Consider the following 112,157-nt stretch of genomic DNA (forward strand, 5'->3'; position numbering starts at 1 on the left):
ATTGGAGAACTTTGCTGCGCTAAGGCAATGGGGGAAAAGGTTCATTGGTTTGGGCAACTGAACTTCACCAGGAAAAAGAGAAATTGGTCATAAGTCAAGGACTAAGTGCATATCATTATTCTTGGAAAGTCTGGTGCTCCTTTGAGTCTCTTCCCATTAGTTTTTTATGTGACAGACATGCTCTTGTGAGCTAAAGAGCCTCTTCCTTCCTTCCCTTTTTTCTTTCTCTATTCTTTTTCTCTTTCCCTCTCTATTTTTTTCTCTCTTCTCTCTCCATTTTTTTCTTTCTCTCTCTCCCACTATCCTTCCTTCCCCCTCTCCTCCCTCCTTCCCTCCCTTTCTCTTTTTTCTTTCCCTTTCCTTTCCTTTCCTTTCCTCCTTTCCAATAAAGAATATTCTATTTTATATCCTATCTCATCTTTTCTTTTATGTACACTGAGAGCATATGCACCAAGACAAATTCCTTGTGTGTCCAATCACACTTGGCCAATAAAAAAATCTGTTCTGTTCTGTTCTGTTCTGTTCTGTTCTGTTCTGTTCTATTCTATTCTATTCTATTCTATTCTATTCTATTCTATTCTATTCTATTCTATTCTATTCTATTCTATTCTATTCGCCACCTAATGAGAAGGAAGGACTCACTGGAGAAGAGCCTAATGCTGGGAAAGATTGAGGGCAAAAGAAGAATGGGATGGATGGAGTCACTGAAGCAGTCAGCATGAGTTTAAATGGACTCCAGAGGATGGTAGAGGACAGGAAGGCCTGGAGGAACGTTGTCCATGGGGTCGCGATGGGTTGGACGCAGGGTGGATAAAAATCAATGATTTTTTTAAAAAAATAAAAAAAATCAGATTTTTTTTTATTTAAATTGGATTTTTTTTATTTAAATCGGATTTTTTTTTTTTATCGAATTTAACTTGGGGTAAAAATCTATCGTAAGATAGTTTTCTATTTAAGATACATAAATAATTTAGTTTATTCAGTATGAAATGGAGCTTAGTTATGTCGCATGAGGCTGTATATTCTGCAACACTGGGACTATCGGTGAGTCAACAGTGGGTCAAAGGAGGAGCAGAGATGACAGTTGCTCTTTAAAAATTATGATTTAAATCGAGTTGATTTAAATCAAGCCTTTTTACTAGTGATTTAAATCATGATTTAAATTGTGATTTAAATCAACTCGATTTTAAATCAAATCCACCCTGGTCAGACACGACTTCGCAACTAACAACAACCACCATCTCAGTGTCGCAATGAGAATCCAGAGATGGACGTAGTATAAGTAAATTCCACCAAGATGTTGACAATGTAGGAGTCCCTCTTTCACAGGAGAAGGCCTCCTTATCTTTGTGTGGCAGATCTTGGGAGACGGTTGGGGAGCGAGAGAGAAGACCAGCACATAACAAACCAAAAACATGATCTCATTCTTCAAAGGCAGGGAGGAGAACCCAGGGAACTGATTCTCTCCAATCTCTTGAGCCTTCAGGGACACCGTTTGAAAACAAAAACAGACTCGGCAGGAAAACTAAGAACTCAAAAAGTCAAAATAACGGTGCCTCCTCGCCAAGGAGGTCCACTGACTTGGCAGCAGCAACTTGAGGCGTTCTCGTGCTTTCTCGTCTAGAGTAGATTCCTTGACCTTAGCAGCTTTTAGGATGCATGGATTTCAATCTCCAGAATTTGTCTGTGGAGATTCTCAGTCATGCAGGTCATGGCTGTCCCAAAGGTGCTTTTTCAAAAGGCAACTGGACTTTCTTTCGCTTCCCACTGAAGAAGCTTCTAACAATCAACCCGAATAGAGCTGGAAGGGGCCTTGGAGGTCTTCTAGCCCAACCTCCTTGCTCAAGTAGGAGACCCTATAGCCGTGATGGCGAACCTATGGCACGAGTGCCAAAGGTGGCACGTGGAGCCATATCAGTGGGCACGCGAGCTCAGCTCCAGCACACATGCGTGCGCCAGCCAGCAGATTTTCGGGTGTTCTGGACCCACCAGAAGTCAGGAAACATGTTATTTCTGGCCTCCAAGGTGGGGAAGGCCATTTTCGCCCTCCCCAGGCTCCTAGAAAGGCTCTGGAGCCTGGGGAGAGCGAAAAATGGGCCTACCGGGCCCACCATGCCAAAAGCGGGGAGAACACGGGCGGGCGGGGCACATAGAATTATGGATGTGGGCACGCGTGCATATGACCCCCTCCACGCTCCCCCCGCTTTTGGCACGCGATGTCAAAAAGGTTAGCCATCACTGCCCTATAGAATTGGAGACAATTGGGTGTCCAGTGTGTTCTAGAAATTTTTTTTAAAAAAGTCCAGTTTGGATAAAAAGCACCCTTGGGACAACCATGACATGGACAACTGAAAATCTTCAACTCAACAAAAGAAGTTCAACTCCTGATCCATTTCTCCCGCTTTCATTTTGAAAAAAGCTCCAACTTTCACTCTTCCACCTACTGAACTCGCCCAAGGCCAGCTTTCCCTGGGCTTGGCTGAGTGTGCAAGGCCAGCACTGACAGATTGCAGGAGCCAACAGGTGTGCAAAAGTCCAGCAGGTGAACTGGACCAAGCCAGACCCCCGGAAGCCCTCTTTTGAAGTTGTGGGTGCTGCTCCATCACTGGAAGTTTTTAAGAAGAGATTTGACAACCAAGGGAGGGGGGAGGGGGTTGGACTAGAAGACCTCCAAGGTCCCTTCCAACTCTTGTGATTCTAATTCTAATTCTTCTTTTGACCCTCGGGGAAAATCCATCCTTCCATCCATCTTTGCATGCATGCATCCATCTATACATTCATCCATGCATCCATTTACGCATGCATACATCAATCTATGCATCCATCCATCAACGCATGCATGCATGCATGCATTTATCCATCCATCCATTTATGCATGCATCCATCTATGCATCCATCCCCATCCATCCATTTACGCATGCATGCATGTATCCATCTATACATCCATCCATCCATTTACGCATGCATGCATCTGTGCATTCATCCATCCATTTATGCATGCATGCATCTGTGCATCCACCCATCAATTTATGCATGCATGCATGCATCCATCTATATTCATCCATCCATCCATTTACGCATGCATGCATCCATCTATTCATCCATCCATCCATCCACGCATCCATGCATCCATCTGTGCATCCATGCATCCATTTACGCATGCATGCATCCATCTATGCATCCATCCGTGCATCCAGCCATCCATTTACGCATGCATGCATGCATGCATCCATCTATACATCCATCCATCCATCCATTTACACATGCCTCCATCCATCTATGCCTCCATCCATCTATACATTCATCCATGCATCCATCTATGCGCATGCAAGCTCGCACCGCGAACCCGCGTTCACAAAACCTGGCGTGCCCTCTCCGCGCATTCATGGCAATGGTGTGTATGTGTTTGTGTGCGTGTGTGTTGTACAAACCTGGGTCAATCCCCCACCTATGCACCCATCCCCACCTGGCCAAGCAGGGGCCCGAGTCCTGCAATCCGGCGACGGGGGCCAGTTTCCACGGACATCCCCACCTCCCCGTGCCAGGAAGCGAGTCCGGGCGGGGGGGACGGGCAGGAGCTGAAGGCGCGGAGGAGGGTCCCTGGCTCGGGGCGTCGTGCGAACTGGGGGGCCTTTGTCGAGGCGGAGCCAAGCGCGGATCCGCCGGCAGGGGGCGTTGGGGCCAGGAGCCTCGCCTGCTCTGCGGCTCCGCCATTAATCCAGCGCCCGGCCGGCGGGATCGAAGAGGAGAGAAAAGGCGCGGCGCCGTCGGATCCCTCCCCGCTCCCCAAAACCCCGCAATCCGGGGACGGGCTCCTCTCTCCCGGCTCCGCTACGACGGCGGGACGGGCGGGTGGAAGCGGCCCGAGCAGCCGTCGGCTTGCGCCGGGATTGCAGGTACGCGCCGGGTCCCTTGGGCGGACGGGAGGGCTGGACGCCGCCTGGCCCCGGCCTGCTGTGCTGGCCCCGGGAACCGGAGGAGGGCCCCTGCCGCCTCCGACGCGCCCTTAGCCGGCGCTCCGATCCCCCTGGAGCCCGGCGGGAGGAGAAGATCCCGGGACGCTGCAGCCGTCTGGCGATCTCTTTGCGCCCCGGAGGATCCGCTTTGCGCTGCGCCCGCTTTGCGAAGGTTCCATCGCGGGACAAAAGGGCGGCGAGGCGGAGGGTGGGGTGGGGGTCTTTGTTGTCCGCCATTCCGTCTTTGCTTTCCGCTGGGCCCGGGGGTGGCCGGGCTGAGGAACCGGCAACAGCAGGAGGAGGAGGAGTCGTGGTTAACGCTGGGAAAGGAGACCACGAGGAGATGCCCCACGCTGCGGGCTAAGGCTTGGGCAATCGGAAGCAAGCGTCCCAGAAGGCGTCAGTGGCGAATCTCTCCCTATTAAAAAAAAAAAAAAACTTAGATGTCTCGGGTGTGTATGGGAGGCCTGAGGTGAAATCAGGAATCTCCCACTCCTTTAAGTGAGAAGGGACCTTGGAGGTCTTCTAGTCTGACCCTCTGCTGGAGCCGAAAATCCCATACCAGAACAGAATAAGAGAGTTGGAAGGGACCTTGGAGGTCTTATTTTTTTATTATTATTATTATTATTAAATTTATATACCGCCCTACTCCCGAAGGACTCAGGGCGGTGAACAGGCACTTTATTTATTTATATATATATAAATATATATACATATATATATATATATATATATATATATATATATATATATATATATATATATATATATATATGCCGCCCTTCTCGGGAGATTCAGGGCGACTTACAATGCATTAAGCAATAGCCTTCATACTTTTGTATATACCTGCTTTAGTACGGCTTTTGGCCACCCCCCCAAGCGGTGTTCTTTTTTTATACAAAGTCAGTTTATTGCCTCCACAATCCGGGTCCTCATTTTATCTACCTCGGAAGGATGGAAGGCTGAGTCAACCTTGAGCCTGGTGAGATTTGAACTCGCAGTCATTGCAGGCAGCTGGCAGCTAAGTGCTACTTTAACAGCACTTTAGTCCGCTGCGCCACCAAGGCTCCTAGTCTGACCCCCCCCTGCTCGAGCTGGAAATCCCATACCAGAACAGAATAAGAGAGTTGGAAGGGACCTTGGAGGTCTTCTAGTCCAACCAACACCCCACTCCCTCCCCCAAGCAGGAGACCTTATACCATTTCAGACAAATGGTTGTCCAATCTCTTCTGTAAAAGCCTCCAGTTGACGGAGCACCCACAACTTCTGGAGTTCAATTCCTTTCACAGATTAAGAGTTCGGGAAATGTCTTATTTCTACGTTAGTCCTCTCCTTGATTTAGTTTCCATCGTTGCTTCTTGTCTTGCCTGCAGCTGCTTTGGAGACTAGATTGACCTCTTCTTCTTCTTCTTTTTTTTTTTTAAATTTGATTTATATGCCGCCCTTCTCCGGAGACTCAGGGCGGCTTACAATGCGTTAAGCAATAGCCTTCATACTTTTGTATATTTATACAAAGTCATCTTATTGCCCCCACAAACTGGGTCCTCATTTTACCTACCTTAGAAAGGATGGAAGGCTGAGTCAACCTTGAGCCTGGCGAGATTCGAACTTACAGTAATTGCAGACAGCTGGTGTTAATCACAATGCTATCAGTCTGCTGAGCCACCAGGCCTTGTGATAGCCTCTTAAATATTGAAACATTGTTATCATGTCTCCCCTAATTATTTTCTTCATTAGACTAGACATCTTTATCTTTATCTTTTATTAGATTTGTATATCCTCCTTTCGGACTCAGGGCGGTGAACAGCCAAAATAAAAACATTTGTACACAAAAGTTAAAATAATTTTAAAAATAATTAAATGAAATTTGGCCCATAATTTAAAACATTTCAATTAAAAATCAGTATCAAACTTTAAAACCAACATGGAATCAGGCCAGCCTGGCTAACTGAAAAAAGTAAGTTTTTAGGGCTCGACGAAAAGTCCGGAGGTCTGGGATCACTTGTATCTCTGGGGGTAGATCGTTCCAGACGGTAGGTGCCACCACAGAGAAGGCCCTCCCCCTGGGGGTCGCCAGCCGACATTGTCTGGCTGATGGCACCCTGAGGAGGCCCTCTCTGTGGGAGCGAACTGGCCGGTGGGAGGCAATTGGTGGCAGAAGGCGGTCCCGTAAGTACCCCGGCCCTAAGCCATGGAGCGCTTTGAAGGTGGTCACCAACACCTTGAAGCGCACCCGGAAGTCCACCGGAAGCCAATGCAGCTCGCGCAGGAGAGGTGTCACGTGGGAGCGCCCCGTCGCTCCCATAATCCCCTGCGTGGCCGCATTTTGCACCAGTTGGAGCCTCCGGGTGCACCCCAAAGGGAGCCCCACGTAGAGAGCGTTACAATAGTCCAGACGAGAAGTGACGAGTGCTTGAGTGACCGTGCGTAAGGAGTCCCAATTGCTGCCCAAAAAGAAAACATTCTTCATATGTTTTAGCCTCCAGTCCCCTAATCATCTTCGTTGCTCTTCTCTGCACTCTTTCCAGAATCTCAACATCTTTTTTATATCGTGGAGACCAAAACTGGATGCGGTATTTCAAGCGAAGTCTTACCAAGGCTTTATAAAGTGGTATATTTACACTTCACGAGATCGTGATTCTGTCCCTCTGTTAATGCAGCCTAGGACTGTGTTGGCTTTTTTGGCAGCTGCTGCACACAGCTGGCTCATATTTAAGTAATTGTTCACTAGGACTCCCAAGATCCTTCTCACAGTTACTACTTACCACCTTATTCTATACCTAATGGAATTAGAGAAACTTATTTAAAACAATCATTTATTCATTTAAAAGCTTTGTATAGCCACTCATCCAAAAGCACAGTTCTGGGCTCAATCCAGGGTGGATAAAAATCAATGATAAAAAATCAGATTTTTTTTATTTAAATCGGATTTTTTTGATTTTTATCGAATTTATTTTAATAAAAAACTTTTGGGGTAAAAATCTATTGTAAGATAGTTTTCTATTCAAGATACACAAATAATTTAGTTTATTCAGCATGAAATGGAGCTTAGTTATGTAGCATGAGGCTGTATATTCTGCAACACTGGGACTATCGGTGAGTCAACAGTGGGTCAAAGGAGCAGAGATGACAGTTGCTCTTTAAAAATTATGATTTAAATCGAGTTGATTTAAATCAAGCCTTTTTACTAGTGATTTAAATCATGATTTAAATTGTGATTTAAATCAACTCGATTTAAATCAAATCCACCCTGGCTCAATCCCTTTTCTCCTATCTCTCTTATCTCTTGGAAATATAGTTTGAACCTAGTCTTAATTAACTAGGACAAGTGATGGCGAACCTTTTTGGCACCGAGTGCCAAAAAGGGAGCGCGCACATCCTCACACTCATCTGGGCTGCAGTCTGGAAGAGGAGCTGCCCAGGATGCATGTGCATGCCTGAAACGGCCAGCTAGTGTTCCGGTTTCTGGCGCGCATGCGTGCCCAACGATCCGCTAGTTTCCAGCAGAGTTTCCAGTTTCCGGCACAGCCGCTTGCACGAAGGCCAGCTGATTGTCGCGTGCAGATGCGTGCCAAAAACCTGGAAGAGGAATGGGCGACGCCATGCGTGCCAGGCGATATGTCTCCGTGTGCCACTTCGGGCACGCGTGCCATAGGTTCACCGTCACGGAACTAGGGTGTATTTAATAACGAATTAAATAATGAGAACGATCTTCCGCTGTAGTAATCTGAACTATGATTTGAAAGCCATAAAGCAGTAGTTCTCAACCTTCCTAATGCCATGACCCTTTAATACAGTTCCTCATGTTGTGGTGACCCCCAACCATAAAATTATTCCTAAGACCATTGAAAATATGTGTTTTCCGATGGTCTTAGGCGACCCCTGTGAAAGGGTCGTTCGACCCCCAAAGGGGTCCCGACCCACAGGTTGAGAACCACTGCCATAAAGGATAAGTTTATGTAGGTTTAGGTTTAGGTTTATATTTAATTTATATGCCGCCCTTCTCCGGAGACTCAGGGCGGCTTACAATGCGCTAAGCAATAGCCTTCATACTTTTGTATATTTATACAAAGTCAGCTTATTGCCCCCACAAACTGGGTCCTCAATTTACCTACCTTAGAAAGGATGGAAGGCTGAGTCAACCTTGAGCCTGGCGAGATTCGAACTTACTTTAATTGCAGACAGCTGGTGTTAAATTACAGTGTCTTGTCTGCAGAGCTATCCAGGCTCATGGATGTAGCATGTTAAGGCAAAGTCCTGTGATTAAGATTGTCTTAACCTTTTTTTCCCCTTCTTAAAAGCTTCCCCTAAGTTTTGTAACTGCATGGTTGAATTGCCATCATATACAACTTTTGTTAGATAGCGTTTGTTAAATTGTTAAAATTTGGCCTCCGGCAACTGCTTCTTTGATTGTTCTTTATCTGGGTGTTTTGGAAGTAAGAAGAAATCCGTGGAGATAATCTTTGTCACGTTTGAAATAGTTAAATTCACCCGCAAAGATTGATGCCTATAAAAACAGGGGAGATGTATCTTGAAATGTGCGTAACTGAGAACTAAATTTATTACAACTTGGTTGAATTTTTAAATAAAAGGAAAGCAGCAATTGGTTCCCCATTGACAGGAGGGGAGAGGCAGAAAAATTACTCTGGTCCTTTAATATTTCTGGGGCATCAAATGCCCTATTTCAGGGGTGTCAAACTCAAGGCCACGGGGTGGCCAGCGGGGTGCTTAGATCTGGCCTGCGGGGCCGGCCTGGAAACAGCAAAGGACCAGCCCGTGGTGCCTCTGCCAGCGAAAACGGAGCACACGGCCCCCTCAAGCTCCGTTTTTGCTGGCAGAGGGCTGCAGGAGTCCGTCCAGGCCAAAAACAGGGCGCGGGAGGGCCGCATGCGCCTCCCACCAGCTCCGTTTTCTCTGGCAGAGGGCTATCAAAACAAACTAAAAACTGAACAAAAGGAGAAATGTTTCTCTTTTTGCATTTGAGCATGCAAGAATGGACAGGAAAGGAGAAAAGGAAAGAGGAAAGACAAAGAAAAAGATGGAAAAATTGAAAGATAGCAAGGAAGGAAAAATAAGGAAAGAGAGGAAGGAAGAAGAAAGGAGAAGGAAGGGGGAAGGAAGAAGAAGGAAGGAAGGAAGAAGAAAGGAGAAGGAAGAGGGAAGGAAGAAGGAAGGAAGGAAGGAAGGAAGGAAGGAAGGAAGGAAGGAAGGAAGGAAGGAAGGTGATTATAATGAGAGTGAGGGAGGGACTCAGGGAAGTCCTGCCTTAGCACTTGGCCACTACAGATAATCCCGACATGAATCCTGTGTCACAGCTGCCATGGCCATACTCACCCTTGGCTACACTATGCCCGTGGCCCTCCGAGGTCAAACACAACACTGATGCGACCCTCAATGAAATCGAGTTTGACACCCCTGACACCCCTATTCCATTTATTTATTATTTTATTTATTATTACATTTATATGCTGCCCACTTTGCTACGGAGCCAGGAGTCTTTGGCCTTCTGAAGCTGTAAGTACACCTGGAGGATAATTGTACAGGTAGTCCTTGACTTACAACTGGGTCACTAAGCAACCGTTCAGAGCCTTGATAGTACAAGGGTTTAGTGCACCCTGTTATTAACACAGCTGCCTGCAATTTCTGCTGGTTCGAATCTCTCCAAGGCTCAAGGTTGACTCAGCCTTCCATCCTTTCTAAGGTAGGTGAAATGAGGACCCAGTTTGTGGGGGCAATAAGCTGACTTTGTATAAAATATACAAAAGAATGAAGGCTATTGCTTAAAGCATTGTAAGCCGCCCTGAGTCTCCGGAGAAGGGCGGCATATAAATCAAATTAAAAAAAAAAAAAAAAAACATTCAACGCGCTCCCCAAAAGTTAGTGACAACCCAGTTGTAAAGTTCCGATGGATGCTCGTCCCCACCCTCGTGGTCATGTGACTACATTCCAGGCGCTAAGCAACTGGCCCACATTTACAGCCATTTGCTACTGGTATGTCCTGCAAGTTTTTTCCGCGTTGCAGTTGTTCGTTGATAAAAAATAAATAAATAATAGTCTGGAGTTATATGGCACTTGCAATCTGTTTGGCGCACAATGTGCATCTGCACAATTCCTCTGGCTTCCCCTCCCTTCAGAAGACTAGAGCAGAGCAGAGTAGAATGGAACGGGATAGGACAGGACAGGACAAAATATTGGAAGATGATTTGCAATTGCAATTGGCTTTCAGAAATAATAGGTGAAACCTTTGAATTAGACCCTAAAACACTTCTCCTGGGAATCCTTAAGACGGAAATGGCAAAAAAGAAGAAATACTTGGCAGTACATATAATAACAGCAGCAAGAATCGCTTTCGCTCAACAATGGAAAGAGAAAAATATACCAACTAAGGGACAAGTAATCGGCAAAATAATGGAATGTGCCGAGATGAATAAATTAACATTAGAAATTAATGACAGAGAAGATTCGGATTATTACAGCGTATGGGATAAGTGGTACGGGTGGTTAGAGAAGAGGAAATTGAAATAAAAAGGAAAGAGACCAGAGCAAGTACAAGAAATAGAAAAATGAAATAGTAAGAGAAGAAGTACTGTGGATGGTAGGAAATATAATAAGGCAAGGAAAGGTTACATGGGTAAGCAAAAGACATAACTTATGTATTTACTAATTTATCGTTAAAGATTATCATATATACATGCACTAAAAACGATATGTGAACACAATTTTTTTTTTTTGTTTTTTACCATGTAACTGGTTTGCAAAGATTACCTACTTATGTATAATATGTACAATTTGTATTTATTTCTTTTTCCATACCATGTAACCGGATGGATAAAATTGTATTATTATAATTTCTTACAATAAAACTTTAAAAAAAAAAAAAGGACAGGACAGAACAGAACAGAATAAAATTCTAAAAGCAGCTTACCTTTTAATAAAATTTCTTAGTCAGAAAAGGTACCAGACTCCTTCCGGGATTCCCCTGACATTCAACATTAACATAACTACATTCTAAGAAAACTTTATCCTTTTTCAATCTTTTTATTATTATTTTTTTAATTTTTAAAGTGCCCCAGCCCTCTGGGTTGTGTGTGGGTCTGTGTGCATTTTTGCTAAAAAGAATTATTATAACAGAATAACAGAGTTGGAAGGGACTTCGGAGGTCTTCTAGACCAACCCCGTGCTCAAGCAAAAACCCTATACCAGTGATGGCTAACCTTTTTGCCGTTGCATGCCAAAAGTGGGGGGAGCACGGGGGGTGGGTTGCGTGCACGCATGCCCACACCCATAATTCAATGCCCCCCTGCGCCTCGTCCCCCATGCATGCGAGCATGACTCCCCCGCATATGCGCATACGACCCCCCGCACCCCGTTTTGGGCCTAGCAGGCCTCCCTGAAGCCTCCGGAGGCTGGAAACAGCTCGTTTCCAGACTTCTGGTAGGTCCATTTTTCGCCCTCCCCAGGCTCCAGCGGCTTTCTTGGAGCCTGGGGAGGGTGAAAATGGCGTGTCCCCCCCCCCCGGAGGCCCTCCAGAGATCGAAAATGCCCTCCTAGAGCCTCCGCGCGAGCCCTGTACTTACCTGACATCCAAAACGGGCTGTGTGGAGACTCCTGAGAGGGGAGGGGCTGCTGGCCGGCCGACGCGCACATGCACACTGGAGCTGAGCTAGGGCAACGGCTCTCGTGCCCGCAGATAAGGCTCCACGTGCCACCTGTGGCACACATGCCATAGGTTCGCCATCATGGCCCTATACCCGTGATGGCGAACCTATGGCACGCGTAGCCATATCTGTGGGCACGCGAGTGTTGCCCTATCTTAGCTCCAGTGCGCAAGAGCACACCAGCCACCTGATTTTCGGGCCTTTCAGTCCCACTGGAAGTCAGGAAACATGCCGTTTCCGGCCTTCAGAGGGCCTCGGAGGGGGGGGAAGGCCGTTTTCGTCCTCCCCAGGCTCCAAGAAAGCCTCTGGAGCCTGGGGAGGGCGAAAAACTGGGGCCACCGTGCCAGTGCAGGGGGGGTCACGTGTGCATGCGTGGAGGGCGGGGTACATTGAATTAAGGATGTGGGCACGCATGTGCGTGACCTCCCGTGCTCCCCCTGCTTTTGGCACGCAACGGCAAAAAGGTTAGCCATCACTGCCCTATACCATTCCAGACAAATGGTTATCCAGTCCCTTAAAAACTTCCAGTGTTGGAGCACCCACAACCTCTGGAGGCAACTTGTTCCACGGATTAATTGTTAGGAAATGTCTCGGTTGGTTCTCTCCATGGAGATGGTCCCCAAAGTCGTCTTTCTTTGTCTCCTTTTTTGGCGTATCTCACCCTTTTTCTTCTGTTTGGTTTGTTTAGGAGCTCCCTCTACAAACCAGGAGAGATCAACTTTTTCACAAGGCCTTCACAGCATCTTCTGTTACCTGGAAGCTAACACGGCTTGAGATTCCCCTCTGCCAATCCAGAGGAGAAAATGGGACTTGGGTTTCAAACCAGAATTTAAAAGAAGCGGGGAAAAACTTCCCCTCCAGTGAGCTTCATCGGGGCCGGGGTTTTTTTATGAAGTGTTCCAGTTCCAAATTGGTGGTTTGATAATTCTGGGAGTCATGGAGCCCAAATCTGGAAGTCCAGAAGGGGAACGTGTAAGGAAACCCTGCAGTGACGATTTCTCCAAATGCACGGAGATGGAGCAATTAGGATGGAAGCTTTCGCAAGAAATCAAACGGGAATCTTTCCGAGGGTTGCAGCAACCCTGGAAAACCCAATGGCAGGACTTCCTGAAGACCTTGCCGTCTCCCCACATGGGAAGGGAGGAGGACTCTGAGATGCTGGCCAGCGCCCCTTGGGATGACCCCAAGGCCTTCCTGATCTCCTTTGAGCAGGTGGCCCAAGCCTGCCAGTGGCCCACGGGTGAGTGGGTGCCTCGACTCCTGCCAGCCCTGAGCGGGGAAGCAAAGCGGGCCTTCAGCGGCTTAGAAGCAAGGGACAAGGAGGATTATGGGAAAGTGAAGGCGGCCATCTTGAGAGGGGAAGCCATCAGGATCGAGGTGCAACGGCAGCACTTCCGGCAGTTCCGCTTCCAGGAGATCGAAGACCCGCGTAGGGTTTACGGACAACTGCAGAGGCTTTGCCGCCAGTGGCTGAAGCCGGAGAGACGCACCAAAGAGCAGATCCTGGAGCTGCTGATCCTGGAGCAGTTCCTGGCCAGCCTCCCTCCGGAGCTCCAGAGCTGGATCCGAGCAGGAGGGTCAGACACATGTTCCCAGGCGGTGGCCCTGATAGAGAATTTCCTGCTGAACCGGCAGGAGGTTAAGGTAGGAAAGTGGCAGGTCTGTAATATTTGAACCTCTCTGCAGGACAGGCGACTTACGCTTTATTACAGGTTGTCTGTCAGCGTTCCGAGTAACACATCTGCCAAAATCAGAACTCTGAGGCAGGTAGGTTCCTCAAACATGTTTATTGGATCAGCACAGCCGGTGAAAACCGACTCTGAAAGTTTCCCTGCGTTTGTAGCATAGTTAAAGAAGCAATTCTTTCCCTCCCCAAGTGTCACAAGTCACATTGTCCAATTAAGGCTTTTGGTGGGCTCCTTGGTCATTCCTCTCCTCCTCCAACTGTCACCTGTTGGGACGACCTTGGTTCCCATTGGAAAGCTTATTGTTACGACTGCTAGTCAGTCTATCGACTTCCTTTCCCCCTCTCCCCTCAGAGTTCGTGGCAGCAAAAGATGGCTTCAGCCAGGTTCACTTCAAAGTTGACATTGTGCTTGCTTAATGACGGTAATTGGGACCCGAATGTCCATCACTAAGCGATGCGGTCGCTTAGTGACAGCAATCCCACCATTGCCATTGTTGAGTGAAAATAACAGATTGCTAAGCGAGCACCTCACCTGACCAACTGGCAACTTCCTGCTGGCTTCCCATAAAAATCATTGGGGAAGCCAGTGGGAAATTGTAAGTCCCAGGCGGCTTGTAGGTGGACCAGATGGTGGGTAGATATTACAGATTGAGGTGGGGGGGTATGTTCTGTAACGAATGAGTGCAGGCTACGGAGGGGGTGTTGCGGCACAAATGTGTGCTACAGAGAGTTCTGCAACAGGGTTCCTCAGGAGAAAAGGCAGCGGGTGCAACTTGAAAGCTTTTCTGGTGGCTTCCGCATTGATTTTGCTCGTGGGAAGGTGACAGGGAAATGATGCAAATGATGATCATATGACCGCAGGTCAAACATTTTAAGTGTGAGCCGGTTGCCAATAGCAATAGCATTTAGACTTATATACCACTTTACAGTGCTTTACAGTCAGTGGTGAAATTCGGCTAGATCTAGCTGGTTCGTGCGAACCGGTAGCACTGGTGGCAGGAGGCTCCGCCCACCCGCCAGGACGTCAGTACGTCCCGTTTTTGATGCTCTGGGGCATGCGCAGAAGAGGCGCGCGTGCGCTCCCATGCGCTCCTGTTCACGAACCGGTAGCGAAGGTAAGTGGATTTCACCGCTGTTTAGAGCCCTCTCTAAGCGGTTTACAGAGTCAGCCTATTGCACCCAACAATCTGGGTGCGCATTTTACCGATCTCGGAAGGATGGAAGGCTGAGTCAACCTTAAGCTGGTGAGATTCGAACTACCAAATGACAGGCAGCCAGCAGGCAGCAGAAATAGCCTGCGGTGCTGCACTCTAACCACTGCGCCACCGCGGCTCTGGATTGTGATCATGTGACAATGGGTCATGTGCGGCAGCTGGAATTTTGAAAGACAGGTTATGGAACTTGTTTCATTCATTGCATCTTCGAGCAGTCGCTGAACGAGTGGTCGTTAACCGAGGACCACTTGTAGAGAAGTTGTCGATGCTCAGTCAGTTGGCAGAATTTTTCATGCTTCAGCTTCATTGCCCTGGTCCGATCCAAAATTGGATTCTCCTCTCTTATTCAGGAGCCGTCGCAGGAGGCCATCGCCAAGAGTTCCCTGGGTGAAGAGAGGGTCACCTTGGATGTTGATGAGGAAGAGATCTATAAAGACATTAAACAGAACAATAGTGGAGTAATCCATTTGTTGGGTAAGGAAATGCCAAGGATGACAGCAGGTTCTTCTGTAACGGGGGTGGGCGGGGTCAAAAAAAGCCAAGATGGCTGCTCAAGAACAGTGGCCATCTTCAGATCATACTGAAGGGGAGAAAAATGAGCGTCTCCCTTGAAATTATTAATGCTGGAGAAATACAAACATACCTTCCGAAGGCTTAGTAATTAAAAAAAAAAATTTGTGCAGAAATGGACAAGTTGACAATTGAACTGAAAGGACAAATAGATTCGGAATACTATGCAATATGGGAGAAGTCGTACGACTGGATTGAGAACAGAAAAATGGAAAAGAAATAGACAAAATAGGCGTAGAATTAAAATGTATAGTAAAAATGTATAGAATGTATTTGAATTCGAATGCTATGGTATGTAAATGGTCGCAGTTATGCATAAGGTATGAGTAAGATTTAATTGTAAAAATGCAACAAAAAGAAAATAAAGAGAATAGAATAGAATAGAATAGGAAATAGAAGAAAGATAAGGAAGACTCACAGTATTTTAAGATATGGGACAGTTGGTATGAGTGGATAAATCAATGGAAAAGAAGGTAAAGTCAAAATTTAGTAAGAAATTAAAAGTAATAATTATCGTCATTAAGAAAAAAAAGGGAAAATAAGTTTTTGTATATATGTGTACTTATATACATTATATATACATTATTTATTGTTTGTTGATATTGTTGATTGTATTCTAAGGTTGTGAATGTTTTATACAAGTTTATTTTTTTAAATCTAATAGTTTGTTTTTAAAACCAAAAAAAAAAAAGAATAGAATAGGAAATTAAAAGAGAAAAGAGATGAGAATAGAATAGAATAGAGAATAGAATGGAATGGAATAGAGAATAGAAGAGAAGAGAAAAGAGAATAGAATAGAATAGAGAATAGAATAGGAAATAGAATAGAATAGAAAATAAATGGAATAGAAAATAGAATAGAATTGGAAATAGAATAGAATAGAAAATAGAATAGAATAGAATAGAATAGAATAGAATAGAATAGAATAGAATAGAATAGAATAGAATAGAATAGAATAACAGAGTTGGAAGGGACCTTGGAGGTCTTCTAGTCTAACCCCCTGTTTCGACAGGAAACCCTACACCACTTCAGACAAATGGTTATCCCACATCATCTTAAAAACCTCCAGTGATAGAGCGCCCACGATTTCTGAAACTGTTCCACTGGTTAATTGTCCTCACTGTTAGGAAGTTTGGACCAATTGGAAGATCCTTCCTGAAAACGAAAAGAAAAATGGAGAGATTTGGACAAAGTAATCCAAATTTGTTTCTGTTTTGCTGACTTGTAAAACCTCGGGGAGTTTTTGATGTCAGGGAGCATCCAGCTTTTCCCCAATACAGGTAGTCTTTCGACTTTACGACCACAATTGAGCCCAAAACTTCTGTTTTTCACTAAGTGAAACATTTGTTAAGTGAATTTTATGACTTTTCTTGCCACACAGTTGTTCAGGGAATCACTGCAGTTGTTAAGTGAGTAACATAGTTGTTAAGTGAAGCTGGCTTCCACACAAGCTTGGCTTGTCAGAAGGTCGCAAAAGGGGATCACGAGACCCGGGGACACTGCAAACCGTCGTAACTATGAGTCAGTTGCCAAGCGTCTGAATTTTGATCTGGGGGATGCTGCTATGGTTCTAAGAGTGAAAAGGGGTTTTCAGTGCCGTTGCAACTTCAAACGGTCACTAAAATGGACTGTTGTAAGTTGAGGATACCTGGAATGCATTTTTTTTTCCTTTTATGTTCTAAATATATTTATATATATATATATATATATTCTGTCTTTTAAAGGTAATGGAAGCAAAGACTGTGGCGATTCCAGCTCCTTGCTTCCTCCCGAGGGAGAGGAAACGGATCAAGCTTCTCCTAGTAAGGTATGGGAAATTTCTGATGAGCAAATGCAAAAGAGAGGGAAAAGAAAAGAAAAGAAAAGAAAAGAAAAGAAAAGAAAAGAAGAAAAGAAAAGAAAAGAAAAGAAGAAAAGAAAAGAAAAGAAAAGAAAAGAAAAGAAAAGAAAAGAAAAGAAAAGAAAAGAAAAGAAAAGAAAAGGGCCCTTTGGAAAGAATTGGGCTGAAGGATGGGGCTGTCTAAAGCAGGGGTCTCCAAGCTTGGCAACTTTAAGCCTGGAGGACTTCAACTCCCAGAATTCCCCAGCTAGCAAAGCTGGCTGGGGAATTCTGGGAGTTGAAATCCACCGGGCCTAAAGTTGCCAAGCTTGGAGGCAGTGTGGTGTGGTTGAGGCTTTTGGCTGGGGTGCTTGGGTGGCTGATTGTGACGGAGGGCATGAGGCGGTACTCAGAGGTGTAGACCAGCTGCCTGCAAGGAGTATAAATCCTTCCATTCCCCACCATCCAGTCGAGAGCTGAAGAAGCTTCTTGGATGAGAAGCGAAACGTCTTAAAAGAAAGAAAAAAAACCCCAGAAAGTCCGGTTGCCTCCTGAAAAAAGCGCCTTTGGGAGAACCCACGGTATACTAGAGTTGCGATGCACAACACCGCAAAACAGATAACCATCTTAGTCTAGGATTTGGGAATCTTGCCGGAAGTATTTCCGGTTGTCAGTTTGATTGGATCTGAGGTGATCTGAATAGGGTATAACCTTGTCCTGTGCTTTTTAATGCTGAGTATGTGTTTGTATGTGCAAAGAGAACAGGCAAATGTGGCTCTATCCTTTCTTTCTTTCTTTCCTCCCTTCCTTCCACCTTCCCTCCCTTCCTCCCTCCGTCCCGTCCCTCCCTTCCTTTCTCCTTCCCTCCCTTCCTCCCTCCGTCCCGTCCCTCCCTTCATTCTGTCCATCCTTCCTCCCTCCCTTCCTTCCTCCCTCCTTCCCTTCCTCCCTTCCTCCTTTGTTCCTCCCTCCCTTCCTCCTTCCCCCTTCCCTTCCTCCCTTCCTTCCTTCCCTCCGTCCCTCCCTTCCTTCCTCCTTCCTTTACTTCCTCCATCCCTTTCCTCCATCCCGTCCCTCCCTCCATTCTGTCCTTCCTTCCTCCCTCCCTCCCTCCCTCCCTTTCTCCTTCCTTCCTCCTTCCTTCCCTTCCTCCATTCTTTCCACCTTCTCTCCCTTCCTCCTTCCTTCCTCCTTCCTTCCCTCCCTCCCTTCCTTCCTCCTTCCTTTCTCCTTCCCTCCCTTCCTTCCTCCTTCCTCCTTCCCTCCGTCCCTCCCTTCCTCTCTCCCTCCATTCTGTCCTTCCTTCCTTCCTCCCTCCCTCCCTTCCTTTCTCCTTCCTTCCTCCTTCCCTCCCTTCCTCCATTCCTTCCACCTTCCCTCCTTCCTCCCTCCTTCCCTCCCTCCCTCCTTCCTCCCTCCCTTCCTCCCTCCATCCCTCCCTTCCCTCCGTCCATCCCTCCCTCCATTCCGTCCTTCCCTCCCTCCCTCCTTCCTTCCTCCTTTCCTCCCTTCCTCCCTCCGTCCCTCCCTTCCTCTGTCCCTCCCTTCCCTCTGTCCATCCCTCCCTCATTCCGTCCTTCCTCCTTCCCTTTCCTTCCTTCCTTCCTTCCTTCCTTCCTTCCTTCCTTCCTTCCTTCCTTCCTTTCCTCCATCTGTCCATCCGTCCCTCCATTCCTTCCTCCCTCCCTCCCATCCATCCATCCATCTCCCCTTTCTGCATCCGGGGCCCTCTGTTACACTTATCCTTGTCGCGTGTTATTCTGCAGAAATTATTAACCACGGAACGATCTGCATTCTTGGGGCCCTCTGCCAGTGACTTTTTCCCTTTTTCTAGGATCTCATGAACTTGAAAGACGCTGGTGTTTCGCTGAATGTGGTTGAGCCCACCCCGATCCAGTCGGGCCAGCAGACCATGTTCTGGCAAGTCATGCAGGAAGAGGACGGGGATGCAGAGTCTTTGGGTAAGGGTCCTGGAATTGGAAGGGTCTCTAGAGGACCTAAACTCCAACTCCCTCCTCGGTGCAGGAGCCACCGGAGCATCTCCGACAGATGGCCCTCCAACTTTGGTTCAAGGACCTCTACCTCACGGATGTCAAACTCGATTTCATTGAGGGCCGCATCCGGGTTATGTTCGACCTCGGGGCTGGGATGGGCGTGGCCAGCTTGACGTCATTTGTGTTGGGGGCACCCGTGGCCCAAGCGCTCTGCCAGTGAAATCGGGCTCCCGAGCTCCGTTTTTGGCTGCGACAGCCTCCTGCAACCCTCTGCCAGCAAAAACGGAGCTCCATTTTCACTGGCAGAGGTGCTACCTGGACGGCCTCTACCAGCCAAAATGCCCCCCCCCCCCCATGCCCCATTTTGGCTGCTAGAGGCACTGCGGGCAGGTTCTTTACTACAGTATTTCCAGGCCAGATTTAAGCCTCGAGTTTGACACCCCTGTTCTACTCAAACAGAAGTAATCTTATCTATTATGGTTGATCGCAAAGTCAGACAGATGTTTTAGACTGGTCTGGCATTTTTGTTCATTTACCGAGTCCTTCCCATGAGGACTTCCTGTATTGGTGTGTGGAAATTTAGAGGGCACAATCAGCAATCTGGCAACAAGCAAGCATCCAAAGGTTGAAAAGACTTACAAATAAGGTCCCGGTAATGCTCAGCTTACAGCCATTCACTTAGTGACCGTTTGAAGTTATGAAGACTTCCCCCAAATGATGCTTATCCCTTGGTTCCAATGGTTGCCTCTTCCGGCGATCACAGAATGCATTTTGGGCATTCGACAACCGGCCCACGTTTGTGGCCATTTGCACCGACGCATGTCCATATTTTACGCTATTTTTTTGCCAGGAACTGGCGTTTACTTCCAATTTCTGACAAAAAGCAGAAATAAAAAGCTTATTAACACAGCTGCCTGCAATTTACTGCTGGTTCGAATCTCCCCAGGCTCAAGGTTGACTCAGCCTTCCATCCTTTCTAAGGTAGGTGAAATGAGGACCCAGTTTGTGGGGGCAATAAGCTGACTTTGTATAAAATATACAAAAGTATGAAGGCTATTGCTGAGCACATTGTAAGCCGCCCTGAGTCTCCGGAGAAGGGCGGCATATAAATCAAATTAAAAAATAAACAAAACAAAAACAAAACCGGCCCATAGAACAAAGGATTCGCCCCATGACTGCAGCGTTCGCTTTACAACCGCTTTACAATTCGCTTAATGACCACTGTGAGGAAAGGTCTAAAATTGGGTCGGTTGCGTGAGGACCAGCGTTCTGACTGTTAGGATTGTGATTGCCAGGTACATTTAAGGTCGTAAGTCAAAGACTATCTACAGCCAAGTCATAAGTCAAGGACTATACAGCAGGGGTGTCAAACTCAAGGCCGGGTTCCGGCTTGCGGGGTGCTTAGATCTGGCCCGTGGGGCCGCCCTGGAACAGCGAAGGACCGGCCTGTGGTGCCCGTGGTCTGGCCAGTTCGACGTCACTCATGTCGGGAGCACCTATGGTGGCCTGAGGCTCCATTTTTGCTGGCACAGCACTCGGGCCACCACAGGTGCTCCCGACATGAGTGACGTCAAGCTGGCCCCGCCCACCCCGCTGCCCCAAGATCAAACACCACCCTGATGCGGCCCTCAATGAAATCGAGTTTGACACCCCTGATCTACAGTTAACCGGCTAGTTTAGCCGCTCATTGAAGCGATATGAGACCCAACTGAAATGAATGACGGGCCTGGGAAGCTTAAGAATTTACCTGAATTTGTACCCCCAATGTTGTGGCCCGTCAGTGGCCTGTGCAGTTAGTAGCTGATTCTGACAGCAAGGAGGCTGTCGGTGCTGCGCTAGCAGCCTTTGCAGGTGGTGCTCAAGTCAGACAATGAGGAGGCTGGAGAAGATGTAATGCCAGAGGCGGGGATTCAGCCAGGGCCTTCAGAACCTCCAGAAGCTTCTAGATGCACGAGCGCGCAGAGCTGTTAAAAGGCAGGAGTGGCTCCTCAGGAGGAGGTCTCCTCGAGAGTAAGGCTTGGGGCTAATTGGCCACTCTCCTAGCCTATTTAAGGAAGGACAACGACTGATGCAATTTGCAGGAAACAACTCCGTTCATATTCCTTTGCGTCTTGATTCCAGAAACGTTTGATTCGGCTCTTGTTTCTCTCTTGTCAGTTTTCCTGCAAATTGCTTCTGGGCATTCTGCCAACCACAGTAAGATTACGGTTATCTGAAATACTGCGCCTCAGAATTGAGTTGTTATTCTTTGGATTCTTGTCGGCTTATTAATGAAGTTAAATTAACAGCCCTTGTTCAGAAAAGACTGATTTAAACTGTACTTGTGTTCGAACAACTACCAAGAAAGCTCATTAGTAGTCCTTAATTAGTAAACTAATTAAGGTTTGTACGGACTTTGTGTGTGCTGCGTTCTTTGGGGTTCGTAGCTGGGGCAAAACACCCAAATAATTCTCTGTCTCCTTTTCTCTTGAATCCTAAGAGGGACTCTTGGTGCCCAAACCAGACCTGGCTTCCAATCCAGAAGAAGGAGAAGAAGAGCCGAGTTATATCCAGTTTCCTGTTGACAGCGAGAGAATTCCAAATCACGAAACAGGTAAGCGAAAGAGTGTGTGTCACCCTGGCAAGAATAATTTTCCGACTTCCCTTGAGCGAGATGGGATGAGTTTGGAGAGCTTGCTAATTCCCCTCAACCAGCTTTATTTTTACTGTAGGTTTATTTCAAGTATTTTAAGGCATTGTTTCGCAAAAGAAAGGGTCCCAGAGCAATGGACCTACAGCCAGTAAAACTCCACAGGTAGTCCTTGAATTACGGCCACGATTGAGGCCAAAATTTACGTTGCTAAGTGAGACATTTGTTAAGGGAGGTTTTCCCTGTCTTGCAGCCTTTCTTGCCACGATTGTTAAGTTCATCACTGCAGTTGTTAACTTAGTAACACGGTTGTTAAGTGAATCTGGCTTGCCCAATGACTTTGCTTGTCAAAGGGTCGCAAAAGGGGATCACATGACCCCGGGACACTGCAACTGTCATAAATATGAGCCAGTTGCCAAGTGGCTGAATTTTAATCACCTGACCATGGGCATGTCGCACCGGTCATAAGTGTAAAACATGATCAGAAGTCCCATTTTTCAGGGCCATTTTAACTTCCAAATGGTCACTCAATGAACTGTTTTCTATCAGTTTATTGAAAGTATTTACCGTATTTTTTGGAGTATAAGACGCACCTACCTTTTTTGGTGAGGAAAAAGAAGAAAAAGAAATCTTCCTCTGCGTAATTTTGTGACGTTGCAGCCAACAGCCTGCTTTACTTTCATTTTCGTTTTCAGCATAGCTTGATTAGCACAAAAATCGGGTCCAGCAATTTACCTCTTTGCAGCAAGCAGCAGAGCCATGCCCAAAACATCTGAGAGCAAATCAGCTGAGAGTCAGGAGGCCGATCCAATCAACTTGTGCTAATTAAGCTGTGCTGAAGCTGAAAGGAACTGTTTTTTCTTGCTGTTTGCTTGCAAGGAGGTAACTGCTGTGAGGCAGAGGCCAAAGGGTGGGGGCGGGGCTACATTCGGTGTATAAGACGCACCTAAATTTTCACCCCCTTTTAGGGAGGAAAAAGGTGCGTCTTATACTCCGAAAAATACGGTATATAAAGTAGTGAATGGTCACTAACTGAACAGTTGTAAGTTGAGAACTACCTGTATTATTATTTTTTTAAGGTTATGGTGCAAAAGTCACATCGCGGGAAGAAAACAAGAAATTTGCGATTAATTTGTCTTTTGAATTTCACACAGCTTTGGAAAACTTTGTAGCATGTGTTGTTGAGGTGGCATTGTTTGCAAACCAAAGCACACACAACATCTAGCCCTCTTGTCAATAGGAAAAGAAGGATTTATTTATTTATTTATTTATTTATTTATTTATTTATTTATTTATTTTATTGGTTCGATTTATATGCCGCCCTTCTCCGGAGACTCAGGGCGGCTTACAATGCGTTAAGCAATGGCCTTCATACTTTTGTATATACCTGCTTAGTAGGGCTTTCGGGCCCCCCTAAGCGGTGTTCTTTTTTATATAAAGTCATCTTATTGCCCCCACAATCCGGGTCCTCATATAGATACAGATCTGTTATGGTGAAATTGTACATAGCATAACTCTGCCTGTATGAGTTGAATGTCCATTTTGGCAAGATCTTGGGACGTTGGCTCTTGATAAGAGCAACTGTTAGGCCAAAAAAAATACCTTTAGATCTGCTTTGAGAGAGAGAGAGAGAATAATAATAATAATAATAATAATAATAATAATAATAATAATAAATAATTTTATTTCTATACCGCCCTTCTCCCGAAGGACTCAGGGCGGTGTACAGCCTATTTAAAAACACAGACAAAACAACAATGTAAAATTTAAAATAATTAAATAAATTGGCTCAGATTTAAAACCCCAAAAAATTTAAATACCCCAATTTAAAACTATTGTGTTGATAGTCCGGCGGAACAACAGGGTCTTCAGTGCGCAGCGAAACACCCGGAGGTCGGAGATCTTACAAATTTCCGGGGGCAAGAAAGCAAACATGAGATCCACAACATAACAACATAGCCCGTGCTTTATTGTGACGATCCTATCCCCCATTACAATAAAAACAATAATTAACGTGTCATTGTTGAATCCCATTTCTCGATTGTGTGTTCTGGTTTAAGGCGCATTTCCCTTAACAGTTGTTGTTCTGAGCACCTGTTGCTTCATTAGTCAAATGTATACGGCTGCCTGTCTAACCACGGGAACCCCGAGGGGGCAAACGAACGTAAAAAAAATGAACGTCCCAGGTTGGCGTTGAACCAATCGAAAAGAAAAATAAATACTGCACCCTCTTGCTCAGTTGGCGTCCGTTTCTCCGCACCTATCTCCTGTGATCATTTGGCCTTTCAATTTGCCCACCTGCCTTAGCTGTGCCATGTCCCTCCTGACTTTTCACCCCTTCCGTCCAGCGTTTAATAATAACCCCCACCCAGTGGTGGGTTGCTACCGGTTTGCACCGGTTTGGGTGGACCGATAGCGGCGGTGGTGGGAGGCTCCGCCCACCCGCCCAGACGTCATCAAAAACTCTCTGCGCGTGTACAGAAGCAAGCGCGCACACCCGTGTGCTCCCAATAGCGATTAGGTAGCGCCGCTGGGATTTGAACCCTACTACTGCCCCCACCCCCAAAAAAAGACTTCTACCTGCCATGCCAGAGTGAAACATGGCCTCGTTTTCTGTTCGTGTTCACCATTTTTCTCGACTTAGGACCCAAGGACTCTTCGCTTTCGGAAGCTGCGCCCAGACCGTCAGGAGGTGCCCGGTTCTCCCGGAACATCTCTTGCCCCCTCCGGGATTTCACGGGCTCCCACTGGAAGCATCCCCGCTGGACAGACGACGAAATCCAAGCTTTTATTGAGATCTGGGGGGACACATCTGTACAGCGAGCCCTCTTCTCAAACTACCGGACGGTCTCTCAGTTTGAGTGGATCTCATGCCAGATGAAGGCCCGGGGTTACGACCGGAATTGGCTCCAGTGCCGGGAAAAAGCCAAACATCTCCGGAAAAGCTACAAGGATTGCCTCGGAGGGCACAGCCACTGGGGATCTGGGAGGAGAGCCTGGCCTTTTTTCAACCAGCTGAATCAATTCCTGCGGGTTGAGCAGGAGCTGGTGGTTCCGCGGGAGATCGGGCGCAAGGAGGTCCAGCATCATCTCGTGGACCGCCGGCGCAAAAGAGTGAAGAATGCGGCCGGTCCGGTGGCCAAAACTGCCCAGGTTCAAGTGGAGGTAGAAGCCCGTGAGCTGCAGTCAAAGAAGCAGGCAAAGCATCCCCCTCGCTTGTCCAATGGGACGTCCCGCTCAGGTTTGTGTTCCTTCAGTGCTTTATCCATCCTTTTCCATTCACTGATTGACTCTCTTGTATATGCAAGGCAATCTTTTTATTTAGAATAGGACGGGAGGGGAGGGGAGAGTAGAGTAGAGTAGAGTAGAGTAGAGTAGAGTAGAGTAGAATAGAATAGAATAGAATAGAATAGAATAGAGAATAGAATAGAGAATAGAATAGAGAATAGAATAGAATAGAATAGAATAGAATAGAATAGAAAATAGAAAAATAGAATAGAATAGAAAATAGAATAGAATAATAGAATAGAATAGAATAGAATAATAGAATAGAAAATAGAATAGAATAGAGAATAGAATAATAGAATAGAATAGAATAGAGAATAGAAAATAGAATAGAATAATAGAATAGAATAGAATAGAAAATAGAATAGAATAGAAAATAGAATAGAATAAAGAATAGAATAGAATAGAAAATAGAAGAATAGAATAGAAAATAGAATAGAAAATAGAATAAAATAGTAGAATAGAATAGAAAATAGAATAGAAAATAGAATAGAATAGAATAGAGAATAGAATAGAAAATAGAATAGAATAGAGAATAGAATAGAACAGAACAGAACAGAACAGAACAGAACAGAACAGAACAGAATGCTTTATTGGCCAAGTGTGATTAGACACAGTAGGAATTTGTCTCTGGTGCATAAGCTCTCAGTGTGCATACAACAATAGTGATAGATCATTATCATGGTCATAGTCATTTACACAAAATCCATGCAGAAATAACTTTAGTTTATGCACACACACACCCCATGCATTCACCTGAACGTGGCTACCCTTTCCTTTAGGGTACAGCTATTTGTGCCATTATAGATATCCTTCAGTTTACGACCATCAAGCCCGACATTTCTGTTGCTCAGCGAGACAGTCGCTAAGTGAGTTTTGTCCCGCTTTACGACCTTTCTTGCCACAGCTGTTAAGGGAATCGGTGCAGTGGTTAACTTAGTGACACAGTTGTTCAGCGAATCTGGCTTCCCCGTTGATTTAGCTCTTCAGAAGATCACAGTGACCCCGGGACACTGCACCTGTCACAAATATGAATCAGTTGTCAAGCATCCAAATGTCCATCATGTGATTGTGGATACTGCGATGGTCATAAATATGAAAAACAGCCATAAGTCACATTTTTCAGAACGGTCACTAATTGAGCTGTTGTACGTTGATGATTACCTGCCGTTGTAAACAGCAACTTGCCATAACTGAAGATTTTGGCATGTGACCCTTTCAAAAAACCACTTCTGTTATTCGTATTTGATTTGTTAGATTTTTATCCCACCTTTCGTCTACAAGTGTACAGATAGTCCCCAATTTACGACCGGTCACTCAAAGTTACGGCAGACCTCCCCGGGATTATTTATGGCCCGGTTCCAGAGATCCAGTGGTCACTTCCTGTCACAGGATCCCATTTTGGGCATTCGGCAAGCAGGCCGTGTTTATCCCATTTGCACCATTCTGCCAGTCACATGACAATACTTTAGGACATTTTTTGCCAAAAACTGGCATTTTTTTTTCTTTTTACTGTTACAAAAATGTCCCATAATGAACAATTGATTCCCTTAAGGACTACGGCATTTGCTTAACGACTGCGCCATTCGCTTGGCAGCCATCTCAGAAAAGGTGGTAAAATCAGGTCAGTCACATTGGTGACCTGTTTTATGGCCGTCATGACTTATGACCGTAATGGGTAGGCTTCCATTACAGCCGTAAGTCAAGGAATACCTGTAATGTGTGTGTGATCAGAGGTTCTCCAGGGAGCCTGATTCAAAGCGGGGGGGAGGAGGAGCAAAGGTTGGGCCTTCCATTCCTAAATCCATGCCTTTTCCTACTCCTCCACACTGTTTTGGGCCTGAGAGCGGGGGGGATTGGCTCAGAGCCCTCCAGGGTACTTCTTTTTTTAAAATTACTTTATAATTTTAACCGCCCCGAGTCCTTCGGGAGAGGGGGCGGTATAAAAATTTAATTAATTAATTAATTAATTAATTAATTAATTAATTAATAAATAAATAAATAAATAAATAAATAAATAAATAAATAATAATACAAAAGTAAAGGTAAATGTTCCCTTCGCGCATATCTGCTAGTCGTTCCCGACTCTAGGGGGCGGTGCTCATCTCCGTTTCAAAGCCAAAGAGCCAGCACTATCTGAAGACGTCTCCGTGGTCATGTGACCGGCATGGCTAAATGCCAAAGGCGCACGGAACGCTGTTTCCTTCCCACCAAAGGTGGTCCCTATTTTTCTACTTGCATTTTTTACGTGCTTTCGAACTGCTATTGTGTTTCCCTGAAAATAAGACCTGTCCTGATAATAAGCCCAATCGGGCTTTTCAGCGCATGTGATAATATAAGCCCCCCCACCAACTACTTACACGCATGCGCAGCCGGTCCCGACATTTCCTTTGGTTGCTTGCCGCGCAACCAAAGTGATTTGATGCGGGGGGGGGGCATTTATTTATTTATTTATTTATTTATTTTATTGAATTTATATACCGCCCTACTCCCAAAGGACTCAGGGCGGTGAACAGCCACAGAATAAAACACATAAATTTAAAATAGAATAAAAACGAATTAAATAATTTGGCTGAGACAAATTTAAAATACCCAATAATTTAAAAACAAATTTAAAATTTCCATTTAAAAAGGGGAGAAGATTTAGGTCAGGCCAGCTTGATGAAATAAGGAAGTCTTGAGCGCGCTACGGAAGGTACGCAGATCCGGGATCCTTCGTATCTCCGGGGGGAGCTCGTTCCAGATCGTCGGTGCCCCCACAGAGAAGGCTCTCCCCCTAGGGGCCGCACACCGACATTGTTTGGCCGACGGCACCCGGAGGAGCCCCTCTCTATGGGAGCGTACTGGTCGGTGGGAGGCTATTGGTGGTAGCAGGCAGTCCCGTAGATAACCAGGTCCTAAGCCATGGAGCGCTCTAAAGGTGATAACCAAAACCTTGAATCGGACTCGGAAGATCACCGGGAGCCAGTGCAGCTCGCGCAGGAGAGGTGTTACATGGGAGCGCCACGTCGCTCCCATAACCACCCGCGCGGTTGCACTCTGCGCCAGTTGGAGCCTCTGAGTGCTCCTCAAGGGGAGCCCCATGTAGAGAGCGTTACAATAGTCCAGACGGGAGGTGACGAGGACATGAGTGACCGTGCATAAGGAGTCCCGATCTAGAAAGGGACGCAACTGGCGGATCAGGCGAACCTGATGAAAAATCATGCCCTTCCCTCCCTGTTCTTTGTGCCGGCCGAGCGGCCCAACATGTCCCACCTCACCCCAATGGCAACAGCAGCCTGGCTGCTTCCCTTCCCCGCCATCTCTTTATTGAGGGGGGTGGCAGGTGGGGCGGGGGAGAAGCGGGATGCGTGTCTTATCTTTCAAGCTCCGTCGCTTTCCTTGCTGTTGTGTCCAGGGAAACACGCTGTAAAAGAAAACTCCTTGCGAGTTCAATCAAACTTCTCGAACTGTGTAGGTTTATCATCCTATTTAGAGTATGCCCTTCCTGTAAATGAATTGCATAGAAGAGAATATTTGTAGCTCAGGGTTGAATTGTGGGGTCCTTGGTGCTCTCTGAATATGGTGGTTTTCTTATAGACGTTTCATACCAAACTAGATAACGTAGTCTGTTGTAAATGACCACACACAGAGAGGTTGAGGAAATATGTGGTAATTTATTGCTTTACAGAGTGACATTATATAGTTTGTTACTACAAGTTACAGCGTATTTGGCAGCATATCAATAGCTCACAGAATCTTCCAGGTAACTTAAATCTTTGGTTAACCATTACTGCTTGCTTAAGCACTTATAATTTAGCTATAGTTAAAAGTATAACATATTTATTTTTATTTATTTTATTTTATTTTATTAAATTTCTATACCGCCCTTCTCCCGAAGGACTCAGGGCGGTGAACAGCAACAAGATAAAACACATAAATACAAAAATTTAAAATAAAATAAAAACGAATTAAATAATTTGGCTGAACAAATTTAAAATACCCCATAATTTAAAAACAAATTAAAATTTACATTTAAAAAGATTTAGACCAGGCCAGCTTGATGAAATAAAAAAGTCTTAAGCGCGCGACGGAAGGTGCGCAGATCCGGGATCCTCCGTATCTCCGGGGGGAGCTTGTTCCAGATCGTAGCTGCCCCCACAGAGAAGGCTCTCCTTCCCATTTCCCATTTCCTCCTCTCTTGCTCTTATCCCATTTCCTCCTCTCTTGCTCTTCTTATTTACAGATTTAGGGTCTTATTTTCTAATGCCATTTCCTGGCGCCTACGTGCATGTAACCTTCCTTATCTGAGGTTTGCCATCCGAGATTAGGAAAATTCCTGCACGTATGCAAACTCCTACAGTAGTCAGTGCACTGATGATGTTACCTTGTTTGGTAATGAAATGTCTAAAGAAAACCACCAAGCTCAGAAATTGTGTCTGTTTCCAGGCTGGTTATTTTAGGTGCTTTCACCTCTCCACAATATTGTTGCCACACTTTTTAAAAACCCAGACAAAGGAAGCAACTGCATTCATGCCATTACACCTAGTTGTGTATTTTTCCCTTGAAAGACCAGGAAAAGGGCTGATGTTTGCACACACAGATATGAGTCTCTGCTGAGCTCCACACGCACTCCTTTAAGACGCCGGTGTTTCTCTCTTCCTTCCTCACAGGAAGCCAAAAGCCACCGCTGACCAACGCCGAACGGATGAGAAACATTCGCAAGTCCTGGCAGGAAAGGAGAGCGGACGTCGGTCAAGCCAGAGGTGGAACTGGGGACTCTGCGACCGGAAGCACTTTCATGGACCCAGCCCTACCAGGGTCCCACAAGGCTGACCCGGCACCCTCGAGTGAAATCGAGAAGGCATGGGAAGAGTGCGAAAGGAAAGCAGTGGAGAAGCTGGAAGGCTACTTACGCGAGAAAGGCTGGAAACTACAAACCGGGCACTCGAGCCGGACCGGAATTCTCCAGGATGTCTTGTCCATCGTTTGCAAGGGCCGTACGGCTCCGTCTCTGCCCGTTCTTACTTCCCCTGCCCAAGAGCCCCCCTTTTCTTCCCCGACGCCCCGTTCTGAAACATCGACAGAGTCCCAAGTCTCAGCAGAGCCGAGCAAAAATTCAGAGGCCTCTTCGGCTTCTCCTCCTCCTCCTCCTCCTCCTCTTCCTCCCTCTTCTCAGGGCAGCTTGTCGGACAGAAGCATTCGCCTGAAAAGGAAGCGTTCTCTGCCGGCACGGTTTCAGTGCTGACCTCGTTTTATTCCCTTTTCGGGTTTGTGCGTTAGCTGGTTAGTTGGATCACACCCTCCCCTCCTCAGGATTTGGGCTTGGGTGTTTTGCCCTTTCTTCCCTCTTTCTTTACAATCGTAGAATCGAAGGAGTTGTGTTAGATGCTGGCTCCTCCACGACAAAATAAATCCGAAATAGAACTTCATTGCCTGTTTGGTGAGCCGCGGTAGTGCAGTGGATAGAATGCAGTACTGCAGGCTCATTCTGCCGACTGCCAGCAGTTCAATTCAAGGTTGACTCAGCCTTCCATCCTTCCAAGGTCGGTGAAATGAGGACGCAGATTGTTGGGGGCAATAGGCTGATTCTGTAAACCCCATAGAAAGGGCTGTAAAACACTGAAGTGGTATACAAGTCTAAGTGCTATGGCTATCTTGCTCATTTGTGTAAGGTTGATGAGATTTGGAGTACTATGAGCCTTGGTGGCGCAGCGGTTAGAATGCAGTATTGCAGGCTAACTCTGCCGACTGCCAGGGGTTCGATCCTCACTGGCTCATGGTTGAGTCAGCCTTCCATTCTTCCGAGGTCGGTAAAATAAGGACCCAGATTGTTGGAGGGGGATATGCTGACTCTCTAAACCGCTTAGAGATTGCTGTAAAACACTGAAGCGGTATATAAGTCTACGTGCTATTGCAATTGAGGACAGTGAGGAGTTTGGGGTGTCAGTAATTTCCTGACAGGACATAGCAGCTTTCCTGGAATTCATGCAGGGTATCGGGATCAGCTCTGCAGTTCTGTTAATTTTTTTTTTCTTCTTAAAGTTTACAGAATTTTTATGCCATCAAACTCCCAGTGAGTCAGGGTGGTTTAATTTGGCTGTTTTTTTTTAAAAAAGTAACAGTCAGTATAAGGAGCACAACTGGTTTAACTTGTCTGCTATAATTGCAGTTACAACAGGCAAATAAATTTGCTTTCTTGATAACGGGGTAAATCAAATTAATATCTTGAAAACTGGTAACTCCGAGTAGTCTTCAACTTACAGCCATTCGTTTACCAACTGTTTGGAGTTAAAATGGCCCTGAAATGGGGACTTAACAACTGGTAAATGTATGATCTTTGCAGCGTCTCCACAGTCACATGATCAGACTTGGCCACTGTCATGGGATCACGTGATTGCCATTTATGACTTTCCCAGCCGTCTTAGGACAAGCCTAAGTCAATGCGGGAAGCCAGATTCGTTTAACCACTGCGTGGTTCACTTAACAACCTCAGTGATTCAATGAACAGCCGTGGTAAAAACAGAAAAAAAAAAATCAGACACAACTCGTTTCAATGCCTTGCTTAAGCAGTGGAAATTCTGGCCTCAATTTGTGGTCATAAGTTGAGGACTACCCAGAGAAGAGCATTCTCTGTTTTGAATGTTTTTCCTCAAAAAATTTTTTTGAAATGAATTACCATTTTTTGGGGACTATAAGATGCACTTTTTTGTCTCCCAAAAGGGGGTGAAAATGTCTGTGCGTCTTATAGACCAAATATTGCTGGCTGTTTTTTTGCCTCTGCACACCCCGTTTGAGGGGGCTTTTTACAGCCCGTTTTTGAGGCTTTTTGAGGCCTGTTTTTTCCTCGAAAACTGGCTGAAAAAAGCCTCGAAAAGGGGCCGAAAAAAGCTTCAAAAATGGGCTGGAAAAAGCTCCGCAAATATGCCGAAAAAGCCTCAAAAACAGGTTGAAAAAAGCCTCAGAAACAGGCCGGAAGAAGCCTCAAAAACGGGCTGCCAAAAGCCTCAAAAATGGACCAAAAAAGGTTGAGAAAGGGCCGAAAAAAGACCTGAAAGAAGGAGGCCAAAAACTTTTTTTTTTGTTTGTTTTCCTCTTCTAAATTTGGGCACGTCTTATAGTCCGAAAAATATAGTACTAGCTTCTAAATGTGTCAGGAGTCAGCCATTTTTTTTTCTGTAAAAGGCCAGATGCTGCCCCTCCTCTGTTTCCACAGGCACATCTGGCAGATGCACCAGCCGAGGGGCACAGCAGCCGTCGGATGGTGCCATCTCACCAGCGAAGATAGGGTGCCCCACCTGTCATACTTAATGACCGTTGCCGTATCTCCATGGTCACACGATTTACATTCAGATGCTTGGCAACTGACTCATATTTATGACAGTTGCAGTGTCCTGGGGTCATGCGATCCACTTTTGCGACCTGACTAGCAAAGTCAATGGGGAAGTTGGATTCACTTCACAACCCTGTGACTAGTTTAACAACTGCAGTGATTCACTTAGCAAACGTGGCAAGAAAAGTCATCAAATGGAGCAAAGCTCACTTAACATATTTTTCACTTACCAACATGAATTCTGGGCTCGATTGTGGTCGTAAGTCGAGGACTCCCTGTATTTAGGACAGCTGAGGTAACCTGACCTACCCAGCCAACTTCCAACAAGCCAAATAAATGGGGAAACCAAAAAGGTTGTAAAATTGGGGATGACTCACTTAACGACCGCATCGCTTAGCAACGGAATTCTTATCCTGATTGTGGTCAAAAGTAGAGGGCTTCCTGTGAAAAGGATCTTTTCCGCAGGGCCTTTCAGGATGAAAATCATGGAGTTTGGTAGGTTGGTGACAGCCCTTTTTTTTTTTTTTTTTCCTTGTAGGCAAGTGACTCATATTTATGACTTGTGATGTGCCGGGGACACGTGATCCCTTTTTATGACCTTTTGAGGAGCAAAATCAACGGGGAAGCTGGATTCGCTTAACAACCATATTACTGATTTGTCAACTGTGGTGATTCACTTAACAACTGTGACAAGGATGGTTGTAAAACGGGGCAAGCTTAACCAATGTCTTGCTTAGCAACAGAAATTTTGGGCTCTCTTGTGGTCGTAAATCGAGGACTTGCTGTACCTTGAACGCTTGGCAGCTTGAAGATGTGTGGACTTCAACTCCCAGAATTCCCCAGCCAGCATGAATAAAACGTGTGGGGATACCTCCGGTACCGTGTTTGTTAATGCTAGTAAAACAGTTGTTAAGTGAATCTGGCTTCCTTCCCCAATTAATTTTGCTGGTCAAAAGGTCGCAAAAGGGGATCACATGACCTTGGGACAGTAACAGCCATAAGTGTGAACCAGTTGCCAAGCATCTGAATTTTGATCACATGATCGTGGGGAATGCTACAAAGGTCATAACTCTGAAAAATGGTCATAAGTCACTTTTTTCAGTGTTGTAACTCTGAACCGTCACTAAGTGAACACTTGTAAGTAAGTCGAGGACTGCCTGTATCTTCTAGCAGTGTCTTTCGCCGTCAGCCATTCAGTCGTGTCCGATCCCCGGCCACTCTAGGCTGAACCATAGAGTGGCTGAGGGTCGGACATGACCGAATGGTTGACTTACGACGAAAGACACTGCTAGAAGATATTAACTAACATGGTGTTGGAAGTATCCCCACACGTTATAGGCCACTGTGAGAGACCAGAAACTCAGCCCATGTGGCTAGTCATCTGAGAAAAAGCGTTTTGAGTGACTTGAAACTCCACTTTTAACAAACTAGCAATCCTAGGTTTCATTAACCAAGGGATGGAATCGAGATGATTTTAGGGTTGGTTTTAAAATTTTGATACTGATTTTAAATTGACAAGTTTTAAATTATGGGCCAAATTTATTAATTATTTTAAATCTATTTTTAGTTGCAATGTTATGTATAAATGTTTTTATTTTGGCTGTTCACCGCCCTGAGTCCGAAAGGAGAAGGGCGGTATAGAAGTTTGAATAATAAATAAATAAATAATAAAGATCGCGTGAAGTACTAGTACCGCTTGTCTATGGAGATTCTCCATCATCCAAGTCATGGTTGTCCCAAAAGTGCTTTTTCAAGAGGCAACTGGACTTTCTGGTTTTTTTTTTTTTTTCATTGAAGACGTTTTGCTTCTCATCCAGTCAGAACTGAAGAAGCTTCTTGGATGAGAAGCGAAACGTCTTCAAAGAAAAAAACAGAAAGTCCAGTTGCCTTTTGAAAAAGCACTTTTGGGGACTATAGTACCGCTTTGTAAAGCCTTAGTAAGGCCACACCTGGAATACTGGATCCAGTTTTGGTCACCACATTATAAAAAAGATGTTGAGACTCTGGAAAGAGTGAAGAAAGGGGCAACAGAGATGATTAGGGGGATGGAGGCTAAAAAATATATAAAGAACGGTTGCTGGAACTGAGTATGTCTAGTTTGATGAAAAGAAGGATTAGGGGAAGACATGATAGCAGCGTTCCAATATCTCAGGGGCTGCCCCAAAGAAGAGGGAGTCAAGCTATTCTCCAAAACACCTGAGGGATGGACAAGAAGCAACGGGTGGAAACGAATCAAGGAGAGAAGCAACTTAGAACTAAGGAGAAATTTCCTGACAGTACAATTAAATCAGTGGAACGACTTTCCTTCAGAAATTGTGGATGCTCCCATCACTGGAGGTTTTGGGGAAGAGATTGGCCAGCCACTTGTCTGGAATGGTGTAGGGTCTCCTGCTTGATCAGGGGTTGGACTAGAAGACCTCGATGGTCCCTTCCAACTCTCTTAATTCTGTTATTTTCTAAGGTTCTGTATTGACTCTGAGATGGAACATTAAAAGAGATCATGTTGAAATCTGTGTATGCCTTACTTTCTTGAGCTTGCTCAGCGGAGCTGAATTTTCTATAGAGACAAAATTATGTTTGCGCTAATATATCATCCTTGGTCTTAAGAGATGTCCTGAATTTTAATTTTTGAACCTGTCCTGCTCTTGTTACGAAGTGTATTCAGTGTCTTCAATCTTAGAGCGCATGGGCGTTCTGCCTCCCAATGAGAAAGATTAAAATAGACAAAACAAGGCAGTGTAAAAATAAAAGTGCATTGCAATTTTTTTTTTATTGTTGTAAAGTTGTACACGTTGGTTATACGTGGGTTGCAGGCTGTTTGTTCTTCTCTTGAGGAGATCCACCTACAGATTTTGCCAAAAGATATAAATCGGCACTGTATTGAAAGTACAGGTAGTCCTCGATTTACATCAGTTCATTTAGTGACCATTCAAAGTTAATAACGGTTCTGAAAAAAGTAGCTTACCACCGTTTTTCACACTTATGACCGTTACAGCATGGCCACATGAACAAAATTCAGATGCTTGGCAATTGACTGACTGATGGCTGCAGTGTCCCCTTTTGCGACCTGACAGTGGGGAAGCTGGATTCACTTAACAACCGTTTTACTAATTTAACAACTGCAGTGATTTGCTGAACAACTGTGGTTAGAAAGGTTGTAAAAGGTTGTATAATGGGTCAAAATGTCTCCCTTACCAACAGAAACGTTGAACTCAATTGTGGTCCTAAGTCGAGGACTACCTGTTCAAAGGGAGCCCATGACTTGGATGTACAGGTAGTCCTCGATTTAACAAAATGTTTCATTTAGCAACGGAAATTTCGGGTTCAACTTTGGTCGTAGGTGGAGGACTACCTGCATTCTGTAAATTTTGCGCTATGGACTACTGCAATGCACTCTACCTGGGGGTGCCCTTGAAGAGTGTATGGAAAGTTCAACTGATACATAACACAGCAGTGCAGGCTGTGTTACGTGTGTCTTAGAGGGGCACATTTTGTACCGTGGGTGGTGCAGTGGTTAGAATGCAGTATTGCAGGCTACTTCTGCCGACTGCCAGAGGTTCGATTCTCACCAGCTCAAGATTGACTCAACCTTCCATCCTTCTGAGGTCAGTAAAATGAGGACCCAGATTGTTAGGGGGCAATATGCTGACTCTGTAAACTACTCAGAGTGGTAAAGCATGATTTGAACGGTATTGTTATGGCCCGTAAGCGGCCATAACATGGATTGTAGCTGATTCTGACAGCGAGGAGGCTGGTGTGGTGCTGCGCCAGCAGCCTGCGCAGCTGGCACTCAAGTCAGACAATGAGGAGGCTGGAGAAGATGTGATGCCAGAGGCAGGGATTCAGCCAGAACCTCCAGAAGCTCCTTTAAGTGAAGAGGACGAAGAGGAGGAGCCTCTTCTTGATGCACGGGCGCGCAGAGCTGCCAAAAGGCAGGAGTGGCTCCTCAGGAGGATGTCTCCTTGAAAGTAAGGCTTGGGGCTAATTGGCCACTCCCTTAGCCTATTTAAGGAGGAACGCCGACTGAAGCAATTTGTAGGGAACAACTTTAGTTCATTCTCCTTCGCGTCTGGATTCTCTGCAAATTGCTTCTGGGCTTTCTGCCAACCTTAGTAAGATATTGATTACTTTATCTTTGGTTCTTTTTAGGCTGTTAAGGAAGTTTATTAACAGTCTTTGTTTGGAAAAGACTAAGTAAATTTAAGTTTTGTATAGACTGTGTGTGTGTTCTTTGGGGTCTGTAGCTGGGGCAGAACAGGTATATAAGTCTAAGTGCTATTGCAAGAATGCTGCAACCAGCCATAAAAATGAGTCAGTTGCCAAGCACCTGAAATGCGGTTGTGATTGTGAGGATATGTGCAGCTGTCGGAAGGAACCAGGTCTTAAGTAACTTTGGGGGAGGCAGGGCGGAATCCATCGTAACAGTTAGCAATAGCAATACAGGGAGTCCTCAACTTACGACCACAATGGAGCCTAAAATTTATGTTGCTAAGTGAGAAATTGGTAAGAAAAAAAAATTGGTAATTGAGTTTTGCCCCATTTTACGACTTTGCTTGCCACATTTGAGGACCCAGATTGTTGGGGGCAATATGCTGACTCTGTAAACTGCTTAGAGAGGGCTGTAAAAGCACTGTGAAGCAGTATATAAGTCTAATAGCTATTGCTATATCTTCAGTGAATCAGTGCAGTGGTAGGAGTTAGTAACAAGGTTGTTAAGTGAATCTGTTTTCCTCATTGACTTTGCTTGTCAGAAAATCACAAAGGGGGAATCCCAAGACACACACACCCCCGGGTCACTGCACCCGTCATAAATACGAGCCAGTTGTCAAGCATCTGAATGTAAATCACATGACTGGGGGGAGGGGGGCGCTGCAACGGTCATAAGTGTGAAAAATAGTCATAAGTCACTATTTTCAGTGCTGTTTTAACTTCGGTCATTAAACGAACTGTTGTAAGTCAAGGACTACCTGTAGTATTTAGATTTATATACCACTCTACAGCACTCTTGAGTAGTTTACAGTGTTAGCCTATTGCTCCCTACAATCTGGGTCTTCATTTTACAGACCTCAGAAAGACGGAAGGCTGAGTCAACCTTGAGTCGGTCAGGATCGAACTCCTGGCAGCGAGCTGAATCAGCCCTGCAATACTGCATTCTAACCACTGCGCCACCAGAGTTCCTTAACAATGGTTGCTAAGCGACTGTTCATTAAGTGAGGCTTATCTGTACTTTGTATTTTTCCACAATGCGAGATGTAACCAAACATTTCCTTAGCTCATGTCCTACGTATCTCCGGCACCACTGAGGAGAACCGATTCCCTCGGTAATAACTTTTAATTCCTGCGTTCTGAATCCCCGAATGTATCACGTAACCAGATGGCGGGGTCAGGAAGACGGATGTTTAGTAACCACATTCTAACTCAGTTGGAAAAAGGAAGCGGGAAGTTAGGACAGCCATTTAAAAAAAAAAAAAGATTGTAGGAAAGAAATGATCAGATTCAGACCAAAGTTCCTCTCTTGTTTCCCTTCAGGTGACGAAAAGAGGCCTTGGATGCAACTGAAGAGCTCCCAAATGGAAGGGGAGACGCTTACCGAATTCTCACAGTGGAACATTCCTGCAACGACAACCGTTCACGAACAAAGTTGCGAGACCCACGTGGAGCAGGGGAAGTTAGACGCAGAGCCCGGAGAAGCTTTAGAAAACTTTATCGCCCTCTGTAGTGAAACCTCTGAACTGCAGTCTATGGCGGACGAACCTTTGGTTTCAGACTATTGTAGGAAATACCACTACAAACCAGGGTTTGCGATGACCTACCCCGGTGAGGAGGACCCCACCGAATGTCCAACGTGGGTGGAAAACTGCCAACAAAAACCGTGTCCGAGAATTCAACCAGGGGAAAAATCTTTCGGATGTCCCGAATGTGGGAAATGTTTCCGGCAGAAAGAACATTTAATGCACCATCAGAAACTGCACGGGGTCGAGATCCCTCACGGGTACCCCGATATTGGGAAAATATTCCAACAAAGAGAACATTTGTTGAGAGGTCTCCGGGCGGGGAAGAGGCTTTATGAATGTCCCGAGTGCGGGAAAAACTTTCCTACCCGGGAAACTTTGATAAGACATGTGAGAATCCACACGGGAGAGAGACCCTTCGAATGCCCTCAGTGCGGCCAGTTCTTCAGACAGCGGGCTCATTTGATACGCCATCAGCGGATCCACACGGGAGAAAGGCCCTACGCGTGTCCCGAGTGCGGGAGAAGCTTCTCTCGGCGCGACAGCTTGATCGACCATCAAAGGAAGCACGTCCATGAGAAACCTTATCAGTGTCCGGAGTGCGGAAAAAGCTTTTGCCACAAAGGGGCTCTGCTGAAGCACCAGCGTGTCCACGTGACGACAATTGTCATCTGAAAACCTCCACCCCCTGTAAACAAAAACTCAATTGCAACGGTTGTGTTTGTGCTTTGTTCTGATTAAACAAATGTTACGTAGACAACACGAGTCTCCGAGGCATTGTCTTAAGAAAATGAAGTATTTTTTTTTTATCATTGTACTGAACTGTATTTTTCAGACTATAAGACACACCAAGATTTCAAAGAGGAAAACAAGAAGAAAAAAAAAGTTTTTGGCTTCCATGTGTCTGGTTTTTGCCCAGTAGCACTCTTCAGGCCTCCCAAACTGTCTGCAGGTCCCATTTTTGCATATAACCTGCCCATTTTTGGCTTCCCAACCCCCCACCCACCCCTGTGCATCCCGTTTTTGCCCTCCCCAGCCCCCAGGAGCACTCTGCAGGCCTCCCAAACCTTCTGCGTGTCCCATTTTTGCGAAAAAGTTAAGTTTTTGGCAAAAATGGGACACATGGGGCGGGGTTTCGGGAAGCCAAAAATGGCTGTATTCGGTCTCTAAGACGCACCAACATTTCTACCCTCTTTTAGGTGGGGGAGTGTGTCTTATACTCTGAAAAGTACGGTAAGTTTTGATTGCTTAGGGAAATTGGGCAGTGTGTAACTAATGCAGGCTAGAAGTTTTTTCCATTGAATTTGATGGTGATCCAGCAAGGGTTGTCCCATGGTTTAGGACCTTTTTGCCGTCGCGTGCCAAAAGCGGGGGGTCGCGGGGGGGTCGTGGATACGTGTGCCCACATCCATAATTCAATGCGACCCGCCCTTCCACACATGCGCACGTGACCCCCCCCACACTTCCCCCTGCTTTTGGCACGCGATGGCACGGTAGGCCCGTTTTTCCCCCTCCCCAGGCTCCAGAGGCTTTCTAGGAGCCTGGGGAGGGCAAAAACAGCCTTCCCCAACTCCCCGGAGGCCTTCAGGAGGCCAGAAACAGCCAGTTTCCCAACTTCCAGTGGTACCGGAAGGCCTGGAAATCAGTTGGCCGGTGCGCACATGCATGCTGGACCTGAGCTACGGCAACACTCGCGTGCCCACCAATATGGCTCCACATGCCACCTGTGGCACCCGTGTCATAGGTTCGCCATCACAGGTTTAGGACAACCATGATCTGGATGACTGAGAATCGCCATAGGCCAAGGGTGTCAAACTGAAGGCCCGCAGGCCACATCCGGCCCATGGGGTGCTTAGATCTGGCCCATGGGGCCACCCTGGAAACAGTGAAGGACTGGCCCACAGTGCCTCTCCCAGCAAAAATAGAGCTCGGGAGGGCCGTACACAGCCCTCACCTAGCTCTGTTTTCACTGGCAGAAGGTTGCAGCCGAAAACGGAGCTTGGGAGTCCGTTTTCTCTGGCAGAACGCTTGGGCCACCACAGGCACCCCGACATGAGTGACGTTGAGCTGGCCACGCCCACCCCAGCCCCCCAAGGGGAAACACAACTCTGATGCGGCCCTCGATGAAATCCAAGTTTGATCGCCCCCGCCATAGACCTTCAGCAAGGATTATCATCTCTCAGTGGACTTAAGTAGGAGCTAAGCAGCCATCTGCTGCGGAGGCTTTAATCCGATTCTTACTCTGGATAGCAGGTTGGACTCTTGGCCTAAAAGAGTCCAATCCTTTTCAATCCTCGGATTGTATTTTTTTAAAAAATAATCTTCACAATCCCTGGGTGCATTACAAGATTCACTTCCTAGGTTGGGACCAAACGTCCCTAACAGGACTCCGTCAAATGATCCTGAACATTTGAATGTAGTCAGGTGGGCTTCAAAATTTTTAGCAAGGGGTTCTCTGCCTGGTTGCTGGGTGGGCGTGGCCATGGTGGGCGTGGCCTAGTCAGCCTTCTGCACCGTAGGGGGGGTGGGGGGGTGTTTTTGCCCTCCCTGGGCTCTGGAGGCTTTTGTTGAGCCTCCGGGAGGGCGAAAACAGCCTCCCCAGGCTCCGGAGGCCCTCTGTTGGCCGGAAACGGGCCTATTTCCGGCCTTCCTGAACTTCCGGTAGGCCCATTTTTCGCACTCCCCGAGTCTCTGTGTGTGCCCTGTGCTTACCTGCATCCAAAACGGGACTCCTGGGAGGGGTGAGGCCTGCCAGAAGTGGGATTTGGGGGTTCTCCGAACTGCACAGAATTTTAGCTAGAGGTTCTCCCAAACCCGCAGCAGCCCACCCCTGAAAGTTTATTTTATTTATTTATTTATTGGTTCGATTTATATGCCGCCCTTCTCTGGAGACTCAGGGCGGCTTACAATGCGTTAAGCAATAGCCTTCATACTTTTTGTATACCTGCTTAGTAGGGCTTTTGGCCCCTCCCAAGCGGTGTTCTTTTTTACACAAAGTCAGCTTATTGCCCCCACAATCCGGGTCCTCATTTTACCTACCTCGGAAGGATGGAAAGTAGTCAATTCCTCCACTTAACATAGATTTCAGATTAAAGTCTGAATCCCCCACTGTAAAAATTGCCCAGGGTGGAGATGGGGAAAACTACCAAGTATTTGCTTCTGAGAAAAAAGAAAGTTTAGTGATGTGTTGAAATGAAATCACTTCGGGCCGTGATGGCGAACTTATGGCACGCGTGCCACAGGTGGCACGCGGAGCCATATCAGTGGGCACGCGAGCGTTGTCCTAGTTCAGCTCCAGTGCGTGCATTTTCAGGCCTTCCGGAAGTCAGGAAACAGGCTGTTTCCAGCGTCCAGAGGGCCTCTGGGGGGTGGGGAAGGGCCTAGAGGCTTTCTAGAAGCCTGGGGAGGGCGAAAACAGCCTTCCCCAAAACCCAGAGGCCCTCTGGAGGCCAGAAACAGCCTGTTTGCTGACTTACGGTGGGATCGGAAGGCCTGTTTTTCGCTCTCCTCAGGCTCCAGAGCCTTTCTAGGAGCCTGGGGAAGGCAGAAACGGCTTCCCCCCCCCCAGAGGCCCTCCAAAGGCGAGAAACGGACCGGAAGTCGACAAACGACAAATGGGCCATTTCGAGTCTCTGGAGGGCCTCCAGGAGGGTGAGGAAGGCCTTTTTCGCCCTCCCCAGGCTCCTAGAAAGGCTCTGGAGCCTGGGGAGGGCGAAAAACATGCCTACCGGGCCATCACCTGTCAAAAGCAGAGGGAGCGCAGGGGGGTTGCATGCCTGCACAGGGGCGTATTGAATTATGGGTGTGAGCCCCCCCCCTGCGCTCCCAGTTTTGGCACGCGATGGCAAAATGTTTCGCCATCACTGACTTAGGGGGCCACTGACTTACATGAATTAGGTTCCCCCCTGCCTTAGGCTAGGAAATTATTTTATTATTTATTAAATTTGTTTGCCGTCTATTTCACCAGGAAATACTGAGTGTCAAGTAAGAATGTTTGCAGAGGTTTCCCTTCCCCCAACTCTCGGGATTATTAAATTTAACTGCCACCCATTTGAGCTGACTCAAGGTGGGTTTAAAATGTTTGCAACCCATTTGAAGCTTTTCTAAATCAGCCTAGTGTGTTGCTCATAAAGGAAAGGAAGATTCTTGAGCTTTCAAAGTTGTAAAAAAAAATTTATTGAGTGCACCAAGCTTTCCCAAAATCTGTCACAATTTATACAAGCAAACGGGATTGTGACTCCTACTACTTTGTAATTTGTTTCCCCCCGTTGTCATTCAAATCTTAATACCTTTCCAACCTTTTTTTTTAAAGGAATGCATAAGCTAGTAATCTCACCCAGGAGTAGCTCCCATTAAACCAGGGTCTTCCAACCTTGGCAACTTTTAAGATGAGAGAACTTCAACTCCCAGCATTCCCCAGCCGGCTATGTTATGCTGGCTGTGGGATTCTGGGAGTTGGAAGTCAGGTTTTAAAAGTTGTCAAGGTTGGGAGACTGTATTAAAGCGACTGAGAATTACCTGGATTAGGAAGGGTTTGACCATCTTCCCACGATCACAAAAAACAAAGTTTATTCGAACTATTCGGTCACGTATCTTCCTGCTGTCCCTGAATATGTCTTAACTTTGGCCATCAGGCGAAAAGTAGAACCTCCATATAAAGAGGCAGGATACCCGTGCACATTAGCAGCTTCAGGGAGAGTAGAAACCGATTGATAGGTTCATGGCTTGTTGGATGGGTTTCCTGGAATCAGTCAGTTGTGAGAAATAGACTGCTGCACTACACAAGGCGCTGGTCCACATTCCCCCAGATTTTTTTCCCCCTCTTAAATCGTCCCACATTACAGACTTTTTCACCCTTTCCCCAGCCTAAATTACAACCCTTGAGATTTCCTGACAGTCTCTCTTCCATGTACTAACTAACCAGATCCAACTTGGCTTAGCGTTTCACAATCTGCTTGTTACATTAAACACATTAGAAACCAAACAAAGTTTTTTTTAAAAAATGAGGAAGGCTCTTGATTCTTGTATTACAGTGAGGATAATTTAAGAAAATTGAAAAGGGGGGGGAGAGAAAGATGTCGGGGAGCTAAAACAGGAAAATATGGCGAGTTGCAAATCTGAGTTAAACATCCAGTGGAGTAGTCAGGGCTTTTAGCGGCCGTCCTTCTAAATCCCCGTCCTACTCCATCTTGTGCCTTTTGCAATTTCTCTGCTCCTGCCTGGTTGCAGCTGAAACCTTCCCAGCAAGAAAGCTGCACTTTTTAAGAAAGTCTAATTTCAGTGCCCCGAAGTATTTTTTTTTTTTAAAAAAAAAAAAAGCAGTTTTCCCTAATATTTTGCCCCAATATTTGGTTCTCTGCCATTCCTCCTCTGGATTCCTTCACTCTTTTTCCCTTGCCAACTCAACCCACTCAGGTCTTTTGACTGTTTCTTGACTACGTCCAGTCCATGAGCTGAGCCAATGGCACCGGCCTGGCTGGTTTGCTTGCTCTGATTCAGGCTTTAAGTTACTTGGGAAAAGTCATAAAATTTCTGTGTGGGAGGAGAGCATTTGCACCTGCTAAAAATGGCCGCCGTGCTTGGCAGAAACAACCCAGAGGAGATTAAAATAAAGCTGAAGGAAGAAGTTGGAAGTCCTGTTTCTCCTCAGGCGAGGCTGTTGTACGTAGAAAGATGAAGGGCCGAAGGCCTTTGCTGAAGCTGCAGACGACCTGAAATAGTATTACATCCATAATCCTCCAATGGCCCACTCAACTCCATACTAGGTGAAGCCTGTGAAAATTTTTATTTGGAGTTTATTTACCAAGAGGTGATTTTTTTAAAAGAGTGAGACATGCCTACTTAGTAACACACCTCAGGGCAAGCCTGTCTTAGTCTTAACTAGGCTTCAGGGTATATAAAAATGTCAGGACAGAGAGAACCAATCTGAAAAATTAAGTTTTGGCTCAATAGTTAACGTACAATGTCCCTTTCGCCATTCCTTGTGTGGGACATATGAACAATACAATTCCTTCACTTCCAAGTTTCTTACTTTTTTGGGCTCCACTCTTTTCCTTACTTTTGATAAAGTGGGGGTAAAAAAAAAAAAAAAAAAGTTAAAATATTTAACAGTGTATATTTTAGATAGCTTTCCCATCCATACTTGACATGGAATCGTGTGGCATCACTTGAACAGGGAACCTAAGATACAAAACATGAAAAGTCTATTGTGACACAAATGGATTTCTTTAAAAGAAACACCTAGTTGTCTTTTTTAAAAAAATACTACTAAACAATTAGCGTAATTCGCTGCTCGTCAGATGACACTTTGCCTCTACCCAAACCCTTGAAAATGACTCTCCTTCCAAGCCTTTTCTTGAAGCGACTGTGAAGTCAAAGTGAGTTTTGAGAACTCTGCTGAAAAATCAGACTTCTTGTAGGACGACGTGAATTCTCTTCCCACGAAGGAGTTATAGAACGAGAGGGTTATGCAACACAGAAGGGGACGAAAACCTTGGGGAAAAAAGGGATGCAATATCTCAAATATTGTTATGCTATTATTGGCTGACAGCCGAGAACGGACGGAACCCCCCCCCTCCCTTCCCACCCTACAATGTCTCCGGAGAACATTTCTGAGCTTTCCAAATGCTCAAACGAAAATCAACACGACTGATTGTGGGGGGGGGGAGAGGACCTGTAAGAAGACGGTAGAGTCAGCAGCTGCCCCCCCCACCCCCCAAAAGACAGGTTATTGTTACTGGGTGTTTGATCTGCAGAAATCAAGCAGCGGCAAACGTCTTGTTCAGAAGTTGCTGATCTCTGCGGATCAAACCGTGCTGGCAGGAAGATTGACGAGTCGGCCTTCTCAGCTGCCCGAAGGGAGAGGTTCGTCGGGAGAGAGGTCCCATGTGGTTTTGAAGTGCCGTCTGTCTTCTTTCACAAGCGATGTATACTGTGCAAGCACGTGCGTTAAATCAAACTGGGAACAGAGAGAGATAGAGAAAAAAAAACAGAAAGAGAGAGAGAAAAATGGAGGAGAGAGAGAGAGGGAGAAAAAAAGAGGAGAAAGAGGAGAGAGAGAGAGAAGGGAATAAAGCAGCACAATCAGATACAGTTAAATCTTCGACTTACAACAGTTCATCTAGTGACTGCTCAGTTACAACAGCACTGAAAAAAGTGACTTACGACCACTTTTCACACTTACAACTTTTTTATTTCATCAAGCCGGCCTAGCCTAAATGGTTTTTAATTGGGATTTTAAATTTTATGGATTTGGGGTTTTAAATTGGGTAGCCAGTGATTTAATTCTTTTTAATTGTCTTAACTTTTGCATTTGTATGTTTTTTAATTTTTGGCTGTTCACCGCCCTGAGTCCCTTTGGGAGAAGGGCGGTATACAAATTAAATTAATAAATAATAAATAAATAATGTGATTTCCACACAAATGCTTGACAACTGTTTCAAATTTAGGATGCTCGCAGTGTCCCAAGGGCACGTCATCACCTTTTGCAACCTTCTGACAAAGCCAAGTCAATGGGGAAGCCAGATGCGCATTACAGCCGGGTTACTAATTTAACAACTGCAAACGATTCACTTAACAAAAGGCGGGAAGAAAAGTCGTAAAACGGGGCAAAACTCCTAACACATCTCTCCCCCTTAGCAACCTAAATTCTGGGCTCCATTGTGGTCGTAAGTCGAGGACTTCCTGTACACCTTTGAGGGCCCAGATTAGGTGTTTCCTGCGCAGGTGTACCAATGTTCCAGGCCGTGAACTCCCAAGTAAACTTAGCTTACTTCTGAGAGAACTGCCCTACGTGAAATATTAGGGCCACATTTTTTGCCTTAATTCGGAAGACTCTTCAAATAAACATAAAACTGAAGCCAGAAGTTTTTATTAGAATTTTTTTTTAAAAAAATTGAAACTTATATAGGTTGACTGCAGCAAGATTCCGGTATGCATAAAAATGGAAACTCTATTTGGAAAGACTGATAGCAATAACCCCATTGCCTTATACAGGTAATCCTAGACTTACGACTTACAATTGAGCCCAAAATTTTTGAGTTTGGCCCCATTTTACCACCTTTCTTGCCACAGTTGTTAAGTGAATCACTGCAGTCGATACGTTAGTAAGTGAATCTGGCTTCCCTGTTGACTTTGTTTGTGAGGTCAGATCGCATGACCTTGGAACAGCAATGGTCATAAATAGGAACCAAATGCCAAGCGTTTGAATTTTGATCACACGATTATGGGGATGCTGCAGAGGTTGTGACGGAAAAATGGTTCCAATTCCAGTCACATTTTTCAGTGCCGTTTTAACTTTGAACGGTCACTAAACGAACTGTTGTAAGTCGAGGACTATCGGTCTACCGCTTCACAGTGCTTTACAGCCCTCTCTAAGCAGTTTACAGAGTCGGCAGCTTGCCCCCAACACTCATTTTACCGACCATGAAAGGATGGAAGACTTTGAGCTGATCAGAATCAAACTGCTAACAGTCGGCAGAATTAGCCTGCAATACAACACTTTAATCACTGAGCCACTAAGGCTCAGGAAGGAGCCAGAAATGAAGGAGGCAGAGATGGTAAAAGTGTTTAATTGAAGAAAAGAATTTTCCCAGTCTCTTACTATATATGTAAAACAAACGTTGACGTTGTAGCTGTAGTGTTTTACCTCACCCCCAAAACATGGGACGCCATTGCTTTTGTCTTTCCTTCTTACCTTGTGCCCCTCTCCCTTTCTTTTACCTTCTCTTATCCCCTCATTACAGGTAGTCCTTGACTTACATTTCATTTAGTGACTGCTTGAAGTTACAACAGCACTGGAAAAAAAAGTGTCTTATGACTGCTTTTTCCCACTTTTGACCGTTGCAGCATCCCCACGATCGAAATTCAGACGCTTGGCAACTGACTCAGATTTATGACGGTTACAGTGTCCCGGAGTCATGTGATCCTCTTTTGCAACCTTCCGACAAATAAAAGTCAACGGGGAAAGCCAGATTCACCTCACAACCGGGTTACTTACAGGACCGCATTCTGCCACCATTTTCCTCCCACCGACCGACCGACACACTCCCACAGAGAGGGCCTCCTCAGGGTGCCGTCGGCCAAACAATGTCGACTGGTGACCCCCCGTGGGGAAAGCCTTCTCTGTGGGGGCTCCTGCCCTATGGAATGAATTGCCCCCGGACATATGAAGGATCCCCGACCTCCGCGCTCTTCCATCGTGCTCTGAAGACCCTATTATTTCAGCAAGCCGATCTGACGGGATAAATGATTTTAAATTGGGTTTTAAAAGTGGTTTAAAATGGTTTTAATTGGAAGTTTTAATTTTGTCCAAAGATTGAATTGCTTTAATATGTTTTTTAAATTTTGTCTTGTATGTTGTTTTATCATGGCTGTTCACCGCCCTGAGTCCTTCGGGAGAAGGGCGGTATACAAATATAATAAAAATAAATAAATAAAATAAAAATAAATACTAATTTAGCCGCAGTGATTTGCTTAACAACCATGGCGAGAAAAGTCATAAAAGTAGGGCAAGCTCACTTAACAACTACCTCGCTTAGCTGTAGGAATGTTGTGCTCAATTGTGGCCGTAAATCGAGGACTATCTGCGTTATTTGTTTCTATTTGTATTTTATAATGAAGTTAAATTAAACACTGTTAGGAAATGAGTATTATCTACCTTGTTGGGTTGGCAATATATAAACCATCAATATAGCTTTAAGACTGCTATATTGCATCATACTGTGTCCTGATTGGTTAGCTCTGTAGCCAATCTCAAGAGGGAGCTAGAAACATGGTTTGTTTCTTTTTGCTGTTCTTGCTCTCTGAGATCTCTGTATGCTACTGTTTGCAAATCCAGAAGAACTATTTATTGCGAATGACTACAACGACTGGTAAGAAGACTTTGTTATTGGATTATCCCTGGACTGTCATTTTGCTATCTCCTGCTTTATACGTGTATGACCTGGACTGTTTATTGGACTGTGCCTTACTATTTCCTGAAAGTAAACACAACTCAGTGTATCTGTGTGTTGACTGTGCTTATTTGTATCTACTCTCAATCGCTTTCATGTGGACACCCTTGCTATTCATGGGTTACTCTGCGAATTCCTTAACACTTTTGGAAAAACAGCAGTGACTTCTATAATGCGCTCCACTCACAAACTTATCTTTTTATCACACACGGTACGTTCAAGCACAGGCTGGAAACCTTAAATTTTCAAATGCCCCGTCAGGGTCATCGTTCTGAAAGAAATCTTTTCTACCCTCAGCGCAATGGATTCACCCCTTGGGACAACTTGCCACAGCCAACTCGCTGCGGGACAATGTAACAATTCTATGTAATTATTTAAAATAAATAAAGTTTTGCCATTCACATTTCGTTTTGTCCCTCCTTTGGCATCATTTCTTCTTTTTTTATCATTAACATTTTTATTGAGTTATAAAGTAATATAAAATACAAAATAAATAGGAAAGCAGCGGGGTGGGAAAGGGGAAGGAGAAGTGAAGAAAATTTTTTTGGAGTATGATTCGTATTTTAATACAATTTTTTTTTTTTTTGCAAACGGAGATAAAAATGAAACTAGAACTTTTCCTTTCGGGTCTCATGGAAAAAGAACTGGAGGAAGAATTTGGAATTTTTCTTCTTGTATATGTTGGCAGCAGGAAGACTCGTATGCACAAACATGGAAGGACACTTCGATTCCTACCGTGGACTAATGGTTGCAGAAATTGATGGAGTTGGTTGAAATGTCAAAACTGAGCACTTGGATTAAAGAAAAGACCATAAATTTGTTTCCACATGGAAACCGCTTCTGAACTTCATGCTTGACGTGAAGAAGAATGAAACTCTGACTTTGGCTTTTACCGATTAGACCGATAGATCTTTATAGAAATGGCTTGTTCATATTATGATGAAAAAGCAAAAAGCCATGGTTTGATGTTAACACCTTATTCTACTGTAACAGAAAGAGTCGGAAGTCGATGTTTCTTTTTCTTATCTTTCCTCACTTCTCCTTCCCCTTTCCCTCCCCACTGCTTTCCCATTTACTTTGTATTTTGTGTTTTACATTACTTTATAATGTTTGCGTCCTTTCTTTAATGATTCTATTCCACTATTTCTTTGATATTAGGGTAACTCTTCTTCTGCGGCAAGTTGTCCTGTGGTGAGATGGCTGTGGCGAGTTGTCATAGACCCTCTCCCCTCCCCCATGGGAGTGATCTGGCCAAAACTTACTCTTCTCTTCGGAAATCATTTCCGACATTCGTTGCATCTGTGAGGTTTCGCTTCAGTGTCCGGTGAATCGGTAAGCTGACCATCGTAGGTGAAGTGCTTCCCACACACAGTACATTCCTGATGCAGCTCCTCTGCTGAGACTTTTGGATCCGGTGCTCGTTTTTCCTGGCTGTCCTCTTTTCCTCTATTTTTGGAATAGGCAAATTTTTCCAGCCGGGCCCGGAGTGATAGTTCTGGAGTAAATTTCTCTTCCGTTTCCTTCACTTCGATGTTCTCCTTCGCGCTCTCTTCCATTTTCTGCTGTTTCTCGGCTGCCTTTTTCCTTTGCTGACGCTTGTAATTGCGCCAATGTTTACGCAACGCCGCTATGTTCGATGCGGTTGAGGCTGCCGATCGACCTTCTACTTTCTTCAGATGGACTCGAGTGGTTTTCTTTGGTTCCTCATAATCTGCAAGAGATAAAAGGAACAGCCTAAATGTGAGACTGCCAGGGGAGAAAGGGGTGTCTTGCAACTTTAAGGGGTAGGAACTTCGAATTCCCAGAATTCCCCAGTCGTCGTGCCTGAGAAACACTGGCCTAATGGAACTTTCTATTAATAGCAAATAGCACTTAAGACTTCTGCTTCGTTGTACTTTACACAGCTCTTTCTAAAGTTTATGGAGTCAGCATATCGCCTCCTAACAATCTGGATCCTCATTTTACCAACCTCGGAAGGATGGAAGGCTGAGTCAACCTTGAGCCAGTGAGGATCGAACCCCTGGCAGTCGGCAGAGTTAACTTGAAATACTGCATTATAACCGCTGTGCCACCACGGCTCATAGCAATCCTAATCTCACCAATCCTATACAAATGGCCAAGATAGCAATAGACTTATATACCGCTTCAGTGCTTCACAGCCCTCTCTAAGCCGTTTGCAGAGTCAGCATATTGCCCCCACCCCCAACAATCTGGGTCCTCATTTTACCGACCTCAGAAGGATGGCAGGTTGAGTCAACCTTGAGAAGGTAAGACTCGAACTGCTGGCAGTGGGCAGAATTAGCCTGCAATATTGCATTCTAACCACTGCACCACTGAAATAGAGACAAGAAAGGGTAACATTTCCAAGATAATGTTACTTGTAGCGTTGTAACATCTGAAAGGGGGTGTTTTAAATTTCTACTAAACTTTCAAAAATTATACTATACAGTGCAATATGAAGCTTATTAAGTATTAAGCTTATTAAGAAGCTTATTAGCCCTGTGTGATTCTAAGTCCATTCTTCATCTCCACCAGCTTTTATGCAGAATATCTATCCATCTGGTCGCTTAATGACTTGATGGCATATACAGGAAGTCCTTGACTTACGACCACAATTTGGGCCAGAATTGTTAAGTGACTCATGTCCAATTTTACACCATTTGCCACGATTGATCAATTATTTCATTTTCACAAAACCAAATAAGTCAAGTCAAATACCTGTTCTAAACATCTATTGTTATTCATCTATCCAATCTCTACGGCTGCCCAACTCAACCCAGTGACTCCTTACAAATTATTTGCATAACAGCTGTCAGTATAATTTTAAATCTGAATTTCCAATTTAAAACAATGTGATTATTTTAGGGAGCTTTTTTCTAAAAAAAAAACGAACTACAGGCAGTCCTTGACTTATGACCACAATTGAGCTCAAAACTTCTCTTGCTCAGCGAAACATCTGCTAAGTGAATTTTGCCCCCGTTTTATGACTTTTTTAGTAACATGTTAAGTTAGTAACATGGATGTTAAGTTGGATGTTAAGGTGTTGAATCTGGCTTTCCCACGGACTTTGTCAGGTCGTAAAAGGGGATCACATGACCTTGGGACACAGCAACGGTCATTAAAATATGAGTCAGTTGCTGAGCGTCTGAATTTTGATCACGTGACCAAGGGGATGCTGCAACGGTCATTAAGAGAAACAGTCGGAAACAGCACTTTTTTCAGTGCTGTAACTTCAATCACTAAATGAACTGTTGTAAGTCAAAGACTACCTGTGTTCAGTTATGTCAGGGGTGGGCAACTGTGGCCCTTTTATGACTTGTGGACTTCAACTTCCAGAATTCCTGAGCCAGTCATGTTAGCTCAGGAATTCTGGGAATTGAAGTCCACAAGTCATAAAAGGGCCACAGTTGCCCACCTCTGAGTTATGTGTGTCTTTTTTTAAGCTACAGGTAGTCCTTGACTTACGACCGCAATTGAGCCCAAAATTTATATCGCTTAAGCGAGGCATTCGTTAAGTGACTTTTGCCCCATTTTACGACCTTTCTTGCCACGGTTGTTTTTCAGTGCAGTTGCTAAGTTAGTAAGATGGTTGTTCAGTGAATCTGGCTTTCCCCATCGACTTGGCTTGTCAGAAGGTCTCCAAAAAAAACCACTGCAGGACCCTGCAATCGTCATAAATACAAGTCAAGTTGCCAAGCACCTGGATTTTGATCATGTGACTATGGGGACGCCACAATGGTTGTAAGCAGTGGTGGGATTCAATTTTTTTTTACTACCGGTTCTGTGGGTGTGGCTTGGGTGAGCGTGGCAGGGGAAGGATACTGCAAAATCTCCATTCCCTCTCCACTCTGGGGGAAGGATACTGCAAAATCTCCATTCCCACCCCACTCTGGGGGAAGGATACTGCAAAATCTCCATTCCCACCCCACTCTAGGGGAAGGATACTGCAAAATCTCCATTCCCTCCTCACTCTAGGGGAGGGATACTGCAAAATCTCCATTCCCTCCCCACTCCTGGGGGAAGGATACTGCAAAATCTCCATTCCCACCCCACTCTAGGGGAAGGATACTGCAAAATCTCCATTCCCTCCCCACTCCTGGGGGAAGGATACTGCAAAATCTCCATTCCCTCCCTACTCCTGGGGGAAGGATACTGCAAAAATCTCCATTCCCACCCCACTCCAGGGAAAAGACACTGCAAAATCCCCATTCCCACCCCACTCCTGGGGGAAGGATATTTCAAAATCTCCATTCCCTCCCCACTCCAGGGAAAAGATACTGCAAAATCCCCATCAACATAATAATTTTAAATTGGGTGTTTTAATTTCTGGGGTTTTAAATTGAGCCGAATTATTTAATAATTTTAAATTATTTTAATTGATGTTTGTTTTGTGCTTTTAATAGGCTGTACACCGCCCTGAGTCCTTCGGGAGAAGGGCGGTATAGAAATAAAATTATTTATTTTATTTATTTATTATTCCCACCCCACTCCTGGGGGAAGGATATTTCAAAATCTCCATTCCCTCCCCACTCCAGGGGAAGGATACTGCAAAATCCCCATTTCCTCCCAATCAGCTGGAACTCGGGAGGCAGAGAATAGTTGGGGGCGAGCCCAGTCAGAGGTGGTATTTACCGGTTCTCCAAGCTACTCAAAATTTCCACTACCAGTTTTCCAGAACCTGCTGAATACCACCTCTGGTGGCAAGTGTGAAAAATGATCAGAAGTCACTAATTTCAGTGCCGTTGTAACTTCAAACGGTTATTAGAATGAACTGTTATAAGTCAAGGGCTGCCTGTATTTTGTCAACCTGATTATATAGCTGAGAGAGAACTACGGCTTACGCTTAAATCAACAAAAGGTTCAAAATCAGGCACCCACTTCTGTTTATCTCTTTATCCTGCGTGAACGAGGGCCTTCGGATCTTAATGCTTTCTTTGTTAAGGCTGTGGATTCGCTTGTGCCTGGAAAGATTCGAGCTCCTCTTGAATTCTTTCCCACACTCGTCACATAAGTACGACTTCTCGCTTTCTCCCGCGTGGGCTCTCATATGCAAGAGGTGAGTGGACAATTTATAGGTTTTGTGTCCGCATTTGGAGCAGGTGTATTTCCTCTCTCCTTGGGGGGCTTTTAGCCTTTTCATGGGTTTCCTCCCCGGCTTGTGCGTTTTCAGATGAAGTTTGAGGAAGGAAGGTTGGACGAAGATTTTCTCGCAATCCGGGCACTTGTAAGGCTTCCCTTTCGGGTGAATGTTTTTATGCCGCACGAGATCGGACAGGAAATAGGTCCGATGCCCGCAATCCAGACACACGTGTTTCTTCTCGAGACCGTCGTAACGGGTTTTTTTCACGTTGTTTTTGCAAGGAACGGCTTTGCCTTTTCCGTTCCGTTCCTTGGAACGGAACTGTGTTGTGGTCCGTTCCGTTCTGGAACGGAAGGGAAGCGAGGCCTTCAACTTGGAAGGCGCAGAACCTGGAGAAGCGGCAGCCGGGGAGCGTTTGGATGACCTCTTCGGACCATTCTGCAAGCCCGCTTCTTGCCGCGGAGGCTTCTTCGCTAAGAAGTTAATCAACTCCTCGTCATCTGTGGGGGGGGGGGAAAGAGAAATGATTCAGATCATGGGAAATAATTGGGGGAAAAAAGGCAAAACCAAGCCCTGTTCCTACTTTGGATTTGATCATTTGTTAAGTATAAATTCGTTAAGTATAAATATAAATTGGAAATTAAAAAAAAAAAAATAAGTAGCAAGCTAAGGATTTTCAAGTTCGTCTCTGTCGCCAAAATAACATCAACAAGGAAAGAAATGTATTTTCTTACTCTGTGGTCAGATGCAGAGTTTGTATTTTACTCCATCGCCCTCGAACTCAAAACCCTTCCCCTTACTTCACCGTGCAGGCTGGGTTCTAAACTAAAGTTGCTGGCTTTTCTTCTGAAATTTCTAAGAACGGAGTGAAGTTTTACCGGATAGCAACTGCATTAAATGGCTCTGAGATGGAGTCTAATGTTGAATTTCCACTGCACACCGCATCTTTATGTGGATGGACACTTCCCACCAATTGCACAGGTCACAACCACATCAAGGTATGGAACTCAGTCTAGCCACACATAAACCAAGAGGAGGACGGGGGATTATGGGAGCGACCGGGCGCTCCCATGTGACACCTCTCCTGCGTGAGCTGCATTGGCTTCCGGTGGTCTTCCGGGTGCGCTTCAAGGTGTTGGTGACCACCTTTAAAGCGCTCCATGGCTTAGGGCCGGGGTATCTACGAGACCGCCTTCTGCCGCTAAAAGCCTTCCACCGGCCAGTTCGCTCGCACAGAGAGGGCCTCCTCAGGGTGCCGTCGACCAGACAATGTCGGCTGGCGACCCCCAGGGGGAGAGCCTTCTCTGTGGTGGCACCTGCCCTCTGGAACGACCTCCCCCCAGAGATACACACGATACCAGACCTCCGGACTTTTCGTCGGGCCCTGAAAACTCATTTATTTCATCTAGCCGGGCTGGCTTGATCCCATCCTTTCGGTTTTAATTTGGAATTGGTCTTAACTGGGTTGTTTTAAATTGTGGGCCGAAACGATTTAATGTCTTTTAAACTGTTTTTTAAATTTTATATGTTACGTTTTATCTCGGCTGTTCACCGCCCTGAGTCCTGTTGGAGAAGGGCGGTATAAAAATCAAATCAAATCAAACAAATAAATAAATAACTACGGCCCCTTTACGACCTGTGGACTTCAACTCCCAGAACTCCCGAGCCAGTCGTAAAAGGGCCATTATCCAAAGGTGCTTTTTCAAGAGGCAACTGGACTTTGTTTTTTTCGTTTCGCTTCTCATCCAAGAAGCTTCTTCAGCTCTGACTGGATGGTGGGGAATGGAAGGATTTATATTCCTTGCAGACAGCTGGTCATTGGCATTCTTTTAAAGAGTCATTGATGCCGCTTGGAGGTTTGGCAGTGTCCCCAGAGTCTCCCAAGTAGTGCAAATAGGTGTGCAGCCTCCTTGGAATTGTTGGAAAGGATTGTGTTGTAGATTGGAGATGGAGGATGTTGTATCCCTCTCCCTCTGTGACCCTGAAGACACAGAGAAACCTCCAAGTGGCCTCAACGACTCTCTAAAAGAATGCAAATGGCCAGCTCTCTGCAAGCAGTATCAATCCTTCCGTTCCCCACCAACCAGTCAGAGCTGAAGAAGCTTCTTGGATGAGAAGCGAAACGTCTCCAAAGAAAAAACAGAAAGTTCGATTGCCTCCTGAAAAAACACCTTTGGGACAACCGTGACCTGGATGACTGAAAATCTCTACAGACAGAAGGGCCATTAGTTGCCCACCCATGCCCCCTGGCAGTGACGGCTAATCTTTTTGTCGTCGCGGGCCAAAAGCATGCACGCATGCCGGTACCCATAATGCAATGCGTGCACGACCCCCCCGCCCACACACTCTCCCATCCCGTTTTGGGCCTAGTAGGCCTCCCTGTTGTCAGCGTCCCAGCACTGACATATATAAGGAGAGGAGAAGCGGAAGGGTGGAAGATTAAGTGGAAGGGTTACCCCTTGTCAGAAACTTCCTGGGTGAAGAGCACGAACATTCAAGCTGACTGCCTTATAGCTAAATTCCATGCAGATCACCCGAACAAGGCGGGAGGGGGTGGGACACACCCTCAGAGGGGGTAATGGTACTAAACTTGTTGTTTGTCTCGTGCAGGCCTCACTGGGAGAGTGAAGGGACGGGACGGATGTCAGCATCCCAGCACTGACATATATAAGGAGAGGAGAAGCTTGAACTTTTGCCTACTTAATTCCTTTGAAGATTCTGTCTCCTCAGAGATGGGAGGAGGGAGACATTCCTGTGATCTGACGGAGAAGGGATGAGGAAAGTGGCTTGGAAGATAGCCAATGAAACGCAGAGAATTGGGGATCGGAAAGGGAAGGATTGGGGGGCAAAGGTCAGTACTGACCGTGAAAGAGCCAGGAACAGATCACTATGCTCAATACAGAGAAAATTTCCTCAAAGATCAGCAGTTTATTTTGAGATAGCATTGAAACCTGACACCTGTAGCTTCCTGGGACTGAAAACGGGTTGCGGGGGGGGCACACCCCCACGCCCCATTTTGGGCCTGGTAGGTGTCCCTGCAGCCTCCTGGAACCAAAAACGGGCCATGGGGGGCACCCCCCACATACACACGCAAGACCCCCACACATGTACAGACCTGAAAATCAGCTGGCCAGTGGAAGGCATGTGCACATGCATGGTGGAACTGAGCTAGGCGATGGCTCACGTGCCCGCAGAGGTTTGCCATCACGGCCCTATGGCTTCCCTTTAATGTTCCTGGAGAAAAGACTCTTTAGCCAGTAACTGTTGGGGACAAGATGCTGACTCTCTAAACCGCTTGGAGAGGGCTGTAAAAACACTGTGAAGCGGTTTACGAATCTAAGGGCTATTGCTATTTATATATTACATTTAATAAGGACCGCCAATTTCTACCCACCACTAAGCGTCACGTCGCATTCGGCAACGACGACGTTGGGCGCCGGCGTTTGCTGACCGCCTACATTGGTCTGCTGATGTTTCATGAGGGTTGAGGACCATCCAAAGGAGTTCCCGCAGTCCAGGTATCTGTAAGGTTTTTCCTTATTATGGACCCTGAAATGCTTCAGAATGTCCACTAATTTTTCAGCTTGGTAGCCGCATTTTGTGCAGGCGTGCATTTTCCTGTTCTGGGGTTCGGAGGCCTCATTCGCCGTTTGTCCTTCCTCTTGATAGACCGTCGGAGAAAGCTGATCATCAGCTTCGTCTTCCAATTTGATATTTTGCTGCAGAGGACCCGTACTTCTCGACTCTTCCTCCCCTAGAAGGACAATTAACAATTTAAGATATGCCATGCTGTGAATCTTATCAAGTCTGGCTAATAATGGCTGATTTGCTGGTTCAAATCACAGTGAATGTTAGCGCAATGAAGCGAATGCCATAACAAACCTGGGAATGAATCAACCTGAAAGCAACTTTTTACCAATTGTCTTCCAAGGTCAGAAAGAGCAAAAATTCTTTCATTGGAATCGTAGCTCGGAGAGAGCGCTTGGGAACTGTTCTAATTTATTAACGACACACGCCATCTGCCTTTCAGAATAAGGTCCATCCAGCAATTAGAAAGCCAGGGAAGATAAAATGACCTTTTGATCAAAAGAAGGAAAAAGGAAAAGGACTTGGCCTTCATTCACCTGCTTTTCGGGAAGAAAAGATTAAAAAACAATTCAGTAGGACAATATCAATCGAATGTGGGGTTTTTTTTTGAAAATATAAAAGTGACTATACATTTCTCTACCTGCCAATATTTATTGTTAAAAACATTAATTTCATATCAAGGATCTAGATCAGGGGTCTGCAACCTTAAATACTCAAAAGGGACATTTGGACCCGTTTCCCAGAGATAAGAAAACACAGTGAGCTTATAAATTTAACAACCGGTGTGACTGGGTGGGTGTGGCCAACTCGATGTCACTCATTCCCACTCAGTCACATGACACCCCCAGCCACGCTTACCCGGCCGGGGTCATTGCCCGCTCGGCCCCACCTCACCCCTTCCCTCCCAGCCAGCTCTTGCCTCATCCGGCCTCAGGTGTGTTGTTCACCTTTCTCTCTCTCTCTCTCCCTGACCCCCACTCCCCAACCCACACACTCAGAAAATAAGCCTACAGGAACTTCGGCCCCTTCTCTGTCTCTGGAAAGATATCAAAAATAAACCTTGCGTTGCAAAAGGAGTGACTGTCAGGCTGTTACATCACAGTGCCACGAGGTTGCCACCTTAGATTGCTGTACGCACTTCAGAGAAGCATCATCCCAAGCAGCAGCACGCTCAAACAGGCACGTAGACGCATCCTGCAACTCGGTCCAAAAGTGGCCGGAAAATATAGTCTCCGGGCACCCCCTGAAAACTCTGGGCTGACAAAGTATGGGATGACCCACCACTCCCCAATCACCAAGGCAGCGTCCGCTGAATCCTTGCAAAACTGGGCAAAGGCAGAAAGAGGGAGCAGACGGAGCTGAATCTGTCTGTCTGTCTCTTTCTCTCTCTCTCTCACTGCCCGAGAGACTGCAGCAGGAAATGGCGCGTGGCTACTTCCGGCCTTTGTTGGTGCTGGACGTGCGACCCGCTCTCCACCCTGAGACTCTGGCCTGCGCCATGGCCAACGATGCTGCTGTTCCCAGGGTCGAGTAGGGCAGGATCACATTGTGGCTCCACGTCGTAATGGGCTCCAGGAGGGGGAGTCTCCCCCATTGTGAAGCACACTAAATTTCATTGTGCTGCACAAGGTGCTGCGAGAGCAGCAGGCGGGCCATGGAGGTGGCAACAGCAGTGGTGTCGGCCGCTTTTCTCTGCAGCAGAGGGATGAAAGGAGGGAGCCACAGAAAAGAGTTAAAAGAGCCACATGCGGCTCCAGAGCAGAGGGTTGCCGACCCCTGGTCTAGATCATAGTCACTAAGCCCTAAAACCCAACACTCCCAGAGGTAATTTATTGCTGAGAGGAAGAAAGTACAAGATGAACAACGCGGCTATATAAAGACCGATGGGTTTTCTCGGCACATAACCAACATTTTACTGGTAAGCGTTGAATAATAAAAAAGAGGAGAAGAACAGGACGGTTGGCAAAAGATCCTGAAGACCTCTTGCTATACCGTAATATTGGTGTGGAATGGCAAGAAAATTGCTCAGGGTAGAAAATGTCAGATTAAGTACAAAGGCCAATGTAATAAAAGACAGAGAGAGAGAGAGAGAAAAAAAAAGAGAATGATTCATTATTAGCCAGGTCATCACACCTACCTCGACAGGTAATCTCCTCCTCTGCAAAAATGGAATCGGAATTGGGCCTCTTTTTGCAACATGCAGTGCCTTTCTCATGTTGATAAAGATGAGATGGCCTGCCGAAGGCTTTCCCACAATCAGAGAAATCGTAGGACCTCTCCCCTGTACGGACGGTCCTGCGTTTAATGGTTTTGGAAAGCCCGGTAGCTCTACGATCACAATCATCGGGGCCCTTGGATTTCCCTTTCTGAGGGCTCGGAAGTTTCTTCATCGTCACCTTTAAGGTTTTCAGCCCGTATATTTGAGAGAGCTCCACTTCTCGGGACTTCCTCGGACGCAGCCTGGTAACAGGGTTAGCATCGCTGACAGCAATCAGCGAAACTGTGGAGAGCTCTCCCAGCAATTCCAGCGGGGACTTTTGCGCCTGCGTAGAATTGCTTTGGCCCTGATTAGATTCACTGGCACCTATGGGAACAAATAGATTGGTGTACAACCACCTGCATTAACAATTGGAGATGGGAGGGGGGGGGAAGGAGGTAGAGGTGGAGGAGAAGGAGAAACGACTTCCAGGGAAGAAATGGAGAGCAGAGTGGAGAAGGGTGGCAGAATAAAGAACCAGGGAGTAGACGAGCTATTTGTAATTCCTCTCCAGACAAGAAGAGACCTTGAGATCGCCCACAACTGCTCCGGACAGCTATACTGCATGAGGAGATGGTAAGACCAGTGGCCACTAGTAGGATTAAAGCAATGAGTGATGAGAGGTTCCCATCTTTGTCCAAACCATGGTTGGTGCCTTTAAGAGGAGACTGGGTTTGAATACGTCCTCTTCTAATCATTTTCAGAAATTCCTTTTTTGCTGCTTTTTGGATAGTAAAGGTAAAGGTTCCCCTCGCACATATGTGCTAGTCGTTCCCGACTCTAGGGGGTGGTGCTCATCTCCGTTTCAAAGCCGAAGGGCCAGCACTATCCAAAGACGTCTCCGTGGTCATGTGGCCGGCATGACTAAATGCCAAAGGCGCACGGAACGCTGTTACCTTCCCACCAAGGGTGGTCCCTGTTTTTCTACTTGCATTTTTACGTGCTTTCGAACTGCTAGGTTCGCAGAAGCTGGGACAAGTAACGGGAGCTCACCCCATTACGCGGCACTAGGGATTCGAACCGCTGAACTAATGACCTTTCGATTGACAAGCTCAGCGTCTTAAGCCACTGCATCCCTGTTTTGGATAGTAGTAACTTTCAAAATGGCAACATTTACTAGATTGGGTGAGATTCCTTCAATCCTTAGCAAAAGCAGTTTTAAATATAAATATAAGGACTTAATACTTTTGGGGGGGGGGAATAAACAGAGCCTTGGTAGTACAGTGGTCTAAAGCACCCTGTTATTAACACAGCTGCCTGCAATTTACTGCAGGTTCGAATCTCGCCAAGGCTCAAGGTTGACTCAGCCTTCCATCCTTTCTAAGGTAGGTGAAATGAGGACCCAATTGTGGGGGCAATAAGCTGACTTTGTATAAATATACAAAAGAATGAAGGCTATTGCTTAGCGCATTGTAAGCCGCCCTGAGTCTCCGGAGAAGGGCGGCATATAAATCAAATAAAAAAACAAAACAAAAAAAACCCCAAAGCCATAGGGTGATTAGAACTTTGGATTTGGAAAGTTACAAACCGATTAAGGATCTAGATGGATTTGAAATAAGATTCTGAAACCAAATAAATAAGAATCCTTCCTGTGGGAAACGGCTGTTGGTTTGAATACTTTTTTTAAAAAATGACAAATTGGCATTTTAAAAATCGGACACTAGACGGAATCAGAAGGAACTACCGTATTTTTTGGAGTATAAGACGCACCTTAGTTTTGGGGGAGGAAAATAGAAAAAAAAATTCTGCCTACCAGGTATTCATCTGGCTAGCGTCCTTAGTCTGGTCAGCTTCAGCACATTAGTTCGCTGGTTTTGAGCATGTATGCGCGCTACGCTTGCATGTGCCAGGTTGGGGATAAAAAACAGCTTCTTAAGCACAGCTGATTGTTGGAGAGAGAAGCAATGAGAAAAGCAGGCGAAGCACGGAAGATCGCTTCACTCGCTAGCGCCTCGTTAGGGCTGGAAAAAAAGCTTCGAAAAAGCTACATTTGGAGTATAAGACGCACCCAAATTTTCAGCCTCTTTTGGGGGGGGGGAGTGCGTCTTATACTCTGAAAAATACAGTAAATAGTACAATTAAAGAAGAAAATCCCTTAAAATTTGACTTGCTAATACAGAATGGAACAATTATTTTCAACGCTCGACATATTGAAGAATATTTGTGAACAAGGGGCCCAGGTTCCTTGAGAAATTCAATTTAAGGGTCTGCTTCTATAGACTGTATTTAAAAGAGGTTATGGAAGAGGAAGAAGTTTTACCTGACAAGATTAATATCATCATTCCGATCATTGAACTCAGAGAAGTCAGGACACTTGGGATAGGTTCAGAAAGTCCTTTTTTGAGTACATCGTGTTGGCAATTAAGAAAGGTGAAGCTAGCTCTAAATAGTTTCCCCGCTTAGGGTTAGTTAAACGAATAGGACTCTCCCCTCCCCTGTCTCTTTTAGGTCACATGGGCCAATCAGATCAGCCACAGGTTCCCGCTCAGCTCCGACAGGTGTCTGTTGATGTGGCCTTGGTTCCCACGCTGGCTGCTAGATGTTTTGACTACCAGCTGAGGTATTCCTAAATTCCTAAGTCCCCCCATCCCCCACCGGGAATGGCAACCAAGAAAGGAAAAAGAATTAAGCATGAGAAAGCATGAGAAAGGAAGGCTTCAGCTGAAGTCGTTTTCCAGGTTGACAATTAAGACTGCTCTGAAACTGTATTTTAAAATAATAGGCTGCAGGAATGATGTGGAAAAAGATGTTACGCTGGATAACACAAATGCCACTGGCTGAAGTGTAAACAAAGCAAGATAATTTGACCTGGATAACTTTCTTACATTGGATTTAGAAAAGAGATGTTAAAATTTGGGGAAAAAAATTGTGAGGAAAGACAAGCAAAAATAAGGAGGAGGGAAGGAATCAAGCTCTAGGACAGAGATGGCTAACCTTTTTTGTATCGCGTGCCAAAAGTGGGAGCGCGTGGGGGGGGTGGTCACGCGCACACGTGCCGACACCCATAATTCAATGTGACCCACCCCCCTGAGCATGCGCATGCGACTCCCCCGCGCTCCCCCCACTTTTGGCACGTGATGGCACGGTGGGCCCGGTAGGCCCATTTTGTTGCCCTCCCCAGGCTCCAGAGGCTTTTCTAGCCCGTTTCCCAACGTCTGGTGGTCCCGGAAGGTCGGAAAATCAGATGGCTGGCACGCGCATGCATGCTGGAGCTGAGCTAGGGCAACGCTCGCGTGCCCACAGATATGGCTCTGCATGCCACATGTGGCACGCGTGCCATAGGTTCACCATCATGGCTCTAGGACATTATTTGAGGGGAGTGTTAGGATATGGTCTGAGCCTAACAAGTTGTCCAGGCAATATATGTGTTCTGTGACTTTAATATGAATGTGTATTGTGTGACTTTAAAGTTTTCCTGCTGATTTATTGTAATGCTGAGTCATGCTGTAATTAGATAATCACTGGTTGTGAATGTATTTAAGCAAGGTACTTTAATGGATTCAGTTGATGATAAGCTACCATAGTGTGTGGAGTTGCTATCCATTGTGCTATCATCGTTGGATGGATCTGCTACCATCGTGGTTTGTGAACCAGAGTGAGTTTGTTATTCTAACCAACTACTGTTTGTGTGGTAAGAAGAGTTTTTGTATCACTGGACTGATTTAACTGGCAAAGACTTGGATTGATTTAAAGACTATGAGGTTTCTTTTTTTTCACTATAAAGTAAACTTTTAATAAACCAGTTTGCACATCTCTTATTCAAGTGTCAAGATTATTAAAAGTAAAGGGAAGGGAAATAAAAAGTTCAAGGTTATTAAAAGGAAGGAATATAAAATTGTTTTATTTAATCAAAGTTAAAATAGATAAGTTGTTATTTCCAGTAAGCCTTAGTGGACTTTGGCTGACCAAGACTAAAAAAATGAAGCTTTAAAGATTTTTTTAAAAGAAATAAAAGATGAGATATGGGAAGAAGAGAACAGTTGAAGAGACGGTGATGAGTTACTAAAGTTGTTTATACCTGTACTACCCCAAGAAAAGGAATTTTTTTGAAAAAAAAACAAAACCCAAATGAATGGAGACAAACCTAGATAATGTTACCATCTGGTAACATTAATTGAACAAATCATGCTGGCTAGGGAATTCCAGGAGTTGAAATCTACCCATCTTAAATTTGTTGAGATTGAGAAATCGTGATTTGATGGCTTGTAATCTCCATCCTGCTTATTCTTTATCCCCAGGAAAGCAGACAGACAGACAGACAGACAGACAGACAGACAGACAGACAAACAGGCAGACAGACAGACAGACAGACAGACGGAACCTCTAATTTGGAGTGGCCTTCACTGCTTTGCATGAAGAACCTTCCTGGTTCAATCTTCAGCATCTCCAAGTGACGTTGGAAGACACACGTGAATTAAAACTCAGGGGGGAAAAAAAAACATTGCAAGGCACGGTTGACAAGCCTGAAGTAAAGAGTCTCAAAGGTGCTTTTTTTTTTTTTTTCCCAGGAGGCAACTGGACTTTCTGGTTTTTTTTCTTTTGAAGACGTTTCGCTTCTCATCCAAGAAACTTCTTCGGCTCTGACTGGATGGTGGGGAACGGAAGGATTTATACTCCTTGCAGATAGCTGGTCATTTGCATCCTTTGAAAGAATCGTTGAGGGCACTTGGAGGTTTCTCTGTGACCTCAGGGTCACCTGAGTGGTTGCAAATGGCTGTGGAGCCTCCTTGGAACTGCTGAAAAGACTGGGTTGTAGAATGGAGATAAGATGATGCCGTATCCCTCTCCCTCTGTGAACCCTGAGGACACAGATAAACCTCCAGGTGGCCTCAATGACTCTCTAAAAGAATGCAGAATTGACCTGAGGGGTCCTTGAGGATCTCTGAGCTTGGTTATTTTCTTGCAGACGTTTCATTACCAAGCCAGGTAGCATCATCAATGCTGTACAGTATGCATTATTTAGCATTAGCCACTAATTCTACTCTAGTATGCTGCCAGAAGCGAAAGATTTGATGGCAGAAGCAAGGAAGGAAGAGGAAGGAAGGAAGGAAGGAAAAGGAAGGAAGGAAGGAAGGAAGGGCGTGAGTTTCAGCAATGAGTTTTGGGACAGAGGGAGGGAGGGAGGAAGGGAGCAGTTTCCAAACAAGCATGCTCAAAGCTGCAATGCAAAATATCAGGACCATCCAACAGAGGTAGCCTGGCTATGGACCTCAACTTCCAGGATTCCCCAGACAGCACATCACAAGGGTAACTGCTGCTGGAGAAAACCATCTCTTGTGAATTTGAGAGGTGGAAGTCCACGAGTCTTAAAAGTTGCCAAGGCTGGGAAACCGGCATAAAGGAACTAAGCAGTGGTCTCAAGAACGCTTTTTTCGTTTGTTATGTTTTCTGGCAGTTCGACATTATTGCTCGGTTCTAATATTCTATCAACTCTTTACTTTACGCTCCGCATATATTTCAGAGGGCATGTCTTTCATCAGAATATTTAAATACAGGTAGTCCTTGACTTACAACACTTCAGCTAGTGACCGTTCAAAGTTACAGCAGCACTGAAAAAAGTGACTTATGACTAGTTTTCACAGTTATGACCTTTGTAGCATCCCCACGATCTTGTGATCAAAATTCAGATGCTTGGCCACTGGTTCATACATATGACAGTTGCGGCGTCTCAGCATATGACGGTTGCTGTGTAATCAACGAATAACCGGGTGACTAACTTATCCAACTGCAGTGAGTCATTTAACCACTGTGGCAAGAAAGGCCACAAAATGGGGCAAAACTCGCTTAAAAACAAGCAATGGCACTTAAGACTTATAAACCGCTTCACAGGGCTTTACTTTAAGCGGTTTACAGAGTCAGCATCTTGCTCCCCCCAACAATCGGGGTCCTCATTTTACCGACCTCGGAAGGACGGAAGGCTGAGTCAACCTTGAGCCAGTTACGATCGAACTGCCAAATTGCTGGCAGCCGGCAGTCAGCAGAAGTAGCCTGCAGTACTGCATTCTAACCACTGCGCCCCCACGGCTCTTATGTCTCACTTAACAAGACATTTCGGGCTCAATCATGGTCGTAAGTTGAGGACCGCCTACAAAATGCACCAATCCAAGCGTCACAGACTCACCTCTGCGCATTAACTGTCGTGAGGAAAACCTCCTGTTGGTGTGGAGTCTCCGGTGCCGACACATGTTGGATTGCCACTTGAACAACTTGCCACACTCAGGACATTGGTAAGATCTCTCATCTGTGTGGACTTTCATGTGTTCGGCGAGTCCTGAATGGCTACTTTTAACGATGCCGCATGTAAAGCAGGTGTATTCCTCTTTCATTTGGAAGCTGGAGTTTCTCTTCCCGGTTCTTCTCACGCGTCTGTTGGTATCATCCAGCGGAAGGTGAATCTTCTGGTGATTCTCAAAATATGACCTGCCTCGGTATGTTTTCCCACATTCAAGACACTCGAACACCTCTTTTGCTGCATGGCTTTTCATGTGTCTTAGCAGATCCGAGTAATAGTAACTTTTGTGTCCGCACTCAAGACAGGTGTGCTTCTTCTCCAGTGGGTAATATTTGTTTTTTTTCTGAAAGGGTCTTCTCCGACGTCGGGTGCATTTCTTCTTCTGCATTTCTTCCTGCTGCCTTGCGCCCAGTGGTTTCTCGGGATAAAGCAGGGAAGACTCCGGACTCAAGGAAGTGGCGCCCGAGGATTCTTCTTCTTGCAGGGTCTCAAAGTCATCTTCTGTCTCTGAAATGGCCTGCTGAAAAGTCTCTATTTTGATCTCCCCTATGATTCTTCCACCTGGTGCCGAAGGGCAGGAGAAAACGTGAGAAGTCACTTTCCTACACCAGGGACCGTACAATGCGAGTTTGTTTCAGCCGAATAGTGAGGTGAAATGATGTCAGGCAAACTATGGCCACAAATTCATTCGCACGTGTAGGACAGATGGGGAAGGAAGCGAAGCGTACAAGAACACAAGCGAGTGGTTAGACGAGGAGACCCGAACTCATTCAGTGGTGGGATTCAAATAATTTAACAATCGGTTCTCTGCCCTAATGACCAGCTGGATGGTCACGTGACTGGGTGGGTGTGGCCAACTCGACGTCATTCATGTCAAGGGACACTTCACCTCACCCGGCCTCTTGTGACTGTGGGGATGCGGCAACAGTCATAAGTGTGAAAAATGGTCATAAGCCACTTTTTTCAGTGCCATTGTACCTTTGAATGGTCACTAAATGAACTGTTGTAAATCAAGGATTACCTGTACAAAAATACAAAAAGCTTCTTTGCTTGCAAAAAGCTGCCCTAAATACCAGATTAGAAATGGAGGAATATACACTGAAGATCACAGCCATCACGGAAACCTAAACCATTCTGTCTGAACACCTTCCTTCTGATCAGCAATACCTGCAATCCGGAGTTACAAATCAGGCAGGGTGCCAGAGCACCTTGAGGAATTAAAATAGTTAAAATGCAACAATAACTATCAGCAGCCAACTCTTGCTCATAAAGTGAAACCCTTTAGCAGTGAGGTCATTTAAGCTCTCCAGAAAGTGGCTGGGTACTTTCAAGCTTTTTACCAAGCTAAAGAGACAAATTAACAAAGTATATAGGGCAGTGGTCCCCAACCTTTTTATCGCCGCGGCCCGCTGAGCGCGCGCAGGGGTGGGGGCACGGCCCAGGAGCTTTTGCGCACGGCCCATTGCGCACGGCCCAGGAGCCTTTGCGCTGCAGCGTTTATGTCCCCCGGCCGCTGTGCGGCCCGGTGCCAGGTACTACACGGCCCGGCACCGGTCCACGGACCGGGGGTTGGGGACCACTGATATAGGGGACCCAGGTTCAAGTCTTGGCCCTCCCAAGCTTGTCAGGATCAAAATAAAGTTAGTACATTCCACAGATATCTAAATAAATTTCAAGACTGGTGCCATGTTACTAAGCCTTATTATCATGAGAGAAAACTAAAACGAATTGGAGAATCCACATCCCTATCTCCTTTTTTAAAAAATCTTACTATCAGTGAGCAATCATGTGCCTTGGCCACTCCAAAACAATGAGACTCCTGTCCCAAATATGCTTTTTCAAGAGGCAACTGGAGTTTTTGGAAACCAAGAAAGTCCAGTTGCCTCTTGAAAAAAAGCACCTTTGGGACAACCATGACCTGGTTGATTGAAGAATCCCCATAGACAAGAGACTCCTGTGCTCAGTGAAATGACAAAGCACCCTTTCCCACCCAGGAGAAGCAATCCTTAGATCCATTTGCACCCCTTAAAGATACCAGCTGGTCTCACTCATCAAACAAGATATCCTAAGGAAATCATCCAGATTTAAGGAAAGATCACATGCCCCCAGAAACGCAGTAAAAAAATCAGAGTGCCAAGCTTGCATCCTGCCTCTTGGAAGTACACCCCAAAAGGAAGTGGCAGGAACCATTAAAGCAGTGTAAAAAGCTTTAAAAAAAGAGAAGCAGCTCTGGCTAGTCTGGGCGTACTGGGCGTACTCCTAAGAACCATTAACTGCTGTTACAATGTAACAAGGCTTAACCCAGAGGCAGTTTTGGAAACCGCTTAAAGATAAACTGGATTAAGCTAGAAAGAATACAGAGAGGCACACCAGAATGTCTTCTTCCTGGCTTCCTGACAGGATTAACCCTTAAAGTGGGAAAAACAAAAGGCTGTTGGAAGATTTCTTCCAACAGCCGGTTCGCCGGACTACTCAGAAAATTAACAAACGGTTCTCCTGAACCCGTGCGAACCAGCGGAATCCCACCACTGAAGTCATTGGTAGCCTCACGTGGCAATGAACAAGGACATACATTTCATTTTGCAGCTACTAAGAGGGTTGGACGAGCAGGCACAAAAACAGCCAGGGAACTGATTGATGCCTGGGAAATGGGGACCCTTATCAGTCAATTGAGTGCTGATTTACTATAAGTTTCTCAAGTACCATATTTTTTGGATTATAAAATGCACCAGACTATAAAACACACCTTAATTTTTGGGAGGAAAACAAGAAAACAATTCTGCCTCTACCTACCAGCATCAGAATCAGCGGCATCCTCACTTCCACTCAGATTTTGATAACGAGTAGCACGGATCTATCCGTTTAAAACAAACCCTATCACTCTACGCGCATTTAACTGGAGTGGCTGGGATGGGGGATGATTTTCATGGGGGCAGAAGAGGGACTTGGCACCGAAGGCTGCACTCTCGAGACGCCCCCGTCTTCCTACCTATAGCCATAGGCGTTGAAAGCCTGGCTTTCTTGGAGCAAGGCCCCATAGAGATACAGCACTTCAGTCCTCCTGGACACTGCCATCTCGTAAACATGGTGCTGGGCTTCCCGGAAAGCCCCCTGCGCCTTTGCTGCCTCAGTCAAAGTCTGATTCCGGAAGCGGCCCGGGGAAGCGCAGAGGTCGGGACTTGGTTGACGAAGCAGGCGCTGTGCAGGGGGCGTAAGGCAAGGCGCTGCCACCCGAAACACTGTTACCATGATCTCCGCTATCTGGAGATCTCAGCTCCAAAAAAAAAAGGGCGTGCGGAGGCAAAAAAGAGCATCGCATTTTCGGGCGGTTCCATGTAGTTTCAATGGGGCGATTGAAATGATCCGTTTCGGGTGGTCAAAAGGCCAAGCGGCTGTAGGGAGCTGAGACATTTATCCTTCACGGTACCTCCCCAGCTGCTCATGCAGTTCAGTTTAAGAGGGCAAAGGGGGGGGGGGGAGAACCAACCTTGACTGCGGATGGAGCCCCTCTGGGCACAAAGACCGTTTGGGAGAAGGTGGCTGAGGAGGGAGGCGTGCAGGCGCAAGGGAAGGCGCAAGGGCGGGCGGGGGGGGGGAGGGGGACTGCAGGAGAAGGAGCCCTTCTCCCCTTCTTCCAGTAACAGGAGTATGTGTCTTCTCAACGTGCCCAGAGTTTTCTTCTTCCCCTTTAACCCATTTTTTCCAGCAAGCCGGGCTGGCTTAAGAAGAAATTTTAAATGTTTTAATTGGTTTGTGATTTTTAATTTTTGGGCCAAATTTATATAGATTTTAATTGTTTTTTAATATTTGTATTTCATGTTCTTAATTCTGGCTGTACACCGCCCTGAGTCCTCAGGCAGAAGGGCGGTATATAAATTGGAAATAAAATAAAATAAAATAAAATAAAATAAAATAAAATAAAATAAAATAAAATAAAATAAAATAAAATAAAATAAAATAAAATAAAATAAAATAAAATAAAATAAAATAAAATAAAATAAAATAAAATAAAATAAAATAAAATAAAATAAAATAAAATAAAATAAAATAAAATAAAATAAAATAAAAAAATAAAATAAAATAATAAAATAAAATAATAAAATAAAATAAAATAAAATAAAATAAAATAAAATAATAAAATAAAATAATAAAATAAAATAATAAAATAAAATAATAAAATAAAATAAAATAAAATAATAAAATAAAATAAATAAATAAAATAAAATAAAATAAAATAAAATAAAATAATAAAATAAAATAAAATAAAATAATAAAATAATAAAATAAAATAAAATAAAATAAAATAAAATAAAATAAAATAAAATAAAATAATAAAATAAAATAAAATAAAATAAAATAAAATAAAATAAAATAAAATAAAATAAAATAAAATAAAATAAAATAAAATAAACCACTGAGAGCACTGAGTCCTTCCAGGGTCTGCCTGGAAGCAGCTCCAGGAGTTCTGACGGCTGCCTTCACAACTTGTGCGAGCAGACTTCTCCTTAACCTCCCGAGATTTCTGCCACCATGGCTGCTGTGCAGCATACGGTGAGGGTGGTTTGTGCAGACCACCTGCAGGCTTCGGGTGTGCTAAGTGGGTTTGCATCTTCAAGGAACTGGTGGCTTGCTGGGAGCTGCGCAAGAGGTATAAGGCAAAGTGCTGCCACACTGTTACCGCGATCTCCGCTGCCTGGAACCGCCCGAAAACGCAATGCTCTTTTTTTGCCTCCGCACGCCCCGTTTTTGAAGCGGAGATCTCCAGGCAGCGGAGATTGTGGCAACAGTGTTTTCGCGTGGCAGTGCCTTGCCTTATGCCCCCTGCACAGCGCCCGCTTCACCAACTGAGTCCCGACTTCCGTGCTTCCCCAGGCCGCTTCCGGAATCAGGCTCCGACCGAGGCAGCAAAGGCACAGGGGGGTTTCCGGGAAGCCTGGCACCGTGTTTACGAGATGGCAGCGTCTAGGACTGTGATGGTGAACCTATGGCACGTGTGCCACAGGTGGCACGGGGAGCCATATTGGTGGGCATGCGAGTGTTGCCCTAGCTCAGCTCCAGCGCGCATGCGCGTACCGGCCAACTGATTTTCAGGCCTTCCACTCCCACCGGAAGTCTGGAAACTGGCTGTTTCCGGCCTGTGGAAGGCCTCCGGGGGGATGGAGAAGGCTTTTTTTTGCCCTCCCCAGGCTCCTAGAAAGCCTCTGGAGCCTGGGGAGGGGGAAAAAACGGGCCTACCGTGCCCACCATGCCATCACGTGTCAAAAGCAGAGGGAAGTGGGGGGGGGTCACGTGCACATGCGCGGGAGGGCGGGGCGCATTGAATTATGGATGTGGGCACCCGCACCCGCGACCCCCCACGCTTTTGGCACGCGATGGCAAAAAGGTTAGCCATCACTGGTCTAGGAGGACTGAAGTGCTGCGTCTCTATGGGGCCTTGCTGCGAGAAAGCCAGGCTTTCAACGTCTACGGCTATAGGTAGGAAGAAAGGAGCGTCTCGAGAGTGGAGCCTTCGGTGCCAAGTCCCTCTTGTCTTATAGTCTGAAAAATACGGTACTTAGGAGGCATCCGCTTGGCAGCACAAGGAAACAACAGCCAATGATTCAATAGCTGGCCATCAACACACCAATCAGCAACTAAAAAGCCCCACACAACCAGGCACCATATAAATACCACACTGGAGAGACATTCCCTATGGATAGGCTCAGAAAGCTTGGAAGACTAAACCTCTGGTCCCGGTAACCGACCCAGACTGGATCCTGCCATTCATTCACACAGCCTTAATATTCCCAGGGATGTATCTTGAATTTATACATTGTTTTCATTTTTTTAACTCGCATCACTGTTTAACTTGCATAACATACACACTTACCAAACAGGGCGTCAGGAATTTGGTCCCCGTGTTCAGGCCTTTCCTGGAAGGTGGCTTGTGGTTGATCAATTTGGGAGTCGACTTCGGGTGTAGGAACCAGGAGTCCTTCTGGTGGAAAAACAGGCAAAGGGGGAGAAAGAGAACAAACAGATAGGGAGTCAGGATAACTGAGAATAATTCTCCTCCCATCTGAAAGGAAATAACGTTTTAAGACTCCTGGCCTAAAAGACTTCAGTGTTTGGGAAAGTCCAAGATAGATAAAGATAAAGGTAAAGGTTCCCATTGCAAATATGTGCTATTCATTCCCGACTCTAGGGGCCGGTGCTCATCTCCGTTTCAAAGCCGAAGAGCCAGCGCTGTCCGAAGACGTCTCCGTGGTCATGTGGCCGGCATGACTAAACACCAAAGACGCACGGAACGCTGTTACCTTCCCACCAAAGGTGGTCCCTATTTTTCTATTTGCATTTTTTACGTGCTTTCGAACTGCTAGGTTGGCAGAAGCTGGGACAAGTAACAGGAGCTCACCCCGTTACGCGGCACTAGGGATTCGAACCGCTGAACTGCCGACCTTTCGATCGACAAGCTCAGCGTCTTAACCACTGAGCCACCGCGTCCCTGTCCAAGGTAGATAGGGCTCCTCTAAATCTCTGGAATACTAGACAACTGATTCTGGAATTAACGACAACAACAGGATTTGGTAGACGCACCAATCGTTGCTAAAAACAATACAAGTAGTCCTTGACTTACAACGGTTCATTTAGTGACCGTTCAACAGCACTGAAAGAAGTGACATGACCATTTTCCAGAGTTACAAATTTTGCAGCATCCGCATGACCATGTGACCAAAATTCAGACACTTGGCAACCGATTCATATTTACGACTTGCTGTGTCCTGAGGTTATGTGATCCCCTTTTGCGATCTCCTGACAAGCAAAGTCAATGGGGAAGCCAGATTCACTTAACAAACGAGTTACTAATTTATCAACGGCAGTGATTCACTTAACAACTGTGGCTAGCAAAGTCGTAAAATGGGGCAAGACTCTCTTCACAAATGTCTCTCTTAACAACAGAAGTTTTGGGCTCAATTGTGGTTGTTAAGGACTCCCTGTGCTGTCAAGATGCTTTGAAACTGGAATGCCCCAAACTCCAAGTTGGCACTAGTTTATCAGAGCCTTCAACATACAGAAACAGCATATAGGTAATCCTTGATTTATGACCATAATAGGGCCAGACTATCACAGTCATAAATCTTAGGTTGTAAAACCAGGATCAGAATGGAATGGGACAACTTGCCACGACCAATTCAGCACAGGACAACTCACTGTGGGACAATTCAATAATTCAATTTAATGATTAAAAATAATTTTAGAATTATTTTTAATTTCTGTCATTCACATTTCATTTTGTCCCTCCTTTGGCACCCTTTCTTTAATGATTCTTCGATATTAGTGTAACTCTTGTCCCGTGTCAAATTGGCCACGGCGAATATGGTTTAATACACTTTTTCTCAATCAGTGAGTTTAAGAGGGGTGGGCTCAGTGGTGAAATCCAAATTTTTTTACTACCGGTTCTGTGGGCATGGCTTGGTGGGCGTGGTGTGGCTTGGTAGGCGTGGCGGGGGAAGGATATTGCAAAATCTCCATTCCCACCCCACTCTGGGGCCAGCCAGAGGTAGTATTTGCCGGTTCTCTGAACTACTCAAAATTTCCGCTATCGGTTCTCCGAACTGCTCAAAATTTCTGCTACAGGTTCTCCAGAACCTGTCAGAACCTGCTGGATTTCACCCCTGGTGGGCTTCAACTCCCAGAATTCCCCAATCATGCTTGCTGGGGAATTCTGGGATTTGAAGTCCACACTTCTTAAAAGTTACTGAGGTAACTTGCTTAACACTGTCTTAAGGCCACTCTGACACCCTTCTCAATGCATCTAGCCATGTGTGAACTCTTGGAAAGCAAACGTGGGCCTGAGTATAACAAGATGAAAGATACTCACCCAAAGCACTGGAGCTGCCGCCACTCCGATGCATGACTTCCCAGTGTAAGGGCTTCTGATCAAGACCCAATTCCTCCTTCACACGTACAGGCTCCTGAAAGAGGGAGGAACGCCAGGTTCAGTTCTCTCAAGCATCTTCTTAAAAGACACATTTGGCACAGGAATTTGTCTTCTGACTAGCATGGAACTGACAATTAGAACGCAATTTCAATTTCATCCAGAAGCAGAGTCAGTATGTAATACTAATAACAGAATAACAGAGTTGGGAGGGATCTGCTAGTCCAATCCCCTGCTCAGGCAGAAAACCCTATACCAGTGATGGCAAACCTTTTAGAGACCGAGTGCCCAAACTGCAACCCAAAAACCACTTATTTATCGCAAAGCGCCAACACGGCAATTTAACCTGGATAATGTTTTACTACCTAAAATAATGATAAGCAACGCAGAGTTCAGAGTTCTAAGAGAAGCATGATAAATGCACTTTTATGCCCCTTCATTTTTTTTCAGCTTTTGAAATATTACGTTTAGCAACAATATCATTTCTCTTTCCCTCCCTCTCTTTCTCTCCCCCCCTCCCTCTCTCTTTCCCTCCCCCCCCCACTCTTTCTTTCTCTCTCTCTTTCTCTCCCTCCCTCCCTCTCTCTCTCTCTCTCTGCCCGCAGCGGGAGAAACACAATGTAGCTGGGCTGGGGCAACGGTGCACGTGCCCATAGAGAGGGTTCTGAGTGCCACCTCTGGCACTTGTGCCATAGGTTTGCCACCATTGCCCTATACTATTTCAGACAAATGGTTGTCTAGTCTCTTCTTAAAAACTTCCAGTGTTGGAGCATTCACAGCTTCTGGAAGCAAGTCGTTCCACAGATTAATTGTTCTGTCAGGAAAGTTCTAGGTAGCTTCCCTCCTTGATTAGTTTCCACCAGTTGCTTCTTGTCCTGCCTTCAGGGGCTTTGGCGAATAGCTTGACTCCCTCTTCTTTGTGGCAGCCCCTGAGATATTGAAACGCTGCTATCATGTCACCCCTAGCCCTTCTTTTCATTAAACTAGACATACCGAATTCCTGCTGAAGGTGTCTTTCCCCATTTATACAGGGAGTCAGCACACACCCCATGAGTTGTTCTAATTCTATTATATGTCACCCATATGTGTCGGGGTAGGCTAAATCCTGGAGGTATACTACTAGGACTGATATGCTCGGAGACATCTTGGGGGGAACAGCTATTCCACGCCTCCATCCACTTTTGTGTGGTGTTCTGATGATCGGCTATCAACTTACGTGCTGTCAAGATTGGTGGATTTCTTGACTTTAATCGGCATCTTAAGAGATCAGGAATGTATGTATGGGTAGAGAGGAATTTAACAGGATCTTACTATTCTCCCGAACGAGAACTTCTTGTCATCGTAAGTGCGGGGCGAGTATGTGACTAAGAACTGGTAACCAGTAACTAGGTGTAGATTTTATGCACCCAGTAATTAGCCTCATCGTATGGTTAAGTTGAATATCAATAAGTCCTGTATGTGAGCTGTTTATCCATGTGATTGCGGGGCCCCTCGACAGACTATCCAGCATATAGTGAGGGAATGCCCTAACAGAAGGTATCCAGGAGATTCTAGGGACTTCCTCTGCATAACAACGGCAGCTACTGACTGGATCTCCAAACTCGACATTAAACTTTGAAATGTTATTTCTGTTTTCCTTTTAGGTTTTCTTACTGCTTTTTTATTGTTTTAATTGTTTTTAACCTGTAAAAATGAAGTGTTTTAATACTGTGTGTGACCAGCCATACGCTAAATAAATAAATACTGAATTCCTGCAACCATTCTTGGTATGTTTTAGCCTCCAGTTCCCAAATCATCTGTTGATGCTCTGCTCTGCACTCTTTCTGCGGTCTCAACATCTTTTTTACATCATGGTGTCCAAAACTGGATGTAGTACTCCAAGTGTGGCCTTACCAAGGCATTATAAAGTAATACAAACACTTCACATGACCTTGATTCTATTCCTCTGTTTATGCAGCGTAGAACTGCGTTGGCTTTTTTGGCAGTGTTGTGACTCCGACCCCCGAGCCTGTCTTATCGGAGGGAGAAGGCTCTGAAAGTGAAGGAGAGGAGTTGGCCAGGCCTCCCTCTCCAGGACCCTCCTCTCTGGCAATGCCTCAGGTGTCTCCCAAAGGAGAAGAAATTGGCCAGGAGCCAGGTATCGCCGAGCAGTCGCAGTCGGACAGTGATGGAGATAAGTCTTGGCTGGATCCACGCCAGCATCAGAGAGACAAGCGCACGCAGCAGAAAAGAAGGCGTGCCAGAGATTAAGCTGAGTCACTGGACCACACCCCACAGGGGATAAAAGGGGGTGTGGTGGCCATTCAGGCTCTGTGACGGACTAAACTAAACAACTAGCAAGTTGCATTGTATCTCTGAAACTACATTATCTGCCTGCCTTGGATTTAATACGGACTGGACTTGACAATTCTGTGGCTTTGTGTATTTGTTTTGGTTTATCTGACGGAGGAGGAACACCTCCCTCTGTGAGTAAAATTCTTGGCAAGCAGCTACTGGGTTGCTGCCAATCCTGTTATCGAAGGAATTTATTGTCTGCAAGTTTTATTTAACCCCTGGCTGACTGTTCGTGTGCGTGTGTGAGACGGGGACAGAACAGGCAGCTGCTGCACACTGCTGGCTCATATTTAAATGGTTGTCCACTAGGACTCCAAGATCCCTCTCACAGTCACCACTATTGAGCAAGGTACCACTTATATTCTACCTATATAGGTTTTTCTTTTCTAAATGTAGAACTTTACTTTTTTTCCCCATTGAATTTCATTTTGTTAGAACTTCTAGAACAGGGGTGTCAAACTTGTGTAGTCACGGCCTTGTCATGTGACCTATCGGGACTTTCCTTCGCTAAACCGGGCATGGGCGTGGCAAGTGACACATCAAGCCTGCGAGTTGAACAGCCCTGTTCTAGAATCAGTTTAACATGGCTTTATATTTTTAGAGATCAACTTGGCTGCCAGACTGTTTACCAAATGAACTTTATGCTCTAGTGAGCTTTAGCACAATGTGCCAAATGATTTGAAGATCATTTTCTTCCAGAGAAAATTGGTCATTGTTTCAGTCTGGGAGACAAAAGAAATCTGACTTCAGAAGCTTCTTCAAACTTGGTACCCACTTCATTTGGAAGATCTAACCCCTTTCTGCAATGGTGACTCATCATCACGAGAACCTCCATTTTGTCTGACTTTGTTTTAAGGTAGAGGTGGGGAACGATGGCCCCTTTATGACTTGTGGACTTCAACTCCCAGAATTCCTGAGCCAACATGGGGGACGATGACCCCTTTAGGACTTGTGGCCTTTAACTCCCAGAATTCCTGAGCCATCCACTGGGAGTTGAAGTCCACAAGTCATAAAAAGACCATCATTCTCCACCTCTGTTTTAAGACTAGTCTAGGTTCCCTTCTTGTCATTATCAACATTATTAATAATTCTCATTAATTAGGAAATCCATAAATCACACCTTTATTTTTTTTTTCCATTTTCAGTCAAAAGTCCATCTTTTTTTTTCAGGCAGTTGGTAAAATCCATACTGAGTCAACATACCTCAGTGGTTCCAGTCTCAGCCATTTCCAGTCCAGCTGTTGATGGGTGGCCTAAGACCGAGTTCCTTGTGGGTGTCATTTCACTGGCTGTGAAACAGAAGAAGAGAAGTTGAGAAAGGGATCCAGGATTTAGCTTTCGCTGCCCTCTTAGAACGCCAATACATTAAACACTTTGGCTCATCAGTGCTATCTTCATTGGCATATAATTTTTATTAGAAATTCTGACATAAGTAAAAGATAAACATAACATACAGGGAAAAATTAAGTAGAAAAAAGGGACAGAAAAGTGCAAAGAACAGTAAAAAATGATATCCAGGTAGTCCTCGGCTTACAACAGTTCATTTAGAGACCGTTCAAAGTCACAACGGTGCTGAAAAAAGTGACTTATGACCATTTTTCACACTTATGATCGTTGCAGCATCTCAACGGTCTCAGGATCAAAATTCAGATCCTTGACAACTGACTCATATTTAGGGCGGTTGCAATGTCCAGGAATCTTTTGCGAGCTTCTGCCCAGCAAAGTCAATGGGGAAGCCAAATTCACTTAACAACCATGTTACTAACTTAACAACTTCAGTGATTTCCTTAACAACCGTGGCCAGAAATGTTGTAAAATGGGGCAAAACTCACTTAACCAATGTTCCATTTAGCAACGTAAATGTTTGTGGTCGTAACTCGACTACCTGCGGTGACTTCCGATCTTTTTTATATCTGTTACAACCCTCCTCCCTCATTACATTTTATTTATTAAATTTATTCGCCCCTTATTTCGCCATGGGGTGGCTGTAGGTCAGTGATGGCTAACCTTTTCCGGACCGAGTGCCCAAAGCACACGCATGCCCGAACCTCCAAAATGCAACGCGCGGCTCCTGCGCATGTGCCCCGCCTCCTGCACATGCAGCCCCCACATGCAGCCCCTGCCCCTGTGTTGTAAATCAGAGGTCCAGGCTTTTGCTCTGTTCCAAGATGTCTCTCTCGCTCTCCCCGAGAGCTTTATTTTTATACAGTTTTACACAGGCAGATAAAAGGCAGGCAAGCAACAGTGTTCTAATTGGACAAATTATTCACCCTCCTCTCGAGATGCCATCCTCTGAAGGTGAAATGGTGAAATAATCCAGATCAGAGCCAAAATGAGATAAACAGGCAAGATTTTTTTTTTTTTAATTTGATTTATATGCCGCCCTTCTCCGGAGACTCAGGGCGGCTTACAATGCGTTAAGCAATAGCCTTCATACTTTTGTATATTTATACAAAGTCAGCTTATTGCCCCCATAAACTGGGTCCTCATTTCACCTACCTTAGAAAGGATGGAAGGCTGAGTCAACCTTGAGCCTGGCGAGATTCAAACCAGCAGAAAAGATTCACAGAGCATGAGCTAAGGCAGTGTGCTGCTCTTAGCAGGCACTACGAACTTTGACCTACCTCTACATCCCTGCGCATGCTGACCCCCCGCACCTGACCTGCCCCCACCCCACGCATGCGCAGCAGAGACCCTATGACCAGCTGGCTGGCGGGAGGTGCGTGCACATGTGCGGCGGAGCTGAACTGGGCTGATGGCTCACATGCCTAGAGAGAAGGTGCTGCGTGCCACCTGCGGCACGTGTGCCCTAGGTTCGCCGTCATGGCTCTAGGTTCCCTTCTTCTTCTATCAATACTTTTTAATTAGCAAATCCATAAATCGGCAATTTAATTTTTTCCCCCATTTTCAGCGAAAGGGCCACAATGGATTTACATGGTCAGGGTTATTTTCTTTTCAGTCAGTTGGTGTGGGCATATTTTATGCACAACCGGTTTGTGGTCTGGGCATAAATCCACCAACAGGCACACCCACTAGGAAAACAAACAACCCAAGCTGATAAACGAAGCTACTGACTTTTATGTACAGGTTAGCCCTCGATTTACGACAGTTCGCTCAGCGACCGTTCAAAGTTACGACGGCACTGAAAAAAGGGACTTATGACCGTTTTTCGGAGTTGCGGCCTTTTGCAGCATTCCCCACGATCACGTGATCAAAACTCAGATGCTTGGCAACTGTTTCATACTTAGGACCGTTGCAGTGTCCTGCGGTCATATGATCCCCTTTTGCAACCTTCTGACAAGCAAACTCAATGGGGAAACCAGGTTCGCTTAACAACAGTGTCATTTAACCACCACGGTGATTCACTAAACCACTCTGGCGAGAATGGTTGTAAAATGGGGGGGAAGTGTACTTAACAAACGTCTCACTTGACAGAAATTTTGGGACCAATTATGGTCGTAAGTCGAGGACTGCCTGTAATTCCTTCCCCGACCAACCAATTTCCCCCCTCCCCCTTTCAACTGACCTCCAGGGTTGTAGTGCTGCCTCCCCTCTGGGTCCAGGGAACTAACTGAGACCTCTGGCAAAGGAGCCTAAAAAGGACAAAGAACGAGCTGTAAATAACTTCCCCGCTGCATTTTCTGCTTTTTCAGCAATGGTCAGCAATGAAAACATTACATTGGGATTGATTACCGTATTTTTCGGAGTATAAGATGCACCGGAGAATAAGACGCACCTACCTTTTTTGGTGAGGAAAACAAGAAAAGAAATCTGCCTCTGCCTCCCAGAAATTTTGCCTCTTTGTAGCAAACAGCCTGCTTTACTTTCATTTTCGTTTTCAGCATAGCTTGACAAGGAAAAAAAAATCTGCTCCAGCAATTTACCTCTTTGTAGCAAGCTGCAGAGCCCTGCATAAACCAGCTGAGAGCAAATCAGCTGAGTGCCGGGAGGCCGATCCAATCAACTTGTGCTAATTAGGCTGTGCTGAAGCTGAAAGGAGCTGTTTTTTTCTTGCTGTTTGCTTGCAAGGATTTAACTGCTGCGAGGCAGAGGCCAAAGGGTGGGGACTAGTGGGTAGGCTGGGCTACATTCGGTGTATAAGACGCACCTAAAATTTCACCCCCTTTTAGGGGGGGAAAAAGGTGCGTCTTATATGCCAAAAATACAGTAATATGGACCAGGTGCATGCAATTCTTCACTTGGTTACTGAATTCATCTTTTTTCCCTGGGGTTCACATGACGTTACAGGTGCTAAGCAAGCTTAAAGCTAACAAGACTGAATTCACTGGGCAAACACAACCAGCCAAGTCTCCTTAACTCATAAACCTGGATGAGGGTGAAGGTTCGTTCTCCGACTTGTGAGTTGGGTTTCCAAACGTTTCATTATCAGGGCCAGGTAACATCTTCAGCGGAGTTTAGGCAGGGGTGAAACGTAAAATGGACGTTGTCTTACCTGAACGTCCTTTTTCTGGGCGCTGCGTACACTATCCATGCATGGGTTAATCCTTCAGTATTTGGCAACAACTGAGTGAAAGAAACAAAAGGCTCTTCCCCTTTCCGGCCCCCAAGCCACGCCTCTGTTCCCATGATCCCCCAGTCTGAATGTAAGGCGCAGCTAACAAGGAGTCCACAAAGGATATTTTATCAAACTCAACTTTATTAACACCAACTTGAAACAAGGGCCGGTAAAAGGAAACCAGACAGTCACAGAGGGAGCAGTCAGCCCAAGAGGGAGGGTTATGGATAGTGTACGCAGCACCCAGAAAAAGGACGTTCAGGTAAGACAACGTCCATTTTCCTGTGCGCTGCTCCCACTATCCATGCATGGGATATACCCAAGCTCAAATTCCCTGGGCGGGAGGCTGACTGTCTCCACAGTTGTCCTCAGACACCACTTTCTGAAGTACTCTGCGGCCAAAGGACGCCTCAGCGGAGTTGTACACATCGATCTTGTAGTGGCGAATGAACGGCGTGAGGGACGACCAGGTCGCTGCCCTACAGATGTTCACTACCGAGGCTTGAGTGGCCCAGGCCGCCGACGTGGCTGCACTGCGGGTAGAGTGGGGGAGGATTCTGCCCGGTGCCGGTCTGGAGCTTGAATCGTAGGCCATCGCAATGCAGGCCTTGATCCATCTGCTGACCGTGGCTGCTGATACCTTCCGACCCATGGACCTCGGACTAAAGGAAACCAGGAGGCCCTCGGTGCGGCGGAAGGGCTTGGTCCGGCGGATGTAGATGCGGATAGCGCGTCGGACGTCCAGCATGTGCCACCTCTCTTCCCTGGCATCTCGAGGTGAGGGACAGAAATCTGGTAGGATGAGTTCCTGGGCCCGATGGAACCACGAGTTGACCTTCGGGATGAACGCCGGGTCCAGCCGCAGGGTCACTGTGGATTCACGAAATATGCATAAGTCCTTGCGGACTGAAAGTGCCGCTATCTCTGAGACTCTTCTCGCCGAAGTGATCGCCAGCAAGAAGGTCACCTTAAACGAGAGGTACTTGAGAGAGGCTGAGTTTAGGGGTTCGAAGGGGGGTCCGGTCAGTGCCCGCAGAACCAAAGTCAAGTCCCATGACGGGTAACGATGCACTGCAGGAGGTCGAAGGTTTGTGGCCCCATGTAGAAACCCCTTAATGCGCGGGTGGTGCGTGAGCGACTGGTACGGGGGGCAAGCAATGACCGTCGCTAGCGCAGCTGTCTGCCTTCGTAGGGTTGCGGGGGTCAGACCCTTGTCAAGGCCAGCTTGTAGAAATTGCAGGATGTCACGGATATCCGCAGAGGTAGGGTCGGTGTGTTGTCGGGCACTCCAGCGACAGAACGCCTGCCAAGACGCCTCGTAGATGCGGGTCGTAGACGGACGTCTAGCCGCTTGGATGGTGGCCACAACTTCGTCTGGTAGGTTGTCCTTTTTCAGGATGACGCGTTCAAATGCCAGACGGCTAATTGTAGCCACTGGGGCTCTGGGTGCGTGACCTCCCCCTGGCGCAGGATGAGCCGCCGAGGTGGGATCACCCACGGTTGGTCCACGGAAAGTGCCACTAGGTCGGCATACCACGGCCGCCGGGGCCAGTTCGGGGCTACCAGGAGCAGATCGGCCTTCTCCGATATCAGTTTTCGGATGAGGCGGGGGATTAGAGGCACTGGTGGAAACGCGTACAGGAGACCCTCGGGCCACCTGTAGCGCAACGCATCGTGGTCCTCCGCCTGAGGTGTCGGGTAGCGTGACACGAAGCGGGGAAGCTGAGCGTTGGCCGGGGTTGCACAGAGATCTACCACCGGGCTTCCGAAGCGTGAGGCGAGCTCCCGGAACAGTTGTGGGTGGAGCTGCCATTCCGCTTGGTCTATTGTCTATCTGCTGAGCCAGTCTGCTGTGACATTGGATGCCCCTGAGTGGTCCGCCCTGATCGAGAGAAGGTGACAATCTGCCCAGCTAAAGAGATCGGCGGCCTCTCGCATCAGGGTGCGGGATCTTGTGCCCCCCTCTCTGTTGACGTGCGCCTTGGCCGAGATGTTGTCGGTCAGGATTAGAACGTGATGTCCTTGCACCGTCGATTGGAACTCCCGAAGGGCCAGTCTGATCGCCCGAAGTTCCAGGAGGTTGATGCTGCACTGAGTCTCCCGCCGGGACCACTGTCCCGGTGCCACCAGGTTGTGGAGGTGGGCTCCCCACCCTCGAAGGCTTGCGTCGGTGGTGATGATCAGTCGGTCCGGCTCTAGGAAGCTGGACCCCTTGAGAAGCGAAGGCGATGTCCACCACCTGAGGGACTGGCGGACCTGAAGAGTGAGGAGTACTGCCCGTTTGGAGTTGGCCCTGCCTGCTCGCTGAAATGGAAGCAGGAACCACTGCAGAGGTCTCGAGTGTCTGCGTGCCCACGGAACGATGCCGAAGCAGGATACCATCTTTCCAAGAAGGCAGGAGAGATGGATCAGGGCAACTCTCCTCTTCGACAGGATCTGCTGTATCAAAGAGCGGATGCTCTGGACTCTGTCCGGCGATAGGTAAACCTGGCCGCTGGCCGAGTCTATCAGTGCCCCCAGATGAAGGAGTCTGGTGGTGGGCTGCAGATGACTCTTTTCGAAGTTTATGGTGAAGCCGTGGTCCTGGAAGACCTGCAGGACCTTCTTCATGTCTTCGGTGGCCTGCTCTCGAGTGGAGGACAAGATCAGAATGTCGTCCAGGTAGCAGAGCAACCGAATTGGAATGGTTCGAAGCCTGGCCGCTACCACCGCCACCAATTTGGTGAAGGTGCGGGGAGCTGACGAAAGACCGAATGGCATCGCACGGTACTGGTAATGTGTTCCCGCGAATTCGAATCTCAGGAACTGCCTGTGTTCCGGGTGAATGGGCACGTGAAGATAGGCCTCCCGGAGGTCGACCGATTGGAGCAAGTCGCCCTGTCTCACCCCCGCTAGGATAGACTTGAGGGAGTGCATTTTGAACCTGTGGTATTGAACCGACAGGTTTAGCCGTTTTAGGTTTAGTATGCCCCTCCAGCCCCCGGAGTTCTTGGGTACTAGGAAGAGGGTTGAATAGAACCCGGAGCCCCTCTGGGCGTGCGGCACTGCTTCGATGGCATTGACTTCCAGGAGGTGTTCTATCTCCTGCGCCATTAAGTTCCGCTGTTCTGTGGAGCGGGGCATTGGACAGCGGACAAAGCGATGGGGCGGCTGACCGGAAAATTCGATAGACAGTCCCGAACCAGTCGTACGCCTTACCCAGGAGTCCGAGGTTGATCTGGCCCATTGCTGGTGGAAGTGGGTGAGCCTTCCCCCTATGGGGCCTGCGAGCCTGGAGTCATTTCCCTCGTTTGGCTGGCTTCGACCCGGCACCGCGGAAGTTGCGCCTCGGCTGCTGGTTTCGCCCTCGGTCTCGGAACTGCTGCCGGTCCTGGAACCTATCTCCTCCTTGGAATTGGGGACGATGAAAGGAGGACCCCCTGGGTCCCGCGCTGGCACGAAAGGGCTGTTGTAGCGGGTAGGGGGTGTACCGGCGTTCCTGGCGGCGGTAAGTCGACGGGAGGATCTTTCTTTTGTCCTTCCCCTCCACTAGCAACGGATCCAGAGCGGCGCCAAAGAGCTCCGGGGCTTTGTAAGGCGCGGCTGCCAATTTCCATTTTGCTTTGAAATCGGCCTTCCAGGGCCGGAGCCAGAAGAGTCTTCTAGCCGAAAGGGTTGAAGCTAGAGTTCTCGAGGCAAATTTGGCTGCGTTCAATGAGCTGTCGGCTGAGTATTCAGTGGCGGCTATTATCTTGTTTATATCCTGCTGGAGCCTGGTGTCCTCAGGGGGTAGTCTGTCCTGCAGGTGCCGGAGCCAAATAAGCGACGCACGGTTGAAGAAGGACGTTGCCGTTGCGGCTCTGATTGCCCAGCCCGCTGCCTGATGTGCCTTTCGGAAGGCCCCCTCCATCCTCTTTTCCTCCGCCTTGAGAGAGTCGAGAGGGTCGGTGGAGATCAGGGCGCCGGAGGACAATGCTGCCACAGGCTGGTCGACCGTAGGGAGCGTTAGGAGGTCCTCTAGCTCTGGGGCTGCACAGTAGAGCTTCTTGTCCAGGTTGCTGGGTGTGGCCAGGGAAGCTGGTTGTCCCCAGGGGTTCTGGATGACCTCCATAAACAGCTGAGGGCATGGGATGAAATCCCTCTGCGGCTTTGATGAGTTGAAAAGCGCGTCGTGCGGGCCCGCTGCCGGTGGGGCGGCAGCTGGGACATCCCCTGGCACTCCAAGATTGGTTGTAAGTCGAGCCTTGTGGAGTAGAGACTTGAACAAGGCTGGGCGGAAGAGGCCAGTAAATGCCAGTGTGTCAGGCGCTAGACCCTCATCCTCTGATAACTCCATCTCCTCAGGCCCCTCCTCTGCTTGGTCTGATTCCTCCGAAGAGGAGTCCTGCCCTCGCCTGGGTTGAGGATGGGGCTGGGGTTGGTGGCGCCGCGACTGGCTCGGGGCGGCTTGGACTGGAGCCTGCGACGACTGCTGCAGGGTTGCGCTGAAGAACGAGGAGAGTGCGGCCGAAAACATGGCCTGGAAGTCCAATGGGGGAGCTATCCCGGCCCCCCCTTGGGGAAGCGGGTTAGCGCTTGGCGACGGACTGGATGCCTCCCTGGCCCGATGATGATGATGTGCAGGAAGGAGGGTGGATGAGGCCTCTGCTGCGAGCCCCGTGCCTGCCTCTGGGCGAGGTGTGCTGCGGCCAGACCTGGGCACATCGGGAGTTCTTGGGGTCACTGCAATGTCGGATACAGTTGAGATCCCCAATTCCATGCCTCTAGGGGAAGCATGCACTGAATCCAAGGTCGCGGGCTCCCTGGATGGTGATCCTGCCAGTGCCCTCTGAGCCTTCTCCCACTGTCTCTCGAGAGCGTTGTGCCTCCTTAACGCATCTCTGTCCTGAAAAGGCAAGGCTCCTTCTGAAGCAGCTCTGCTGGTGGCGCTCGTATGCCTCTTTTTGGATTTCTTCTTGCCCCCTTTACTGCTTTTGTGAGGGGGGCTAAGTTCCAATTCCATATCCGAAGAAGGAGGGGAGTGTGGCATGGCTGAGGTTTGAGAGCGCTGGGCAGACCCCCTGTTGCTGCACTCCGCCACCAGAGGGCAGATCTCTCCAAGAGAGCTCAAGTTGTGCAAAATCTTCTCCTCAGATGGTAGAGGAGGAAGATGCTCCGCCCCCTTGCAGGCGTGGGGGGGGGGGTCTGCAGCCGGGCCGCTGGTCTCTGAAGGTGCCGGCTGGAGAGTCTGCCCAAAATGGCGGCCCGCAGGTCCACCAATATGGCGCTGGCACGTGGCTCCGCTGTGCCCGACTCTGGCAACGGTCTTACAATGGCGGCCCGAGGGTCCAACCAGATGCCGTGCGACTCCCCTGTGCAGGGGAAGGCTGCTGAGGTGTCTGGCGCTTTCCTCTCCCTCGCGCTAGCGCCAGCAGGTAGCTCAGCAACGGCGGCTCGATTGGGACTGCGTGGGCGGCCGGAGTTTCCAAACCCGCCGCCCAGCTGATGAGCGCGACGCCGCCCGCAGTCCTCTCCCTCGCGTTCCGGTGCCTGCAGCCGATCGAGGGTGTGGGGTGAGGAATCCGATGCCGCTGGCCAGCTGGAGGGGCGCGACTCGCTAGCGGCCGCACCGCACGTGGGGGGATCAATCCGATCTGATAAGGAGCAAGCCGACTGGATTCAGGCTGCAAGGCTCCGCTCCCCCCCCCACCAGCTGGTAGAACGTGCCTCGCGCCGAAGCGCCAGGCACAAGAAAAAAAAGGGGCGCGAAAAAGCAACTATTCAAAATGAAATCAACAAACGCCTAGACGCTGAAGAGAAGGGGAAAGCCCAGACTCTAAGAAATTAAAGAGAAGGAAGGAGCAAAGACCCACAGAAGCACTATACCTGGAAAACCTGTGGAGCTCCAAAAAAACACTTCAGTAGTTGCCAGCAACTGAGTGAAGACTGGGGGATCATGGGAACAGAGGCGTGGCTTGGGGGCCGGAAAGGGGAAGAGCCTTTTGTTTCTTTCACTCAGTTGTTGCCAAATACTGAAGGATTAACCCATGCATGGATAGTGGGAGCAGCGCACAGGAAAATTGGTTACTACCGGTTCTGTGGGCATGGTTTGGTGGTGGTGGGGTTAATGTGACCGGGTGGGTGTGGCCAACTTTTTTTTTTTTAACTTTTAAAAGTATTTTTTTCAACCTCTTCAGCCGAAGAGGTTGCAGGAAAAAAATGCTTTTAAAAGCCTCTGACGATTTTTTTTTTTACTTTTAAAAGCACTTTTTCAACCGACGGCTCAGATGGGAATGGGGGCGGGGGCAGGGATTCTGCCGCCATCGCTACCGGATCGGGTGATCCGGTCCGAACCAGGAGCATTTCACCCCTGAGTTTAGGGGATATCAGGTTTGTCTTCTGTTTATAAGGGCTTCATGGGGTCAGTAGGTCTTGTGATGGGAGAGTCATGTCAGGTATGGGTTTAGTGATGTGAGGGGTCAGGTGTGAGTCACATCAGGTGAGGGGACAGTTGTGGGTCTAGTGATGTGAAGGGTCTTGTGAGGGTCACGTTAGGTGAGGGTCTTGTGAAGAGTCTTGTGAGGGGTCAGGTGAGCATCTTGTGAGGAAGCCTTTTATAAGCAGAAGAACACCAACACTGACAATCTTGGAGAATGAATCTCTACCCTCATCCTACACCTGAGCTACAGATAATCACCAGTATAGCATAATTATTCTGGTTCCAGGATATCCTGAGGACTGGCTACCTCATCTCCCTGCAAAGAGCAACGGAGGGCACTCAGGTCCCAAATGTCCATTCCTTACCTGCCAATCAGAGGTCCTGGGTGCGTGACGATGACCCATCAGGAATTCTTCTGCCAACGCTACCATCTCGACGCAGTCCTTCGGCCCGCATTCCCGCACCCAGTTCTGGGCTTCGGCGGGCAGCATTCCCAGAAGCTGTTCTTGGATGATCATCTCTAGGATCTGCTCCTTGGTGTGACTCTCAGGTTTCAACCACTGGCGGCAAAGATCCTGGAGTTGGCTATACACCCTGCGGGGTCCTTCCAGCTCCTGGTAGCAGCACTGCCGGAAATGCTGGCGTTTCATTTCCATACGGAAAGCATCCGCTCGCAGGATGGCGGCCTTCACCTTTGCGTAGTCGCTCCTATCCCGGGCATCCAGTCTCAAGAAGGATTGCTCCATTCCTACCCGCAAGGCTGGCAGCAACTGGCGCACCCATTCTTCTCGGGGCCACTGGCAAGCTTCGGCCACTTGTTCGAAGGCCATCAGAAAGGCCCGAGTGTCATCCCAGGGAGCCATATCAGTTAACTGGAGGCTTCCCCACCCCGTGTTGGCGGGTTGCAGCGTGTTCAGAAATTCCTGCCACTGGGCTTCCCACTGCTGGGGTAAAGCCGGTTCTGGCTGTTGGTTTGGCTGCCTTGGCCCCCCTTTAAAATACATCACCTGGACAATGCGCGGGACTTTTCCTGGGCCTTCCAAACCCTTTTCCATGGTTTTGTGCCTTGCCCTGAAATGGAGAGGCGGGCCTTGCAGCTCCTGGGGCGGTTTTGGCGTCTTTTGAAGTTTTCAGGGTTTTTGGTTCTTTCTTCCAAGGAACCCCATAAAGGGGAAAGGAAGTGTGGAGGACTTTCTGGAAGACAAATAAAAAAGACAGCCTGTCAGGATGAGAGAGCAAGAGGGAGAGAGGGAGGGAAGGAGGGGAGGGAAAGAGAGCAAGAGAGAGGGAGGGAGGGAGAGAATGGGAGAAAGAAAGAGGGAGGGAGGGAAGGAGAGAAAGAGAGGAAAGAAGGAGAGAACGGAAGGGAAGGAGAGCAAGAGAGGGGGAGGGAGGACAGAGAGGGAGGGGAGAGAGGGGGAGAAGGACAGAAGAAAGAAGGAGAGAGGGAGGGGAGGGAAAGAGGGGGTAAGGAGAGAAAGAGAGAGGGAGAGAAAGGAAGACCGAGGGAGAGAGATACAAAAGATTTCTAAAAAGAATTTTTTAAGGCTTGAGAAAAGCAAGAAACTTTTCTATCATGCCTGTGTAACTTGACTCATGTTTTCTCAAATCAGTTGACGCATAACAATTTTAATATTTGGGTTGTGTGGGAATCGGGATAACCACAGGGGGAAAATGATAGGGGTACCTAAAATTCAGAAGACTTTTACAACTCTCCTTTGAGGATGGGGAGGGGGGGGATATTCTATGGAGATTCTCAGTCATCCAGGTCACAGTGGTCCCAAAGATGCTTTTTTTCAAGAGGCAACTGAAAACTTCCATTCCGTACCATCCAGTCAAGAGTTGAAGAAGCTTCTTGGATGAGAAGCTTCTTGGACGAGTCTTTGAAGAAAAAAAACAAGGAAGTCCAATTGCCTCTTGAAAAAAAGCACCTTTGGATGTTTCCCAGCAGATACATCTTTGAAACTGGGCCTGCTGTCTGCCACCTTTTCCAACAAGTTCTCTTTTTTTGAAAGAAGCGACAAATAAAATGAATTAAAGGGCTGGATCTAACCACAGGGCTGGATGCTCCCAATTACCCCCAGCAACCTTCCCTCACTAACATTGGCTTTACACTGTGTTGTGTGCCTTTCTCTAGCGCCTGATTGAGAATGTTTGTTTGATTTGCATTTGTTTCACCAGGTCTGCAAAAATTTGAATTTCTGCAGCTCAGAACCGGTAGCTTCCCTGCTCTGATGCTTCCTCCCAACAATCTCAGTGCCAGAAACACCTGTAAATTTCCAGCTTCTTTTCCTAGTAATGGCAAAGGGATTGTAACGGTCATTAAACCAAGGTGACAGTTGTTAAGCGAACCCATTCATCTGAAGGGGATTCTTTTTGCTGGAGTTTTAAGATTTTACCTGTAGGATGTATGGCATTCAATAACACTGTAAAATGTGCACAACAGCTTGTAAGAAGATTTCCTATTTTTAAGAATGGAAGGCAAAATTTCTAACCTACAAAATTTCTTTTCTCCTTTTGCCAGACCGCAAGTAGAAGTAGCCCTCAACTTACAACAGTTTGTTTAGTGATCGTTCAAACCTACAATTTAGGACCTTTTTTCGCACTTACGACCGTGACAGCATTCCCATGGCCATGTGATTTATTGTATTTTTCGCTCCGTAAGACGCACTTTTTTTTTTCCTCCCAAAAGTGGGTGGAAATGTCTGTGCGTCTTATGGAGTGAATATGGGTGAACGGTGGCGGCAGCAAACGGAGGCAGCGATCCCTGCAAACGGAGGCAGCAGGCCCGGAAGAGGCAGGCTGTTTGCTGCAAGGATGCTACCCAGATGAATACCAGATGGACGCTGGGAGGCAGAGGCAGATTTTTTTTCTTCTTATTTTCCTCCTCTAAACCTTAGGTGCGTCTGACGGTGGCAGTTCCCAAGGTCATGCGATCCCCTTTTGCAACCCTTCCGACAAGCGAAATCAACGGGGAAGCCAGATTCACTTAACGACCAGGTTACTGACTTAAGCAACTGCAGCGATTCACTTAACAACCGTGGCAAGAAAGATCTTAGAATGGAGCAAAACCCGCTTCACAAACATCTCACTTAGCAACAGAAATGTTGGGGTTAATTGTGGTCGTAAGCCGAGGACTACTGTATTTTCAGTTTTTCGGCAGTGAGATTCGTTAAACACAGGCCTATCGTTTCATACATGAATATTTTAATACAGGACATCCCTGGGGTCTGTCAAAATGATGAGCAACCACTATGTTGTGCAAACAAGCAGATTTGCAATGACAACCATTGTATGAAGAGGCAACCGTCCATATCCAACAGCTTACAACGGGCTCTGCAGACACTAATAGCCAACAGGCCAAAAAAAAAAAAGCTTTCAACCCTCGTAAGAGATGTATTAGAAATAAATACTGACTCAATAGGGCTTCTCTTAGACATTACGAATGATGAGATATCATCAAGTTATTTTTTAAAAAAAATATGCCTAAGGAAAGAATTTGACTAATCCCTAAAAATATCCAGGCACTGAATATTTGCAGATGCAAGGTTTACGCCTATCACCCATGGCAGATACCGAGTTTTGTTACGGCAAACAACGCTAGTGGTGTGATTCTGGAGTGTAAAAGAAACACCTCTTATATAGCGGCATTTATAATTTAATGCTAATTCATTGGCATTGGCATCCTTCAGTCTCAAGAGACTATGGTATCGTGCTCTGGGAAGAGGTCCTAAAACAGCATCTAGTGTGACTAAAAAGGCCAATTTGAGAGTGGTAATCCCTTCCACACTGAGGGCAGATACATTCTGTCCCCTGTCCAGCCCCCAGATTTTGCTGGTTCCGGGACTGCCTCTTTGCCTCAGCCTGCCGAACAAGTATCTCTTTGAATTGGAGAAGGCCATGCTGCGTCTTTAGCCTCCAAGCTGAACGATCGGAGGTCAAGCTTTCCCAGTTGTTAATGTCCATTCCCAGGGCCTTTAGGTCCCTCTTGCAGATAACCTTATATCGCAGCTGTGGTCTCCCTCTGAGGCGCTTTCTCTGCACTAATTCTCCATACAGGAGATCTTTCGGAATTAATGCTAATTAGACCCCTGAAAAACAACGAGTAGTCCTCACTTATGACCAGAAGTGTAACAGTTTGTAACAGATTAACAGAGTTGAAAGGGAGTCAAGGGTGCCAAACTCAAGGCCCGCAGGACAGATCTAGCCCGCGGGGTGCTAAAGGACCCTTCCAAGCATCTGAATTTTGATCACATGACCATGGGGATGCTGCAAAGATTGTAACTGTGGAAAAACGGTCATATGTCACTCTTTTCAGTGCCGTAACTTTGAACGGTCACCAAATGAGTTGTTTTAAGTCGAGGACTACCCATAGACAAACCATTGTGACAAAAGAAGGCAAAAATAGTACCAGTAGTAGTAGGCAAACACCTTGGGTGCAATCCCAAAACACCTGGGATTGACCTTGATGTGAAGTTGAACAACTTCACCGTCATAAGCATTGACAAAATCCAGACCAGTCAATTGCAAAAGGCAGCTTGATTTGGAATAGTTTACATCTTGTGAAGATGTAAGCACCCAAAGGTGCCGTTTCAAGGGGCAACTGGACTTTCTGGTTTTTTTCTTTGAAGACGTTTTGCTTCTCACCCAAGAAGCTTCTTCGGCTCTGACTGAATGGTGGGGATGAACACCCTCAAATGGTGAGGGAGTATGAATGGGTTTCCAGAAAAGTTGTAGACTGCAGAACCCTTTCAGCAGTTCCAAAAAGGCTCCACACCCACATTTGCACTACTCGGATGACCCTGAGGACACAAACCAACCTCCAAGTGGCTTCAAGGACCCTCTAAAAGGCGGCAAATGACCAGCTGTCTGCAAGGAGCATAAAAACTTCCATTCCTCACCATCAAGTCAGAGTGGAAGAAGTTTCTTGGATGAGAAAGCCCAGTTGCCTCTTGAAAAAGCACATAGAATAGAATAGAATAGAATAGAATAGAATAGAATAGAATAGAATAGAATAGAATAGAAAAGAAAAGAAAAGAAAAGAAAAGAAAAGAAAAGAATAGAATAGTTATTGGTCAAGTGTGATTGGACACACAAGGAATTTGTCTTGGTGCATACGCTCTCAGTGTACATAAAAGAAAAGATACGCTCATCAAGAATCTTAAGGTAAAAGCACATTTACCTTATGAAAAAGCACATTTGGGACAAACATGACCTAGATGACTGAGAATCTTCATAGACTTTTAGCCATACACTTTGGGATGAGCACCCTTCGAATGGTGTGTGAGTATGAACAGATTTCCAGAAAAAAAATTGCAGAATAAAGGAACCATTTGCACTACTCAGGTGACCCTGAGAACCAGGGTGGATAAAAATCAATGATTTTTTTAAAAAAATAAAAAAAAATCAGATTTTTTTTATTTAAATCGGATTTTTTTGATTTTTATCAAATTTATTTTAATAAAAAACTTTTGGGGTAAAAATCTATCGTAAGATAGCTTTCTATTTAAGATACATAAATCATTTAGTTTATTCAGCATGAAATGGAGCTTAGTTATGTAGCAGGAGGCTGTATATTCTGCAACACTGGGACTATCGGTGAGTCAACAGTGGGTCAAAGGAGGAGCAGAGATGACAGTTGCTCTTTAAAAATTATGATTTAAATCGAGTTGATTTAAATCAAGCCTTTTTACTAGTGATTTAAATCATGATTTAAATTGTGATTTAAATCAACTCGATTTAAATCAAATCCACCCTGCTGAGAACACAGATAAACCTCCAAGTGCCCACAACTCAAGGACCTTCTAAAAGGATGCAAATCACCAGCTGTCTGCAAGGAGTATAAAAACTTCCATTCCCCCACCAGCCAGTCAGAGCTGAAAAAGCTTCTTGGATGAGAAGCGAAACATCTTTAAAGGAAAAAAATCCAGTTGCCTCTTGAAAAAACACCTTTGGGACAACCATGACCTGGATGACTGAGAAATCTCTACAGACTCTTATGGAGGTACTTTTAACACCATCAAACATCAGCATCAATTTATCTCAAGACCTTGGGAAGGACTCAATAGCGGGATAAAAATGGCAACACCAGACTAAACATCTGGCTGACTGGGCAATGAACAATATGCTGCTTTGTCTAAATCCACGCCTATTTCATTCACAAGCAGTTTGACAGAGGGTGAAAACTCTGACCCCGGCTTTACAGTTCAGTTAAGACATTTGTTCAAAAGTTTGAAATTCTCTCCCTATATAAAATATAAGTCAGAACTCAGCCTTAAAACATCCTCAAGGAAAAAACAAAAGTCCAGTTGCCTTTTGAAAGAAGCGCCTTTGGGATAAATTGGATAAATAAAATACAACTATCTTTCACATTCTTATTAAATTATTAAACACCAAGTTGACTCAATTTATTATTTACTGTTTATAAATATATATATATATATATTATTATATGTATATGAAATCTTAATCTGTTCACTGCCCTGAGTCCTTCGGGAGAAGGGCGGTATAGAAATTCAATCAATCAATCAATCAATCAATCAATAAAAACAAAATAAATACATCAACAATGCAGTCAGCCTTGACCAATTGGCTGGTCCAACCGATTCCTCAATGGGAGTTTATAAATATTTTTAAGAATTCACTTTTAAACTTTTTGCTCTTTCCTGCTTTTAAAAACTATCAAGGACCCCCGCCCCCAAAACGCCTTTGGTTTGTACGGGTTACCTTGTCCGATATTTACCATATTAAAAAATTAAAACTGATGCATTCAACTGTCACTACGCTTGTCAGATAGGATTTTAATACTGTAATATTTTTCAACATAAACCGATTTTATGGGACCCAGAGAGGGTCTTGAGGACTTAATAATAATAATAATAATAATTTTATTTCTACTTCCAGCAATCTTAAGTGCACGCTTTGAGAAATACAGCTAGTCCTTGACTAACGACCACAATTGAGCCCAAAATTTCTGTTGCTAATGGACCCATTTGTTAAAGTGCGTTTTGCTCCACTGTACGATTGCTTTCTTGCCACCGTTGTTAAGTGAATCACTGCCATCGTTAAATCAAGCAGCACGCTTGTTAAATGAATCTGGCTTCCCCATTGACTTTTGCTTGTCAGGAGGTGGCGAAAGGGGATCACACGACCCCGGGAATACCGCCACCGTCGTAAATGTGAATCAGTTGGCAAGGATTTGAATTTGGATCACATGACCGTGGGAATGCCGTAACGGTCGTTAAGTGTGAAAACCGCTTGTGCCTTTTTTTAGTGCCGTTGTGACTTGGATCGTCACTAAATGAATTGAGTACAGGATTACTTGTACTAAATCGAGGACTACCTATACACAGGACATAAATCCCCATTTTCTACAGGCGGTCCTCAACTTACAAAACACTTCGCTTAGTGACCGTTCCAAGTGACAACGGCCCTGAAAAAAAAAAAAAGCGAGTTATGCCCGTTTTTCACTCTCTAACGACCCTTTCGACAGTATTTCCGCGATTTCCATTCGGATGCTTGACCACCGACTCCGATTTACGACCGTTTTGCAGGGTCACGTGGTCCCCTTTGCCGACCTTCCGCGAAGCGAAAGTCCGGGTTGGGGGTGGGAAACCCGATTCATTTAACCACCGGGTTGCCAATTTAACCACCGTGGTGATTCGCTGAACAACCGCGGCGAGAAAAACGGTCCAACGGGGGCAAAATTTCCCTCAACCAACGTCTCGCTTAAGCCAGGGAACCGTTGGCGAATGGACGTTGGTCGTAAGTCGAGGACTCGCCCTGCTATGGAGAAATACAAAGCCGCGTATAGGGCACCTTCTGCCACCCAAAGCCGCCTCTAATCCATGTTTAAATCATGTGGCCCAAGGTAGAAACCAGCAAGAAAACCAAGCCGGGCGGGTGGGAAGAAATGAATCCCCTTCCGAAGGGAAAGATGGAAGCTCAGCCTCCCTCTAAGGAAACGAGGCGGCCTAAAGAAAAAGAAAAAGAAAAAAAAAAAAAGCACGTTTTGGCGCCCCCCCTTCAAAATGGCTGGAAAGACGCCTTTTTCCCGGCCGAGGGAAAGGATGTCCAGGCCTTGGGGGGAAAAACGGCGGCGGCGGCGGCGAAAACCAAAACAATAATGCTTACTATTAAAAAAAAAAAAGCACAGGCGCGACTCTTCCAAGGGCGGGAAAGACCCCGCCGGGAGGGGCGGGGGGGGGAGGAGGAGGAAGATGGATACCTTCCCGGCCTCGCCGCCCCCGCAAGGACCGGGGCGGTGGTTAAAAGCCCGTTCTCACCTTAGTTTTCCTTCAAGGTTGCACCCGACGGCGGCGGCAAAGAGGAAAGCGCTCCCCGGGCTGGTCGCCCCACGGAGCCTCGGAACCCAGTCGCCTCTCTTCTTGCAGTGGGCGCATCCAATTCAGCAGGCGACGTCCATAGGGCGCGCACCGGCCTTTCTCTCTCCTCTCGCTCTGTGACGCATCACTTCCTTTCGCCCCGAGCATGCCGGGAAATGTAGTTTCGTCAGGGCTCGGCTACGGAAAGGCGGAAGGGACAAAAAAAAGAGGAAAAGCGGCTACTGCAAAATTCGACTTGGGACCGCTGAAATGACACCGGTCATAATAGGGATTTATGGGCTTTATTGTCGCTTTGCAGGTTACACTATAATCGGCGTACATTAACTTTAAAGCCCAGAAAAGTGAGGGAAATGTGTGTGTCCCTGTGAATGTGTGTGAGTGAGAGGACCCTTCTATGTCTCGCTTAGCAACATACATTTTGGGCTCAATTGTGGTCATAAATCGAGGACTACCCGTATAGATAAATAAGTAAATAACACTTATTTTAACGACTTTTGTTAAAAAGGAAAAGGAAGGTCCTTTGCGTCATCTTTTTAAATGCTGCAATTCATTTTACATTTCTGTCCTCGTTTTCCCCCACTGCCCCCCCAATTTTATTTATTTATTTATTTATTGGTTCGATTTATATGCTGCCCTTCTCCGGAGACTCAGGGCGGCTTACAATGCATTAAGCAATAGCCTTCATACTTTTGTATATACCTGCTTAGTAGGGCTTTCGGGGGCCCCCAAGCGATGTTCTTTTTTGTACAAAGTCAGCTTATTGCCCCCACAATCCGGGTCCTCATTTTACCTACCTCGAAAGGATGGAAGGCTGAGTCAACCTTGAGAACTGGTGAGATTCGAACTTGCAATAATTGCAGGCAGCTGGTGCTATTTAACAGCACTTTAGTCTGCTGCGCCACCAAGGCTCTTTTTGAAAAAGCACAACCAGATGCAAAAGATAATGACTACAGTGAACTGGATTGATTTTAAATTTGGGATTAAATTATTGCAGCTGGAAGCAGTGGTGGGTTTCAAAAAATTTTACTACTGGTTCTGTGGGTGCGGCTTGGTGGGCATGGCAGGGGAAGGATACTGTAAAATCTCCATTCCCTCCCCAATCCAGGGGAAGGTTACTGCAAAATCCCCATTTCCTCCCGATCAGCTGGGACTCAGGAGGCAGAGAATAGATGGGGGCAGGACCAGTCAGAGATGGTATTGACCGGTTCTCCGAACTACTCAAAATTTCCGCTTTCTCCAGAACTGGTCAGAACCTGCTGAAACCCACCTCTGACTGGAAGGTACATTTGCTCCTTCCAAAAAATTCAGGCATTCAGCACCTGAACAGGAGACTTTGTCAATGGGAAGGGACCAGGGAAGGGTACAGAGCAGTGGTGGAATTCAGTTTTTTTTCACTACCAGTTCTGTGGGCGTGGCTTGGTGGGCGTGGCAGGGGAAGGATACTGCAAAATCCCCATTCCCTCCCCACTCCTGGGGGAAGGATATTGCAAAATCCCCATTCCCACCCCACTCTAGGGCCAGCCAGAAGTGATATTTGCTGGTTCTCTGAAATACTCAAAATTTCTGCTGCCGGTTCTACAGAACCTGTCAGAACCTGCTGAATAGTACCCCTGGTACAGAGAATTTCGGATCTCTAACCTGGAATTGTTTCTTTGACCTTACAGCTCTCGACGAACTGGGTTGCTTCTTCTTGCTGCGGCTCCTGAGTGGAGGTGATGCCTGGTTCAGGAAGGACAACCCCATTTTGGAAACGTAAGAAAAGAACAGAAAAAAAGATTATGTTTTTTTTTTTTTTTTTTTAAATTTGATTTATATGCCGCCCTTCTCCGGAGACTCAGGGCGGCTTACAATGTGCTCAGCAATAGCCTTCATACTTTTGTATATTTTTATACAAAGTCAGCTTATTGCCCCCACAAACTGGGTCCTCATTTAACCTACCTTAGAAAGGATGGAAGGCTGAGTCAACCTTGAGCCTTGGAGAGATTCGAACCAGCAGTAAATTGCAGGTAGCTGTGTTAATAACAGGGTGCTTTAAACCACTGTAGTACCAAGGCTCTTGGTACTCTCTTTTGTTCTCCTTGAGGAATTTATTGCTCTTCCTGAATTCTTTCCCTTTTGACGGGACTATGATTTCTCAGAGCAACTAAGAGTCAATTTGGATAGTGAGATGGGCAGCATATAAATGTAATAAATAAATAAGATTTTGTTGTTTTTTTTAAATTATTGCCCCCGATGATTTCTTCCTTTCCTTTATGCAAGTGATGGCAATGTTAATTTAATTCAACCTTGGATAGGGAAGAACTCAATCCAATCTATGATGATCACTCTAAATCAGGGGTGAAATCCAGCAGGTTCTGACAGGTTCTGGAGAACCGGTAACAGAAATTTTGAGTAGTTTGGAGAACCGGCAAATACCACCACTCCCTTAGCCTATTTAAGGAGGAACGCCGATTGCAGCAAGTTGTAGGGAACAACTTTAGTTCACTCTCCTTCGCGTCTGGATTCTCTGCAAAATTGCTTCTGAGCTTTCTGTCAACTCTAGTAAGACTGTGATTACCTTATCTCAGAATTCTTGTAGGCTGTTAAGACAGTTTATTAACAGCCTTTGGTTGATAAAGACTGAGTTATTTGAGTAAAATAAGCTTTGTATAGAGTTTGTGTGTGCTGCGTTCTTTGGGGTCCGTAGCTGGGGCAGAACACCTATCTGCCTGCCAAGCAATATGGATGTTGCTGGCTGTTCTCACAGACTGGCTGGTATCCAAAGAGGTCAATAGTGGCCTCCCGTTGGCTTTGAATCGAGGTTAGGCAGCTGCCTGTCAAGAATGCTTAAATCTCGATTCCTGAACTGATCTTAGTGGCTACCATGATGCTCCTTTCTAAATCTGGGATTCTAACTTAGAAAAATTATCCCTACTGGTCAGCTGGTCTCTTTCTCCCCACCCGCCAACCCACCCCAAATCTCCAAAAGTAGACATCCCACTAAGGTTGAAATTCATCTGATCCCCTGCTGTAGCCTCTTGGTAGCTTCTCAGGAACTCCTCGGTCAAGGCCATCGTTTGAATGCCCTGCTGGAGGTTCTTCGCTGACACCCAGGTTTTGACTTCTGCTGGAAAGATGGCCAGGAACCGCTCCAGGACCAACAACTCCAGGATCTCCTCCTTGGTGTGTCTCTCTGGCTTCAGCCACCGATAGCAAAGCTCCCGGAGACTTCTGTAAACCCTCTGAGGGTCTTCAATCCCCTGGTAGTGAAAATGACGGAACTGCAGGCACTGAGCTTCTACTCGCTGAGCTTCTCCTTGTAGGATGGCAGCCTTGATCCTTCCATAATCCTCTAGGTTTCCAGCTTCCAGGGCAGACAGAATAATCTGGGCTTCTCCACAAAGAACTGGCAGGAGCTGGGCTGCCCACTCTCCCTTAGGTCACCCGAAGGCTTTGGCAACTTGCTCGAAGGAGGCCAGGAAGGCCTTGGGGTTCTCCCTGAGCTCTGTTTGGGTTGGCTCCTTTCTATCTGAGAAAATGGACTCTTATCTCCTTTAGCAAGACCTACCACTGGTAATCCAGCCTGGTTATTTACGGGACCGCCTGCTGCCGCAAATGGCCTCCCACCGGCCGGTTCGCTCTCACAGAGAGGGACTCCTCCGGGTGCCGTCGGCCAAACAATGTCGGCTGGCGGCCCCCAGGGGGAGAGCCTTCTCTGTGGCGGCACCTACTATCTGGAACAACCTCCCCCCAGAGATACGGAGGATCCCGGATCTGCGCACCTTCCGCCACGCTCTTAAGACCTTTTTATTTCACCAGGCGGGCCTGGCCTAACCTTTCCCATTCTTTTGTATTGTAAATTTTATTGTAAATTTTAATTTGTTCTTAACCTGGGGTTTTAAATTTGTCTTGGGCTAAATTGATTTAATTCGATTTTATTTCTGCTCTTAATTTTTGTATTTTACGTGTTTTATTCTGTGCCTGTTCACCGCCCTGAGTCCTTCGGGAGTAGGGCGGTATACAAATTAAATAAAATGAAATGAAATTAAATTAAATTAAATGAATGGGTCCTTCTTGTGGGGCTGAGTTACTTCTAGGCTCAAGATGACTTCCAGAAGCCCTATTTCCTGCCCTCAGTCTTGATGATGATGATGATGCAGCAGCTAGAGGCTCCATTTAAACACCTGGTTGTAAACTGTAATCTGGCAACAAAAGATCAAAGGCCACAGATCAAAGGAAGGGGTTTCTTTTATCACCTGGCAATAAGGTGAGGATCATTAGAAAGAGGTGTACTGATAAGGCGAGCCAAGGCAGTCCCCTCCCACCTCCATGTGCGTGGGTGTGTTTGTATACACTTGGGTGTTTTGAATTTTGCAAAAGGGGAAGAGGTGGGTTGGGCAGAGAAGAAGGGAATCCCCTGAAAGGGCTTGCAGGCTGCCAGCCCCTCCCTTGTCATAGATTAGGGAACTCCCTCTGCCTGTTTTATCTAGCAAAGGGGATTGGATTACAGCAAGCACAAACCTGTTTTCCTCTCCTTTAAAATCCCTTTTTTTTAATCTCTCTCTCTCTCTCTCTCTCTCTCAACAACCTGGAAAAGGCCATTTTGGTTGAAGAAGAAGGGTGGTGGGGTGTTGTCCAACTTATTTTGAGCGCATGGCAATAAGGCCAAGCAGGGTTCAAACAAATTATCTATCTATCTATCTATCTATCTATCTATCTATCTATCTATCTATCTATCTCCATCCATGTGTGTGTGTATCCATATGTAGGAAGTTAGCACCCACACCTTTCCTAGAAGAATGAAATATTTTAGGAAATATTAAAAAGGCAGAATATTATGTTTCCCTGTATGAGAAATGGAGAAGCATGTTTTAAAGACGAAGCAGCTCCCACCTTCTTGCCCCCCCCCCATGGGCCTTTGTCAATGGGCCAGAGGCAGAAACTCAATTCCCTCCCATCTTTGTCAATGGACCATAATCAGCCTTCTGCCACCGATAGCCTCCCACCAACCAGTTCGCTCCCACAGAGAGGGACTCCTCAGGGTGCTGTCGGCCAAACTATGTCGGCTGGCGACACCCAGGGGGAGAGCCTTCTCTGTGGGAGCTCCTGCCCTTTGGAACGAACTGCCCCCGGAAATACGCACAATCTCTGACCTCCGAGTTTTTCGCTGTGCTCTCAAGACCCTGCTGTTCTGACAGGCAGCGCTATCTTTGTAAAGGAGTTTTAAATTCGGAGTTTTAAATTTTGGGGTTTTTAACGAATTGGCCGTAAATGTAATAATTTTAATAATTTTTAAATTTAATTGGGATTTGTGTTGTGTTTTTTACTTGGCTGTGCACCGCCCCGAGTCCTTCGGGAGAAGGGCAGTATAAAAAGAAAATTATCTATCTATCTATCTATCTGCAACACAATAGGACCCATCTAGCAATAGAAACTCACCACATGGCACCTGGGAAGATTACATCAGCCAGCAAGGCCAGCTAAGACCCCCACCCCCTGGGAGTCTGACAACCAATCAGGATACTCTTTCTGGGCCCCAGGAAGTTCAAAGCCAGCGAGAGCATAAAACCCAGGGACTCGCAGCATCTCCCCACTTTTCTGTTCAGGAACTCAAACCATGTGATCCTGTCCACCATTAAAGCATCTTTCTTAGCAGCCTCCATGTTTCCAGTGTCTTTTTCCCCACTTGGAGCTGGACCCAGAAGGATATTTCTTCTTACACATATATCTATATCTAATATATATCTCTATATATGGAGATATATCTCTATATCTCTATATCTCTATATCTCTCTATATACAGTATATTTACTGACAAAGAAATAAAGGGAGACTAGAATAGATCTATTTTAACTTTTGTGTACGAATGTTTTTTATCTTGGCTGTTCACCACGCTGAGTCCGAAAGAAGGGCGGTATAGAAATCTGAATGAATGAATGAATGAATGAATGAATGAATGAATGAATAAATAAATAAATAAATAAATAAATAAATAAATAAATTTCAAGCTATTTAACACTCATCAGCTAGCCTCTGGGATATTTGTCAGTAAATATAAATTTAACACAAAATAGTTTGTCGAGAAAGCGACTGCCTGAAGGCTCCTGGATTGGGCTGAAAGGCGAAAAGGAAACCGTATTCTCCTTCCCATATTTGGGTTAGACCAGGTTGCTTCGAACCTTGGCCACTTTAAGACTTGTGGACTTCAACTCCCAGAATTCCTCTGCCTGCAAAGCTGGCTGAGGAATTCTGGGAGTTGAAGTCCACAAGTCTTAAAAGTGGCCAAGATTGGAGAGACCCCCGTTATATAATATAATCATCAACCCTTAAGGGTTAAACTCACCGAGCGTGCATTCCTAGAGAGCCACCGTCATTTGAAGCGGAACCGGCGGAATCGAAAGAAGGTGGCGGCTTTTCCGAGGGAGGGGGGGAAGGGGGCGTGGCCAAGCTGCCTGGCAGAGAGGAAGGTGAGCCGAGCTTCTTCGCCTTTGCGCAAAACAAAGGGAAAGGTGGAGCCCGCGGGAGGGAAAGAGAGAGAAGATGGAGGGGAGAAGCGGCTGGGAAGAGCAAGCGTGGGTCACGGAGAGTGAGAGAGAGCCTAAGATCGAGACACATTTGGCCATGGGGGTGATGGGAGTTGTAGTCCCTCTAGGTTTGGAGTCCTCATAAATTCAATAACCTGGAAGAGAAGAGTTTTGAAGGAGACGAGCGATTCAAAAATGTGAAAAATAAATAAAATACAGGATGTCGGTATTGATTATCCCATGATTGCTCGTTTCAGAAGCACTGAACCCAAGAGAGAAAAAAGTGAAACTCAGCTGAAATGTAGCCTTTTTTAACCTGCTATCTCCAGATATTTGAGGAACCCCAACTTCCAGAATTCCCAGACAATATGGTGGATGAAATAAAGTTGTGCTTCCATCAATCTCAGCTAACTGCCCCTCTTGCAATTTTGTTGGATTATAACTCCCATTATTCCAACAGTATCGTTATTCCTGATGTTGCCTTTTGGTGAGGTTGACCGGCATTGTTGTCGGCAAAGTTGGGGGCAAAGTTTAGGGCGATGCTTCTCTAATTTTGCCTCACATTGATTAGAAATGTTGCCTCTCGTTGATTAGGAAGCCATGTGTGGAATACCGTCTTCCCAAAGAAGATGAGAACAGGCTGGATGAAAAACTGGTGACCCCTTTTCAAAAAATTTTTTCCATGAAGATGTTTCGATGTCCAGGATGAGTCAAAAGGAAGATCTGCAGAAGTTGCAGGCCAGCGCCCTTCTTTCTGACCCAGTTAGAGTTAAAAAGGAAGAGGAAGCCATCCCTTTCGACCAGGCAAAAGATAGCGAAGGTGAGAAAAATTCCATAGATGATCTTAAGTTAGACAAGCAAGTAATTTTCTCTCATTGTCTGTCTGTGTGTTTATTAATTTAATTTATATGGCCATCCATCTCAAATACATGACTCTGGGTGGCCTTATATTTTTGGAAATGATTCCCTGACTGGTAATAAAAATAACCACATCATCATCATGCAACGAAGTGTTTAGATGAATAGACCAAGGGAATGCAGAGAAGAGCAACTACGATGATTAAAGGCCTGGAAACTAAAAGTGTGCAAACAGTTGCAGGAACTGGGTAGGGCTAGTCTAGAGAAAAGAAGGACTAGGGTTGACATGATAGCAGTGTTCCAGTGTTTGAGGGGCTGCCACAAAGAAGAGGGGGTCAACCTATTTTCCAAAGCACCCGAAGGCAGGGCAAGAAGTAATGGATGGAAACTAATCGAACGAAGCAACCTAGAACTAAGGAGAAACTTCCTAACAGTGAGGACAATTAACCAGTGGAACAGCTTTGCCTTCAGAAGTTGTGGGTGCTTCATCACTGGAGGATTTTAATAAGAGACTGGACAGCCACCTGTCTGAAATGGTATAGGGTCTCCTGTGTCAGGTTTCGAGGTCGTCTCAAATAAATTGTATTTCATACAAAGTCTTTGATGAAAAACTCCCATTTATTAAGCACGACATTCTAACTCCGACTCCATTGCAGCCAACACTGACTTCCTGACCCAAAACCCTCCCTTTCTTTTCCCCACTCCTCTGCACTCATTGGCCATCTTCCAAATCACTCTACCCCTAATCTACTGCTCCAGCTCAAAGGAATTTTCCCCCTCCCATCCCGTCTCCTAGGAGATATTATCTCCAGGGAAAATAAGTAGGTGAAAAGTCAACCGTCCCTTTCCAGACGCCTCCGCTTCTCCTTATGTCAGCACTAGAGTAAATGCAGCTTGAAGTGCTGACATCCTGCTTGAGCAGGGGGTTGGACTAGAAGACCTCCAAGGTCCCTTAAGCTCTATTCTGATTGATTAATGGATTGATTAATTGATTGTATTAAGGATATTTTTGAGTTACACCCGAAGTTGTGGCTTATAAAGCAGAGTACCGTTAGAATTTTACGCACGGAAACGGTTTGAGAGTAATTGTGAATAACATACAGACAAACTGGGTTTTATAGTATTTTACTTTAAGGGAAAAGCAAAATCATAGTCCTTTAACAATCCAAGTCTTAGCCATATAAAGTGCAATATAAACTCAATCCAGGGATATAAAATCTTCTCACCAGTTTGTAGAAAAATACAAGGAACAATCAGGAACAATATAAAGACAGTTCAATAAATATCAGAAAGCAGTAAATAAATAACCATGATCAAACAATTGACCATAGAGAGATCAAAAAGAGTTACAGTATAGCAGCAGGTAAAATGGTGTAGTGTCCACACTAACCATAATTTAGCTCTCCTTAAATACATTGGCTACAGAGCTCAGCCAATCAGGATGCAGAATGACTCAGCACAGTTCTTAAAGCTACATAATACATTCACATAAGATAAACATGCAATGTTGGCTTATATATTTCCTGGCCAACCAATTAGGCAATAACCATTTCCTAAGAGACTGATTGATTGAATAAATGAATAAATATGGCAGATAGGGTATACTTAGATTTCTGTACCGTATTTGATGAAGTTGGCTGTAACCATTTCCTTGATAAAATGGAACTGTTTGAGATAATGAATCGAACTGCCAGAGGCATTTGCAGCTGGTTGAGCAACCACATCCATTGTCTGGTTCTTCGTAATGCTAAGACATCTATGTCAACATAGATATGGAGTACAGGTAGTCCTCGACCTACGACCGCAATTGCTAAGCAAGGTAATTGTTGTGAGTTTTGCCATGTTTTACGACCCTTTTTGACACAATTGTTAAGTGAACTACTACAGCTGTTAAGTGAATCCCACGGTCGTTAACTGAATCCAACCTCCCCATTGACTTTGCTTGTCGGAGGCCAGCTGGGAAGGTTACAAACCGCGATCACATGGCCCCAGGACAGGGCAACCGTCATAAATATGTGCCAGTTGCCAAGGGCCCGAATTTTGATCACATGACCATGGGGACGCTGCAGTGGTCGTAAGAGTGAAAAAAAGGTCATAAGTCGTTCCAGTCCCAATTGCTGTTGTAAATTGAGGACTATCTGTATTTTTTTAAAAAAATCTCTGCTTATTCTTTCAGGCAGAAGTTACGTGTCTGAGGTAAAAGATGAGGACCATCAGTGGAAACCTGAGGAAGAGAAAGGAGCAGCCGAAGAAAATCTGTGCAGCAGTGTCGTGCACAGAGAACCTGTGAAAGATGCCCAAGAACTCTGGAGGCATCATGAGAAAACTCTGGAAAGAAAGATTAACTGCATTTCTTCCTGGGGCAATGAAATTCCTGGGCAGGAGGGACTCCGCGAACGTGAGCAGGAGAAGAGGTCACTCTACAGCGCAGTTCAAGACGAGCAGGCCGTCTACCAGTGCTTGTACTGTAAGAAGTCCTTCAACGCTCACTTTAAATTGATTAGACACCACAGGATCCACACTGGGGAGAAACCCTACAAGTGTTTGGATTGCGGCAAGAGCTTTGACCAAAAAGGCAACCTGATCGCCCACGCGAGAATCCACACCGGGGAAAAACCGTTCGTGTGCCCCGATTGTGGGAAAAACTTCAGCCACAAAGGAAGCCTTGTTTTGCACGTGAGAACCCACACGGGAGAGAAACCGTACAAATGTCCGGACTGTGGGAAAAGATTCAGCCGATCTGGGTCCCTGAGAGAACATGAGAAAACCCACACGGGGGAAAGACCGTATGCTTGCTTGGATTGCGGGAGGAGTTTCCGAAAGAATTCTGAGCTAGCCACGCATTACCGGTTTCACACGGGTGAGAAGCCGTATAAATGTTCAGGCTGTGAGAAATCTTTCAGCACGAGCTCTAACCTCATTGCCCATCAAAGGACTCACACGGGAGAGAAACCGTACAAATGTTGTGACTGTGGAAAAAGGTTCAGCCAGGCCGGAAATCTGAAAGAACACGAGAGGACTCACACCGGAGAGAAGCCGTATAAGTGTCCAGACTGTGGCAAAAGCTTCCGGCAAATCTCTTACTTTATGAAGCATCACCAGACTCACCTTCCAGAAGGGAAAATGCCAATGGAGGAGAAACCCTATAAATGCTCAGACTGCGGGAAAGGTTTCGGAGAGAAAGCGAGCCTTGGGAGACACGAAAGAATCCACACCGGAGAGAAACCGTTTAAATGCTCCGATTGCGGGAAAAGCTTCTGCCTCAAATCCAACCTGGTTGTCCACGTGAGAATCCACACGGGAGAGAAACCGTACAAATGTTCCGAGTGTGGCAAGAGCTTCAACCAGACGTCAAGTCTTCATAATCACGAGCGAACCCACAAGGGCGAGGAACCCTATAAATGTTTGGAATGTGGGAAAAGCTTCAACAGGCCGTCGCAGCTGAAGACTCACGAGAGAATCCACACCGGAGAGAAACCCTTTAAGTGCTCAGAATGTGGGAAAGGCTTTGTTTACAGTCATCACCTTGTTAGACACCAGAGGAATCACACGGAAGAGAAACCTTACATATGCTCCCAATGTGGAAAGGGGTTTAGCCACAAATCCACCCTTATTAGACATCAGGGAATCCATAAAGAAGGAAAAAAATAGATACGTTTTTTTGGTTTTGCCTCCAGTGCATGTGTGAAAACTCATGCAGAAGTCAGAAGTACAACCATAAAGAGATCCAGGATAGCAATAGCACTTAGACTTATATACCCCTTCACAGTGTTTTACAGCCCTCTCTAAGCGGTTTACAGAGTCAGCCTAAGGCTCCCAACAATCTGGGTCCTCATTTTACCCACCTCGGAAGAATGAAAGGCTGAGTCAACCTTGAGCTGGTCAGGATCGAACTGCTGGCAGCCGGCAGTCAGCAGAAGTAGCCTGCAGTACTGCATTCTAATCACTGTGCCACCACAGCTCTTGGAATGTGAAAGACACATTTTCTGCATTGGCCAGAGAACTGAACTAGACAGATGTTTTATGAGATCCGGGAGGACTCTTCATAATGTTCATCACAGTGGTCAGTGATTGGTCTTTGGAGAGCTTAAAAGAACCACCTCAAGTCTCCTATATCCAACATTTATGCTTAGACTCTCCAAGGTGCTTCTCAAAAGGCAACTGGACTTTCTTGCTTTTTTTTTCCCCTTGAAAACATTTCGCTTCACATCCAAGAAGCTTCTTCAGTTCTGACTGAATGGTGGAGAGCGGGAGGATTTATATTCTTTGCAGTCATCTGGTCGCTAGGATTTTGAAGGTTGGTCATTAGTAGCACCTTTGAGACAACCGTGACCTGGATGATTGAGAATCTCCATAGACATTCAGGCTCAGAGTATCTCCACATGCAATTCAGGTAGCACCAGCCATGTGGAAGAAGGAAGAAGCTAAGCTTGGGAGAAGATGACTGAAGAAGTAGAGGAATCTTCTTGGAGGGGAGATATCCAGGGGTTGGAAAATCTCACCTCCAAAATAGCTGAATGAGAATTAAGCATATTTGGTGATTATTGGAGATACTGGTGGGAGGGTATAGAAAACCGAGTATAGAGAGAGAATAAAATGAAGGACATCACTAATCAGCATAACTGTTTCAGGTCCCTCATGTTTTGGTTTTTATTTCAAGTCTTGTTTCTTGAATTTCTCTTCACCGATACGCTTACGTATTCTCTGTTTCTTAGCTCTGTTCAGAAAATGTGTGAAGGAAACGAAACTACTGTTCTAACATTGTACTTGATGGTGGATGATGGCTTCCCCCAACCTTGGAGCTCCTCCTGATGGCTCAACCATGACTGAGAATTATTTTGTTGTTGTTAGTTGCGAAGTCGTGTCCGACCCATCGCGACTCCATGGACAATGTTCCTCCAGACCTTCCTGTCCTCTACCGTCCTCTGGAGTCTATTTAAGCTCATGCCTACTACTTCAGTGACTCCATCCAGCCATCTCGTTCTCTGTCGTCCCATTTTTCTTTTGCCCTCAATCTTTCCCAGTATTAGGCTCTTCTCCAGTGAGTCCTCCCTTCCAGTGGTGGGTTTCAAATTTTTTTACTGTGGGAGTGGCTTAGTGGGCATGGCATGGGTGGATGGGTGTGGCTTGGTGGGCGTGGCAGGGGAAGGATACTGTAAAATCTCCATTCCCTCCCCACTCCAGGGGAAGGTTACTGCAAAATCCCCATTTCTTCCCGATCAGCTGGGACTTGGGAGGCAGAGAATAGATGGGGGCGGGGCCAGTGGTGGGTTGCCCCAGGTTCACACCAGTTCTATAGAACCGGTAGTAAAACCGGAGGGAGGCTCCACCCACTGACCCTGACATCATTAAAATGCTTCTGCGCATGCGCGCGCGGCCCTGTTGCGAACCGGTAGTAAAGGTAAGTAGAACCCACCCCTGGGCGGGGCCAGTCAGAGGTGGTATTTATCGGGTCTCCAAACTACTTAAAATTTCCGCTACCGGTTCTCCAGAACTGGTCAGAACCTGCTGAAACCCACCTCTGCTTCCTTCTCATTAGGTGGCCAAAGTATTTGAGTTTCATCTTCAGGATCTGGCCTTCTAAAGAGCAGTCAGGGTTGATCTCCTCTAGGACTGACCGGTTTGATCGCCTTGCAGTCCAAGGGACTTGCAGGAAAATCCTCACCTTTAGAAGGTGCCAAGATTGAGGAAGTCTGATCTGTAGTTCATTCAGAAGGCCCAGTAGAGCGATCGGAACAAAACAGCTCTTTAAAGAGAAGAAGTTGCAATAACGAAAGTGTTCTAAGGTACAGGTAGTCCTCGACTTACGATCACAAATGAGCCCAAAATTTTGGTTGCTAAGCAAGACAGTTGTTCAGTGAGTTTTGCCCCATTTTATGACCTTTTTTGTGGAGTGAATTGTTGTGGTTGTTAAGTTAGTTAGTAAGTGAATCTGGCTTCCCCGTTGACTTTGCTTGTGACAAGGTTGTTAAAAGTTGATTGTGTGACCCCAGGACACTGCAGCCGTCATAAATATGAATCAGGAGCCAAGCATCTGAATTTTGATGACTATGGGGATGCTGCAAAGGTCATATGTGTGAAAAATGGTCATAAGTCACTTTTTCAGTGCCGTTGTAACTTCTAATGGTCACTAAACAAACGGTTGTAAGTCGAGGATTACCTGCAGCGTGGTGCATTCTGACATAGGGCAGCTTTTCAGGAGACTGGATAATGTCTTAATTATTTTGGTGTCGTTTTTCCACAATTTGCCTATTTGTGTAGTATGCCTAAGCTTTTGGAGGTCTATATCAGGGGTGAAATCCAGCAGGTTCTGACAGATTCTGGCAAACTGGCAGCGGAAATTTTGAGCAGTTTGGAGAACCGGCAAATATCACCTCTGGCTGGCCCCAGAGTGGGGTGGGAATGGGGATTTTGCAGTATCCTTCCCCTGCCACGCCCACCAAGCCACGCCTACCAAGCCATACCACGCCCACCAAGCCACGCCCACAGAACCGGTAGTAAAAAAATTTGGATTTCACCACTGGTCTATATCTACGTGCTTCTATGTGGTCATCTTTTGTGCATGCTTAACGTGTGGGCGGGCGTGCATATGCTTCTCTGCATGTGCATAGTTGTGTGTTGTGTGTGTTAGCATTTTCCTGACCGCATATTAAACTAAAATAAAGATTATGGTGATAGCCTCTGGGTAATCCAGAAGGCGGTCAAAATGGGTAGCCAAACTTGTACTTCGTATATAAGAATACAGGTAATCCTCAACTTACGACCACAGTTGAGCCGAAAATTTCGGTTGCTAAGCAAGACAGTTATAAGTGAGTTTTGCGATCTTTGCGATTTTACGAACTTTCCTACCACCGTTGTTAAATGAATCACTGCAGTTGTTAGGTTAGTAACACGGTTCTTAAGTGAATCTGGCCTCCCCATTAACTTAGCTTGTCAGAAGGTTGCAAAAAGTGATCATGTGACACACACCCCCCCCACACACACACACACGGACACGGCAAAGGTCATAAATTCGAACCAGTTGCCGAGTGCCTGAATTTTGATCCCGTAACCACTTGGATGTTGCAATGGTTGTAAGTGGGAAAAACGGTCGTAAGTCACTTTTTTTCAGTGCCGCTGTAACTATGACCAGTCACTCAATGAAAGGTTGCAAGTCAAGGACTTACCTGTACTTTAAACCATGTGGAGAATCCAGAGTTAGGTTGAACAAGATCATTTTCAACAATATTATGCTGGCGATACAAAGAATTGGTCCTGGAGCTGATTGATTGATTACCGTATTTTTCGGACTATAAGACACACTAAGATTTCGAAGAGGAAAACAAGAAAAATTTTTTGCCCTCCCCGGCCTCCAGGAGCACTCTGCAGGCCTCCCAAACCCTCTGCGCATCCCGTTTTTGTGAAAAACGGGCCTGGTTTTTCAAATTAAGCCTGGTCAATTAGGCCTTGGGTGAAAATGGCTATATTTGATGTATAAGACGCACCAACATTTCAGGGGTGGGTTATAAATTTTTTTACTACCGGTTCTGTGGGCGTGGCTTATTTTGTGGGTGTGGCTTGGAGGTCATGTGACTGGGTGGGCGTGGCTAGCTGGTCAGAGCCATTTCTGGAAGATCCTCACACTTACGACCAGTCCTCACACTTACGACCCGGCTCATTTGTTTGCTTTTAACACTGATCAGCTGTAGGACGGCCCTTTGAAGTCCCGCAGCAAGAGTTTAAACAGTTTTTTTCCCTCTAGTCATCAGCTGGGACTCAGGAGGCAGCAATAGATTGGGGGTGGGACCAAATAAAAGGTAAGAATAACGTGGAGGGGTGGGAGGGCGGGGGGGAGAACCGGTTCGGTGACGTCATATTGTCACCGCTACCAGATCGACCGAACCGGGAGGAACCCACCACTGCAACATTTCCACCTTCTTTTAGGGGGGAAAAAGTGCGTCTTATACTCCGAAAAGTATAGTATGTATCAATAGGTCAGTGTGTCTCTTAATGACTACATAGTTTAAGATTTTCTCCAAGACACTCTGTTCCCAAACTCGGTCATCTAATAAGAAGAGATTGGACAGTTACTTGTCTGGAATGATATAGGGCAGTGATGGCTAACCTTTTTGCCATCGCGTGCCAAAAGCAGCGGGAGCACAGGTATGTGCCCACACCCATAATTCTATGTGCCCCGCCCCTGCGCATGCACGCAGGGCTCCCCCTGCTTTTGGCACGTGATGGCACGGTGGGCTCGGTAGGCCTGTTTTTCGCCCTTCCCAGGCTCCAGAGCTTTTCTAAGAGCCCGGGGAGGGTGAAAATGGCCTTCCCCACCCCCCTGGAGGCCAGAAATGGTCCGTTTGCCAACTTCTGGCAAATGGGCCATTTCCGGCCACCGGAGGGCCGTTTGCACCCTCCCGGGCTCCTAGAAAGGCTCTGGAGCCTGGGGAGAGCAAAAAACGGGCCTTCCCCACACTCCTCAGGCCCTCCAGAGGCAGGAAACAGCCTGTTTCCCTATTTCTGGTGGGCCCAGAAGGCCCGAAAATCAGCTGGCGAGCTGAGCTCGTGTGCCCACTGATATGGCTCCATGTGCCACCTGTGGCACGCATGTCACAGGTTCGCCATCACGGATATAGGGTCTTCTGCTTGAGCAGGAGGATGGATTATAAGACCTTCAAGGTCCCTTCCAGTACTATTCTGATTCTCTGATTTTCTAATATCTCAAACATTGGATTGGGCTGAGGCAGAAGCCCAGTAAATTTCAATGTTGGTGCCAAGACGAGGGCCTATTTTGGGGCACCAGAACTTCTGCGAGTAGATTTTTAAATGGTTTTCTTTTTTGCAAGTCACCTATAATACATGAGGTGAGCGGCTGTGTGAACTTTAAATAAATAAACGAATCCTTCACTTTCTGCAGTCGTTCTCTTTCCTCAGAATTTTCCTGGCCTTCCCTGCATTTTCTCATCCTGCCTTCGTTTGTTGGCATTCCTGGTCTTTTGTACAATGGGAAAGGTGGGGTGATAGGAGCAGACAGAAAGTTGTGAGTTTACTGGTAATTTTGTGTTGCCTCCTCCCAATCTTTGAAGTTAACGCAACAAAAGTTGGTGTTCCTTTTCTGTGCAAGCAGTTAATTGTGGAGGATACTAAAAAGGGATAAGCTGGAAAAATGGGATGGTGAAGCTGTTGCCTTCCAGAAACGTTGGACAACAATTCTCATTGCCCCATACCACACCCCCACATACACACATTGTGATCAGAGGACAGGAATGAAGGAGGCCAGCCAGGGCCGGATTTAGATGAAAAGAGGCCCTAGGCTATTCCACTTATGAGGCCCTTTCACCTATAGTGAAAGTGTAATTTTAATTTTGCTAACAATTTGAATGTAGGCCCCTCTTGATCTTGAGGCCCTAGGCTGAAGCCTAGTTAGCCTATAGGAAAATCCGGCCCTGAGCCCAGCAAGACATCGGGGTTGCCTAAACTTGTTGAAATAGAGATATCCCTGTTCTTTTTTCTTTCCCACAGAATCTAGTAGGACAGCAGGCTAAGATTAAACCCAACCAATGGAGGATTTTTCTCACTTCGGCCACTTTGACAAGTGGGGACTTCCAACTCCCAGAATTCTGCAGCCAGCAACTTCAGGAGGGGCTCGTTTTTCCACACACGTAAAAGCAGACTGGCTGGGGAAGTCTGGGAATTGAAGTCCCCACATTTGACAGTTATCAAGGGTGAGAAACGTCGATTTAGATGGCTGCTAAATAATCCGAATTGCTTGCTTACAAGTCTTCAGGTACCCTGCAAGGTTGGAGGCAACCTATCCAGGTGATCTACTTTCTGGGACTCTTTTGAGTTTGGTCTACTGCTTCCTCCACTTTTGCCCATTCAGGCAAAACCCAGAGTTTTGGGTTTGACTAAGTAAGGACAATCCATTGGAACAAAACGGGTTTTACCAACCAGTCAAATCAAATCAGGTTGAACAATCTCCTCTAGTCTTAGAACCTCTGGAGATGTTGCATTTTCACCCTTAATATCCCCCAATGAGCCCGTTTCTATTGGGGAAACTCAAGTTAGAGATGGATTTGAAGCACAGCTGATGGACTCCAAAACATTTATTTATTTAGTTGGTTTTGTTCTTTCCACCGTCGGAGAAGACAACAGCAAATGCCAGATGTTTTGTTTTTCCAAACCCAAATAGAGAGAAGGTGAAGCCAATGGCATGTCTCGAATACTCTGGGGCTCATAAAGCAATAGATAAAAAGGCACCCAGAGGGCACCTGATTTTTCTTCTTGGGTCTTTGGGTGGCTGTTTTCTGCCTCTTGTTTTCTCATCAGGGAAAGCAGCAG

The 112,157-nt window shown here is 46.1% G+C and overlaps 4 protein-coding genes across 5 annotated transcripts; 3 read left to right on the forward strand and 1 right to left on the reverse strand.

Moving 5' to 3' along the window:
- Positions 1-6,514: 6,514 nt before the first annotated feature.
- LOC139310011 (uncharacterized) lies at positions 6,515-30,039 on the forward strand. The gene is made up of 8 exons (XM_070934189.1): positions 6,515-6,567; positions 12,303-13,258; positions 14,866-14,989; positions 16,810-16,892; positions 18,739-18,865; positions 21,378-21,491; positions 24,172-24,768; positions 29,465-30,039. Exons 2-8 carry the CDS (start codon positions 12,551-12,553, stop codon positions 30,037-30,039), a joined length of 2,328 nt encoding a protein of 775 aa, XP_070790290.1. The 5' UTR covers positions 6,515-6,567; positions 12,303-12,550.
- A 6-nt stretch (positions 30,040-30,045) lies between these two features.
- Positions 30,046-38,611, forward strand: LOC139311885 (zinc finger protein 586-like). The gene is made up of 2 exons (XM_070936409.1): positions 30,046-30,077; positions 37,654-38,611. The coding sequence occupies exon 2, from the start codon at positions 37,674-37,676 to the stop codon at positions 38,529-38,531; it is 858 nt and encodes a 285-aa protein (XP_070792510.1). The 5' UTR covers positions 30,046-30,077; positions 37,654-37,673; the 3' UTR covers positions 38,532-38,611.
- A 4,555-nt stretch (positions 38,612-43,166) lies between these two features.
- On the reverse strand, positions 43,167-94,549 carry LOC139311825 (zinc finger protein with KRAB and SCAN domains 7-like). 2 transcript variants are annotated; one of them, XM_070936346.1, is made up of 12 exons: positions 94,417-94,549; positions 86,497-87,325; positions 78,745-78,811; positions 76,422-76,507; positions 72,828-72,921; positions 70,836-70,943; positions 64,856-65,527; positions 58,615-59,061; positions 56,284-56,643; positions 52,688-53,389; positions 49,072-49,520; positions 43,167-44,814 (listed from the first exon to the last, which is right to left on the reverse strand). In XM_070936346.1, the coding sequence occupies exons 2-11, from the start codon at positions 87,184-87,186 to the stop codon at positions 49,087-49,089; spliced, it is 3,660 nt and encodes a 1,219-aa protein (XP_070792447.1). In that variant the 5' UTR covers positions 87,187-87,325; positions 94,417-94,549; the 3' UTR covers positions 43,167-44,814; positions 49,072-49,086. The 2 variants fall into 2 exon arrangements, with proteins under 2 accessions (XP_070792447.1, XP_070792448.1); XM_070936347.1 differs by lacking the exons at positions 43,167-44,814; positions 58,615-59,061 and having other exon boundaries at positions 48,391-49,520.
- A 7,082-nt stretch (positions 94,550-101,631) lies between these two features.
- On the forward strand, positions 101,632-106,511 carry LOC139311867 (zinc finger and SCAN domain-containing protein 2-like). Its single transcript, XM_070936392.1, has 2 exons — positions 101,632-101,799; positions 104,014-106,511. The coding sequence occupies exons 1-2, from the start codon at positions 101,676-101,678 to the stop codon at positions 105,486-105,488; spliced, it is 1,599 nt and encodes a 532-aa protein (XP_070792493.1). The 5' UTR covers positions 101,632-101,675; the 3' UTR covers positions 105,489-106,511.
- The last annotated feature ends 5,646 nt before the right edge of the window (positions 106,512-112,157 follow it).

The sequence above is a fragment of the Pituophis catenifer genome, unplaced genomic scaffold, assembly GCF_029215685.1.
Source record: "Pituophis catenifer annectens isolate HBS135680 unplaced genomic scaffold, rPitCat1.0.hap2 SCAF_2, whole genome shotgun sequence".
Lineage (NCBI taxonomy): Eukaryota > Metazoa > Chordata > Lepidosauria > Squamata > Colubridae > Pituophis > Pituophis catenifer.

What these genes read in the sequence shown, in the direction of transcription:
- LOC139311885 (XM_070936409.1), top strand. Translation starts at nt 37,674, where the DNA reads ATGCAACTGAAGAGCTCCCAAATGGAAGGGGAGACGCTTACCGAATTC.
- LOC139310011 (XM_070934189.1), top strand. Translation starts at nt 12,551, where the DNA reads ATGGAGCCCAAATCTGGAAGTCCAGAAGGGGAACGTGTAAGGAAACCC. An exon ending in AATTCCAAATCACGAAACAG is followed by an intron (nt 21,492 to 24,171) that starts GTAAGCGAAAGA and finishes TTCTCGACTTAG; the next exon opens with GACCCAAGGACTCTTCGCTT. An exon ending in CAATGGGACGTCCCGCTCAG is followed by an intron (nt 24,769 to 29,464) that starts GTTTGTGTTCCT and finishes CCTTCCTCACAG; the next exon opens with GAAGCCAAAAGCCACCGCTG.
- LOC139311867 (XM_070936392.1), top strand. Translation starts at nt 101,676, where the DNA reads ATGTCCAGGATGAGTCAAAAGGAAGATCTGCAGAAGTTGCAGGCCAGC. An exon ending in CCAGGCAAAAGATAGCGAAG is followed by an intron (nt 101,800 to 104,013) that starts GTGAGAAAAATT and finishes TTATTCTTTCAG; the next exon opens with GCAGAAGTTACGTGTCTGAG.
- LOC139311825 (XM_070936346.1), bottom strand. Translation starts at nt 87,186, where the DNA reads ATGGAAAAGGGTTTGGAAGGCCCAGGAAAAGTCCCGCGCATTGTCCAG. An exon ending in CTGAGACTGGAACCACTGAG is followed by an intron (nt 72,922 to 76,421) that starts GTATGTTGACTC and finishes TCCCTCTTTCAG; the next exon opens with GAGCCTGTACGTGTGAAGGA. An exon ending in ACGACAGTTAATGCGCAGAG is followed by an intron (nt 59,062 to 64,855) that starts GTGAGTCTGTGA and finishes TTGTTCCCATAG; the next exon opens with GTGCCAGTGAATCTAATCAG.